Source organism: Phascolarctos cinereus, unplaced genomic scaffold (genome assembly GCF_003287225.1).
Source record: "Phascolarctos cinereus isolate Bilbo 61053 unplaced genomic scaffold, phaCin_HiC Scaffold_1;HRSCAF=81, whole genome shotgun sequence".
Lineage (NCBI taxonomy): Eukaryota > Metazoa > Chordata > Mammalia > Diprotodontia > Phascolarctidae > Phascolarctos > Phascolarctos cinereus.
Window position 1 is genome coordinate 24,012,347 of NW_027555514.1, and position 144,179 is coordinate 24,156,525.

The 144,179-nt window shown below is 42.8% G+C and overlaps 1 protein-coding gene across 1 annotated transcript; it reads right to left on the reverse strand.

Annotated features, from left to right (window-relative positions):
• Nucleotides 1-1,719: 1,719 nt before the first annotated feature.
• Nucleotides 1,720-93,860, reverse strand: TGFBR2 (transforming growth factor beta receptor 2). Its single transcript, XM_020993186.2, has 7 exons — nt 93,285-93,860; nt 49,993-50,158; nt 45,056-45,246; nt 23,507-24,303; nt 18,435-18,576; nt 7,014-7,141; nt 1,720-4,357 (listed from the first exon to the last, which is right to left on the reverse strand). Exons 1-7 carry the CDS (start codon nt 93,376-93,378, stop codon nt 4,178-4,180), a joined length of 1,698 nt encoding a protein of 565 aa, XP_020848845.1. The 5' UTR covers nt 93,379-93,860; the 3' UTR covers nt 1,720-4,177.
• Nucleotides 93,861-144,179: the final 50,319 nt, after the last annotated feature.

Sequence of the window (144,179 nt, forward strand, 5' to 3'; positions counted from 1 at the left end):
ATTCACATGTGGCCTCAGACAATATAGGATAAGGCATTTGACCTGTCTGCCTCAGTTTCTTCATCTGCAAAATGGGGATGATAATAATAATAGCATCCATCAGCTTGGGTTGTGAGGATCAAATGAGGTAAGTTTACAGAGTGCATAGTAGGTATAGTATAAATATAGTATAAATGCTTATTCTCTTTAAATAAACCACACACTTTGGAATTCGTAACACATCTTACTCCTTCCCCATTCACCCCCCACCCTCACCAGTGGCCTCCTTGAGTGCAGTGTTTTCCATTTGTAGCCTGTTTTTGACTCTTCCCCGTGCCTGAAATGTCCTCCTTCCTTTACTGATTGCTGGCCTCCCTGGCTTCCTTTTAATTCCCAATTAAAATTCTACAGGACCCTTTTCCCAACCCCTATTAATCCCAGCGCCTTTCCTCTGTTAATTAATTATTTATTTATTTAACCTGCTTATGGCTGGCATTGTCCATGCTTGTTTGCATGCTCTCTCTCTCCTTGTAAGCTTCTTGAGGCAGGGACTGTCTTCTGCTTCTTTCTGTATCCCCAGGGCTTACTAACTGTTTATTGATGGATTGATTATATCTGCAGGTCACCCTGGAGTGGCAGAGGTCCTTCCTCGGAGCTGTGTCCTCCCTGACACACCCTGGCTGTCCACCACTGGGCAGGGCATTTGACCTCAGTGCTCTGGGCACTGAACTGCAGAGGAGGAACCACCTGCCTTGACGGTAGGAATCACCTCATCTGGGAGTTCTTGACACCAATGAAAGCAATGCCAGGTCTGGTACTTAATCCAAGGGGCTGGCAAAATTCCTTGCAAATAGTGGGCACATAACAGGATTGTAAAACCATAGATTCTGAGCTTCAAGGAACCATCTCACATCCCTTTCATGGGAGGCTGGACTTCCAGACCCTATCTCAGACACTCACTGTCCTTGTGATCCCATGCAAGTCACACAGCCACTTTCTCTGCCTGGGTTTCCTTACGGGGGTTTAAATTAGACGGTCCCTTGTCATATCTAGGATCCTCTGAAGCTGAGGCCTTCAGAACAATCTCTGGATTGAACTGGGCAGAGTGGCAGACCATGAGGGCTTTGGAGGCCTCACCCCTGGTGAGCGCAGACAGCTGCTGGGCCTGGGGGCCTTCCCAAGGAAATGAGGAAAAGGTCAGGAGGGAAAGAATGTGCACCCCATGGCCAGAGTGAGGGATGAGGCCCCGTGACCTTCAGTGTGTGTCTACAGGTGACTGTGTGAATATGTGTCTGTGTGTGCACGCGTCTATAGGGGCGTGTGTCTGTGTATGTGAGTCTACAGATAAGTGTGTGTGTCTGCATGTGTGTGATGTGTGTCTGTATATATATGTATATATATATATGTGTGTGTATGTATGTGTATGTATATAGGTATAGGTGTGTGTGTGCATGTGTGTCAGGATGTATCTGTATGTATACATATATGTGTGTATATGTATATATGTGTATCTATGTATATGTATGTGAGTCTACAGATGAGTATGTGTGTGTGCATGGATGTGTGTCTATATGTATGTGAGTCTACAGGTGAGTGTGTATGTGTGAATGTGTGTCCATGTGTGCACGTGTGTGTAGGGGTGTGTGTCTGTGGGGGGAGGGAGGGTGGAACGCACATGCATAGCATAAATAAAATGAGGGCCACCAACTTTGGTACCGTCCGAAGGAGCCAAACACTAAGTTTTCCTGAGCGTTATTGCTTTATTTGACTTAATAAACATTAGATTCATTTTTTAAAAAAACGGCTTAGAGAGTGGAAATAAGTGCTTGAAACATCTGATAAAAAAGCATATATATATATATATATATAATTCACATTCCTATTTCATATGTCATGTACAGTTGAAACGTTCCTTAAAAGAATAAAGATTTCCCTTTAGGTGTAGTAGTTTTGAAGAAAAACAAAAAGCTGGCATCTCCAGGAACTACAGGACATTATTCTGTCGTCTTTTGCCTTGAATGAGAAAACACAAACAAGCAGGCCACAGTAGAACGTTATACTACATTCCAGTTTATGTTGATTATTTGCCGGGGGAAGACCGGGAATGAGTCGATACCTGAGGATTCTGCCCACTGACCACTAGGGGTCAATGGGCCCCAGCTGTCCAAAGGCACTAGACACGAAAATGGCTTTTTCAGGACAGACAGCAGCGACCCAGGTTCCCGGCCCCTTCCATCACCCCAGCTAACGCAGCCCTGGGCTGGGTACCGCCCTTCCCCTCTATGCTTCTCTTTACATCCCCCTCCCCATTCCTTCAAAAAAAAAATAATAAATCAGAATGGCCACTTTGTCTGTAGCTCCTTTCTCTCGAGTCATTTACCACTCAAAGGCAGAGAGGGGTGAGCTCCAAAAGCATTTTTTAACCAAGCTTCTTTGCCTGAGTTTTTTTAAAGCTCAAATAGGATTCCTTTTGGGCCGCCATGCAAGGCCCTCTGATGTTGCTGACAAAGATTCCCTAACGCTTTACAGATAGAGCTGGCTCTGGAAAGACTTGGGACCAATCCTTTGGCAGCTGACTGATGATGCTTGTAGCAAAGGCCTCTGGGAATTGGTGGGTGATCCCACAAAGCCTTAAAGAAACACAGAAAAAAAAAAGACTGGGGATGCTCCTATCCCATCTCTACCCTCCAATGGGGACTTAAGTCTTCGTCTTTAAATCTTGGATGGAAAATGGGGTGGGGGAGAAAGCACAGATTTTGTGTTAGAAGGGACCTTGAAAGCCATATAGCATAATAACCCTTTCAATTTTACAGATGCAAAAACTGAGATCTGGATGGTGAAGTGATTTGTCAGGGGCCATACACATAGATGGCAGGGCCGGGAATCAATCCAGATTCCACTGGATCATACCAGTGACTCCAAAGTGGAAGAAGAAACCAAGACTCACCAGAGGAAAACGTGTTGCAAGTTCAGGGTTAGAGCAGGGCTTATGTTTCCTGTAAGGTCCACGGAAGCAGGCCTACAACAATATCATCTTTCATCTCCTTTCCATAATGCCAAAGTGTCCGAGTGCATTCAGGGGGTGGGGAGAGATGGAATTCATTGGTTTTTGCATAGAAAACTAGAGGCTAAAATAACGGAGTTCAAGACACAGGGTGCACATCTGGTGGGGTTAGGGAGCAGAGATTTGGCCAGATGATCTGGGGTGGCGGGGTTGCTGTGGTGGAGGGCTCAGGAGTAAAACGCTCATGATAATTTCTTCATAAAGAAAATCACAACCATGTAATATAAGGTAAGGCAAATGGAAAACGTCTGTCTGGCTTTGGCTGATTTTGTGGGGGCACGTAGGGAGCCACTCTCCACATTTCTCTTTAGCCTGTGATTACAGTGGGCTCCAGTTGCTGAAGGGCTCCTGGCCAGTGGTGAATGGGTGCAAGAGACTCTGAGAGTTCCTTTAAGGAAGGTGATCCCAAACTTGGGGGCCAGGAGGAGTCAGTCAGAAGCCCACCAAAGAACCATATGAACCCCCAAACAGCACAAAGGAACAAAAGTTAAGAACGGCTGTTCTGGGCCAGGAGTGAGCTTTGGCATTCTTGGGAAACGTGGGAAATAGCAAGGGTGTGGGATGCCGCAATCCACTCCTCGGTGGTGATTTGCCTCTATATGGGAGGGGAGGGGCGAGGAGCTAATGATGTCTGAGGGGCCCTCTCGTCCCTCATTCCTCTGATACAATGATAATCTCCTTGGCATTCTCCTCTCTGTTTCTACAGAGTATGGCTGTAGATAGAACTATAGATATAGATATATATATATATATATATTTTTTATATATATATATATGTATATATATATAAAACATAGCTATTCCGTAGTTATATACAGGCATTAATAAAGTGCAATTGTTATTGGCTATTGTAAGGAAAGGGGGAAAAAAATCTCATTTCCTGAGGAAGTGCTCACACAGCTTATCCTATGACAATGTCAAAGGCGTAGAATGCTTTATGTCACCCACTCCCCGCCTGCTGCTGGTTCCCACCAAAGTGAGTTCCTCTCCAGAGCCCCGGCTTCAGGGGAGTGCAGGGACCCCCTCGGTTTCACAGGAAGCCAGGCCAAGGCATTATCAGATGGCGTTTTCCTGCCCTCGGCCCTCGGAGTAGACGGGCAGCGTCCTTGCCCTCGCCACGAGCTGAGCCTGAGGCTACTTGGTGGGGCTCAGAGAGCCGTCCTCAGGGATTTTCTCCTCCGAACAGCTTCTCCCCGACAGCCGGTCCAGGTCGCCCAGCTCGTCGAAACGCTCGGCCACACACTGAGCGGTCAGTCGTGCTTCGGGATCGTGATCCCAGCACTCGGCCAGAGTCTCACAAACCATCTGTATGCCCTGCAAGGGGAAAGGTCAGGAGAGATCGGGGAGTCAGGGAGAAGCACACAGAAGTCCCAGAAAAACTCAGCCATGAATAAGGGGCAGGACTCAAGATAGCCTGAGAAGGCTTCTAGTGCAATGAGGAAACAGAGCTGTGAGGAGACTGGCTTGAAGTCACACAGGTAGAGTCCTGACTGAAACTCAGATACCCTCGCTCTAAAGCACAGTCCTCAATTTACTCTCTCAGAACCTCAGAGTTGCCTAGACCTCTAAGGCATTTACTTGGGTCACCAAGGCAAGATCTGAACCCAAATTTCAGACCTCCAGGTAGGTCCTCTATCCATTCACTACACTATCTTACCTCACCTCGTACAGAGTGCTCTCAATACCCCAGAAACCTGGCTCCAAGAAGCCCAACTTAACTGCCCCCAGGTTTTGACATCGTTGAGTATTTCCCGAGCCAGCCAATAGAAACAGTGTGCCCCTACAAACACGGGGATGACAATGCTCTCAAGTGACCTTCCTCCTGGTCTGGTTCCAGGTCTACAGATAAATCATGAACAGTGCTATGGGAGCCTGGATTTTCAAGAGCTGCTCCCACAACTCTATTTCTAGCAAATCTCAAAGTCTTCCTCCCCCACTCCATGATTTCATGAAGCTGAATTAATTGCATCATTTGCCTAATTGGTGGTATTGACGGATAGTGCCTTTAATAGTGGAATGCTATTGTTTGTACACAAGCAACATTTATTTTGTTCTGCCGCTGTGATTACAGGCAGTAAATTAAATTAAATATTAAGCATTAACTTGAAATCAATAGTGCGACAAATCTCATTAACAGGAAAAATGTATTATGTAAATTCATTCCAGAATTTTATCACCATGAATAATGGCTTCATTACACCAAACCTACTGGAGGGGAGGGGAAGGAAAATGCGGCTGAGAGAGAACCCTGGCTGGCTCCAAGCATACACAAAACAGGCCTGCATTCCTGGGAGCAAAGGTTATCTTGGCCTCAACCACCAGGGGAAGCACTTCGGACCAAGGCCGGGCCTGGAACTCCACTGGGCTGGCCCGGCCTTGATCAGAGGGACTGGATTCCAGCGCTGGCACAGACCGGCATCTTCCTGCTCCATCTGTCTCCCTGGGTTGTACTGACTGTTTTCATTTCTTCTGCCCTGACAGAAACCTTAGACTTGGCTATAACTTTCAATGGATGCAAGAAAAATTTTACAGTCATCCTAAAGGTTAGACAAGGCTATTCACTGCATGTGCCTTACATCGAGGGTGCTTCTCTGTGGACATCACAAAAATCACCACTGTTTTCAGTCTGTCTGTCTGTCTGTCTCTCTCTCTCACACACACACATACACACACACACATACACACACACACACACACACACACACACCTGATAACGCCTCCCATGCCAGCTCTTTAGAATCATTGCTAGAGATGTTTGACATGACTGTTCGTGTCCTTCTGGGTTCTCCGTCCCTCTTCCCATTTCATTGGCTCATGGAACACTGCAGTGACATGGAGAGAGGGATGAATTCAGAGTCAAAGAAGGTAGGCTTGAATCCTCTGCAGCTTGGCCACTTACTTCCCAGGTGACCTTAGCAAAGTTACTCCATCTCCCCAATCCTCAGTTTCCTCATCTGTGAAATGTGTGCATGTGCGTGTTGTCTAGGCGAATTTCACAGCTCATCTCAAATCCTCACTGCCTGCTCTTATTCCCCCTAACTGTTCCTGTCCTTCTCTCTGAGACCCCCCCCCCTTCAATATCTCCTGTGTTTATCTTGTATGCACAAGGCTGTTTGCATGTCACCTTCCCAATTACAACGTGAACTTCTTGGGATCAATGAGTCCCTTGAGGACTGGGGCTATTTTTCACCTGTCTTTTTTGTTTTTTCCTCTGCCGCTAAACATGGCAGCCGGCACACAGTAGGCACAAATACTGGTCGGCTTAACTAAGTCTACGGGCTTTGAGAAGTGCTTGGGAAACATCCATTGAAGATGCCACAGGATTTCCTGACCAGGAATTTCTCTGATCTACCCACTTTCATTGCTCTTTTCTTCATTGCTTCCCTCTACTTCTAAGTAATTTCTTTTCCTGTCTTTTCTTGTATAATCAGACATTTCTCTCCCTATTCTGTATCCACAACCCTTCCTCCCACCATTACACCCATCTCCCTCTCCCTCTCTGTCACACACACACACACACACACACACACACACACACACACACACCTCTTAAGTCATATCTCAGCCTAAGTAACATGTAAAAAAGCAGGTAAAAAAATCACATCTCTTCCCAGCTTTCTGTTCAGGGACCGGGAATGAGAGAGAAATGAAATATAAATGCCATATGTAATACACCAGAACTGGGGGGCAGCTACAGCCATCACCATGTTCAAAGTGCAGCTGGAGTGGGACACAACAGTTTGGAAAAAATGACATCTCCTCCTAAATCCTTCTTTACTGAATGCCCTATTTAGAAAGCACCTGCTGGCCTGGGCCTGACATTTATAGGAATAGGATCTTCTCTTAAAAACAACAAGAACGTTGAGCAGGGTGCGGCCATGCACTGGAGTCCTTGTAAAACAGCCCAGAATCTCCTTCCTCTTACCGCCAACCCCAGGGCGAATGTCTGCCAGGCTTGGCCAGTACTCACTCGGTGGCTGAGCCACGTGTTGGGGATCTCGGGCCGTCCTCGGTCTCTCAGCACGTTGTCCTTCATGCTCTCGACACAGGGATGCTCTCTCACTTTGGAACCAAATGGCGGCTCATACTCTTTGACTTCTGCCAAGGGAATACACAAGACAGAGCCATTGAGAAGGGTAGAGGCGTTAGGATGGACTACATGAATAAAGGCTTCGCATAGAGCACCACGGGGTGGGCAGCAGGTGTGTGCCAAACCCCATGGGCTGTGGGAAAGGGCAGGTAAGACTGAAAATAAATCACAGACAGTTTCTGTGCCACCCCAGCGCCCACAACCCACAGTGGAAAGAGCCCTGGCTCTTGATTCAAATCTCCCCTCAGACGCTTTCCTTCTTTGTGACCCTGGATAAGTCACGTAACTTGCCCAGATCATCCATGTTCCCCTCAACTATAAAAGTTTCCAGGGGCAGCTAGGTGGCGCAGTGGATAGAGCACTGGCCCTGAAGTCAGGAAGACCTGAGTTCAAAGCCGTCCTCAGACACATAACACTCACTAGCTGTGTGACTCTGGGCAAGTCACTTAACCCCAACTGCCTCACCAAAAAAAAAAAAAAGTTTACTCATCTATAAAATGAGGAATCAACCCCCTCATTTTATGCATAAGGAGAAATGATTGTCCAAGGTTATAGAGGGAAGACTAACCTTCCATCTATAAAATAAGGTGATTGTCCTATATGCTTTCTCTGGTCCCTTCTAGTCCCTAATCCTGTATCATTTATAAGGACAGGGACAGAATCAAGCAATTCCACTAGTCTAGGGTTATGTCCAAAGCACTGAACATGATGCCCTGCACACAGTAAGTGCCTAATAGATTCTTACATTTATCTATCAATCTCGGGTGATGAAACTCTGTCTTACCGAAGACAATCCCCATTTTCTTTGTAATTTAGACTCTTATAGCATTGCCTACAGCAGGGACGGGCAAACTATGGCTCACCACCTGTTTTTTGTATGGCCCACCAGCTAAGAAGAGCTATCCACTTTGTGACAGAGATGGTGGAGTCCGGGTACAGATTGAGACACGCATTTTTGGAAACTGCGGGTGTAGGGATATTTTACTTGACTATGCATTTCTGTTGTAAAGGTTTGGGGTTTCCTTTTTCCCCCAGTTAGGGGAAAGGAGAGATAGAGATAGATAGATAAATAGAAGCTTGTTAAATGAATATGGGTGTATATGTGTATATATATATGTATGTACACACACACATGAGCGGGGAGAACAAGAGGGAGAGGGAGGGAGGGAGGGAGAGAGAGAGAGAGCAAGAGCACACCAATCACTGGGCCAGCAAGCACAGCCTGAACAGCCAGTTGGCCACTGGCATTACTAGTCCCTAGGGCAATCTCTATGACAAGATGTGACAACAATTAGTAGGAATTAAGTTTTTATAATATAATAATGATAAAAAAAAATTTCTTCTCTTTCAGAATACTTCAGGGGTGCAGGGGGTAGATGGGTCTCCCTCTCCTACCCAGGCCAATCCTGATGGGCATGACAGTTGACTTGCTCCATTTTTCTGACCTCGGCTGGCCTGCCTCTGCTTAGGGAGTCTGGTGGCTCCCAATGGCTCCTGCCATCTTGGTGCCAGACAAGGCAGACATCTGATTGCTTTAGCCAGCCACAGCTCAGAACTTCTGAGTTCAAGGGGTCCACCAGTCTCAGCCTCACTAGCAGCTGGGATCACAGGTAGCGCTGACTAGAGGAAGCTTGTCTTTAAAGCAGCAGTAACTGTCTAGCCAAGTTCTCAGAGGGAACAGAGGATGGCAAGGAAGACTTTAATCCGTGGAAGGAAGAGACTGTCACAGTGATCTTCTTTTCTTTCCTGAAGGTCTGCCTGGGGAACACGGGAGAATTTCTTCTCCCCCCAGGGGTGATGAGACCTGTCCCTCCTGTCAATATTCCTGAGCAAACGTAGGAAGAAGGCAAGCAAGCTTGCTGAAAGGCCGGCCACATCGGCCTTCTAAGGCTGGTAGTGCGCTGATTTTTGACGTTATCCTGTTTCACTTAAAGATTAATGCATGTCACACCTGAGAGGGCCCTACACTTCACAAAACACGGGCATACCAGTCCCTGAACAATCTGGTGGAATATTCTTGAAAAATGAAGGAACTTTTAAAAATATCCATTGGATTAAACTGATTTTAGCACTAACAGAAACCTCAAGAATCTAAGGCCAACCCCTTTGCTACAGGAGGAAACTACAGCCTGGAAAAGTGACTTGTCCAAAGTCATGCAGAGAATGGGAGAGCCAGAGTTAGAACTGAGGACTCCAGATTCTGACTCTAGGTCTGTTTGCCGCTGCTTCGAGATCTCACAAACAAAATTAAAAAGTAGTCTCAGGGGTAGGTAGGTAGGTAGCGCAGTGAATAGAGCACTGGCCTCAGACATGTAACACTTACTAGTTGTGTGACCCTGGGCAAGTCGCTTAACCCCATTGCCTAGCCAAAAAAAAAAAAGTAGTCTCAGTTTACTTTCTATGACATGTCACTGCTCCTCCTCACTCACAGTGTGGCACATTCTGTCCCTTTCCCTGTGCCCCCAAACACCATTTTTGTGGAGGTAGAGGGTAGGGGTGCAGAGGCCAAATCTGCTCCATCCCTTTGCAAAGCTGGGGTCACACTTTGTCATGGGTTTGTATGTCTCAGGCAAAAACAATTAACTTTATCCTAGAGCAAAAACACCTGGTTATGTGGGGTAAAGAAGCCACACCCTGGGGTACAGTGGAAAGAGAACACTGGATTTGGAGTCAAAAGACCTAAGTTCAAATCTATGCCTTGACACTTATTATGTGGCCTTGGACAAGTTACTCTCTAGGGCTCAGGTAGCTGTTATTCAGTCATTTTCCAGTTGTGTCCAACTCTTCATGATCCCATTTGGGGTTTTCTAGGTGGATATACTAGAACGGTTTGCCATTTCCTTGTCCAGTTCATTTTACAGATGAGGAAACTGAGGCAAACAGGGTGAAGTGACTTACTCAGGGTCACACAGCTAGTAAATGTCTGAGGCTGGATTTGAACTCGGCTCTTCCTGACTCTAGTCCTCGTGCTCTGTGCACTATGGTGCCACCTAGTGGCCCCCAGGCCTCAGGTAATCCGTCTGTAAAATGAGAGGATTAGACCTCTTACAGTGCCTTCCAGTTCTACATGCTATATTACAGGCTATGCGTGACATCCGGCTATGTTCGCGATGACCAGGCTTCCTTCTACTTCACCTATGTCAACTCTGAGAAGCTGGGAACAAATCCAATCGCACTGCTGTTTACTCCTAAACAGCCCCTCTCCCCAAGACCACCCACCAATAAAAGCGTTAATGGACCACTTTATTGGGGGAAGCCACGGCCAACATCAAACTGGTTCCTACTCCAAAGCTGCCTTTTTTGTTCCTTACGGGAGGAGGGAGGATGCCTGAGAATGGGTGAATCACATTATTTAAATGACAATCTTATTCATCAGTGCGTGGACCACCAGGTTTGCACTAGAACCCATGAATGCTAATTCTTGGAATTCCTGGTCAAAAAACAGCGCCCAGCCTCGAGCCTGACTCTCTGTAGTGAGAAGCCTGCATAGCAAGCTTCAGACCTGGAGCCAGAAGGATCACTGGAGGTCCCCTAGCTACCAGAAGGATCACTGGAGGTGCCTGAGCTACCAGAAGGATCACTGGGTCACAGAATCAGAGCTGAGCATGGATGGGGGCAAGGATGTTCATCTGATAGATGAGGAAGCTCACTCTTTGCTTGGATCACTCATTTCCCTTCCCTAGGAATGGGCATCAGATTTAAACCCTGGTCTTCTGACTCTCACATCAAGTGCCCTCTGCTTCCACTACACTAGGATGTGTGATCTGGTCTCAGCAGTCTGCTGTTCAGGTTGGGTAGCCATAGGCTATTTGCATCTTGCTAAATTTGGACCTGGGTTCAAATCCGGCCTCTCTGACCTAAAATGCAAGTCACGTCCCTGCTCCAGGTCATGGTTTCTTGGTGACATGACGAGGTTGGACTCCCTGATAAATCGTCTGGGATTAAAAGTTCTTTTTACTTAGAAATCCCATCAGAGAGGCAGTATGATATAAAGAGGAGTTGGGAAGATCTGGGGGTTCGTTCTATGCCCTCTCAGGGCCCCAAAATTAAATTCCAAGAATATAAGCATCAGCTCAGATGCTGATCTGCATGAGCAGAGGAAATTTTCTCATTGGGAATTCTGTCCCTCTATACTCCCAACACTCAGGGGAAAGAACAGTTGCCTGGATGTAGTGAGAATCTGCCTGAAAAATACAGAGGTCAAAGATCTCTTTAAAGATCTTCATATCAACATTATTAGCAACTGCACAACCCTGGCAGCAAGACCAATTTTGTTGTTCATTTATTTCTGTCACGTCCAACTCTCTGTGACGCCATTTAGGGTTTTCTCGATAAAGGTATTGGAATGGTTTCCCACTTGCTTCTCGAACTCACTTTACAGATGAGGAAACTGAAGCAAACAAGGCATGACAAATAGAATGGTTAATTATTAAACTGCAGTACACGAATGGGATGAAATGTTCTAATGTCATTAAGCAAGAAGATTTCTGGAAAGTCTTTTACGGAATAATGCAACACGATAAAGCTAAACTAGAAGAAAGAAGAACCCAGAAACGATGGCCAGGCAAGGGGGGAAGTAACTGAGAAGCAATGGACAAAAAGTCCTGCTAGAGGCTCAGATTCTTATCACCTGGCCTATGGCGCAGACTCACTAAGAATCTTGCTCACCCCAATCAGTGATTTAATAAACCTTGTCTTTGGTTGAAAAAAAAAGTTCTCCTGGGGACTTAAAGGGACTGGCTGGAATGTTATACTTTCTGCACTGAAATTAATTTACTATCTTCTTTACTAAGCAATTTTATTTAGGTTTACTAATATACAACACTAAGATTTTAGTAACTCATTTAATGCATGAAGCCTCCGCATTAGATTGAAATCCCCTTAAGGCAGGGGCTGTTTCATTTTGTTCTTTGTACCCCCAGAGCCAGGGCAGCTAGGCGTTGCCATAGCGCACAGAGCACCAGGCCTGGAGGCAGGAAGATTCATCTTCCTGAGTTCAAATCTGGCCTTAGACATTAACTAGCTGTGTGACCCTGGGTAAGTCACTTAACCTGTCTGCCTCAGTCTCCTCATCTGTAAAATGAGCTGGAGAAGGAAATGGCAAACCCCTCCACGATCCTTGCCAAGAAAACCCCAAATTAGGTCCTGGAGAGTTGGACACAACTGAACAGCAACACAACAAAAATCCCCACAGTCCAGCCCAGTCTACACAAGGTGCACATTAAACTCTTCATCAATGCCTCTTGGTTGAGAATAAAAAACTGCGGCGTACCATGTAAAACTAAGTTACTCTCAGCCTTCTTCTAGTCTGGGCTCCATCAAGACCTAATTAAAAAGTATCAGGGTAGACTGTATAATTGTGAGGCTTTTGTTATTAAGAAGACCAAGTGTACAACCAGTCTCTCTGATAAGGGCCTCATTTCCAAAATATATAGAGAATTAAGTCAAATTTATAAGAATACAGGTCATTTCCCAATTGATAAATAGTCAAAGGATATGAACAGGCAGTTCTCAGATGAAGAAATTAAAGCCATCTATAGTCATATGAAAAAATGCTCTAAATCACTATTGATTAGAGAAATGCAAATCAAAACAAGCCTGAGGTACCACATCACACCTATCAGACTGGCCAACAAGACAAAACAGGAAAATGATAAATGTTGGAGAAGATGCGGGAAAACTGGAACACTAATGCATTGTTGGTGGAGTTGTGAAATGATCTGACCATTTTGGAGAGCAATTGGGAACTATGCCTGAAGGACTATAAAAACGTGCATACCCTTTGATTCAGCAATAGCACTTCTAGGGCTATATCCCAGAGAGATCCTACAAATGGGAAAAAGACCCACATGTACAAAAATATTGATAGCAGCTCTTTTTGTGGTGGCAAAGAATTGGAAATTGAGGGGATGCCCGTCGATTGGGGAATGGCTGAGCAAGTTGCGGTATATGAATGTAATGGAATGCTATTGTGCTAGAAGAAATAATGAACAGCCAGACTTCAGAAAAACCTGGAAAGATTTGTATGGTCTGATGCTGAGTGAAGTGAGCAGAACCAGGACAACGTTGTACACAGTAACAGACACATTGTACAATGACTAATGTTGATAGACTTAACCCTTCTCAGCAATGCAAGGATCTAAGACATCTCTGTGATGGAAAGTGCTATCCACATTCAGAGAAAGAACTATGGAGTCTGAATGCAGATCGAAGCATACTATTTGCTGGTTTTTTCCTTCTGTTGTGTTTTGTTTCCTCTTTCTGGTGGTTTCTCCTATTGGTTCTAATTCTTACTTACAGTATCACTAATGTGAAAATATGTTTAATAGGAATGTATATGTAGAGCCTATATCAGATTGCGCACTGTCTTGGGGAGGTAGGTAGAGAGGAAGGGGGAGAAAAATTTAAAACTCAAAAGCTTATGGAAGTGATTGTTAATAATCAAAATAAGTTAATTTTTTAAAAAAGAAGACCAAGTGATGTTTTCAAAGTAATGGACATTAGATATGTGTTGTCACAACCCTGTGAAGTAGGTACCACAGGTATGACCATCTCCATTTTACAGATGAGGAAACTGAGGCTTACCCAGGGTCACACAGCTCTAAGCATCAGAGGTGGGTTTGGAATCCAGCTTTTTCCCAAATCTATTATTGGATCGTCTACACCCTAGAGGCTACGCTGCCTCACAAACATGATGTAATAGCAAACTTTCCTCTTTCCTTAAATCATGCCCTGCCAAGTCAGCAGGGTTTTGTAATCAAAACCAGTTCCTGTTTCTGCCTTGGCTCCAAAGACTGCACACAGGCCGTCCTAACTCTCCCTCCTCCATTCGTGCCTGAAGTCACAGCAGCCTTTTCTGAAGAAACCTCATTCCCTGACTGTTTAAGCACCCCTTTTCCTCCTTTCAGGGCCCCTGGTTGACCCTGGGTTTGGGTCCCGGCTCACTGAGAGAGCCCTGTGCAACTCCAGCACCATGCCAATGCTTCTCATTTCTGGCCATGAGAGAAATTCAACTTTGCTCACTGTGTCCATTGACTGCGCTCTGAAGGCAGGAGAGAAATGCTATCCTCAGGAATCCCAGCATCTGGCGCACAGCTGTGGTGTTGATGAAGTGAATGGGAAAGTTTTCCCCAAGCAGCGCCCCCCAGTTTCTTAATCTGCATTCCAAATGAGGCTCCCGGGGAAAAAGGGACCACTCAGCCTGGCCTCCACTCTTATTTTCCTCCTCTCTGCTGCTGACTTTATTGGGGGTGGGGGTCCCCGTTGTGCTTGTAGCAACCCGAGGATGACCTCAATGGCCCTTTCTGCGTTTCCTCTGCTCTCAAGCTTAAATTTCTGCTTGCTCTGCTGCCCAGCCAACCCTAGAGGAGACAAAGGCTTCGGGTCTGGGAGGCATTTGTCTTATGGCCAGCACTGACTGAGGACCTGAAAAATGGCAGACTCGATGTGCCTCGTTCTGCCAAGGGTTGTCCTGAGAGGGTCTACGCGGCCACCACTTACTCGCTGGCTCCCCTAACTCCAGCCTGAACACCGGGCACGCCCAGTGGAATTACCAGTGATCTTTGTAAAGGACAGGGTCACAGAACTCATCCCCCAGTGAATAACAACCTAGTTTCCACCTCCCCTCTAAAAACAAAACAAAGAGTTTACTCCTAAATCCCACCTACCATCACTTCCCCTTTCCCTCCACCTCCAACCAAGACCTGAAAATACAATGTGACTATGGAGCAATCAGGAGGTAATTTAAAGCTTTAGTGCTCTCATGAAGTGCAGATATTCTGCTACCACAAATTCAGATGAATGACTTGGTGGGGACCAACAATTATAACTGTTCCAGGCAATCTGAGACAATTGGTGGAAATTTTTAGGTGCGCTCCAGACACCCTAGAATAGGGAGTTCTTAACCTTGCCTTCAGAGTGATGTAGATGAGGAGACTTCATTTCTCTCACGGTCTCCCAAGAGAGGTTAAGTGCTAGAGATTTTAGTAGGCTGTTCATCAACTTGCATGGGGAAAAAAATGTTTATTTCAAATTTTTATTTTTGCTAACCTTTGGCTTCCTTTACCTATTTTATTTTGTGAATTTAAGAACATTCTTCTGAGAAAGGGTCTGTATACTTTTTACCAGATTGTCAAAGGAGTCCACACAAAAAAAGTTTAAGAACCACACCCTGGATACTTAATAGAATAGCTTGGGGTGAATCACTGGACAGTTGGGACAGTGTATGTATTAAGGCAGTGGTACCATACCGAGGAAGAGGTAATAAGTGTCAGTAATTGGATTCAAATCTAGTTCTCTTTAATAGGGCTTGGTACTTTCTAGGGAGACTTTTATCCTCTACAGGTACTGTTTGTACATAGTTGTTATGTTGTCTACCCAGTGGATTAGAAACTCCTCGGGGGTAGGGGCAGTTTTTGCCTTTCTTTGTATTCCCAACACTTAAGCACAGTGCCTGGCTTAATAAATACTTGCTGATTTATGCAAAGGGCAATGCTGATCCCAGAGGGTAAAAGGTATCTGTAAATACATATCAAACTGGAGGCAGCTAGGTGGTGCAGTGCATAGAGTACCGGCACTGGAGTCAGGAGGACCTGAGTTCAAATCCAGTTTCAGACCAGATACTTGACACCTACTAGCCGTGTGACAGCTGGGCAAATCACTTAACCCCAACTGCCTTGCAAAAAAAACAAACACAAAAAACCAAAAAATAGTAAAAATAAACAAGTATGGAACTAGGTGCGATTCTGAGTTGAGTGCGAGTCTGTCTTGAGTTTTCAGAAGGAAGAAAGACTTAAGGAACCCTTTATTCACCCAAAATCGTGGTATCCAAGGTCTATGTCAGAGGGGAGACTTGAACCCAGGTCTTTTCAAATCTTTTCTTCATGTTGAGGAAGAGGAAGCCTGTTATTAAGTAAACCTTCCGTAGAGAATGATCAAATGAATTAACATTTGTGAAATGCTTTGCAAACCTTAAAGCACTGTAAAATGTTGGTTATTATTATTATCTCAAAGCCTGTAGGAGGGAAAGGCATTAGGACACCAAGAACAGAAAAGAAGGGCACAGACCAAACTAGCTTTAGTTTCCAGAGAATATCAAAAGGGGTGTGGGAGGGAAGAAACAGGAAGGTAGGATTGAGATCAAAGCAAACAAAGGCTGGAGTGGTCTATTTCCTGTTCCTAAAGAGTTTTCGGGTCTGATTCTGAAGGTTATAAAGGGTTCACTCACTCTTCCTTCCTTGGGAAACTGTGTTTCTCTCTCCTCTGAGTTCGGGTCCTTGTGGAGGAAGGGACAGAGAGCTTGGCTCTCCCCCATCAGCCCAATTCTGCCAGGCTCAGCAAAGAGCAACAGGAAAGGTTTGGGGTGATGGATAACAATGAGAGATTCCAGGGCCGGAAGCCAACATCTAGCCCATAAGTGGTGTGCTGTTCTAGCAAGGCATGAGAGACGTGGCTAACAGTTGTCTGCTGGTTATTAAATACTGATCTGGAGAGATTATTCTAACTCTTCCGTTAATCACATCAGCAGTCTCTGAAATGAGCTAGCCATTTTAGAAAAGGCTCCATTTTGGAATGGATAGACTTTTGGGTTACCTTTTGGGTGTCAAACTGTTTTGGGATACTAAACTTGAGGAAGAGAGGCAGCATGAAACAGGTAGAGAGATAACAGGCCTCCCAGTCTGGAAACCTCGGGGTCCATTCCTGTCTCTGACGCACACCAGACAAGTCACTTAACTTCTCTGGGACCCCAGGTGACTCTCTCAGTCACTAAGTTGCAAAACAGGTGCACTGATGGAGGGAATTCCCTCCCTAGGAGCTCCCAACACCAAAGAAATCATTGCTCTGGTCCATTCCGACACCCCCCGACCCCAAACAAAAGCAAAAGCAACAACAAAAATTTGTCAAATTAAGTTTCATCTGCAAAGAAATGTCAAGTTACTTTGCAACCTTTGGGAAAGATAGGAATCTCCTCTAAGGTTAATAATCTTAGAAAAATGTATAAGCTGGAAGGCACCTCAGTGGTCATTGAATACTACCTATACATACACACTTCTCAAAAGAATACCCGCTACGACAGCAACTGAAAGTCGGAAGGGACCTCTGAGGCCGTCTAGTATAGACTACACATAAAACAAGTCCCCCGCTATCCCACAAGTCCCCACTTGTGGGCTGTGTGGGGTCCATATCCCACAAGTAATGAGTCACCCAGTCTCTGCTTGAAGACCTCAAATGAAAGGGAACTCACTACTTCCCAATGGAGGGCTCCAATTGTTCAAGAAATGGTTTCCTGACACCATATCTAATTTTGTCTTGGTATATAGCTTCCTCCATTTGAATGTAGAAGATGTAAATGAGTTTATAAACCTAGGTCTATCAAAGAAATCCCAGATCATTCTACTATGCTTTCTGAATTCTAAGGACTTCTACTTCTTTTTTATTAAGAATTTATTGGAATTCTCACTGGTTCATATTTACCATGTCCAGGTCTCAAAAGGAAACGTTATAGATTGTAAGCATCTTGAAGGCAGGGTAGGGTGGTTATCTTTGTATAAATCAGAAAATATGAGAGCTGGAGAGGTGAAATGACTTGGTCTGAGTCACTCAACTTGCTCATGGATGATGGGCCAGAACTAAGACCAACTCTCAGCTAATGCCCATTCCATTTGCATTTGTTATAGCATGCTGCCTCTAATGACTGAGAGGCCTTGGGCAAGTCACTTAACCCCTATGAGCCTCATATTCCTCATCTATAAAATGAGTAGGTTAGAGTACTCATTTGTGGCTTTTAAATTCTCTTTGAACTCAATCAATGATCTCTTGATCTTTCCATGCCTACAATAATACACTTAACATAGCAGGGCTTTGAAAAACAAAATCGAATGAATGGATGAATGAATGAATGAATGAATGAATATATTTGGCCTAAGTTTTGTAGATAACTGCTCTGAAAGTCATAGGATCACAGATTTAGACCAGGAGGGGACCTTGGAAACTGCTTAGTCTCACCCCCCATTTTGTAGATGAAGAAACTGAGGCCCAGAGAGGAAAAAGGTATTGTTCAAGGCCTTACAGCTAGTAAAGGAGAGACAAGACTTGATCTTGGAATCCCAAACCAAGGGTTCTTCAACTCTTAAAACAAACTTTAAAAAAAGGGAACTCATCCTTTGGAAACATAAATGTTCTCATGCAACATCAGTCATTTTCTAAGAAACATGGGTCTTCCAATATATATGGCCCTCTCCCCACCCAGCTCTGTTCATTAAGGGCTACCATTTGAAAGGCACGCTAGCCAATCACACCCACCTCCTATCTCGTTGCAGCGAGATGTCATTTCCCAGAGAACCAGGGCCATGGAATAGACATCTGTTTGCTTGAAGGACTCCATGTTCTCCAAGTTCATTCTGGATTCCAAAACTTCAGGAGCCATATATCTTGCTGTCCCAACCTGCAACCAAACAGAAAAGGCAGTTGTAGTTTGGTTTTCAAACTATGACAAGGTTCATACCCATAGTTAAGACGATGGGAATGTTAAAGAAGGTCTTAAAATTTCTTTTCTACCAAAGTCTTCTAAACCAAACCTGTATAGGTCACTGTTAAAATGGGTTCAACCAGAGAGATCACCAGTGGGCCCAGGAGTGGATGCTGTAGGCCTAGGTGGTTGGATGGTAGTGGCACTTTGGGGAGTTATTTTCCTGTATCTTGCCAAGAAATTGTGGGTCGGCCAAATGAATCTACATATTTCATCCTAATAAATGTGACACATTTGTGTGACACATAAGGGAAAGAAAGGGGAAAAAAAAGAAAGAAAAAGTAATGTGTTGGGAGTAACGGTTGGATTCTGTGGGAGTAAGGGGATTGGCCAGAAGGAAACAGAAGCAAACCTGGGAAGATGAGAATATAAAGATAAAAGGGATTCACTAGGTTCCATGATGGAGTGCTTAGGTTTTTGGCCAACCCTTGAGAACAAGTGTTTCATCAGACAATGATGGCTGACTAGATTTATGTGCTTAATTAATAAATGTTATGCATTAATAATAAAAGTATTTAGCATGACCATACATACACACAGCTATGCCTATGTGTGTGTGTGTGTGTGTGTGTGTGTGTGTGTGTGTATACATATATATTAAAAAATAACTTTCAGGTCTTGATTTCATCTGCATAGGGAACTGGAACGTATGAAAACTCCCTCTACCAAATCAGCTTGTCACCTTCTCAGCAATGTATAGTTCCAGACAACTGCCTAGAACTCTGACAAGTGGCTTTCCCAGGCTCCCAAGGCTGGTCTTTATCAGAGGCAGGACCTGAACCCAGTTCTGCCCCGCTCTGAGGTCAGCTTTGTATCCATTATGGCACACTGCCACTCACGCCAGCTCTAATTTTAAATATCTAATATCTTTCAATAAATAACTTCCTCGGAGTCTCAGTTTCCTCATCTTAAAAAAAAGAGAGAGTGAAAACAACAGCCATCGTGATTATTCTATGGGTTGTGGAGAGGTTTAAACGAAACGATCCAAAGCAGTTTGCAAACCTTTAAAAAGGGGCTTCTATAAATATCAGCTATTATTTATTGCCCGGCTCTTGGCCCCATGCCTTCCACTGAATAAGCCCTTGTTTACTGAATTAAACTGGACACAAGATTCCCACCCCCTCAGAAAGTCACAAAAATAGTCCGTGGTTTGGAAGATAAGCAATGCATAGGAATACAGCATTGGAGAACTGACAGAAATTATGTGCTCTCTTACGTGAAGAGCATTTTTTTAAGGTTGCACAGCAAATAAGGAAATGCCCAACCTCAGGATCTGCTTATCTCTCCCCTCAATATATGTCAGAGCATTATCCATCCACCTCCTAACAGGCAACAGAAAACACACGACTGGCATTTTGTCATGTGGGAAAGTTATATCTTTGTTTCTGCACTATGACAACACTTTCATCCCTGACCACATCTCACTGGAAACTGTAAAAGCGAGAAGTTACCACGTGACAAAGAGTTTCTTGGTTTGTAGCTGGTTTTCTAAAAGCACAGAAAAAGACAGCACTCCCCCTTTTCTATCACCATCCTCTGAAAAAGAAGACATTAAATGCTCCAGGGATGTTTGCTACTGTCAAGTGGTATGGTGGAAGAATACTGGACTGAAGAGCCAAAAGATATGAGTTCAAATCCCAGCTTGGTCATTTTTTAGCATGCTGTGTGACCATGGACAAGTTACAGCCTTTCTAGGCTTCTTTCCTATTATGTTAATGACTGGGTTGAGATAGATGGATGGTACTTTCCAGCTCTAGAACTATGGAATGGGAAAAGCAAAGAAGCACTTAATTGATGCCAAGAGCTAAGCACTAAAAATTCAAATAAGAAAAAGCAAAACAGTCCTTGCTGTCAAAGAAAGGGAGGACATATGGGAGAGTCGAGTTGAGGGGCCAGTCGCAAAGCTCAGTTATCCTTAGCTTGTAGCAGCAGGACTGATGGAAAGACCCAGTGGCCCATAGAGCTGGTGAGAGGTGGAGATACTGGTAAAATCTATGTGGGAAGGGTTATTACTGGGGCTGTTGGGACAGCAAGACATCTTGGATTCCTGATACCCAGGAATGTGTCCATGTGACCATGAAGAATCAGTTTACTTGTAATACCTACTTGGCAGGGCTCTTGGGGTCATTGTGCTGTTTTATTTCAAAAGCACTAAGGATGGTGGCAACTAACTGTGAATGATTCCAGGCCGAGCTGTCTGCTACCATGAAATCCAAATGAAGCCAATATTACAAGCAGTCACCAAGCAGAGCACAGCTTTGCCCCAGGAATAGCACTTAGACTTGGACTCTTAAAAAATCTGAGTCTAAATCCCAGGTCTGACTCCACTTTATTTCACTGAGGCTAACTCTCTCTCTATGCTTAGAGCATACTTCCCTCCTGCCTCTGTCTTTTAGCATCTCCCAGGTTTCCATCAAGATCCAGCCCAAACACTGCCTTTGCCCCTCTTGATAGCTCCAAGTGCTAACGACTTTGTTGTGAGTCCTTCATTCTCAAAGAGGATCCAGGACATCAGGAGGGGGAGGTCTTGACTTGCCTCACTCTCTCCTCCAAGTCATCAGAGTCTAGTGGCAGGACAAAAGTCAAGAAGACAGGCTTTCACATTCTAGATTTAGAATAGGAAGGACTAAGTCCCTATTTTTCAGATAAGGAAACGGAAGCCCAGACAATGACTTGCTCGGTTAAGTAAATGTCTGTCAAGACTTGAAGCTAGATTTTGCTGGCTCTGAGGTCAGTTCTCTATCCATTTTGCTGTGAAGCCACTTCACAGTAGCACACAGTAGGTACTTAATAAATGTTTCTTTAGTGACTGATTTCTAGTCTCCTAATTTCTCCTACTCTGTTTGAAACTCAGATCCAAGTTGAAAATACACTATACTTCTCCGTTCTTTAGTAACATCATCTTTTTCTTCTAGACCCCCTCACTTCCTTCAAAGAACAGGTTAGACATCCTGTATGAGACCCTTCCTAATCTTACCAAGTGTTAGTTTTCTCTTTCCTTCCTGAAACTACTTTTCTATGTATCTTGTATTCCAATAGAATGCAAGCTTATTGAGGGCAGGCAGTTGTCTTGATTCTTGTATTAGGATTCCTAGAGCCCAGAACAGTACTTGGTAAATACCAGGTGTTTAATAAATGTTTAGTGAATGAGTGAATGAAAAAAAGAAACATTTATTAAGTGTTAGCTGTGCCATAGTACTAATAGTTGCCCTAGCTAGGTGGGATAGAGAACACAGTATTGGGCCTGGAGTCAGGGAGACTCAGTTCAGATCCAGCCTCAGATCCTTACTAGGTGTGTGACCCTAGGAAAGTTACTTAACCCCTATTTACCTCAGTTTCCTTGACTGGGAAATGGGGATAATAATAGCATTTGTCTCCCACATTTGTTGTGAAGATCAAGTGAGATAATATTTATAAACTGCTTAGCACAGTGCCTGGCACACAGCAGGTGCTCTGTAAATGCTTATTCTCATCCTTTGCCTTGCTAAGCAGTCAAAAATACATATACTAAATCCTAAGACAGTGCCTGCCTTCAAGGAGAAGACAATGCACACAGGGTAGTGGTGGCCTTGGAGCAGACAGCTCCCTCACCTGGGACCACTGAGACCCCAGGACCAGCCCCTGTTTCCTGTCATCCCCTGGACTGCTGCTGCCTTCTGGACACATATTAATTTTATGGTTGAGCTATGCTAATACAACAACATCTAGGAAAAGGTTTCTAGGGCGCAACTACCCCTGTCTGGTACTGCAGACTATGAGAATTTCTTAACTAGCTAACAAACTTCTCAGTAAAATTTCAGAGAAAAATACAAGTATAATAATGTTTTGTGCATGTAATAGGTTGAAGTTTGCAAAGCATTTCATAGTGTTTACCTCCTTGATTCACATCACCTGCCCTGTAAGGTAAATGGCAATATTATTCCCATTTTGCAGATGAGGTTAATACTGAGGCTCAGAGAGATTACATAAATTGTCCATAGCAAGGAAGTGTTTGTAGTGGGGTTTCACAGAATTGCTAAGCCATCTAATGCAACCCATGCCATCCCTAGGGTGCTTCAGGTACCGCCGCCCTGATGTACCCAACAAGGGGTGCTTCAGCCTCTATTAAAAGATCTCCAAGGAGGAGCAACTCACCACCTCTGAAGGCAGCCAATTCCAACTTGCACGGTTCTAATTATTAGGAAGCTAAATCTAGGGTGGGAACTTAGAGGTCATCTAGACCAACTCCTTCATTTTACAGAGAAGGAAACTGAGGCCCAAAGGACAAGTGACTTGCCCAAGCCACACAGAATGTTAAAATTCTGGTTATCTAGTATAAATCATTACTTCGGTCACTTACTGTTTTCATCCCCCTACATTTGACCCTACCTGTGTCTGTGGTGATGCAGGATCACATGTTCTAAGTACTTAGGCACGAGGGCAGAGATCTGAACCCAAGCCTCCAGATGCTAAATTCCACACACTTTCCATCATACCACAACACCGCCTCTTTCCCTTACCTTTGGCCACAAAATGTTCTGTAATAGGTCTCTCCTTGTCCCAACAAGTCATCCTGACTTGTACCTCCCTGCATGGGCTCCTGACCCCACTCACTCCATCAGTTCAGTCAGAGAACTAGGGCCATATATGTGCACTACGCTGATTGAAATCGGGCTATCAAATGATAGAACACACCACTCAGAACCAAACGTGGGACCATTATTCTCCAGAGACACTGTCCTGTGCTTCTAATCATTTTCTAATACTTCCCTAGCCCACAGAGTTCCCTTTCCTAGTCTGAGGACACCCTTGGACGCGGGCACAGCAAGATGGTGAGTGGCAAAGCCAGGCGTGGGCTCAGACTCACCTGCCCGCTGTTGGCCAAGTCATCCACGGAGAGGGTAGGGTCCAACCGCAGGGAGAGCCCAAAGTCACAGAGGCAGCAAGTCAGGTCATTCTTCACCAGGATGTTGGAGCTCTTCAGGTCTCTGTGCACGATGGCCGTCTTAGGTCTCCCGCAGGGGGTGTGGTCGCTATGGAGATGGGCGATGCCCCGGGACAGGGAGCTGCCCAGCTTCCACAGGTCCTCCCAGCTGATGACATGCCTGGTGAGGTACTCCTGCAGGTTGCCCCTGGCATGGAAGGCGGTGATGAGCCAGTACTGTTTTCCCAAGTCCATCTTCCGCTCCTCTGCCGTCAAGAACTGAAGGATGTTCTCATGCTTGAGGTTGATGTCCGAGAAGATCTCCTTCTCCGTCTTCCAGGAGGCATACTCCTCGTAGGGGAAGATCTTGACTGCCACCGTCTCGAACTGCTCGGACGTGTTCTGTTTCAGCTTGGCCTTGTAGACCTCGGCAAAGCGCCCCTTCCCCACCAGGGTGTCCAGCTCGATGGGCAGCAGCTCTGTGTTGTGGTTGAGGTTGTTGGCACAGGTGGAGCTGATGTCTGAGCGGTCATCATCCATCATCATGGCGCAGCGCTCACTGCACTCCACGAGCTTCCGCGGCTTGCTGGTCTCCCAGGCAGTGCTCAGCTTTCTCCTGCGGTGCACCCGGTAGCAGTAGAAGATGATAATCACAGCGATAGCGATGCCCAGGGGTGGAAGGAGGCTGATGACGGTCACTTTGGAGATGATGGCCATTAGCTCCAAGTGGTCAACAACTTCTGCTCAAGAAAAAAAAAGACAAGGATTTGTAATCAGGCCTGTGGGAAGAGTGCATGCTGGATGTAGGTGAATGGATGCACAAAATTAGCGTCGTGTCAAAGGTAACAACTATGTTTTCTATAGTCAACTCTTGATGTTTAATCTCATCTGTGAAGGAATAAAGCTTCTTGGATTATAAACAGTATATTGTTTACTTGTTCCTAGCATTCAGAACATTTCCAGGACACCTGGAACACTACCTAGTTTATGAACAAATTCTTATGCCTACTCAGGAAGCCTTTCCTGATCCCCCCAGATATCAGCACCCTCTTTTATCCTGCATTAACACACACACACACACACACACACACACACACACACACACAAGTACATTTACTCTTTATAATTTTATGCCTTTCTGGTCTTTCCTATTAGCGTGTAAGTTCCTTGCAAGTAGGGACAACACTGCCAGCAGCCAGCACAATGCCAGGCACATTTACTAAATGATTGTTGATTGGTTGACATCTTACAGCACACTGCAACAAAGCAAGTTTTACTAGAAAAAAGACTGGTTTGGAGAGCGCTAGGATCTGGGTTCAAATTTCTGCCTCTTCTAGTCAATGTGTGTATATATATGTACATATCCATTTAAAATTATACACATATAAATATATCATGAGTATTTACGTGCATATGCATATGCATTAGGGTCATGTAAATGTTGACTAAATCCTAACATAGCCAAAAAGCCTTATTCCAAAGGTGTTCCAATGCAGAAGGAAACGGCCAAGATGCAGGATGCATTTCTGGATGTACTTATTTGTGTAATACAGGGTTGCAACTGATCTGCTCCATTTTTCAATCGACTTGCTCTCTTGGAATGGACTTGAATGAGAAAACTGTAGACAAACAGACAACTGAAAATGTGTCCACACGGGGGGGGGGGAAGCGATTTGTGTTTGCCTGGCTCCATTTGGCCTGGGTTTGTTGTTGTTGTTGTTACAATCCATCACTGCCTCAGATTCCATTCATTCATTTTCTTTTTATTATAGTATTTATCCACAAGTGAGTAGCAGACTATCAGATCAGGAGGGGACCCTTTGCTGTCATACAGCTATGTATAGTTATCCCTTTCCCACCTCAACTTTCCCCATCATGGATTTCACTATACCTTGTGTCAGCATAAGAAATTCAGTGGGAATTTTGGGGGAGTTTTGCAGAAGCCACAGATGACAGAAAAAGTTTAGAAACAGAAATGTATAAAATAGATGTATAGTATTATATAATACCAATATATATTATCTTTTTATACCAAAATAATTCAGACGTCTCTGGTATGAAGATAAGACCAAAAAAAATTTATGTGGATTTTCCAGATTGCGGGGGGTGCTGAACCCCTAACCCCCATGATGTGGAAGGGATAACTGTACAACTTTCTCATCATTGAACGCTCTTGCTGTGATCTATACTATGCACAAGATAACAGGGGTAAGGTATTCAAAGGCATCCTAGACAAAATCCCTGCCCTCCAAGAGCTAGAAGAGTCAGTCCTCAGAGGTCATCTATTTCAATCTAATCCCATTTTACAAATGAGGAAAGTGAGGAGGTCATGCAACTTCCCCAAGGCCACAGGTGTCAGAGGAAGGATTTTAGCCCAGATTCTTTGCCTGCAGAACACCAAAGCCACTTCAATATTTCAATGTCCTTAGGGACAGATGGCAATATATGATATACTTGGTTTTAGTTCCTAAAAAGTCATGGCCCCATGGCTGGCCCAATGATGGGCATCTTGGAAATGAATTCATATGGTCTTTGGACAATCAACAAACAGCCTGTCATCTACCTGAGGCTCATTCAACCTGGGCAGGAGCCCCCCCCCTCTGCTACCATGTACTAAGTGTGATTTTGGACAAATCACCCATTCCCTCCGAGCCTTGGTTTTCTCATCTATATATGTGGGGTGTGTATTGGTGCTTGACTCCTGGGGTACTGAACAGACTGATTTGAAAACCAGAAAGAGCTAGATCAGTACATGTCATAGCCACTGGATACCTGCAAAGACGATCACGCGGTCATGGATTACAAGCTGTGGGTATGGGCTCCAGAGGCCATCTGGGCCAACCCCTTTATTTTACAGATGAGGAAACTGAGGCCTAGAAAGGCTAACTGACTTGTGCCCAAGGTCACACATGCGAGAAGTAGCAAGAGAAAACCAGGACTTCTCTTTCCAGAGCCACTGGTCTTTCCCCTACATCATATTGCTGCTGTTCTGAACCTCTATTAGACTATTTTTTTTAAAAAATGAAACAAGGAAAACATGTTTCTGTTTTGTAATAATTTAAAAAATTGACAAATAATTAAAAATTAAATAAATTTTTTAAAATGTCAATGTTTTTTGAAATTAATAAATAAAATGAAACAAGGATAATGAATTCCACTCATGTTCAGATTATGTGACCTTGGGGCAAATCTCCTCAATTTTCTGGTTGTTGATTACTTGTCTCTAAAGTGAGGGGAGTGAGTGTCCCTTCCTACTCAAAGTCTATGGCCTTATGAGCCCCACAGCCTATGTGAGATACACACTATAACACAAAGGGACTTGGGAATCAGAGATTCTGGGCTTAAACCCTAACCAACTCTACCCTTCCTACTGCTCTGCACGTAGGGCAAGGCCAATTTGTCATACTCTAGATTTCTGCTCTGTACGAGTTGCCCAAGATGGGCTTTCAGGACCATCCTAGCTCGATCCCTAAGACAAAACAATCAGAGCCCAGCATCCACTCTGCAGACAGATCTCTCCATCCTCATGGCTCTCCTCTCCAGCCTACAGGAAAAGAAAACCCAAACAAGCAGACCTGAAACCTTCAAAAGCATTTACAGAAGGAGGCGGCTCAGAAATCCCCTCTTTGAGGTCAGCAAACCAGAGTTCCACTTTCCCCTCCAACTTCCTGTGCTTTCTTCTTTTTTTCTTTTTTTTTTAACATCGACATGCAAAATTTTGGGGGAAATTACTGAGTAACAACATCTGTCATTCTTGAAACTTCAAAAGGCTCTGTCCAAAAAATCATGTTAACAAAAGCAAAGCAGGCAAAAGGAAGCTTCCTGGGGATGAGCTGCTTTATCTAAACACGAGGCCCCTATACCCTGTCAGACAACATTAACCCCTGGACTGCTGCAGGCACCAGGAGAAAAACAAGCAAGCGTCTGCTCCCCAGCAGGGAAGCAGCCAATGTTCATGGGAGGCACAAGTCACCACTTCCAGCCTCCTGTCCCCACAGGGAAGCTGTCAGCCACACTGCTGTTCCTTCAGAGCCACCCTTCACACCTACTAGAAGACCAGCCAAGTGCATCTGACACTAACGAGAGATCCTCTAGAGAGGGACTCTATAGAAAAAGGTTCCTCTTGGAACCTAAGATTCCAATTTCTGTTTGGTTTACCAGAGCCCTTGTCCTATGGTTATGGCCCTTAGTCAAGTCTAAAGATGTTAAGGTGTGGGGCTGCATCTTATCTCTGTCATACTATAAAAGAGTCACAGATTATTAGATGATAGATTTAGTGCTTAGAAGCCATTGAGTCCAACCTCCTTGTTTCACAAATGTGGACACTGAAGCTGGTCAAGGTTAAGTGATTCACCTTAGTTTAATAGAGTTAGTCTGAGACAGGATTTGAATTCAAGTCTTCCTGATATCAGGCCAGTGAGGTGGTGCAGATGGATAGCGTGCTGGGCTTGGAATCAAGAAGACTCCTCTTCCCGAGTTCAAATCTGGTCTCAGACACTTACCATCTATGTGACCCTTGGCAAGTCACTTAACCTGGTTTGCCTCAGTTTCCCCATCTGTAAAATGAGCTGGAGAAGGAAATGGCAAACCACTCCAGTGTCTCTGCCAAGAAAACCTCAAATGGGATCACGGAAAGTCAGACACAGATGAAATGATTAAACGATTTCCTGACATCAAACCCAATACTCCATTCAGTGTACCATCTAGCTGACAAAGGACAATTTTTAAAAAATTGTTTTTATTTATTCATTATTTATCCCCAAGAAATAAGGGACAGGAAATCACCCTGTGATTTCACAACAGGGCAAGCTCCTCTACAAACAGCGATAATCAGCTTCTCACTGGAGTCGCCACGGCGCTCACAGAGAGCTCATGGGACTCGACAGAAGGTTAACGCAGCGGCTTTTATATATCTGAGGTGGGGCATGACTCCAGACCTTCCTGATTCAGGCGTCAGCTCTTTAGCAACCTCTCATCCCCAAGAACTGTAACAAAAAGTAACCCAAAAGGCACAATGAGAAAAGGAGTGATGGCGAAATCTTCTCTCACCAGTTCCCTAAATCACAGGAAAGGTCATGGGATCGGAAAGGTCAAGTTAGCAGCGAATGGTGCACCACAGTTAATAGGGCCTGCCCACCCTGAAACACGGACTCATTTATCTGGGTGCATGTTATTCCCAGAACCCAACAGCCCCCTACCAGAAGACCAGAGAGCTCTGAACTCTCTGGGGGCAGCTGTGGTTTTCTTTTTCTGTCTCCAGCACCTACAGTGATGATGGGCACACAGTACTCACTTAAAGTGCTTCTCCAATGCCCATAGTAGGGTCAGGGTCAATATTTCTTGAATGATGAAGAAGAATACGAAACACAATGACAGTATGTCAACCAGCCTTTGATCATACCATCCTAATGGTCAACTCTCTGCACAATCTCTCCCAGTCAGGTAGTCCTTACTTAGCCAAAACGACAATGACTAGCCCAGTTGGAACTGTATATGGACCAACGATGGAACTGTTGTCCTCAAGCAACTAACCTTCTCACCCTCAGAAGCACACCAAAAAAAGAGACGGTTGGGTGGCAAGGGGAGAGAGGGCTAGACTTTGGCATCAAGGAAACCAGAGTTAAAAACCTGCCTCAGGCACTTACTTACTAGCAGTGGGACTGGCCAAGTGGCTTGCCTAGCTTCCTCCTCTATACAATGGGAACAGCAGTACCTACCTCCCAGGGTTGCCCAGTTTCCTCATCTATACAATGGGAATAGCAGTATCTACCTCTCATGTTTCTGTATGGATCAAGTGAAATATTTTAAAGCACTCTGCCTACCTTCAGTGCCATATAAGTACTGCTATTATTGTTGTAGGGGAAGGGAATAAGCAATTACATAGAGACTACTACGCTCTAGGCACAATGACGGTGGTGGTAATGAAGGTGATGGTGATGATTAAGGGGTAACTGAGGATGGGATCATGTGTGTGTCCCATGAAAACCATCTCTCCATTAATCTTTTCGACGGCAGGGACTGTTTTCCTTACTTGAATTTGAAATCTAAGCACAGTGCCTGGTTCTTCATGGTTTTTTAATAAATGCTTTCTCATTTGTTTATTCATTCAAGGGTATTCTTAGCACAACACTGCAGAGAGAAGGCCCTGGATTTGAAGTCAGAGGACCTGGGGAAACAAATGCATATGCACACATGCAAATACACAGATATACACGTGTATGTATACTTATATACTTCACAACCCTATAATACATACACAGGTGCATATGCACATGTGTACATATGTACATGATTTTAAGGTTTGCAATACCCCATACATACATACACATGTGTGTGTATGTACAGGGTTGTACAGACCTTTCAGCACTATATCAATACCAGCTACTGTTATTATTACTATTTACTAGCTTTGTGACACTGGACAAGTCACAACTCCAGCCTCATTTCATCATGGATCAAATGATGGAATCGGACTGGAGTTCCCTTCCCTCTCTAATTGTGGGATGATCCTATGAGCCAACTGAAAAAAGGAATTAATTATCCAAAATCATGGTCCAAGGTCATAGATTTAGAGATGGAAGGAACCTTATAGGTCATTCGGTCCAGCCCTGTCATTTTACAGACGGGGAAACAAAGGCTCAGGTTCAGGTGGGAGAAGTGACCTGCTCAAGACTCTGAGTTGGGACCCAAACCCAGAACTCCCCATCTCCACGTCCAAGAGCCTCACTCCAGGGCCCTACCCCCCCCCCCGTGAAGAATCCTGAGTTATGACAGAGGGCTCCTGAGGAATAAGAATTCAAGATGCTGACAACCAATGCATGCGTTGGTATCCAAAGAGCCCAAGCCTAACCGCACAGTCTGCTGGCACAGAGCCACACTTTAGAAATCTCCCAGCAAGCCTCTTACCAAGGGAGTGATCAGACTGCCTTTTAAAACAAGACAATAAGAAAGAAGATAAACTTCTCGGTAAAGATTGCACTTAGACTTAACATTAAGAATGCAGACCAAAGCAAACCCCGAACTAACTGAAAATATGCAAGGGAAACCCCCTGGCGGCTGACTCTTGTTTGGGGGTGGGAGGCTGTGCTTACTCTTCCGTGGATCCTAACCTCAAAGGCAGCTTGCTTACTCGCACCCCACTTCCCTGCTTACCAAAGATTACAAAATAGGTTTTTCTAAAGGTAACTTGAAACCCAGCTTCTTCAATGCGTGATTTGAAATGTCAGCAAATGCCAATTATGAATAAGGCTGTAAAAAAAAAAAAAGTGAGCTCACTGCTTGGGGCCCATCTGTGGGTGAGCAGCTCAGCCAGAAGCCCAGGAATCTCTAACCTGTTTTGCAATGGCCTGGACAGGGTGAGTGGGGCAAAGATTCAGTAACAGATAGCTGCTTGTTTGCAGAGATAAAGGCAGGGCCCCCATGAACATTTTATACCCAGGCATCTTACGAGGAAAGAAGGCTTTAGTGTGTTGTTGTATAACATATAGGATTATGCGGATTCCTGTGAATTGTGTAACACATATGACTGTGGATTCCTGTGAAACTGATAAAGGAACTTCCTTTGATCTTGCAAAATGGCCAAACTGCTCAGAGGTGGACTGAGTACAAGGAAGCTACAATTGAGGGGAGGAAATCTTAGCAAACTCACATTGATTTATTAGGACTCCTATTTACTGAACTCATGACTTTCCCCCCAAACCCTCCCCTATCACTCTCCAGGGTACCACCATCTTCCTTCCCAGTTACTCTGGCTCACAAGTAAGGCGTCATTCTCCACTCACCCTCCATATTGAGTCTATTGCCAAGACCTGTAGATTCTTCCTTTCTGCCGGCTTGTGTACCCACCCCCTTCCCTCTTCTGACATCACCCTGGTACAGACTCTTGCAGTGATGGCCACCCCTTATGGGTCTTCCCAGAGCACAGATCAGACTGTGCCAGTCGAGTCCAATGGCTGGTTACCCATTACAAAGTCCTCAGTCTGGCTCATAGTCGCCTTCCTTTCTTTCGTATCTTTACATCCTACGTCCCTGCACGTGTGCTAAAATCCAGGTCTTTCTGCTGGTTCTCAAAAAAGACATTCCCTCTCCTGAGGCTGGACATTCCCCCGGCTGTCCTGGACACCTGCGATGCTTTCCTTCCTCACCTTCACCTCCCAGCTTCTCTGGCTTCCTTAAGTTCTAGATGAAATCTGCGTCCTACAAGAAGCCTTTTCTAATCCTTTTAATTAAGCTAGTTCCCTATTCTCAGATATTATCTCCAATTTATCTGTATCTACTTTGTTTGTATACAGTTATTTGTACACTGTCACTTTCCAGCAGATTTTGAGCTCCTGGTGGGCTGTAGATGCCTTGGCCTTTCTTTGTATCCCTGGCACTTAGCATAGTGGTTGGCACACAGTAGGCACTTAATGTTTAGTGACTTGACTTGGAGTGGGAGTGTAGCTTAAGTATCAAACTTAAATGAAAATGGGGCCATCCCACACATAAAGATCCCTACCGGATGCATATTGACTTAGTTTCAAGATGTAATATTAGCTATGTTTTGCTGTATTTATTTATTTTTGTTAGATATTTTCCAATTACATTTTAATCTGGTTTGGGCTGCATTCCTCTAGCCTAGGGAAGAAGGAGGTAGCCCCAGAGTCAGGAAGAGGTGTTTTCCTACCTTTGACACAGGCAGGAATGTGACCAAGGTCACACTGTCAGTAAGAAATAAGGCCAAGATGTGAACTTGGACCTACCAAGAGTGTACTCATTCTCTTAAGGTGATGTCTTAAAGCAACTGAAGGTCATGCTTTGTTCTTGGAATAGGTGTATCATGGGCTACAGAGTACCATACCTAGAGCCCCAGAAAGCAAGCTCTCCATTAAGTTCTAGAAGTTCCGAGGGAAAACAGAAGGTCTACACAGATGCCCCTTAATGACTGAAAATTGATCAGAAACCATAGTTGCATTATAGACAGCAACCTATCGCAAGCTCATGGAAATCTCACAGGGAATGGGTGCTCAATGGGAAAACAGTTTCAATGCCTTTTTTGGTAGCTTCCAAAATCTTGCCTTAGACAACAGAACGGACGTGAGCAACAGTGCTCATTGGAAAAGGGAGACTATTTCTAGGGCCCCTTGTTTGATTAGGTGAGAAGATCTAGCTGTTTATTAATATTTGAAACAAATTCATTTCTCATCTTGAATTCAACTGATAAGATGGTCTTGGCTCTTCTTTTATACATGTTTCCAGTTTCTTGGAAAACACCTTGAGAGAGCTGTTAACAAAGTTATTTTAGCTGCACTGAAGGTATAGATGCCTCAGATGGTGATTCCAAGTGGTACCTTAACCTTGAAGCAAAAAGCAATTGCAGTCCACCTCTGTCTCTCTCTCTCTCTCTCTCTCTCTCTCTCTCTCTCTCACACACACACACACACACACACACACACACACACACACACACACACACCCCAAATAAATTTTCCTTACTGAATGTGATAACCTCTTCCTCTTAGATCAAAGCCCCTGTCAAATATTTCACCACACGTGGCAGCTAGGTGGTGAGGAAGGCAGTATTTTGCAAATGAAGAGGCAACTCAGAATTAAGGTCTTTGGTACCCTGTCAGAGTGAAGTGAACTATTTGTGAAAACACTAGCAAGACACAGCAGGGCCTTCTTGGCAGAGGACTTATGAAGTGCCCTGTCTTGAGCCAATGTGAATTTCCTAAAGTCAGTGATTGAATCTCTGTCCATCATTCCAGTAAATAACTTAAGATTAAATTCACAGGTCATAAAAAGCATTAGAATTGTAGAGCAGTAAGATGATTATTCAAAGGATTCATAGAATTTAAAGGCAGCTTCAAAATCTGAGTACTGTGGCACACTGAGAGATGTTGGTACGATTCTCACTGGGGGGCTAACAAAAAATGGCACTAACAAAAATAATGGTCCCAAAAAGCTCATATCACTAATGAATTAGTCCTGGACCATTACTGAAGCACAGTGAGAAGGACTGGTTGGAGAAGCAGCCGAATGATGGTAGGGTAGGATCTCTCTAAAGACATTCCCATTTTCCTCTCTTGAGGGCAAAGACCACAGGCCTATCTGTTAAATCCACTGGTGGGCACAAGAAAGCACACTACGTGAACTGACAGCTCTTGCCTGAAAGTCTACACAGGATGAAAAAGAAACTAGGCCCAGACAAACAAGTCAAAGGCAGATTGATTCACAAACCACAACAAAGTCTACCCCATAAAGCGTCCCTCAAGGATGATGCTGTCTCCTTTCCACGGGAAATCTTCTTGGTTCCTGACAAAGACGCTCCATAATGATCTTTCTGTTCAACCAGAATGGAGCAAAGATGGAACAGAAAGATAGCACGACAATAACAACCATTTCCAATATGGTGTCCCCTACCACGCAAAAGGGTCAGTTAAGTGGTGCAGCGGATAGAGAGCCAGGCCCGGAGTCAGGAAACTCTTCTTCCTGAGTTCAAATCTGGCTTCAGACGCTGACTAGCTGTGTGATCCTGGGCAAGTCACTTAACTCTGTTTGCCTCAGCTTCTTCATCTGTAAAATGAACTGGAGAAGGAAAGGGCCAACCACTCCAGTATCTCTGCCAAGAAAACCCCAAATGGAGTCATGAAGATTCAAATGCAACTGAAAAATGACTCTTTTCAGTTTGAAAAAATGCAGAGAGAAATTAACGACATAGGTAGGTTTTGCTTTAGGTATTTAAGGGTAGGAAATGGGGCTGGAAGGATATATTTTTTTCTTTTTTCCTTTGGCTATAACCTCAGAAGATATCTGATTTCTCTCTATCCCTGAAAGCCAGATTACAGGTATGCTCACAATGGGTTCCTAGTTTTTCTCAAAGGAAACAGTCTCTTTATGACCCTTTTTCCTTCTCCTGTTCCCTGTCCCCTGCCTGCTCCTCAATTAACTCTCAGATCTCTGCCTTCTGAGGGCTGCGAGTTTGAAAATGCCCTTTTCTCTCTTCACCTAATCAAGAGATGCAATGTTATGCACCCTACCCCAGATGGAATGCTCCAATCCATCCTGGGGGAAGATGGTCATTCTTCTGTTCTGGCCTATCATCCCACAGGTACTTGGTCAGGCAAGCTATAGCCTCTTCTTCTGTCAACAATTTTCTGTCTATGTACATACCTATTCTCCTGTGCATTCCTTGCCTAACATAGCGTGTGCGCATGTTTGTGCACATGTACCAGGGTAACAACACATATGTTGTTAGAGGTTGTCAAGAGTTTCAGGGAAAAAAAAACAGGCAAAGCTAACTTGCTCATCCCTGTTGGAAAATGTGACTATGAAATCTAAAGAGCTGACTTTCATTAACATAGATCATCTAGAATACATTTCAGAATACTCTTTTAATAATGGAGAAAAGTTTCCCTCCTTTTTTCTGGTTTACACAGTTTTGGTACATGATTCAAATAGCCAACGAGCATTTAATAAGCACCTACCATATGCTAAGCACTGCCAAGCACTGGGATACAAAGATAGGTAAAAGACAGCCCCTGTTCTCAAGAAGCTCAGTCTAATGAAGGGAGACACAACAGGAAAAATTCAAATCCAAGTACCTTTTTTCCTGACGAAGCTCCAGTCCATGTTTTATTTATTTTGTATATTTGTATTTACTCCTCTGTTTCCATGTTTTCCTTCAACAGAATATGAACTTCTCGAGAACAGAGACAGTCTCGTTTCTTTGTGCACTTAATGCCAAATACACTACTTGGTGTCCAGGAGATGCATAAGAAACTTTTGTAGACCGAATGAGTGAAAAGTGTTTCACACAGAGCCTTCTAGCACCTAGAATACTACTTTGCACATAAAAGAGGGGCTTAATAAATGTTTGCTGAGAGTAGTACAGTGGAAAGGGTATTGGCTCAGAAGTCAGAGACCTTGGGTTCAAATTCTACAATCTCTGTGACCTTTATGTAAGTCCCTTAAATTTTCTGAGCCTTAGTTTCCTCATCTGTAAAATGGGGTAGAACCAGAGGGCTTCTGAGGTCCCTTCTAGCCTGAAACCTGGTTTTCTGACTCCAGCATTTAAAGTATGAAAGGAAGAAGCTGGGGGCTCAGATCACCTCCAGCCTCACTGTTGGGCCAGGCTGAACCGCTCCAAGTGGCTTGAACTGAATGGGGGAGGAGGATTTGTTAGGAATAAATTTAGATGGATTGTTTGGTGACAATGCAACCATTACCATAGGATCTGTTTGGCTAAATAGTGCAAAAGAAGGGGTAGATGTTCTGTGACTCTGTGTGTGTGTGTGTGTGTGTGTGTGTGTGTGTGTGTGTATGATTTGTTAAATCTTTTAAAAGTCAAGATTATATCTGGTAAAAACCAAAATGCAAGATGATTGACAGTGGGCAGGTTTATTTTAAATTTGGGGGAAAAAAGGGGTTGGTTTTTTCCAACACAAAAAGCCTCCCCACCCCCGAAGTCCACTTGGTGTGGCAGGCAACACACTTAGCTTGGCTTGAAATGAAAGGTGGGTAGCCTCACTCGGTTATGCTGTGCTTAGCTGGCTTACTACATATTTTTCCATTGTTCAAACATTTTAAATGACTACAGTATCAGCTGAGTATTCTCCTCAGACTAGCTTGCCCCTCCTGCATTTAGATAGCAATTAACAAGGGGATAGGAAGAGATTGTCTGGGGAAAGCAGAAAACCCCTAGAATAATACCCTAATATTTCATAAGGCTATGATCCTTGGGGATTGAAGCTATGTGACTAACCTATAGGAAATCTCACCTTACAATGAAGGCTCTTTTGTTCCTCCATAACTGTGGCCCTTTGGATGGGATCCAAGTTGGGCCCAACCCATCCTGGTACATTCCTTAGCATAGAGATAATGGGCTATAAAAGTTCTGTGCCAGGCACTGTGCTAAACACTGGGATTACAAAGAAACAGACACACAGTCCCTGCCTCCAGTGAGCATACATTCTCATGGGAGCCCTGGATTGCGGCTCAGAGCCAAATCTAGTCCACCCACTACCACTGCCCTACTCTGCACGTTTAGGGGAAGGGAAAGAGGGAAGGAATCAGTATTTATTAAGTGCTCACTATGTGCCAGGTACTGTATCCAAAAGCCTGAAAGACTTCCCTGAAATTCAGTTCACTCCTTTGTAAAACGAAAGGGTCGCAGTCAATTTGCCAAAATCATAAAGACAGAAATAGCGCTGGCAGAACTAGAGAAGACTGGCACACTACTATATCCTGTTAGTGAAGCTATGATTTTCTCCAACTGTTTTGGAAAACAATTTGGAAGAATGCAAGAAACTCCCTTAAATTCTTTCTACCCATAGTCTTTGGCTTGGCAATCCCACTACTGGGCATAGATCCTACAGAAGTCAAAGATGGCGAGTGACGGTGATGGGAGGAAAAACTCTCATGTGTACCAAAACATTCAATTTTTGTGACAGCACAGACCTGGAAACGGTGGCTAGCAAATGGCTGAACAGACTGCAGAATGTCGGTGTAACGGACTACTATTGCCCTACAAGAAAGAGCACATGTAAAGAATTCAGAAGCATGGGAAGGCTGATCGAAGCTGATACACTGCAACGTAAGCCACCCTGGAAGGATGCAGACAATGACAACAATGATCTAAACGAACAAATAAACTGAATGAACGACAGTAAACGCTGATTGATTTTAATAACCAATCTTGTTTCAGCACAGATGATGAAAACAAATCACTCACTTCTCTGTAGATGTAGTAGCTGTGTCACTCATTTTTCTTTGTCAAAAGGGAGGTTTTGGTGGGGTGGGGGGGACAAGAAGGTCATTCACTATAATTTAAAGGGGGAGGGGCGCATCTATAACATTTTACAAAAAGCCAAAACCAAACTAAGTTAAGATGTTGGATCAAATATTGTCTAAATTGCTTTCCAGTCCCCACAGTCTATGAATAGTGTATAAATAGATCTATATAGGGTCCAGGCATCCAGTCAACTGATCTGGCTCTGGTGAATTTTGTTTACTTTGCTGCTTGAAAAAATTCCAAAGACAGAAGCTTTGCTTTAAGCTACTTCCAATGCTTTCTAAGCACTTCTTGACTGAGTCACAATACTTCCTACAGCCTGTGAGTTTCATTCTTTTTTTGGGGGGGGGCAGTACAGAGCATTCCAGGGTTCCTTTTGTAGCCCTCCTTGTCTAGTGTGAAAGGATACTTTAATTCTGATCCATCACCTCGAGTGATGAGGATACTTCATGCCGCTGAGACTTTTATTTTATTCACAGTTTTCTTCCTCTTCCCATTTTCTTTCTGTATTTAGGGTTCTGCTTGTCATCTAGAGATGACAAGGTCAGCTGGTTCAACAGCCTTGTCGGACAATTACATCAGACAAGAGATAGCACATACCCAGAATGCTTTGCAGCCTCCCAAACACCACGTCTGCTTTCTTTCTTCTCCTTTCTGAAACAACTGACAACTAGACAATGATTTCTGCTAGCACGCTGACTTCCCTGACATAAGGGCTAGAAATAGAAAAAATAAGGGCATGAGGAAGAAACAGCAATAATATACATACATATATACACACATACACACATACATGATATGGGAATGCAGACTATCTACACACACACACACACACACACACACACACACACACACACACACACGTAAGACAACTCCTTTCTCCCAGTGGAGGAAATGAGAAAGTATGCAAGGCATGAGAGCAATACATGGAATGGGCTTCTACTGTAGTTTGAAACCAGCTTTTTCCAGTCCATTATCTAGTTGTCTAGAGGAGCAAGGGACCAGCTGGCTAAGATGCTCTGCCTAGAAGCTAAACACAGACAGGAAACCACATGTCTGATACTGTAAAAATCATTCCTCTTCCTGCCATGGCTAACGAGGCAGGCAACGAAATAAGGTGGTTTTTGTTTAAAAGAAACTCTAATCCACAACATATTTTTTTTTCTAACAAGGAACAAAAATAAGACATACCTTCATGAAAACTCCTTCCGCCTCATCCTCTTCCCTGTGTGACCCGATTCCTTCCCCTTGGGAGGCAGCTGAACACAGTTGAGCTTTTCAGATTTTTTCCGTGCTTATTTACAATCAGCAGAGTACATACACCAGAATCAGGCAGAACCAACGTCCACTTCACTGCATGCTAGCATTGAAGATGGGGCGGGCTCTAACACCTTCAAGAATTGGCATCACAGTCATGGTAGCCGACATCAGTACACAGGTTCAGGGCTGGCCTTTGTGCCTGAGTTCATAACTTCCCACAGCAAATTATCTCTCATCCCTGCATGGCCCTGCACTGTCCCCTGGTCAGCAGACCCTTTCTTCCTCCCAGCACCCCCAAGCAATAGTTTTAACTAACAACATCAGAAAGGAGAAGAACAGGAGAAGAATAGCCATATGCCGGGAAATGTTCAACAACCGGTTTTCCAAGAAAAAACGTACTCGGGATGAACTTTTTAGTTTGATCTGTAGCACCAATGTTTTCTCCACCATTTTAAGTCTAGGTAATCAGCAAAACAATAAGCAAACATAAACAACAACAACAACAATAAATCAAGCCCTAATTTGTAGCATTTGCTGACTCCCAAGTTTTTAATGCTCATACTGGAAATTTTAACAATCAGCTCACAAGCCTATCCAAATTGCTTCCCTCAAACCCCTAAGAGTGAGTGGCTACACATCGCCTTTGTCTTGCCCAGCAACCTTGCCCTCACAATATTGGAAGCTGGTCATGATAAGGCAGACAATCAATCCAGAGCAATAGAAGTATCTGCTTGTTTATTTCTTTGCTCTCTTCTTCTCAACCGTTGCCTGAGACCATAAACACATACTGCTTTGCATCTGGAACCCAGAACTGTACTATGTCCTTTAATATTCTAAAATGGCTCACCTCCTTTGGGGGAAGGGAGAGGAACTGATTCCCCATTTGCAAACCAGTAATGAGTATAACCCAGCAGACCCCAGAGGAACATAAACTCCACGAGGGCAAGAACTACTTTAATTTTATCTCTGGATTCCCAGTGCCTGAGATGATCAGTATCTGTTGGACTGAATGACTGAAGTGAAAGCAACAGTTGTTTTTCAATGTCTGACTGATAAAAGCTGTTTCAAGTACTGAGTCAAATCCCACTAACTGCAGCCACATATCCAAATGACCCATAAGAACTTGCTTGCCCTCTGAACATCCACTGTGAAGAGCTCATTTATGAAGGGCAAACGCCCTTCCAATGCACCATGGGTTCGAACCAGTGTCTTCAGACTGAGAAATAGGGCTGTTTCCACTAAATTTCAAGTGACCAGGATAAGCACTTAATGATGTGGTAAGGTTTTATATCTGGAAAAATGAGTTCTACAAATGGGCACTGAATTTTAGGAAGGGCATGAGAAGCTGAAGAGTGCCTAGGAGGGCAGCCAGGATGGGATGGGTCTCTAAGTCCTGCCATGAGGTCCCGATTGAATATGAGCCTGGAGAACGGAGGACTCAGGAGAAAGCAAAAGCTGGCTTCCTGTATTTGGAAGATGATACAGATCCTTGAGCTTCCCTGCTCTTCCTTGCACACAGTTTCCCAACTTGGGGCATCTTCACTGGCTGCTTCCCCTGCCTGGAACTCTGTTCCTCCTCATTCTCCACCTCCAGGCTTCTCTGGCTTCTTTCAACTCTCAGCTAGATTCTCACTCTCAGCAAGGAGCTTTCTCAGACCTCAACCTCAGTTCCTTCCTTCTTCTACCTCCAACAAATCCTGTATCTAACTCGTTTATACTTAGTTGTCTGCATGTTTTCTCTCCTTTAGACTGAACTCCTAGAGAACTCTTTGTCTCTCTTTGCATCCCCAGTGCTCAGCGTGGTGCGTGGCACACAGCAGGCACTTAATAAATGCTGGCTGGTTGACTTGAAGCAGGATTAGCCTTGTTTTGTTTTGCATAAGAAGACAGAACCCAAAGTTATGAGCAGAAGTTGCAAAAAGGCAGATGCCACATGAAACTTTCTACCTACGAACTTGAACCAAAGGAGAAAGAATGGGCTGCTTCAGGAGGTGGTGAGAAAATTATATTTAACTATCTAACAAGTGCTAATTGACTGACTCACTGGAGAGCTTCCAAGAAAGGCTGGATATGCCTCATATGAGTTTTAGTGGGAATTCTGAGCCGGGCACAGTTTGGACTAGAAGATCTCTGAGGCCCCTCCCAACCCTGAAATTTGGTTACTGTCAAGCTTTGACAGTTCTCAACAAATTGGCAAGTGCCCTCAATGAGGTCTCTGGCACAGACTTGGGCCCAGTCTGATCAGTTTGCATCAAACTCTGTCCCGTGGCCCCCATGTGCATCCTAACTTGACTGGTCACAAGGAGACAGTGAGATGACTCAGTGGGAGTGATGACCAGCACCAGGAGGGCAAAGTCATGCCTGGCCAACTACTTGCCAGGGCAGCAAGGCCATGAAAGACAGCACATTTACACAGTGGAGAGCTGAACAGTTCACAGAGATAAGATGGAAGAAGTTATCCCTTTGTCATTAGAGTTCCATTACTATTCTGGAGACAGCCTCCAGCAGGCTTCCCATTCTATTATAGCCAAGAACACTGAACAAGAACAAAGTGCCAATTAGCCCAAGACCTGAAGGGTGTGGTTAGCTTTGATCTCAAGGCCTAGACACAGCAGGCTTGTCTTCCCACTGTGAAGGCACTCACAGCAGGTTACCCACAGCAGGGCCAGACAAAGACTATGTGTGTCCTGGGATAACCTGTTACCTCAATCCGAGGCCATGCTCACTAGGCAAAAATGCCCACCCAAGGATTGTGGAGCAGAGGGCGTCAGCCACGGAGGCAAAGGGAGCTGGGGAGACGATTTAATCCAGGCTCATGTCCCTCAGCAAGTAAAACATTCAAGACTGAGCCTGCAACGTAGTGTTTATTTAAAAAAAAAAAGACTCAACTTAACAGGAATCACACAAGGCGATCAGAAGCTGGAAGGGTCCTGAGATCTTCTCCAATCCAAGCCTCTTAAATTATCAATGAAAGCCCAAGACCCCTGAGAATGACAGACTGGCCCAAGATCACACAGGTCTCCATAAATAGCAGTTGGAATTTGAATGAACCCAAAGCACCACAATGTCTACCTTATTCTGGTGTTCTAATCTGGAGAAGAAAGCTTGAGAATCTCCCCTAGCACTCAGATACCACCTGTCTAAGAAATGACACTATCTGTGAGTACTAGTTTCTCAATTTCATGATTATGACCAAATGCATGTTCTTTCTTACTTATTTATTTTTTATTTTTTGTTTTTGCTTTTTGGTGAGGCAGTCGGGGTTAAGTGACTTGCCTAGGGTCACACAGCTAGTTAAGTGTCTGAAGGCAAATTTGAACTCAGGTCCTCCTGACTCCAGGACCAGTGCTCTATCCACTGTGCCACCTAGCTGCCCCTGCATATTCTTTTAAAATGCTCTCTTCTGTGACAGAATGAAAAATAGGAAAAACAGCTTATATTTATGTCATGATTTATGGGCTTATCTGGTCCTCAGAAGCCTGGGTTTGTCATTTCCTTCTCCAGCTCATTTTACAGATGAAGAAACTGAGGCAAGCAGGATTAAGTGATTTGCCCAGGGTCACATAGCTAGTAAATGTCTGAGGCTGTATTTTAACTCAGGAAAAGGAGTCTTCCTGACTCTAGGCCCTGCACTATGGTTCCACCCGGCTGCCCCTGTGATATACATTACATATGAAGCATTCTGCAAACTTTATATAAATGTTGGCTATGATTTTATTTTGGGGCAGATGGTTTCTCTATTTGGTTTTATCTTTGTCTCTAAAAAAATACTTTGCATGAAGTAAGCACTCAAGAAATGTTTGCTGAATTGAATTAACTGAATTGAACTGAACCTATTCCTGGCACTCTCAGGTAGGGCATGGGATATGAGCTTCATTGGCAAGCCTGGGATGGAGTCTTGGCTCTGTTCTAACTCATAGGTGGTTCTGCAGAGTGGAAAAAACATTCTGAGGACCCGAGTTCAAATCCCAGTTTTGCTTCTGACTCCTCATTTGAAACGGGGCAAGGCCCTTAACCTGCCAGACTGAGTTTCCATAGCTCTAAAGCTATGATCTTGTGACCTTGGACAAGTCATTTCCACGGCCTATGCTCCAATGTCCTCTTTTGTTAGATGGGAATATAAGTATCGACCACTGTCTATTTCTCAGGGTTGTTTTAGGAAAAACCTTCAAATAGGGGGGAATGAAAGTATTTCAGTTTTGTTGTCTTTAATGCTGAGGTTAATAAGCACTAAATAAACTCCTTAGCATTTCCATCTATAAAGTAGAACAGAGAACAGGGCTGTACAGGAAGAGGGGAATCTATCGATGATTGGCACAGTGTTTGTGGACAGCAACTGGACAGAACAGGGGAGAACATGATTGTTCTATACAACCTTCCCAGACCCAAGGCCCAGGAGAGCCGAGATGGGAGCAGATGTCAGTGCAGAGACGAGGCCATCCATGTAAACCACCTGAGGTCCCAGAAGGCTTTCATGTACCATACATGCAAGAGAAGTAGCGTCTGGAAGAAAAGGTTGAGCCAAACCAATCTGTCTGGAATGGCTCTTGTATAGACGTGATTTCAGAAGATGTAGATGGGAAGAAGAGCAGTGCATCCACTTACAGACCAAGAAAGCCCATGATATCACGGACAGAGTGAGCGAGTTTATTCATGCTTCGCCAATCTAAAAACTCAGCGATGGCATCTGAACTCTGAACAGGACAATCTTAGGACTCAAATAGTTCTACTTTGGGGCAGCTAGGTGGCGCAGTGGATAGAGCACTAGCCCTGGAGTCGGGAAGACCCGAGTTCAAATCCGGCCTCAGACACATAACACTCACTAGCTGTGTGACCCTGGGCAAGTCACTTAACCTCACCTGTCTCACCAAAAACAAAATCCAAAAACAAATAGTTCTATGTTTGTATAAAGGAAAACAAAGAGATGAGAAGCAGTGGAAAAACTAGGCTTAAGGGGCCAGAGGACCTGGGTTCAAATTCCACCTCTGATACCATCTTACTTTGGGTAAGTTACTTAAATTCTCTGGACCTTAGATGAGTCACTTTACATGTGACAGGGTTATAATAGATGGGTTTTGAAGTCACCTCCAGGCCTAGATCTATGAGCCAATGAACTTAATCAGAGTCACTCACCTTTGTGACCCCAGGCACTGAGGTTCCCTAGGCCTCAGTTTCTTTATCTGTAAAATGAGGTGGCTAGATGATGTCTGCATTCCCTTCTAACTCTATAAGCCCGTATGGCTTATCATTGATCATGAGTCTGTCCCTAGAAATACGGGATCTTCAAGGGGAGTGCCTTGGCTTTCAGCATGCTGTTCATTAAGAGCTATGGATCAAGACAACATAAGCCAAGTGTCCGTGACCTGGCAAGAACCCAGGCTCAATGAGAGAGGAGGTTGCTATGGGGGAAAAGAAGCAAGGCATGAAGTTAGCATGCTCCCAGATTAAAGTGGAGGAGGTCCACCCCCATGGGCAGGAAGGAAGTTTTAGAAAAACCAAGTCCACACAAGCCTAGCATCTCTCAAAATCCAGGCCAAAAGGCCTTAGCTGCCAGACATGGCTGGATTTCCTGAGTTGCGTAACACCAAAGATTCTGCTCATTTCGCTTTGCCAGGAAAGGAGTAGTTAACTCTAGTAAATACCAGCTTATTTATTTACTTATCCTGATAAATAAATATTTATCCCTGTCAATAAATAACTAGTTCATTTGTTTTGGTAAGCACTAGTTTATTATTATTTAAAGGGAAAACTTGAAGGTGAATATCAGTAGAAAGTAGTGGGATCTCTCTACATCTGCGAAAACAATTGACATCTAGATGCTGGTTTTCTATTTTTCAACAACCTTACTTGTAAATATTTTCCTGGTGAGGTATGATCCCAACATTCTTTAGGAGAAATCAGTGAAAAAGGTCCTATGTGATGGGTTGAAGGAGTACTGAGGAGTGACTCACTCATGGCGAGTCAGGGGTCATATAGAGAAAGATGGAATGATGGGAGATTATGATCAGCGCAAGGAATTTCAAAGCTCTTTATCTCAGAAATAAGAATACCTGTGTGAGTGGACAAGACGAATGTACGGTGTCACCAGTGTACGGTGGCACCCTGTATGGTGCTAAGCTTGAGTGGAGAAGCTCATGAGAATTGAATGGGTTGGAAACCAGGAGGCTAGGGTATTTGAGGGAATGTATGCATTGATAGACAAGTCCCCTAGAGAAAAGGTTAATGGAGTTGAGGAGGTGGGGGCATGAACTTCACTGGACCATAGCATAACTAATCTGAATCAACTTGAAAGGATCCCCTTGGAATATAGGTTGTTAATTCATAAAAGTATACATTGGCTGGCAACTTTCCAATGCCAATGACTACAGAAACTTCTCTGGGGAAAAACGTGTAAGGCAAGAGAAAAGGGATTTCCACAGACATGCCCAGGAGCCAGTGAAGAAAAGGAGAAAAGAACCCACCTTCTGAGAAGTGTAAGATATCGTTGCATTCCTCCTTCCTACAGGAACACATGAAGAAGGTCTCACCAGGAACCTTTTTTTCTTTCATTATGCATTTGTCAGAATTAGAATCCTCCAGGGCAAACCCATGGACTTTGAGGCTAGGATCATGGCAGAGGGTTTCCATGGTTACATTTTTATCATTCTTCCTCCTGGAATTGAAAGAGGGAGAGATGAAGTGGTTTTTTGTTTGTTTTGTTTTAGGGTATAATAGGCAGTGGGGCAGGTAATCCCTGCAACCCAGAAGTCCCTCAAACTGTCACTCTGCTTTATCAATGTCACACCAGTGGGAGCCAAGTATAGTTCTCCCTGCTTACCCACTTTTCTTTTCACCAAGTCTGCTCATGAGCATTTATAAGGAGATGAACATAGCAGGGGTATGTATTTTTCAGAACTTAACATCACAGAACACCAGAACTGAAAGTGACCTTGGGGGGAGGGGTTCATCTAGACCAACTTCCTTGTTTTAGAGATGAAGAAACTGAGGCACAGAGAAACAAAATGACTTTCTTGGGATTCACAGCTAGTGAGTGGTACAGCTGGGACAAGAACTTGGGTCTCTTGATTTTCCATAACTCACACAGTTTGTCAATAATCTAAATTTACTTTGCCACTCATCACTGCTGTTGCTCAGTCCTTCAGTCATAACCAATTCTTCATGACTCCATCCATGGAGTTTTCTTGGCAAAGATACTGGAGTGGTTTTCCGTTTCCTTCTCCAGTGTGTCCTCATTTTACAGTTGAGGAACTGAGACAACTGGGGGTTAAGAGACTTGCCCAGGGTCACATAGCTAGTAAGTATCTGAGGCTGGATTTCAACTCAGGTTTTCCAGATTCCAAGCCAGTTCTTCTCTATCCACTGCATCACCTAGCTTGCCCCTTGCCACTCATTTCAAGGACTCAAATTCAAATCAGTTTCAAGGACAAAAAGCAAGGGAGGCCTGGAGGGCGGGAGCCATTTGCCTTGAATGGCTTTTTCATGCATGTTGGTTGGTCTACCATCCAAATTTCCAGTGTGGTCCTATCAAGCCTTTTCTTCTACCCATAGCATTGCTTTGGGAGTGAAACTGGAATGGAGCGCAGGGGGCAGGGAGAGAAGAAGAAGAGAGAAAGCAGGAAGAGGAGAGAAAAGAAGACGAGGGTCCAGGGGAAGTGCTTTACTCTGTTCTATGTTTTGTAGCCATCAAATCTTTCTACCCTGTATTACCTTCCAAGGGGAGCAAGTGAATGATGGTGAGGCTACAACGAATGGATGGTCAGTGACAAAGAAAACCCAGTTCTATGAGTCTAAATGAGGTTACCAGACTGGGATCTGGATTCTGGACTCAGCTCTTCTACTTAACTTCCAATGAAACTCTGAGTGAGTCATAACCTTTTTCGAGACCTCACTTTCCTCCTTTGTAAAATCGACTGCCAAGAAAGCCAAGAAAGGAGGGCCCCATATACGTTGAGATGTTAAGTAGATGCCCATCAATTGGGTTAGGGCTAAAAAACACTTGTCACACCTGAAAGTAACAGACTATTTCTGGCCTCTTAGAAACGATGACTAACTGATAAATACAGAGGCGCATGGAAAGACTTAAGTGAACAAATAACGCCAATCAAAGGCAGAACCGAAAACAAAATGCACAAAGACGACAACCTTGTGTAAAAGAAACAAGGGGAAGAACAAAACCAAATTGAACATTGTCCCTCCCAGGGTTAGTGCTAGCATCAAATTATATTTGTCCAGCACTCTGTAAACCTTAAAGCATTCTTATAAATGCTAGCTATGACAACCATGAAAAGGCTGGCCTCAGAAAACAGAGAGAAAATGCACTTCCTGCCTTCTTTGCAGAGGTGGGGGACAAAAGTGGTGGGGTACTATCGACGGGCTGGTTGGGTCTTGCTAAACTGTCTTTTCCTTCTTTTCAAAATTCTTTGTTCAAGGGAGGGAGGATGGGTAGTTTTGGAAATGAAGGAAGGTAATATAAAAACAAATTAAAAAACTATTTTAAATGATAATAAAAATCAGATAAAATTAAATAGCAGAGTAGAGCTAGAAGATCAACATTGTAAGCCTGCTCTAACATTTTATCATTTCACACATCTTCCCTTATTTGCTCAAGGGCACGAGCTAATAGGTGTAGGGGGCAGGATTTGCAACTATCCTCTGAACTCCAAATCCACAGTCCAATTGGCTCTGGTGGGTTGCCAAACCTCCTAGTTTGGGCATCCTAAGCGTCTTAAAAAGGACAATCGCCTGACCGAGGCCCCTGTTCACACTACTAGTTTACAATTTCAAGCAGAAGGGACTGTCCTACAAGGCGATTTCAAATACTTACATCTTGAAGAGGAGGGAGTGGGGGGGGGCATGGGAAAATGTACAATTCTTGTGATCCCAGGGTGATGCTAAAGCCAGGCTCTTAACAGGACTAGAGCCCATATTAGCCTTCTCTAGTCTATTCTGAGGAGTTGGGTTCCTATTTAGTAACTGTTTTCAAAGAGGAAGGACTGAAAATGAATCTAGCAGCCTCCCAGTTCTGCCTTCTGGGCCCCTGAAAGCTGTGTGAGGGCAGGCTTTCTGTGGAAAGTCTCCTCCGCCAGAAAAGATAGAAAACCAATCATGAACGAATGTCGACGCTCATAACCTCCAAGAGCACCAAAAACACCAGGGGGATGTTGTTTAGTTGAGAAACTACAAACACATGGCAGAGGACTGCATACAGTTTGGTGGTGGTCAGGAAGGGGAATGGGGCTGGTTTGTTCACAGGTCAACCATCATAAACCATCAAACTGTGAGCTGGATACTTTGAGTCTCCTGGAGTTTCCTATTGGAGTATCCCTTAATGCCCATCATCCATGTAGGGTCTAAATCAATCCTAAATGGAGCTCTGAGCATCTCACAGCCTCTCCCATGTGGGTGAGGAAGGAAAAGCCCTTTTCTAGGAGCCCTTTGCTGGTAGTGCAGAGAATAACAAAGTATATTTTAAATGCGACCACCATACCCACCTCCTGTCAGAGAGGTAACAGACACAAGGTGCAGAGAAATACATTTTGGGATATGGCCCCTGTGTTTTGCTTGACTGTGATTATCTGTAACAAGTTGTTCATTTTGTTCCCCTCCTGCAGTTTTTAATTGGGGAGGGAGCAATAGTGATACAAAAAAAGTTTTGTAGCAGCTTTTTTTTTTAAAGTCCTGAGGTTTCATATCACCTCCAGCAAATAGGCAAAGATGACAAAAAATAGCAATAGTCAATAACGGAGGGGCTGTGAGATGAAAAACTAATACATCATTGGTGGACTTGTGAAATGGTACAACCATTTAGGAAAGCAATTTGGAATTTTGTGAATTGCTTTGAACCACACCCCAAGGAAGTCACTGATGAAAAGAAAATTTCTTTATAGACTATAACAGTCATATCAGCATTTTTGTGAAAGCAAAAAATGAATGGGGAACAAAGTAGATGCCCATCAACTGGATGATGGCTTAACAAATTGTGGTCCATGAAGATAATGGAACATTACTGTGCTGTAAGAAATGACGGATGTGATGGATTTAGGGAAGTATGGGGAGACCCATATGAAATGACAGACTGAAGCAAACAAAGCCAAGAAAAGCGATATGCACAATGATGACAAGGTAAACAAACAAAAAACCAACCCCTACCCAAAAAAAGCGAATATTGCAAAATTGCTAAAGACAAACTTGGCTCAAAAGAGTTTAAGAAGACATCCCTACCCTCCTGCAGGTAGTTCCATGGGGATGGTACATTGCATACATTTTTCAGACCTTTTCAATGTACATGGCAGTTATGCTGATTTTTTTTCTTTTTTAAAAAATGTTATTTGTTAAGAAGGCAGAGATAGTATAAGAAATTATGGAGATATTAAAGATGGCATCAATAAACTTATTTTTTTAATGCATAGAAGAACAAAAGGAAACACAGCCAGGTGGACAGATTTGAAAGTAATTTAAAGATTTCATATATACATATGTGTGTATATGTGTATATATGTATACACATACACAATGCATACACACATCTATATATACATATACGTGTCTATATATGTGTGTGTGTGTGTTTGTATGTATATGTCTGTATCTATATCTATAGTGTCATGAAATGGGGATACATGCGTTCATACAGAATCTTCTTCTTCTTCTGATCTCCTACCATGTGTCTGACACTATGCTAAGCACTTTAAAAAGTACTATCCTATTTGACCCTCACGATAACCATGAGAGATAAGTGCTATTATTATTCCATTTTGCAGTTGAGCAAACTAAGCCAGAGGTTAAATGACTTGCCCAAGGCCACACTATTATTTTGTGTCTGCGGCTGAATTTGAACTCGGGTCTTCCTGACTCTAGGAAGACTGTGCCACCTAGCTTCATCTTCTTAAGTGCTAGGTTTTGCCTCCTCTCTCTAGACACTTCAACTCAGCCAACATCTGTTATTGAAGACGGCAAGAAAAAACATGAAATTGCTTCAGCCCTTAAAGAGCTCACATTCTACCCGAGGAAATAACAAGATACGCACAGACAAGTATATGCAAAGCAGAGGAGAAGGAGACAGAGAGAAGAGGAAGGAGAACGGGAAAGAGAAAGTATAACTGGGGGCAACAGGAAATGGTCTTGTCTGGGAAGAGGCACCTTAGGAACACCTGTAAGGAAGGAAGGGAACACCTGGTCAGAAGCTACCTCGAGTTTGAAAAGCACTAAGAAACATTATTCAACTATTCAATGCTAACTGCATTGATTAAGCACCTACTGTGTACAAGACATTGCCCAAGGCACTAGGGACACTGAGACAAAAACCAAAAGGTGCCTGTCCTGTACCAGATTAAACAGGAGGTGGGAAAGGAAGAGCCCTTGGTTGGGGGGAGGGATGAAGGTCCAAAGGACGTCTTACCACACCGCCACACAGATTTCATGGACATGTTCACAGATCGATGTGATGCTACAGTAACTGAAGCAGTTGCCGTCATTGGTGCAGTTGGTTGCTTGTACATCACAAAACTTGCAGAGGAGTGCAGACTTTACGGCACCATTTTCCTCAGTGACTGGAGTTCCATAAACTGGGGGAGAAGAACACCATCACAAAGATGTGAAACCACTTGACAAGTGATCGTGTCTCTGAGGTAGTCAGACTGTCCCAAGAACAGGGGAGCAAGTCCTCTACCATTTTAAATGAACTCCATTTCTTGGCTAAAGAAGCTACCCCAAACCCCTGTAATGTTGTTGTTGACTTGTTTTGGTCCTGTCTGACTCCTTGTGACCCCTTTTGGATTTTCTTGGCAGATATACTGGAGCAGTTGGCCATTTCCTTCTCCACCCCATTTTATAGATGAGGAAACTGAGGCAAACAGGGTTAAGTGACTCGCCTAGGGACACACAGCTAATAAGTGTCTGAGGCCAGATTTGAACTCAGGTCCTCCTGACTCCAGGTCCAGTACTCTACCCACTGTGCCATATAGCTGCCCAAACCCCTCTAATACCACAACAGATTATTGCTTAGATGTGCAATCATCTTCTGATAAAATCTAGAGTTATGACAGACAAGACTTGAGCCAGTTGGAGGTGGGGGTGGCAGAGAAGGCGGGTCAATAAAGATAAAAATCACTTCGATGTGATGCCTTATTGTTCACAAAGCTTTTTATGCCCCTCAGCCCCTTTATCACTTAGCTTCACAAAGACAATATCACGCTGAGCACCACAAAGACCAAAAGTTTCGTTGAAACTCCTTTCAGTTTTTTCCTGCCCCACACAATGGGCCTATAAGAATCCCACTTAGCAAGTGTCCACACCAAATGACCCCACTCTCCTTCCACAAAGGAGAGGGAAAGAAGGACAAACAAGATTTCTTTTCAAAAAGTAACAAGAAGGATGAAAAAAGTTTATGCAACTGCAAAAAGAGTGGAAGGACCATAGGATCAGAATGGGAAGGGACCCCAGAGGCCATCTTATCCAACCCCACCATTATACAGATGAGGAAACTGAGGCCCCTGCAGGATGGAACCGCCAAGGCCATCTCTCCCCTCACCTCACATTTCAGAGAAGAGACTGAGGTTTAAGGAGATTAAATGACATGCCCGGTGTTAACTGGCAGTGTCAGACTGAAATTTGGATCTGGGGGCTCTGTTTCCAGAGTCAAGGCTCTTTCCAAGTATATCCTGATTCAAGTTGAGGTTGCTCTCATGGGCATATTCCTATGATCAAATCAACAAATATTTACAAAATGCCTACTGTGCACACACATCCAAGGTTCTGTGGCAGGCACTAGATGACGATATGACATAAGAGTATATTATACAAACCCCACATTCTGCCTTTCCAAGAATATTCTCCTGAAGGCAGGGGGATGGATGAGATGATCTCCCAGGGTCCCTTTCTGTCCTATATGCTTTTATGCTGCATCCCCAATACACTCCATTCTCCATCACCAGCTCCACTGTCCCATGGGCATCCCACCTGTTTCCTGGGTCACCACAAAAACACATAACTTTAGGTTGGCTTTTTTGTGGTGGCAATAAATATAGAAATTTTTTTTTAAGACCCATTCATGCCTCTTGGGCTTCAAGGGTATTTCAGGAAGCATATTTTTAGGTAGCAAGCATAGGGATCTTGGTCTGGGAGACACTGCACATTTCAAAAATAGCTTAACTCTAAATACCAGAAGCCATGTTTCTGGATCTCATGTTAAAATTGGGATTAGTACAACAATGTACTTTTTTTCTACTAAGATAGGAGTCAAAACTGTTCACATGCAATTTTAACTTTTTATAGCTAAAGCAAAAATTAAAAAAAAATCAGCCACACGTAGAGAGATAGAGACTGCCTCTTTTACAAAATGATATATATTTTTTAAATGTTGTGATGTATGTGTGCCTTCTTCAATGAAAAGCCAAGGCACCGTCTATACATTCAAATATTTCGGACAAATATCAAATGTCAGTTTAAGGAGCATTGTCCAATGGAAAGTTTGGTTGCAGTCTCTATGTGGATTGTTTTCCTCATTTTGTGTTCATTTGCAGAGCATCATTAAGATCTTACTTCTAGACTAGGACTCATGCATCTTCCCAGGTCTATAGTTAACAAAGACCGTGGACTTTTTCCCACTGTTGGCTTTGTAAGAAATAATAATGTTGTCCAGGGCACTTGGAAGATTCATGACTTCTGCTAAGACATATGGATCTTTTGCTGAGCACTGACCATCACACCCTGAGGGGCCCTCAAGCCTAATAAAATCAAAGTAGAACAGAAAGAAATCTCTTCCAGGTAAGTGAGCTAACTTGGAAAACCCAATGGTTCCTCTGAGATACCCATCTCTGACCTGGCATTATTTTTCTTTCTGACATTCCTTCCATCTCATGTTATTATAGAAAAACAGATTTCTTGCCTTCCCAGGCTTCCCAGCCCTGGCTGCTGTTTCCTTGAGCTCCTCTACTGAGCCCAGGCTTTGAGAGGCTCATGGGCCCAGAAGCACTGGTCACCATCTGGATCCACAAGTTTCTATAAGTAGGTTTTTAATTGGAATTGGCACTTCAGAGCAAGGTAGTGGGAGCAGCCATCTGACTCCAAGCCAGTGGGATTCTCAATGCTGGCAAAGAAAGAAGCCCGTGCCAATTTGGGGAAGGGGAGGAGGGTGTTAAGCACATCTGACATGTATGAACACTCTCCCCAGATTGGAAGAGAGAAGGGCCTACCTAGAGCGGCACACAATGGATACCATGATGTTTTTTTCAGAAGGCAAGGCTATCCAAGAAGGTCTCAGTTCATCCATTAACTGAATTTCCTTCTAAGACGACCAGCTGAATGGGAGGCAGGCCATCGCTCACCTTCCATAAGCCTATTCCAACAAAGCTCTAATTTGCACCAGACCAAATAATAGCCAAGAAATTCAATGAGAAACAGTGGTGACTTTATACATCTCAGAACTACACAAAAAGCCGGCCACCAGCCCACAATTAATAGGAAAGGGGCTCACTGCACCAAAGCACATACTAGGGAGACAAGAGACTGACATGTACCCTGAAAAAGCCCCAGGGTTGTCAGAAAGACCCCATGTGGGAACCTTGGAAATGACGGAAAGGGACAAGGTGCTCCAGTAATCGGACCAAGGCCTCAGGTTCAGGAGCTCTCAAATCACTAATACTCTGACTAGGGAAGCTGGAGGGGGCCCTGAAGATCCGGGGCCCTGAACCTCAGAGATCCAGAGAAGCCTAACCCCTGGATCAGGTCAGACCAGGAAACCAAGAGGTGGGGTGATGGGAACACTAGGGGTAGAGTTTACTAAAAGACACTAAAACAGTATTTAAAATTATTTTGAATTTACAAATCCCTCAAAAGGAGGAAGTAAGTCCAGCAGTGACTCAAACAGGAAAAATAGATTTTTTCACAAGGATTATATGAATCCCTATTAGAAATAAGGTGTTTTGAAGTCTGCTTTTTTTTTTAATTTTAAGTCTTGGCCAAGTATTCTCAAAAGACTGAAAATAAGCTGGGGATGTTTAGACTAGGGAAGAGAAGACTATGCGGAGACACACTACTGCTGTCTTCAGGCACGTGAAAGGCTATCATAGGAGAAGAGCTATCAGATATTCCACTTGACCCCAAAAGGAAGAACTCTGAGCAATGAGTGGAAATTGCAAAAATTCTTAAAAGCCAGAGTTATCTCAAAATGGCATAGAAAGGTGGGGGGAGTCTTCCTTAATTCTGTTTATCAAGCAGGTCGCCTGGTGATCATCTGATGAGAGGTTAGGCAAGTACTCTTTGAGGAATGAATGTCAGTATGGAACAGCGGATAGTAGGGGTGGGGCCTGGGAGTCAGGAAGACGTGGGTTCAAACCTCACTGCAGACACTAGCAAGCTACGTGATCCTGGGTAAGTCACTTACATCTCTCAACCTCAGTTTCCTCATCTATAAAATGAGGGGGGTTACTTTCACAAAACCTCTTTGATCTCTACATCTATAATCGGCCACCAAAGTCTCTCCTGGTTCTAAAATTCTGTGATTATCTCCATAATCTAAGACTGACAAGGATCTTAGCAATAGGTTATCTGGACCCACCCCTAAATTGTATAGATGAGGTGAAGTAATTTGAACCCAGGTCAAAGAATCTTAAATTTAGAACCAGATAGGAACTTAATGCTAAGCAGCACAGTACACAGACCACTGGGCCTGAACTCAGAAAGACTCATTTTCCTGAGTTCAAATCTGGCCTAAGATACTTACTAGCTATATGACCCTGGGCAAGTCTCTTCACTCTGTTTGCCTCAGTTTCCACATCTGTAAAATGCGCTAGAGAAGGAAACCACACCAGTATCTGTGCCAAGAAAAGCCCGCGGAGTTGGACAAAACCAAAAAAACGACTAAATGACAACAAATTAGCCTTTAGCCTGGTGCTTAGGACATAGTAGTACCTTATTAAATGTTTATTGTTTGAACAACAACAAAGGAACTTAAAGGTCTTCTGATACAAGACTCAGGGTCTTTCCATTCATCATACTGCCTCTCATCATGGGTGTCAGCCACAAAATAGTCTGCTATTTTAGGAACAGTGTAATATTTCACGAATCTTTCTCTTCTGAACTCCTTTATCATCTATCATCCCCTCTATTCCTCTGGCCAGTAAGTATGCTGTTATCTTTTCACGTGTATATCACATCTTCCCAAATAGATGTAATAAAGAAGACATCTAAACATTAAGAAATCACTTTACATATTGTTATCTTATGGGATTCTCACAACAAAACCTTGAAGGCACATGCTCTCTATGGGTTATCATTACACCCAATTACCAGATGGAGAGACTAAGGCATAAAAACAGATGAGTTGCCTGTGGTCACTAAGCTTCTCCTGGTTGATGGCATTATTCAATCCTAGGTTTCTCCTGATTCTATTGCCCTTGTATACTGCACTGAAAGTAGGAAGCTGGCGGGCAGCTAGGTGGCACAGTGGATAGAGCTCTGGCCTTACAGTCAGGAGTACCTGAGTTCAAATCCAGCCTCAGACACTAGACACTTACTAGTTATGTGACCCTGGGCAAGTCACTTAACCCCAACTGCCTCACCAAAAATAAAAACAAAAACAAAACAGGGAGCTGGGAGGAAGGAAGCAGGGTAGACTAGATTTGGAGTAGGAGGTACTGAATTACTTGGACAATACAACGATTCAACATGCATTTATGGAGTGTCTGATGTGCTAGGCACTAGAGATTCAAAGAAAAAAATTCAACTGACCCTGCCCTCAAAGAGTTTCCATTTTATTGGACAAAAATAACAAATGTAGATGTATGGTTATAATATATCTCCAAAGTAACTTTGGATAGAAGTATACAGATAAATGGTTACAATACACCTACAAAGTAACTTGAAGAGGTGTAGTACAGATAAGTGGTTATAATATATATGTATATTTTATACACACACACACACACACACACACACACACACACAGAGAATAACTTTGAGAGGGAGTACAATCAAGTGGGGGAGGGGTATCATTAAATGCCTCCTGTAGGAGCAAAGACCCGAGTAGAACCCTGCAGGAATCTAGTGATTCTGAGAGCACAGGTGACGAGGGAAAGCATTCCAGGCGGGGGGGGGGGGGGCAGCCAAAGCAAAGCACTTGCCCAAGCCTCCGCAGGCCTCAGTTTCTTCATCTGTCAAATGAAGCATCTGAACTAGACGATGGTCTCTCAACGCCCCTCCCTATACCAAATCTATAAGCTAATGATGGCTGATTCCACTCTCTCCTTAAATAATTTGTCACCAAAGCAGAGACAGCCTGTACACACGAGACCTCAGTAACCAGCAGTTTCTCCTTAAACGTGGTCCATTATCTTGCCTGTCCATTGTGACAGGCATTCAATGCCAAGACACTTCTGAATAGGTCTCCACCAGTAGGTGTAGGGAGCTGCCACAGAGACAGCAGAGAAGCAAAGACCAGGAGAGGAGGACAGAAAATGACCCAAAGGCATTAAATTTTCATCTTCATGAAGGCATTCTGTGTAATGAAAACAAAACAAAGAAAGAGGAATTAATCATGTGTGACTCTTTTCAAAGGGCAGGGCAATCATTTTTTGACAGAAACCTAAGAAGAGAAAATATGTTTCCTTCCACATAATAATCACCGTGGGATCAATAGCAAGGGGCTGTGAAGGGTCTCAAGGTCATGCCGTTTGAGGATGGGCTGAAGTCGCTGGGCTATATGATTTGGAGTGTGGGTGTGGGGAAGCTGGCTTCAAGTATCTGAGGGGCAGTCGTGTGTCCGAGGAAGTGGATTGGTTCCCTTTGCTCCTGGGGGGCAATGCCAGGTGCAAAGAAGCCAATTTAGTCTAAGGGTCAGCAGATACTTCCGAACAATCAGAGCTAGCAAAAAATGGTATAGTGACCTGCCATAAAAGGCAGATGGCAGGGGGCAGCTAGGTGAAGCAGTGGATAGAGCATGAGCCCTGGATTCAGGAGGACCTGAGTTCAAATCCAGCCTCAGACACATAACACATACTAACCCCACTGCTTAGCCAAAAAAAAAAAGGGGTGGGGGAGATGGCAGGCTCCCACTCCCTCATTAGGTCTTCAAGGTAAAACAAAACCCATGGGTGTGCTGTAGAGGGGAATCCTCTTAAGGTATTGGTTTGACTAGATGACCCCTGAAGGCCCTTATAATTAAAGGTGGCTAGATGGTGTGTGGATAGAGCTCTAGGCCTGTAGTCAGGAAGACCTGAGTTCGAATGCAACCTCTGATACTAGCTGTTTGACCCTGGTCAAGTCACTTACCAGCTGTCTGCCTTGTTTCCTCAATTAGAAAATAAAGATCATAACAGCACCTAACTCACAGAATTGTTTGAGAATCGTATGACATGATTTGTAAAGCACTTGGTACAATGTCTTGCACATAGTAGGCACTTAATAAATGCCTGTTCCCTTCATTCCCCCCTCATCCTGTCCTTCCCGCTCTGAGGTGATGTGTTATCTTACCCATGCATTAAAGCCCATTTCAAATGGCACCTCAGCCAAGAAGCACTGCCAGATCTTTCCAGGTAGAATATCATCTTCCACTTCTGCAAATCCACAACACTTTGCTAGCACCTCTCCTGTGGCCCTTCTAACACTTGAGCCTAGATCCGAGTTACTTTTCTGGGCTCCTTAAAGCCAGAGGCCATATCTGATTCATCTATGCATCTCCCATGGTGCCTAGGACAGTACCCTGAACATAAAAGGTGCTCAGTAAACATTTGTGGGAAAAAAATAAATGGCTAAAAACAACATGCATCATTTATATAGCACTGTGCAGATTTGCACCAGACTATACAGAGGTTACATCTGATCCTCACTAACGAGCCTATGAGACAGATACCCATTTTACAGATGAGAAAATATGGTGGTATGGTTAAATCAGTTCCCTACAGCTAGAAAATGACTAAGCCCGGATTCAAACCTCTATCCTTCTGGTCCACCATACAAAACCCCCTTTTATGAACAACTATTTGGAACCATATACCAGTATAAGAATAATAACTAGGCATTGACTTATAATATAGACAGCACAGAGTACTGTCATAGAGGCAGGAAGACCTGTGTTCAGTTCCTGACTCTTACACATCATAGGTAGGAGAGCTTTTGGGGGGGGAGGGAATAGAGCACTAGCCCTAGAGGTTGGAGGACCTGAGTTCAAATCCAGCCTCAGACATTTACTAGCTGTGTGACCCTGGGCAAATCACTTAACCCAGATTGCCTCCAAAAAAATAAATAAATAACAGCTTTAGGTATCTCTCTAAGACTATAGGTTAACTGAGGAACTGCTAAGGGGTACAGAACTCCTCTTCCCTTTTCCAGAAAAAAAATGACCCACAGTTTCCTTCCAACAAGATGCTTCTTATTTTGAGAAAAAAATATGAAAAAAAAATCCAGCCCTATCTAAGCTGAGTAAAATTTGCCCTCAGGACAACAGGAGGTCAGAGGAAAGAACACAGAAATTTGTGCAGGCAGAAAAGACTTAATGAAGAATTAGGATTCGTGTTTTCCTTGAAGGATGGATAAGATTTAAATAGAGAAGAGGGAGGAGGGCAAATAATCCAGGCTGGAGGACGAGGCTGGACAGAGGCATGGAGATGGAGGAGGGGAACGGCGTGCGCACGACTGGTCAGTCCCCAGAAGACAGGAAAGCAATTGATGAATGCCCAAGCTTGACTTCCTCTATTTTAAAGAAGGGAAAGCTAAGTCTCAGAGATGCTGCCGCTTTGAAATGACTGTCGTTAATAAGCCTGGCTTGGAAGGATCCAGTTTTACAATGTGGACAGAGAGAAAGTGTAAAAGGCTTGGCTAAACTCCCGGATGAAAATGAACAGCCCAGAATCTAACCTACAACTAGAGGTACCTAAGGCCTATGATAGGGTTCTCAGAAAGAAATACAAATAACTCTGATGCCAGGCCTCCACCATTAAAAGTAAAGTGAAGGATGGGCAATCAGCCAGTGGATTAGAGCAGTATAGACAGCAGTCTCAATTCTTCTAGCCAAACTCCCTCTTTCACCCCAATTATGCAAGGAATCAGGGGCAACTGAAGGAAGGTTCATTCAACAATTATTAAGTGCTTACTATGTGCAAAGCATGTGATAGGTCCTAAAGACATAAAGCCAAGAGTCCATGCTTTCAAGGAATTTACATTCCAATGCCAGAGGCAGCTGGTGGCTCAGCAGATCGAGCACTGGACATGCAGGCAAGAACATGTGAGTTCAAATCCTGACTCGGACTTCTCTTTAGCCATATGACCTGCCTGCTTCAATTTCTTCAACAGTAAAAACCTACTTCCCAAGGTTGTAGTGAAGACAAGAATATTTATAAAGCATTTAGTACAATGTCTGGCACATAATAAATAAATTAATTAATTAAATGAATCAAATTAATAAATGCTTCTCCTTTCCTTTCCCCAAAAAGGGATAGTACATAGACACAAGGCATGTTCATTTATTCTCTTTTTTAAAAAACTATATATTACATCTTTATTTTATAGTATATCCTTTGTTTCTAATTATAAAGATATTTGTTTATATACTGGCAGCTAGATGGTGCAGTAGATAGAGTGCTGGGCCTGCAGTCAGGCAGATGTGAGTTCAAATCTCACCTCAGACACTTACTAGCTGTGTGAGCCTGGTTTGCCTCAGTTTCTCATTCGTAAAATAATCCAGAGAAGAAAATGGCAAACCACTCCATTATCTTTGCCAAGAAAACTCCAAAAATGGGCTCACGGAGACTCAGATATGAATGAAACAACTCAACGAAAACAATTTGTTTATGTAAGATTTAAAAAGCAGTCTGAGGGGAGAGGTGAGAGAGGGCGTACTAATAAGTGGAATAATCAGGAAATTTTCTCTTTGGCTGGGAGGTCTATCCAGTTGGGAGCTGGAAACCAGGAGGAAGAACCTAGCAGGCATGGGGCCTGGCCAGCCAGCACAAAGGTTCAAGATCACATCCAGGAAGCCATTCTGGAGTGCCATGGGGACATGTTGGGACAATAATCTGGAGGCAGCTTGTGAAATGCCAAAGAGAAGCTTCTGTATTTGATCCGAAAAGCAAAAGGAGACTCTGCAGATGCTTGAGCAGCATTTACATGGGCGGGCAGGTCAGTGCTAGGGAATTTTGGACCTTGGTCACACAGTGCACTGACTCTAGTTTCTAGAATTTAACTTCAGTGACTCAGCTCAAACACCAGCTCTCCTTGTGAATTCCTGAGCAAATCACTTAACCTTCTCTGGGCCTCGTTTTCCTCATCTGCAAAAAACTGGAAAGTCGAAATGACTGTCCTCTGAAATCTCTTCCAACTCCACCTCTGTGAGCCTAAGTCACGTGGAGTTTTTGAAGAACATAATTTTTGCAAAAAACAAACAAACCAAAGTGCACATCCACACCCAGGAAAGGGATTGATGCTGTCTTGCAAGGGCTGCTTACTTCCTGTTCTCCTCTTCGTGTCCTCCATCCCTCTCCCCTTTTTCACTTCCTGACTTATCTGGAAGACATGGGTTGAAACGCTGCCTCAGTTTCTATCTATGATACAAACACTTAATGCCTCCGTTTTCTCATCTGTAAAATAAATGAATTGGATTAGACGACCTCAAAGTGCTGCCAGCACTAAGTCTATGATCCTATGAAATATTTTTAAATTAATCTTGCAGATGGCAATTTATTTTTATTTCTGCCAGGGGCTGCACTAGCTCCCCTGATAGATGTATATTTTTTAAGAAGCTATGTGACGTTTGGGGTTCTGCAAGTCTCATTTGCCTTTAATGAGGACCATGTGGATAGAATCTACCTCTTTATAAAGTTGGGGTAGGGGGGCAGTTTGCTGAAAACACAGCTGTCAACGCTTGGTGCTCTCAGCGTCGGAATTCATTGCCAGAGAAGAGAATTCTGGGCTTCGACAGCTTATCGGTCTGGCAGGATTTTAGTCTAGGGATTTCAAGAAGTGCCAAGAAGCAAAAGCAAGCATGGACTGGTACTAACAGGGATAGGAGAGAGATGGAAAAAAAATATGGCCTAACAAAGAAAGGAGGCAGAAATGCAGAATTGTGCTAATGAACCTCTCATTACCACACAGTAATAACTTGTAGCTACTCAAAAAAATAATTTAACCCCCTCCTGCTAAGTGCAGTCAGCCAAGAAAACAACCCTCTCTCCGTGAATGTTGCTGGGATGGTCCTTGTTGTAGCAACAACGAAAATAACATGGAGATGCATGGCAATAAAAGATGATTAACTAAGCTCTTTTCCTTCATTGGCAAACCAAATTTGGTTTGCAGTGGGTGATGCAAGCAAGAAATGGATGCACGCTTGAAAGTATCTTTATAATGCCACTTGACTCTTGATTAGAGAAATTAGCTGAAATGAGCAGCTCTAACTACACTGAGGACAATGTTGAATTCAACATTGTTGCATCACAAATTTAGAGCTGGGCAGGAATTTAGAGATCACAGTCCAACCTCACTGGACAGTCAGGAATACAGATTCTGAATTGGAATGGTCCCTACAGGTTGTCTTCTCTCATCCCCTTCATTTCACAGATGAGGAAACTGAGGGTCTGAGAGATCAAAAGACAAGCTAAATGATGGGTTTAGAGTTGGGTGAGATCTGAGAGCTCGTCCAGACCAACCTCTTCATTTTACAAATGCAGAAAGTGAGTCTTAGTGAAGTTGAGGGCACACAAGGTAGAAAGTGGAAGAGATGGCATTCAACTCCACATCCTCTGACTGAAAGTTGAGAACATTCTGCTGCAGCATGCTGTCTTCCTCTTTTCAACTTATTTTAAGTGGGGGTTACATGCCTGGCCTTCTGCCAAAAGCATTTGTTTATAAGCTAGGCATAGTACAAAAACAGGGGAGCATCTAACTACTAGATGTCCAAAAAGATATCATGTTCTAGAGATAAGCTGCTTCTACCCTTGACCATGGACTCTGGCTCTCTCAAGTTTCTTGGCAGCTGAAGGAAGAAAGGGAAATGGGCTACAGAGACTTCATATTCTGCCCAAAGAAAGCACATAATTTTTTCTGAAGAGATCAACTTTTTACTGGCACTCAATTAAAGCAGGAAATTGCCTCAGAGGTCCTGGTATGAGAGATAATGGGAAACATAGTGGACCAAGTCTTCTACGGGATCTTAACAAGATTCAGATGTGTTGTTCAAGCAAAAGGCTCATGCTTAACATTGGCTTCAGTTGTGAGCCATGGATGACATATGAGGAGGGGAGAAAAGGGAGTGATGGGAGATTCTGAATGCCAAGTACCATGCAAGCATGAAGAGTATAAATACTGGTTCAAGGGAAAGATGTCAGACCTCCATTTCAAAGGACTATAAAACATATAAAACATCTCAGGGATCAACCCACCAAAACACACACAAGACTCATACAGGTTCAGTTACAAAGTATTTCTTAAGATCAGAAATACAACTTAAATAGCTATAATTATTCAGTGCCCATGGTTAGGCTGTGCCAATATAATAAAAATGACAGGTACCAAAGTTAATTTTTAATGCCGTACCAATCAAATTACCACGGGGATAATTCATAATACTGATAAAATGACAATTCATTTGGAAAAACAAAAGGTTTAGGAAAGGAAATGATGAAATGAAGTACACAAAGGAGGACAGCACTTCCAGACTTCAAACTATATTATGCAGCAGCAGTCATAAAAACCACCTGGCACTGGTTAAAGAATAAAGCTAGATCAATGGAATGGTCTAGTACGGGAGATTCCAAAACAATAAGACTCAGTAACAAAGCATCTGATAAAGTGCAAGAGGTTTCCTGGGAAATTTTTATTAAAAACTGATGGGAAAACTGGAAAGTGATCTGATAGAAATTAGGCATAGGCCAACACCTTGTCATATTCCATAATATATTCTAAATGGATACATGAATTTAACATAAAAGATCATACTATCTAAAAGTTAAAAGAGAAACAGATCATATCATGCCTCTCACAGCTATATGTAAGAGATAAAGGCAAATATAAAATAGATAACTTTGCATATTTGAAACTGAAAAGCTTTTGTACAGACAACATTGATGCATCTAGGATAAGAAGAAAAGGTTATGAATAAAGAATTCTCAAAAGAAATGCAAAATATTTATGACTACATGAAAGAATACTCCAAATCACTAATGGTAAGAGAAATGCAAATCAAAACAATTCTGAGTTTCCACCACATACCTGGTGAATTGGCAAAGATTACCAAAAAAAAAAAAGATAAGTCAATTCTGGAGGGGTTATGGGAAGACAGGTACACTAATACATTGTTGGTGGAGCTGTGAAATAGTATACAACCATTTTGGAACATAATATGGAATTATGCAAATTCCCACTGAGCTTTTAAAAATAGCCTCAGGGCAGCCAGGTGGGGCCTCGGATTGAGACCCTAGGCAAACCACTTAACCCTAATTGCCTCCAAAAACAAACAAAAACTTAGCCTGAAGTTTGAATCTCCTGGCCCTGAGGAATCCAGGCTCTGCCACACTGTACCCTCCAAGCCCAAGTTTTCTCATCTATAAAATGGGATGATGGCACTAAATGGTCCCAGACTCATCTGAGGTCTCGTATGATCGAGGTTATAGAGAGTTCAAAGGGATCCCAGCTAGAACAAGGGCACAGATGAGACCTTACACATTTTCTTTTGTTGTTGTGGTTGTTGTTGTTTTCCTTATTCATTAAAGAGTTAGCAATATGACCCAGGGCCTTTTCCTCCCAGATTAGGAGCCCAAACCAAATGGTTTGTTTCAGGGGGAGGGAACCAGTGTTCTTCCTAAACGTCTTGTTCTCTTGCCTGAAAAAAGTTCCAAGGACACAGACATACATGGGGTGGAAATGGTGAGGGAAACATACTGTAGTGACCCAGAATGAAGTCCAGTGAAACCTTCTACATCGAGGGTTCTTAACCTAGGGCCCACAGACCTTCAAGAGGCATGTGGACAAATTACATAGAGTCCATGAATTTGAATGGGGATAAAAAGGTCTTTATTTGTAATATGATTGGTTTCCCTTGAAATCTGTTTCTAAGGGCATTATTCTGAGAGGGGTCCATGAGTTCCACTAGACCACTCATGGGGTCCATTACACAAAAGGTTAAGAGCCTTTGGTCTACATGAAGCCTGTCGTAAGGCTTCCAGACACTCAGCTGCTCCCTGCCTCTCCTCCCACTACCTCGTATTGATTCAGTGCAAGTTATTTGAGGGCAGGATTCCTTTTGTCTTCACATCCTCAGTATCTAGCAGGACGTGACACACTGCAGTCACTTAATAAATGAATGTCAAGTGGTTAAGAGAAACTCACTGCCCACCCATTTCTTCTGCTGTTGGTTTGATGTGCTGCCTCGGGAAATGCCAACCACTCGCTCCCACCTGAAATGACTACATTCGCTTGGCAGGTACATTTTGTTGGCTCTCCATCCTCCTTCCCTAGTAAACTTCCAGAGGGAGGGTTTTGTTCTGTTTCATTTGCATCGCTGGGTCCCCGGTGCCTCATATAGCCCTTGGCACGTATAGGTGTTTAATAAATAACTTGCTGAATATTGTTCAATCCCAAGGTCAGAAGGAAGGGAAATGATGCTGGGTGAGAAAAGAACCACTTTCCACACGGCCTTTTGTAAGCATTTCCTCTAAACTAAAGTGAAAATGACAAATTCTGATCTAGGGCACCATTTACTGTAATTGTTGAAAATAATAACTCACCTCCCCCATCCTGACCAACACACACACACACACACATACACACACACACACACACACACACACACACACAGCCTTTTGTTTTGGGTTGTCACGTGGTCTCTGGGCTCAAGGTGAGCTGGGAAGGGCCTAGTCAACCCAAAGACTTTTTTTTCATTTCTGATGTAAATAAAGAAAAGGAAATATTTGTTACACTTTAAGAAAACCTAAGTAGCAAGCTCTCCAAGTTTAGTATTAAGCTACAACCATTTACATAGTCCAGTGTAAAAGGCATTGGGATTGGGGATATCAAAACAAAACCAAAACAAACCCCAAAAATCTAGGTCCTGTCCTCAAGGAATTTACACAAGTCCTGGAGAAACTTAATTGATAATTACAGAGCCATCCGACTTAGAACTAGAACACACCACTTTGTCATAGTTGTTCAGTTGCGACCAACTCTTTGTGACTGCATTTGGGAATCATTTACCATTTCCCTCCCCAGCTCATATTGCAAATGAGGAAACTGAGGCAAACAGAGTGAAGTGACTTGCTTAGGGTCACAGAGCTAGTAAATGTCTGGAGCCAAGTCTGAATTTGGGTCTTCCTGACTCTAAGCCTGGCACTCTATCTACTATGCACCTAGCTCCCCACAGAAGCCATCTAATCCAAGCTTCACGTTTTGCAAATGAGAAAACCAAGGTCCAGAGATTGTGACTTGGCCAGGGTCAGACAGATGGGTTAGGATTTGAACCCATGTCCTGTGACTCCCAGCTTTTTTCTGCTATACTCCATTGCCTTTACCAGACACAGAGCCTCCTGGCTTTCCTGGGAGAAGAGATGAAAATCTTTAGATTTTAGGTTTTCAAAGAAAGCCCAACAATATGTATACTCTGAAAGCCTCTGTATGTGTTTTTCAAACAGAGGAAGTCAAATCTCAAAGTAACAAGTTTCACTTATTGTTAAGGCTTCGAGAAAGTATAACAAAGAACAGGAAATCTGAAACTAAATCTGAGAATCTGCCCTCACCAGGGCAATTCTGCTTGTTCTCACAACCCGGTGAGTGAATGAGAAGGCAGCACCCTGATCTTGCCTTTCCGGCATCTTACTGATTTAAGAGTGTTTGTGGTAAACAAGACGCTGAGGCATTAGGGGATTGCTGCCTTGTGAGCGGATTCCAACCTCCTGTTCTCCCCAGTAATTTCCACTGTGGCCTGGAGGTGTGATACAATCAAGGAGATACAGCAAGACTTGCGCAGCCTTTTTAAAACCCCAAAATCTCACACACACACACACACACACACACACACACACACACACACACACACACACACACACACAAACACACACCCCTTGAAATGGAATTACGGAGCTACTTTCTGAAGTATAAAAGTATCATATCTAATTACAGAAATAATTTAGAACCATTAATTTCAAGGGACAGGGGTGGCAAATATAATATCCCCCCAAAAAAGTTCTGGATCAGAGAAATGCAAATCTGTGTGAAAAATATTCTAAGGATAAATTGGTAATGTTTTCATTTTTCACTATGTAAGAAAAAAGGCAACAGGGCAAAGTAGAGAAAAATTTGGTCTTTCAGTAAGCAAGGTCTAGGCTCAAGTCCTGACTCTAACAGGTACTGGACCTGTGGCTCTGGCCAAGTGACTTCACCTCAGTGCTAGGGCAATTCTCTTAGCCAATCACTTGTAGCTTGCCCACTTGCATTGATGTCTTTGATGTGAATTCTCTCCATCTGTGAATTTTTGGACCAAAAACAAAAAGGAAGATAAATGAGAAAAATTCTGGATATTCTTAGGAGGAGGCCAAGTTAAGGAGGCCAACTTCAGCATAGCTCAGTTTGCATACAGAGTTGTCTTCTTTGTTTTTTATTTTTGGTCCAAAAATGCATTGATGGAGAGGCAATAGCAGGCACTGAGTGAACTGGCCTAATTATATTGCAAAGAAGAGAAGGCCGCTAAAAATCTACAAAGGATTAGTAGAAAGTAATAGATGGGTGAAGGAAACCGTGGGGTAGCCATCACTGTAGATGCCAGGTTAAAGGACAGCCCCTTCCCCATTCTAGTGTAATTTGTGGGCACCATTTTTAAAATATTTGGCTATGGACAGGAACCATCCCTCGTCTGTTTGATGCAAATATACGTTTCCAAGTGTGACTCTATGATAATCCAGGCCATTATCCAGCGTACAAAAGAACTAGAAAGAGGACAAAAGACTAGAAATTGTATAAAAGCCTTAGGTTGGCATTCCAGCTGTGCTATACACTGTACCTTGGGTGGGGCAGTTTAGTGCTAGACCTGAAGTCAGGAAGACCTGGGTTCAAGTCCTGACTCAGACACTTAACAGCTCTGTGACATTAGGTCCATCACTCAGCCTCAGTTTCCTCATCTGTAAAATGGGCACTTAGTTTTGAGGCTCAAATCCATAACATACAAAAAGTGCTTCAAAAACCTTAAAGTGCTATGTAAACTAGCATTATTATAAATTATGAAGTCACTTGCTGTCAAGTCTATAATACAAATGTCATGTTGTACTCGGTGGTTGTGTGTTAAAGTTAGTGAAGGCCAACCATAATACGAAGTCAGTTTGGACAGTGAAAAATCAAAAGCCTAAGCAAAAAAAAAAAAAAATCAAAAGCATCTATAAGCTGGGGAAGTGCCCTGCCTAGAGTATGGCTTGGCCTGAACTCAAAGGTAAGGGATGGGGAAACCACAGAGGCCCTTTTCCCCTTAGATTCACAGGAGAAAAATCCATGTTAAGACACGCATGTGCTCCCCCGTAAGTTTATCATCTTGAGAATCTGGAGCCTCAGCAGCCCCAATTTTGCATGCAGAAGTGGTCAAAATTGTCCTGAAGGAAGGGTGGTGTAGTGGACAGAGCTGTCCTCAAAGATAGTGAGACCTAGGCTCAAGTCCCATCTAGGTGGTGAGCGTGGGCAAGTCACTGCCTCTTAGGGCTCCCGGGTGACTCTCCAGGATCCCAGGGAAAGGGCTGACCTGTACTGGTGGAGAAAGTTCCCCATGCAAATAAAATCAAGGGCACTTCTGACCACTGGGTGGAGAGTCTCAGTTTTATCAGAGGGAAGGTGATCAGACAGCATCTCACCACAACAAAGAGAGGGTGCTATTTCCTAGAGAGTTTAACGATGGGAGGGAAGATGCAGGAAGGGAAAATCCCTCGAGTCCTCAGGCGGGAAACTCCAGAAGGGCTCCTGCTATTGAAGCAAAGGCCAAGTAGGCGCAGGCTCTCCTCTCAATGGCCCGTTGATGTTCTTTCCTTGGATTTGTCCAACCATATGACAACAATAGCTAATATTTATGTAGCGCTTACTACACGCCAGGCACTGTGCTGAGTACTTCACAATTATTATCTCATTTGATCCTCATGATAGCCTTTCGGGGTAGATGCTACAGATGAGAAAACTGAGGCAGACAGGGGTTAAGTGATTTGCCCAAAGTCACAAAGACACTTACTAAGTGTCTGAGGCTGGATTTGAACTCTTGAAGTCTTCCAGGGCTCTCTATCCACCGTCCCAGATGTTACAGCAAGGATACCTTTTGTGTGTGAGTTGGACTGGATTGGAACTGAGGCCTTGGCCAGCTAGCTTGGTTCTGTGCCCTGAGGAACACTGAGGTCCATGGCTTGGGCTCTCACTCTTACCACTCCAGGGGAATGGACCGATCAGCACGCTTATCTTCATGATACTAAAATGTATCATGGAACAAGGCTGTACTGGGAGGTTCAAGATTCCTGCTCACAGGGGCCCTTTGATCAGGCTAGATGACCCCTTGATAGGGATGGAGCATTATAGCAGGGGTTCCTTTCATTTATAGGTTGGATTAGATGGCTACTGGGGCCATTTCCCATCTGGGATTTTATAGCTGATTCTATGTGATTCCTTATGTCATTTCCTGTATTAACAATATCTTGGTCTACTGCTAGTGAGTGGTCAACATTTACAGGTTGGGACCAGGCTGGGAGCTTTTCTCTCCCTTCCCCCATCCTCCTCATCAACTTTCTTTTGGACAATGAGAGAGACTGCCGCCACTTTTCACGGGCTGTACTGCCAAGCAGAGAGACCCTTGGAGGTCCTCGGAGAGTGCTGGGGCCAGCTCCTATGGATAATGCTCCAAATAAGGACTTGGTGTGTGTTCTGTTGACTGTCTGAACTTAAGAATATGATGGAGAAGATGTTAATGATGTAAATTAAACTTGAGTCCTGTGTAGTTTTTAAACGAACCAGTTGTTAACACTTCCCAGCACACCCTCTGCTTGTAACCCACTTAAGAATGGAGAATTATGATAATAGCTGACACTTGCAAAATGCTTTAGGTCTTCCTGCGTTCCAAGTCCAGGACTCTGCCTGTTGAGCCACCCATGTGCCCAGGTCATATGTGGCAGAGCTGGTATTTGAATGCCACTCCTCTGACGCCAAATCCAGCCCTTTGTATGATTACAAGAAAGCGAGGTTGGCTGAACCTTAGAGTTCATAGAAAGGAGTAATGAAATATGACACCTACTTCCCTGAGCGAAAGAATGTCAGATTCCTCAATCTTCCCAGAACTCTGTAAGCTCTCATTCCAAAAACCCAAACAAAGACCGTGGCCTCAGACACTACCGAACCTGAAATTAATTACTGCCCTGATCCTAATCAAAAAAGCACATCTTATCCCTGCTCTGAATCCGACTTTGGCTCCAGTTATTTGAATTTATTAAGGATCTAAATAATGACAGTAAGAAAGCATTATTTCAATTGGCCTCCAAACAACAAACTATTTTTTTGATTTGCCTAATTGCATGTTTCCCTCCAAATCCTAACTGAGAGAAGGAAAGCCAACAGGTTTGACAAAAGCTCAAGGGAAAAAAAAAGACATAGGAAGTATGTGCCAAAAGCTGTGGCAAGAATTCCAGTTCCATTTTTCCTTTACACAATATTCATGGGCAATGACCTAGGGAGAAGGTAAGATGACCCTTCATGAAACCAGTACCATTCAGCAACAGGGGCTTTCATCTGGCTGGCCACTTAGCTCCCAATTTCTGAAACACTGGCTGTTCTCCTTAGGCATCTCCTGATGTCTACAGAAAGACCTTAATACAAGGGTCACTCTCCTCCCTTTCTCGGGAATCTCATGTACTTTCAACTATCAATGCTGCAAAGGACTCTCAAACCCCTGTCTTTATTTCTGATCTGCCTTTTTAGATATCTGTGACAGAGGCATTAGTGAACAAAGGGAGTCAGAAGATCTGGATTCAAGTGTTGCTTCTGACACATGCTGACTGTGTGACCATGAGCAAATAACTTCTTGGGGCCCCAGAAAACTCTCCAAGAATACGTGTAACAAATGAATCAATCATCTGCAAGGAGAGGGAGGAGGAGAAGGAACTTTCCATACTGGGAGTGCTCTACACTGGTAAGATCAGAAGGGGGGGGCAGCTAGGTGGCGCAGTGGATAGAGCACTGGCCATGGATTCAGGAGGACCTGAGTTCAAATCCGGCCTCAGACACATAACACTAGCTGTGTGACCCTGGGCAAGTCACTTAACCCCCCCCAAAAAAAAAAAAACTAAAAAAAAAAAGAAGTCTAGGACACCATGAAGAGAAAAACAATATCAGAAAATCTTCAACTGGATTTTTTAGTGGGGTAGGGAATGGAACTGCAATTTCATCCAGTTAGGGGATCTTTTACCAAAGTGCACTGACAATTCTTCCTTAACTTAAATCTTAGAAAGTCGAGAAGCATTGAAAGATCAAGTTAAGTCAACAAGCATTATTAAGGGCTACACTTAGAACTAGGAATACAAATAGAAGCAGAAAGCCAGTCCCTGCCCTCAGGAAGCTTGCATTCTACTAGGAAAGATAATACACAAAATGAAACTAAAATGGGAGTGAGGGTGGGAAGATTATTGCTTTGGGGAATCGCGGAGAAAGTCCAGAGACGTTAGAGTAGACAGCGGGAATGAATGAAGATGGGCTGGCCAGAGCACTTTCCTTTAAATGGCGGTTCTAGGAGGGAGGGGCCAAAAAAGCCCGAGTGTTCTTTCAGAGGGAGAAGGCCTGGGGTAGAGGCGAATTTCCAAGGCCCCAAGGGCTGAGTGAATTTCCAGGGCGAAAAGGCTGCTCTGGCACGGTGGGGAAAGTCTGAGTCAGAACCGAAGAGGAATGAAGTGATTTGCCCTGGAATACACTGAGAAGCAGTAAGACTCAAGCCCAGGCAACCATGCCTTCACCTGAATATTCCACTGAAAATGGGATTCATCATCATTTCCCTTCCTCTTGACTTGCTGAATGTTGTTCACGGTAGAGCCATTTTTCCAATGTAGTTATCCTCTTTGTCTTTCGATTCAATTTTTAAGCAAGAGAGTGATTGTGAGCAGAGCTTTGTCCTGGATTTTCAGTTCTCGGTTTGAATCCTGGCCCTGCTATTTATTTTATGGCCTTCAGCAAGTGACCTCACCCGGGGGGGGGGGTCTACATTCTCTATAAAGTGAGGGGGTTGGATTACATTCTTCTCTATGTTCTAAATTGACATTTGCTGAATTCAATTCAACAACACTGAGGGGGTGGGGGGGGGGGTAGATCGGAACATAGGGTGCAGAATCACAAAACAAAAGGCACCAAAATTATCTCACAGATTACCCAGAAGTCTCCACACCATCCACGAGGAAAGTCTTCTTCATGAAGAAAATCAGATGTTCACCACAGCCTTCTAATACAACATTACAGAAAATGAAACCGAGTGTTGTAACAGACAACTAATGCAGCAGACATTTCAGAGTCAACTGTCTCTGCCCGGTCAGATCCCAGAAGGGTGATGGGAAATGCCAATCAATATTAAACTGGAAGAAATGACGAAAAATGGGCAAGCACACTGCAAATGGATCACATCCCAGAAGACTGCTCCAAAATCACCCTCAGCCTATCTCCTCATTCACATGATGGTTAGACCAGACCAAAGCTAGGTCACTGAGCCCTTAGGCAGTCTCGTAATTGCCATGGGGAAGCCTATGAACCCCTGCTCACTACCATGTTTTTAAATGCATAAAAATAGAGAGGATTATAAAGGAAACCAATTATATTGAAAAATTAACAGGGAAAAAATGAGGTGCACCTTTGTGTTTCCATATTCTTTTCCTTCAATAGGTAGATGTTATATAATCCTTACGCTGCTGTTCAGTCATTTTCAGTCATGTGTGATTCTTTGTGACCCTATTTGGGGTTTTCTTGGCAAAGATGCTCGAGGGGATTGCCATTTCCTTCTCCAGCTCATTTATGCATGAGGAAACTGGGGTAAATAGGGTGAAGTGACTTGCCCAAGTATACAGCTAAGGTCTGAGGCTGGATTTGAACTCAGGAAGATGAGTCTTCCTGACTCCAGGCCTGACATTCTATGCACTATGCCACCTAGCTGCCCATAATTCCTGTGTGCTTTTTTCAAAATGTTATTTTGAAAGATACGTGATTTTATCAGTGTGGGTATTTCTGCCACCTATGCTGATCATAGACCCTTCTTTCTTTACTAAAAAAGTTTTTTGAGTTTCTGAGGCCCAAAGCATTCATTGACTACCTAGCCAGGTTACATTCTCATCTGACCATTATTATGCCCATTTTTAACAATGCAGAAACTGAGGATGAGAGAGCTTAAGTGGTCACACAGATTGTAAAAGCATTGGAAGCAGGATTGGAATCCTGGTCTTCCTGAGTACAACTACTATGCCACGTGTAACAGCACAAAAGGTTGGAGCACGTTGGAATCCAGTTTCACACTTATGAATGGAAAAAACAGATTTTTAGAAAAATGTTTCTCAGCACTATATTACTATCACATTAAATTTAATGTATGCTTTTTTAAACTGTACATTAGAAGTCAATTTCATATACAATCTTCTTTTTTTGTTCTTTGAATCCTGGAATCTGTTTGGAAAAAGAGAAGTGCTGGGGGTGTGAGGGCTAGTTAATGTGTTTTTGTCTTGAATATGTCATCATTGCCAATAATCCTCTCTCCCCTAGCACCATCCAGTAAAAAATAATAGTAATAAGCAAAAACACAATGTCAAGATTCAGAATGTTGGTAAATGTCACTATTTACCAAAGAATTACATAAACCTTTTTTAAAGAAGTATTAATAATTGACTTGGGAGGGCACTTAAAGGGTTGTTACAAAACACTAGACATACACGGTCTCACCTGAGCCTCACAAGCATCCCAGAGACAGGTGCTAAGGCCCCTGACGCTCAGCAAGTTCTTGCCTGAGAATACACAGTTTATTCTTGGCAATCCAAATCCAGGGTTACTGGATGAGTGGTCATTTTGGCCATTTAAAGGGGACTCGGGGGGGAAAAAAAAAGATGAGAAAACTGCAACTCTTCCAACTACAACATGGAAGACATGCTCTGAGCTTCTGGGATTGGAAAAGATAAACAGGGGGCGTGGCTGCCCTAAGGGGCATGGCCCCCCTTTTCTCCTCTAGCTCTCTCCATGGTCCACACCATCAGCTGGCCCAATAATTAAAGATAACCTGTGAGTCAAAGCCTCAAAAAGGGTGGAAAAAATGTTCTGAGTCATCCCTTATTACAAGACACCTGCTGTCCCAGCACCTCTGGAAGAAGACTACAAAAGACTAATGTTAAAACAATGAATGAATGAATGAATGAATGAATGAATGAATGAATGAACGAATGAATGAATGAATGAATGAAAAGCTCAGGAGAGGTGTTAATAGCAAAACAAAACCCTGTCTGGGTCCAAGCGGCTCTAGGGTGGGGGTGGCGAGGCAAAAAGCACCTGTACATTTAATTTTCACAGGCATCCCACAAGACCACAAGTCTCTGAAACGCCCCTATAAGTTCCTGCAAAGGAAAAACACCCCACAGCTCCAACACAAATACTTTGGGGGGGGGGGGAGATGTTGGGGAAACAGGAAATAAACCAGCCTCTCAAAGACAGTGCCTGCAAGTCTTCTTAGAGAATGATTCCATAAGGGGGCTTTTTTCCTCATCTTTTAGGACCGATTTTTCCTTCTTCTACATGAAATTATTCCACTTTGTAAGTCAACTGAGTAAAAAAAAAATTCCAGTGACTCATTCAAGGCCCTAGCTCAACCCTGGGTCAGACTGAAATTACCAACAATAACAATAATAACTGACGATATTTATAAAGCGCACGAAGCTTTGCATAGCACTTTAAGTGTATGTACACTCTAATTTACTTGTCAATATCATCCTCATTTTACTGACTAGAAAAATGAAACAAAAAGAGGTTAAGTGACTTGGCCAGGGTCACACAGCTAGTAAGTATCAGACCTACTTTGAACTCCAGTTCTTTATTCAAAAGTTCCCACCCTTTCTGCTGCCTGAACAATAGTAAATTTTTCCTTTCATTTCAACTGAATCTACCATTTCTCCATTTACATACTATATCACTTTCTTCCCCCCCCTTAAAGTATTTTATTTTTTTCCAATTACATGTAAAGATAGTTTTCAACATTCTTTTTTTTTTAATTTTGAGTTCCAATTTTTTCTCCCTCCCTCCCCAAGACAGCTAGCAATCTGATATAGGTTATACATGAACAGTCATGTTAAACATATTCCCACATTAGTTGTGTTGTGAAAGAAGAATCAGAACAAAAGGGGAAAACCACGAGAAAGGGAAAAAAAGTGAAAATATTATGCTTCAATCTGCTTTCAGACTCAATAGTTCTTTCTCTAGACGTGGTTAGCATTTTCCATCATGAGTCTTTTGGAATTGTCCTGGATCACTGCATTGCTGAGAAAAGCTAAGCTACTTCATCGCACAATGTGGCTATTACTGTGTACAATGTTCTCTGGGTTCTGCTCACTTCACTCAGCATCAGTCCATACAAGTCTTTCCAGGTTTTTCTGAAGTCTGCCTGCTCATTGTTTCTTCTAGTACAATAGTATTCCATTACATTCATATACCACGGTTTGTTCAGCAATTCCCCAATTGATGGGCATCCTCTCAATTTCCAATTCTTTGCCACCACAAAAAGAACTGCTATAAATATCTTTGTACATGTGGGTCCTTTCCCCTTTTTTATGATCTCTTTGGGAAATAGACCTAGTAGTGGTATTGCTGGATCAAAGGGTATGCACATTTTTATAACCCTTTGGGCACAATTCCAAATTGTTCTCCAGAATGGCTGGATCAGTTTACAACTCCACCAACAATGCACTGGTGTTCCAATTTTCCCACATCACCTCCAACATTTGTCATTTTCCTTTTCTATCATATTAGCCAATCTGATAGGTACGAGGTGATACCTCAGAGTTGTTTTAATATGCATTTCTCTAATCAATAGTGATTTATAGCATTTTTCACATGATTATAGATAGCTTTAATTTCTTCCTCTGAAAACTGCCTGTTTATATCCTTTGAACATTTATCAACTGGGGAATGACTTGTTTTTTGTTGTTTTTTTTTTTTGGCAAGGCATCTGGGGTTAAGTGACTTGCCCAGGGTCACACAGCTAGTAAGTGTCAAGTTTCTGAACTTGTAGACTCATAATCTTATAAATTTGACTCAGTTCTCTATATTTCAGAAACGAGGCCTTTATCAGAAATACTTGCTGTAAAAATTATTTCCCAGCTTTCTGCTTTCCTTTTAATCTTGGTTGCACTGGTTTTTGTTTGTGCAAAACCTTTTTAATTTAATGTAATCGAAATTATCCATTTTGCATTTCATCATGTTCTCTGTCTCTTATTTGGTCATAAATTCTTCCCTTCTCCATAGATCTGACAGGTAAACTATTCCTTGCTCACCTAATTTGTTTACAGTATCATTGCTTATGTCTAAATTATGCACCCATTTCGATCTTATCTTGGTATAGGGTGCGAGATGTTGGTCTATTTGCAGTTTCTGCCATCCTATTTTCCAGTTTTCCCAGCAGTTTTTGTCAAATAGTGAGTGAGGTCTTACACCAGGATCTGGAGTCTTTGGATTTATCAAACAGTAGATTACTATAGTCATTTACTACTGCATTGTGTACCTAATCTATTCTACTGATCTACCACTCTGTTTCTTAACCAGTATCAAATAGTTTTGATGATTGCTGCTTTATAATATAATTGTTGTAGACCTGGTACAGCTAAGCCACCGTCTTTTGCATTTTTTTCCCCATTAATTTCCTCGACAGTCTTGTTAAGTCACTTTTTTGTTGTATTCCCTTATTCAGGACTTATTCAAGATAGGCACTCAGTAAAATATTTGTCCAACATAATCCAATTCAACAAATACTGCCTACTGTGTACAAAAAATAACTAGAACACAGGGCACTCTGAGACAAGCCATGAGAGGCTGTCAACAAGGTTCCTAAGAAGAATTAATGGAGGGAGCCTTTGAACTTGACTTTTACGATTGAGATTTCCATGGGCTGAGATAAGAGCAGAGGGAATTTGCAGAATCTGACAGTTCAGAAGGGAATTTGGAGGCCACATAATCCCACCAACGCACAACTGAAAGAATCCCCTTTATACTAGAGCCAACAAATGGTCATTCAGGCTTTGCTTGAAGATCCCCATTGCATGGGTACCCATGACCTCCCAGTGCAGCCCATTTCACTTTGGAAAATTCTAATTATGAGGAAATTTTTCCTCATATTAAACCTAAATCTTCCTCTTGCAAGTGCTATTCATTTTTCCTAGTTCTGCCCTCTGGAGCTAAGCAAAACTGCTCTAATGCCTCTTTTAGAAGACATTTTAAAAAATACTTTAAAAAGACAGAAACTATTCCCCACCTGTCTTCTCTTCTCCAAAGTACATCCCTAGTACTTTTAACTATCCCCTCCCTGGCAAGATCTTACAGCTCTTCACCATCCTGATTGCCCTTCTCTACCATACCAATGGCCTTCCTTTGATAGAGGCAGCTAGGACACAGGGGACAGAGTTCTGGGACTAGAGTTTGGAAGACCTGAATTCAAATCCAGCCTCAGACACTTCCTGGCAAGTCACTTAAGATCGGTTTACCTCAGTCTTCTCATCTGTCAAATGGAGATAACAGCACCTACCTTGCCAAGGTTGTTGTAAGGATCCAGTGGTGGGGTATGGGAGGGGTTTTCGGCAATAGCTTAGGTATGAGATAATAAAGGCGTGTTCGGGGCAGTGGTGGAAGCAGCATATTTGAAAAGCTGAAATCATCTCTTTGTGCTCGTTTCCATTCCCGGTGATTAAGTTCCTTTTGCAAACATACTCAGGGTATTGGGACTTAGAAGAAAACATTTCAGAAAAATTGCGTTTCGTCGCAGACAGGAGGCAAACAATGAAAAGTGGCAACAACCACTTGCAATGGATGGACTACTAATCTGAAAACAAGACAGCCTGGGCAGAAAGTGAAGGGAGGAAGGAGAGAGTCCCGGATTGGGGCCAGAAAAGAAATGTCCAGGATTCAAACCCTGCCTCCAGTACTTACAAGCTGTGAAAAAGGGACAAGATTCGTTTTCCACCTAAAGTATCAACATCAAAAGGTTGCTCTAAGTATGAAGGGACATTGCTTTGGTCAGGCTCTCTATAAACGCTGGCTCTTGTGCCACCTCGCAGGATTACTGTGAGAGTAGAATTAAGAGAAAGGATATGACGGTGTTTCGTCATCCTAGGTCATTCTGGATAGGCAGGATGGTACTATAATAACCCGGGAACAAGGAGGAGGGTTTGGGCAATGGTTATTTCAGCCATCACATCAACAAATGGCATTACCAACAGGCTGACAGTTGGAACTGGCAAGGTCAGAGAAAGAAGGAAAAAACCAATACCCTATGATTTTTTTTTCAAACCACATTACTCCATCTATGGAATAGGGACTAATAAATTTAAAAGACTGAATATAAACAAATTCTTATTAAAAGATGCTCAAATAAGGTGAGTGACAAGGGAAATGGGGAACAGGGGGTCAAAGATTGACTCCATCCAAAAAAATGGCTCATAATGTATTCATTGAACTGATTCATTGAACAAATGTCATTCAGTTCAAATCCACCCTCAGATATTTAATTAGCTGTGTGACCCTGGGGAAGTCACATAATCTATCTCAATTTCCTCACCTGTAAAATGGGATAATAATAGCATCCACTTCATAGGGCTGTTGCTAGGATCAAATGAAGTAAGTGCTTTGCTATCTTTAAAATGCTATATAATGGAAATGTTTTGTATGACTTCACATGTATAATTAGTATCACATTTCTTGCCTTCTCAAGGGATGGGATAAGGACAGGAGAGGGGAAATTTGAACTCAAAATTTTTTTTTAAATGTTTTTAATGTTAAATTGTTTTAAAGGTAATTAGGAAATATTTAATGTAATAAAAAATAAAATTAAAAACTAATGTGCCATATAAATGCTAGCTTTTATTATTAATAAATGCTTGTTGTTTGACTCTAATACATATACAGGTATACACAAATACCTACATTATATACATATATAATTACATACAATAATATATACAATATACACATATTTGCACACATGGCACATAGGTCTACAAACATACATATCACTGTGGTTGTTGACTTGGGGAATATAAAAAATGTCACCTGTGTATGTGCATGTGAATGAGGGGAGGAGGTGGAGGAGAATCAAGGCCCATGAGCTCAGAGTGATGAACTCCCAGTATGGAAATTCTCTCCACTGATCTCGATTTTCAGCTAACCTCAATTTATAGAAGTGATCTGGTACCCCAAGCTGAAGTGACTTCCTGCCCCAGGTTATACATGCCAATATCGTGTATGTCAGAACTCAAATCCAGGCCTTACTTCTATCCAAGATGCTTCACGTGTGGCTATAGTGGAACCTGATCTGAGCCTTAAGAAATGGGGAAGATTTGTATCAAAGAATCAGCTTATAAAGTGGACTCATTTAGGACAGTGTATAACCCACCCACTTGCTTCATGGGGCATCTTTCTCCTGATGACCTTCCTGGCAGCTTTGCACAGCTGAGACTCAACAAAGCTGTTGATTCACAACTCATAAGGAATTGGGAAAACCCTGCATAAATAAATCTGAGAGGAAAAATTCCTGCATTCCACTTACAGAAAGAAGCTTCTCCACTGATCCATTTGAATCATTCTGAATTTACATTCAAGTAGTAACATCTATTTAAGCTATGGGAAAGCTTTGACAACTTATAAGGAGTGCCAGAAAATTAAGAAGTGAGGGAAAAATATGGTTATCGGGGGATGGTGTTGGTGGCGGTAGTGGTAGTAGCAGCAGTAGCCATAATAGTAGTGGTAGTAGTAGTAATAGTAGTATCAATAGCAGCAATAGTAGCAGTAGTGGCAGCAGCAGCAACGGCCATAGTAATATAGCTGGCATTTATATAGCAGTTTACATCTTATCTCCTTGGGTCTTCAAAATAACCATCTGGGGTAGGTGCTATTGTTATCTCCATTTTGCAAATGAGGAAACTGAGGCTACATAAGGTTACATGACTTGCCGAGGGTCACAACCCTCAGTAAGTGTCTGAATCAGGTTTTGAAGTTGCTTCTACGTTCAGCACTTTATCCCTTGCACCATCTAGATGCCAGCAAAGATGTGTGTTATTGGGCAAATGTGACATTAATTTCTTTGAGCTATTAACCTCTCTGAGCCTCAGTTCAGCATCTTAGCCACCTTAGGATAGTAATTTAAACTCAAGGAATCAAAATGCCTGACTTGGAGATCTGAGTGACGTGGGAGAAACCTCTGTGCAAACAGAAATCCTACATCTCCAACACTCCAATCAATTACAGCCTAATTTTTAGAAGGCAAACCTTCAGGTGAATACGTGAAGACAAGGGGAAAGATATAAGCTAAAGGAGAGGAAGTACAGACATGTACCATTAGGAACTTGGGACAAGAGGCAGCAGAGTGATTTTAAATCAGAGCACCTGCAAGGTTGCAAATCCCAACGCAGCCATTGGCGATTTTGGGGTCTACGACTTAACCTCTCTGGGCCTCAGTTTGCTTATCTGTCACAAATGAGGGGTTCAGACTTGCTGATGACTGAAGTTCTCTTTTTCCATCCCCAAGGCTCCTGGTTAGCCAAAATAAGCTAGCATTACAAATTCAACATAAACTATCTGGTGCAATTTGGTGGAAAGACCACCAGAACCAGGGCTCAAATCCATGCTGGTACCTAATATGCACCCCTAGGCAAATATATGGCCTCTCCGAATTCAGTTTTCCCAACAACATACGAGATAGATTGGTCTAAATAATCTCTAACTACATCTCCTTCCAGCTCTAGATCTATAATCCCAGGATCTCTCCAGTTCTCAATCCCATCAAGATTTTAAGAATCATTTTGTGATATTTAGCTTTGGGAATGTTCGCTGGACGGACATAAAATCACAACTCTGAGGTTTCACTTCAGACTCAACAAACTGACATAGGATAGAAAATGACAAATGACAGAAACTCAATGTTGGAGGACATGTGGAAAGAGGCCCACTCCCTCCTTGTTGGTGGGAGAATGAATTGGTCCAACAATTCTGGAACGGAATCTGAAATTAAGAAGTCAAGAAAATGTCCATATCCTTTGACCCAGTGATTTTTCCACTCCTGGATATACACCACCAGGTCATAAAAAACAATTTAAAATAAAAAAGAAAGGTCCCATATTTGGTAAAGTTATTCACCACAGCACTTTTCAGGGCAGTGAAGAAATGGAAACAAAAGAGGTGCCCACTGACTTGGGAATAGAGAAACCCACTGTATTCCATAAATGTGACAGAATGTCACTGCACTATGGGAATGGACAATGACTACAGAGAAAAGAAGTAGAATTCAAAACCATCTCCAACGCTAATGGCAGGAACAGCCACCTTACTCTAGAAGTGAGACTAGCCAAGCCAGGTACCAAAAACGAGCTATAAGGTATCTTGATCACACCTCTTCTTTGCAGAAGTGAGGGGCTAGGGCTGTGGAATACTACACATGAAAGACTTTCTTGACATGGGGAGAGGGAGGTCTGTAAGTTGTAGGAAATCTAAGGGATATAAAAATAAGGTACCTCCAAAATTTCCTTTGAAAATATAAACACTTCTACCAATTCTACAATGATTGTCAACCATCCATGGCACAGCCCTACAGTTTGGGAGGCACTTTCCAGTTGGCATTTACAGGGTGTCTACTCCATGCCATGAACAAGGGCAGAAACGGCACAGTTCCACCCTTCCTCCTCGAGACAGCAGCTTGCCTTTTGGTTGAGTATTTTAAGAAGGTTAAGAAATCTCTGAAAGGGAATAAACACTAGTTATGACCACGCTGGTTTCCCTCTTTGTCTTCACCAAGGTATTCTCAGGGGGCGACTTCCTGTTTTCCTTTGAGATGTTTTTGAAAATTCCAAGAACGCTCTGAAGGACAAAGCCACATTCCTCCCTCTCCCCTGGGAATAACAAATGCCTTAAATTGGTCAATCTTCAAGGATATAGGATTGACTTGGCTCTTCCATGGAGCCCCCTCTTCTTCTTCAACAACATGTGTGGGTCTCGAGTGATTACAGAGCTGCTGTGATTCAAAAATTCATCCCTAGCTGGACAACCTGTTATTGGACGCACTTCTGAAGTTCATCCATTAATTAACTAGGTCAGTCCTTGGAGAACAAACACATAATCATCACGTTATGCAAGGCCTATCTTGGCAGGAACTTGTGCCCCTAATGGGTGCTCCTAGAGGCCAAGGGCTGTTTCATTTGTCCATGTATCCCCAAGCACTTAATATGGTGCTTGGCATACAGTAGGTGCTAAATAAATACTTATTTACTGACTGATCAGCACGGCCTCAAAGAACTCCAAACCCCTTCCCCAACACGAGGAGTCATTAGAGAAGGATGTTGGCAGAGGAAATAACACCTCCTCCATTTGTGACTCATGGACAACGCTTCATGGGATCTTAATCCATGGAATAACAGAGCTATAAAACTACGCAGCAACTGCTACCACTAATAACCAAGTTAAACAAGAAATAAGCAAGCCGAATTTCACTGTTCTAATGCTGTCAGAACCTAAGCTCGATGTGCGAGCTCGCTGATGGTACACGCTGACATCCTACCACCCAACCCACTGGCCTGCTTCCTGCTCCTTGAATCTCTCATCTCCGCACCTTTGCACAGTCTGTTCTCCACTCTTGGAATGCTTTCCTCCTCACCTCTGGTTCCCATCAGTAATAACCCTATTTAGGACAAATACTTCTCTAACACTCACAGGTTTGCAAAGCACTTTACAGAGATTATTTCATTTGATCCTCCCAATAACCCTATGAGGGAGGTTCTATTGTGATCATCACTTTAAAGATGAAGAAATTGTGGCTCAGTGAGATTAAGTGTCTCACTGGCCCAGAGTCACACAGCTTACAAAGCATCTGAGTCAGAAAGGTCCGAGTTTGAATCCTTCTTCAACGTCCAATGCTCTATATACCCTGTATACTTAGACCAAATGCCATCTTCTGCAAGAGGCCACTCAGTCTCCCATTCTAAAGCATTATTCTGGTTATTATTGTTGCATTGTTTCAGTTTCATGGCCCCATTTGTGATTTTCTTGGCAAAGATACTGGAGTGGTTTGCCATTTCCTTCTCCAGCTCATTTTACAGATGAGGAAACTGAGGTAAGTGGGGTCAAGTGACTTGTCCAGGGTCATGCAACCAAGAAGTGTCTGAGATCACATTTGAACTCAGGATTTCCTGACTCCATATCCAGGTCTGCCACTATCTACTGAAAATACAGATATATGCAAGAGAGATACAAGGTAATGGGGAGGAGAGGGGAGGCAAGAAATGTTTTATATAGAGACTGGTGTTTGAGATAGAAGTGTTACGGGCTGTTTCTGAACCCTAGTCTCTCTTGACTATTCTAGAATATGCTTTATGGATTTTTCACTGAGAAATGACCTCTGTCAATTCTTCTTCAGTCTGTTTGCCCTCCAAACTTTCCCCATGGTTTCCCTAGGTCAATGCAAGCATGGCCGCACCATGATTAGTCACCATGCCCCCAGCTGAGAGCCTCCTCCTCTCTGAGGCCCCCATCTTGTTGGTATCTTATAATCATTCACTAAACCTGACTTTGGAGTCAACCACAAATCAGGGGGAGTGTATTTCCAGCTGAGTCACCAAGTCTGGCTCTCCAACTGGGATTCCCAAATAGGGCTTCTCTCCCATGTACCATAAACATGACCTTGGGCAGGGTCCTGGACTTTTCCTCCCAATGGATCTTTCACTGAATCCAAAGGGATCCACACACTTGATTAGACCTGTGAATTTCACAGCTTGGAAAGTACTTGAGAGGTTACGTGGAACAAACAGAGTTAGCCCTGGAGTTAAGACTAGGGTTCAAGATATGCTTCCTATATATAATGGGTGGGACTGTGGTCAAGTCATTTAACCTAAATGACATAGGTATCTCACGAGGCTATGCATTATACAGACTTGTTGTTCCCATCAAACTCTCCATGACCCCATTTGAGGTTTTCTTGGCAAAGATACTGGAGTGGCTTGCCATTTCCTTCTCCAGCTCATTTTACAGATAAGGCAGACAGGGTTGAGTGACTTGCTCAGGGTCACACAGCTAGTAAGTGTCTGAAGTTGATTTTGAACTCAGATACTCCTGACTCCAGCGCCCTCACTCTATCCCCCTGTGCCACCTAGTTGCCCTATTATATAGACAACTGCTGATAAATACAGATAACAAAACAAAACATGTAGACCCCGACCTTAAGGAGTTTATTGTCTACCATGAGGATACAACATTGCTCCAAGTAACCGTCCAGCTGGTCCCATTCATTCTAGAGCTTAGCACAGTGCCTGATACATAGTAGACACTCAAAAAATGTTGAAATGAATCCTCAACATCATCTGCCCCTTCAACCTGAAGACATCAGAGAGGGAATGAAGCATTTATTAAGTGCTAACTGTGTACATACTAGGTATCATTCTATGCCTGAGGTTACAAATACAAAATTGAACACAGTCCCTGTCCTCAGACCTTACGTTGGAATGGGGGGGGGGGGTGACAATAGATACAGGGGAGAACACATGCTCAGGATGTCCCAAAAGTCTTAGTGAAATTTTAAGGTCTCATGGCTTCATAATTTTTAACATTTTAACAGACTGTAGACATGAACTCAGCACTGAAGTCCTGGCACCTGATGCCTTCACAGAGGCTCTAAGCCAAACCCCAAATCAACTGAACACCTCATCTCAGGTGCCAACTCCAGCGGTGAGTATTCTTTAAGTTAATTATCTGAGTAAATGTCATAGCCAGCTACTAGAATGTAAGCTCCTTGGGGCCAGGGGCTGGTATTAGCTTGGTTTTTGACTATCCAGTGCTCAGTTAATGTCTCTCAGTGTGGAAACCCCCTCCATCAACCTAGTTAAGCCCTGAGGCAGTGTCCTAAGGGGGCTAAGCGGAGCATTGGCTAGAGTAGTCCAGAGAAAGGGAAACTTGAGTTCAAATCCTGCCTCAGACACAAGGTCACTGTGTGACCGTGGGAAGTTGCTTAGCTTTTGTTTGTCTCAATTTACTCAACTGTAAAATGAAAATAATAATAGCACCTAGCTTCCAGGGTTGTTATTAGGATCAAATTGAGATACTATCTGTAAAGTGCTTGGTGCTATATGCTAGATATTATTATTGTTGTTGCTGTTGTTGTTGTTAGGGTTTAAGTGACTTGCCAGGGTCACGCCACTAAAAAGTGTTAAAAGATGAGCCAGGAACTCTGGTCTTTCAAGACTCCACTCCAAGACCAGCCATTTCTCCACCATCATTGGTTCGTTATATGCAAATATACATACTTGTTATCTCCAGCTCTCAGCACAGTGCTTTGCACATGGTAAGACCTTTCTAAATGCTTTTTCATTCATTTATTCATTTGGCATTTTGATTGGCGCAGTGGATGGACTCCTGGGACTGGAGTCATGAAGACCTGAGTTCAAAGGTGGCCTCAGACACTTACTAGCTGTGTGAGCCTGGGCAAGTCACTTAGCCCTGTTTGCCTCAGTTTCCTCACGTGTAAAATGAGCTGGAGGAGGAAATGGCCAACCACTCCAGTATCTCTGACAAGAAAACCATACAGATAAAATTGGCGTGCCATGGTCCACAGGGTCACAGAGTCAGACACAACAGAAAAGACTGAACAACAACAAATATTTGTTGAGCTGAACTAATGAAAACAACCGTGTTATTTAGGTGTGCCCCATGAGAAAGCATGGCGTGGGTATGGGTGAAATCACATAAGTGATCAGTTAGGACCCAATGGCTTACATTCCAAAAAAGATTTTTCATTTCACAAAGGAAACGCTGCAGCGTATCCTTTGTGGAGCTGCCTTACATCGGTTAGGAATGGTTCCACTGACAAATGCATTTCTAATACCTTTGTAAAGATCGCCTGGGTTAAAAAGCCCACAAAGACGAGAGATAGGAAAAATGATTTTAATAAGGCGAGAGGAAGAGTCTTATCAAAAAATCAGATTTTAAAGTGTCAAGGAACTGCAGAAAGCCACGCCCACTGATATTCACCAGCAAATACCAACTTGCCTTTCTTCCAACACACCCACCCTCATCATCAATATTTCCTGCTGAGTAAACCCAACAGTTTCTGAGCATTACTCACAGGAATATTTGTAAACATAATTTGTCTGGAAAGGCTCTAGGCAGGCCAGAGGATTCGGTGCCCAGGGATTCAGTCTACATGTGCTGGGCATTGGAATCACGGGATCACTAGAAGGGGCCTTAAGAAATCATTTGGTCCAAACCCCTTACTCTATTGATAAAGAAACTGAAGCCCAGGAAAATCAAGAGATGAACCCTATGCAGGGGGGAGTGAGGTCCACTGGATTATGTCTACTCACTCTAAAGTTCAGGGGCTGCCTCCACTGCTTACCTAAACAGGATCCGAGATTTGGGGCTGACAGAGACCTTAGGGGCCAATCTCATTTTACAAATGAGGAAACTGAGGCATAGAGAGTTTAAGTGACTTGCCCAGGTTTACACATTAAGTGTCTACAGTAGGATTTGAACTCAGGTTTTTCGAGACTTCAGGGGCAGCTAGGTGGTGCAGTGGATACAGCACTGGGCCTGGAATCAAGAAGACTTGAGTTCAAATCCAGCCTCACACACTTATTAGCTGTGTGACTCTGGGCAAGTCACTTAAATCTGTTTGCCTCAGTTTCCTCATGTGTAAAGATGGGCTGGAGAAGGAAATGGCAAACCACTCTGGTATCTTTGCCAGGAAAATCCCAAATGGTGTCAAAGAGAATTGGACAGGATTAAATAACAAAGAACAACATTTCCAGACTTCAAGCCCAGTGCTCGATTCACTGAGCCATTTGGCTGCCTCCAGATCACTAATTCCCAGCTAGTGCTGGTATGGAGTTAGAGCTAGTGAGAGACCATACTTATCTGAAGTTTCTGAAAGCTCAAGTGTTGAGTTATTAGCCTGGAGCAGCTGCTACTCATCTGCAGGAACCCCAGCAGCCTTCCATTGTACCACCCCATACTGGCTCTTTAGCTTTGCATCTAAGTACTGAGTTCCCAAGTCATGCCTCTCCATACGTAAGAAGCCTACCTGGATGACTTCGTCCAAGTCACCTGACTTCCCTGGGTCTGTTTTCTCCTCTATAAAATGAGTAGCTTGGACTAGGTAGATTGCCTCTATGTTTCCTCCCAGCTTTAAATCTACGTTCCTAGAATACTTTCTAGGTGTCCGTGGGCAAGTCATTTAAGCCTCAGTCTTCGTATCTGTAAAATGAAGGGGTCTGGTGCCTTCTGAGCCTAAATCTATGACGACACCTATGGAATCTCAGACAGGTTACTTACCCACTCTGGGCCTCAGTTTCCTTCTTTCTAAAATGAAGGGGACGGGACAAGATCTCCAAGGTCCCTTTAAATATGAATTCTAGGATTCTATAGACAAAAAAAGTCCAGTTTCCTTCCCCCTCACGCAGCTTAAGCCCATTTGGGCATTTACACATGGTTTTGGTCAGGGCTAAATAATATACTTGCAATTTCTCAGCTCCATGAAGTGGCTGCTAGGGGGATATGCATTAGTTAAATCAATTCAACTTTCCTGCCTGCCTGTGTACAAGAGTCTACAACTTCCTGGGAAATAAATCTCACACAAGTTAGCTTTCAGCTCTTAATTTTGAAAAGGCATTCTTGATCAACTTCACCTTGTGGGATTGATAGGCTCCAACATCTGTTGGATAATTTATCAAATGTGTTAGTGAAATTTTTTAAAGGATATCACAGAATTTATAGTTCGAAAGGTTTGAGATCATCTGGTCCAACCCCCTCACCTTACAGATGGGAAAAGTCAGACCCAGAACAGTCAGTCCAAGTACATGAAGCACTGGTGATGCAGGATCAGAAATGGATCTGGAAGAGACATCGGGGCCTATGGATCTGGTCCAAGAAAGTGAGGCCCTGCAAGGCTAAGTGTGTATCCCAAAGTCACACAGGCAGTAAGTAGCAGAAACAAGAGCCAGGATTGAAATCCAGGCAGATATGTAACTAGGGCTGGACGACTGGGGCTTTGCCCTAAGGTGCTGATGGTTCAAAAACTCGTGAGCAGGAAGTGAATTTGGCTACCAGTTCAAGAGCACCTGGTTATCAAATGAGATGTTTGTAGAGTGCTTATTACCACACTTCCCTTTCACTACAGACAATACATTGCCCTGGAAGGTTTGAAAAGGGCATCAGGCTCCCCAGGAAGACCAGGGGAGATTATAGCTTATTATCATCCCTATTTTACAGATAAGGAAACTTAAAAGAGGTCCAGAGATTCTGAAGGTTTTACCAATTCAATTGGACAAAAAGTGAATTAAGCACTAACAAAAGACGAGGGAGACAGAGTGTGTGGGCAGAGGTGTCAGGGAATCAGATTAGAGTCCAGAGAAATTTAAAATTCTAAAGAGGATAGCCATTTCTTTCTAGGGACCTTTAAGGTAATGGATTTGGTGTTTTACATTAGGAGACTTTACCTCAGGAGAATTTAAGCACCCTATTAGGCTCATTGTATATCCAGGGAAGGGGGCAGCTTGGTGGATGGACAGCCAGCCCTGGAGTCAGAAGGACCTGAATTTGAATCAGCCCCCGGAGGCTTACTAGCTGTGTGATCCTGGGCAAGACACTTAGTCCTGTTTTCCTCAGTTTCCTCATCTGTAAAATGAATTAGAGAAGGAAATGGAAAACCACCTCAGTACCTTTGCCAAGAAAACCCCAAATGGGGTCATGAAGAGTCGAATATGACTGAAACAGCTCAGTAACAAAAATATCCAAATATGAAGAGAATCAGGAAACTGAGAACAGTAAAGTGATCTGCCCTAAGTCATATGGCTATTTCCCCAGGGTATTGAAATGGCCAGTTCACATACCTCTCCCCATTCCCTCACAGTCAGTAAGCGTCCTTACACAGAAAGGACTCAAACATGGATGAGCACACTACATGGGGTCAAGAGCTCGATCTTGGTTCTGGCTAGGCCAAGTGTTGGAGAGAAGCCTCTGAACTTCATCTCTACTGGTGGCAGTTGTGCTAATTCACAGTAAGGATCAATGTCTGCGGAAGGGGGGATAAAAACATGTGCCCTTTTTCCCGTGCTCTTCCTCTGCTTCCTAGCTTCATTTCTAAACAGCTCTTGAGTTATCGACTACAAAACAAATTCTCAGCATCTAGAGAAACAGCTTCTTCTCTCAAAAGCCACCCATAATCCTGGCATCTGCTTTCTCACCTCCCACTGATTTCTTAATTTGCCCGGCATTCCAGCCCCTAACCCATTTCTCTAAGAGAAACTGGGTAGATGTAATTCCAAATGGGATCAGGAATGCTGAAAGACCCAGTTCCAATATTTCCCTCTCTCTCTGTCTCTCATTCTGTCTCTCCCTCCTTCCCTCTCTCTCTCTCTCCCTCTCTCTCTCTCTCTCTCTCTCTCTCTCTCTCTCTCTCTCTCTCTCTCTCTCTCTCTCTTCTCTGTGTGTGTGTGTGTGTGTGTGTGTGTGTGTCTCTCTCTCTCTCTCACCCCCACCCCTTCAGATTCTCAATCTAACTGCTCCTCAGTTTCCCTGCCTAGATTTCATCTTTTCCGGTCCCTGGCCTCTCTTTCCTTTAGTCAGTTAATAAGCATTTATTAAGTGGCTACTGTTGGGTAGACACTGTGCTAGTCCAGAGGACGTGAAGAAAGACAAAAGCCAGTTCTTCCTCCCAAGGAGCTCACATTATACCACCTATGTAACAGCTACATAACAACTAAAACCCAACGAGCTGCAAACAGGAGAAAGTAGAGGTGACCCATAGGAGCAAAGCACAGCTCTCTCTACACACACGTTTTAAAAGACTTGCCCAGGGACACACAGCTACTATGGGTCCTTGGAAGGACTCGAATCCAGATTTTCCTGGTTTCAAGGCCAGGTCTCAATCCACTGGACCACGAGACCAAAGGAGCTTCCATGACTCTCTTCTCCCCTAACCCCACCTCTTTTCTATACTTTGTTATTTTTGTTGATGACTCCATCCCACCCCTCAACGGCCCCTAGGTGGCACGGTGGATCGTGTTTACACTCTGGCAAGATTACACACGTGGTTAGGCAAGGGAGACATGCCCCACAGGTATGAATATTTATATATTATATTGTATAATTATATATTTATATGTACTATAATGATATAATATTATATATCAGATTACGAAAATTTATAACTGGCATTAATATAGCACCTACTATGTTCTGGGTACTATGCCAAATGTTTTACGAATATTATCTCATTTGATCCTTGCAACAGTCCTGAGAGGTAAATGTCATTATCCCCATTTTATAGTTGTGAAAATGAGGCACAGAGAGGTTAAGCAACTTGTCCAAAGTCACATATCCCTAAGTGACTGAGGATGGATTTGAATTGAAGTCTTTCTGATTCTAGGTTCATAGCCGCTGTGCCACTGGCTGCCTCTTCAGTCAAGTTTTTCCTACAGAACATTCATGAACGGTGTTCAAGAACATCAACATGGAACACTGGTGGTAAGATTCTGCTCCGAGTTCCAAGTTTTCTTCCTCTTGTAAATAAATGATTAGCAAATCAAAGGAAGAAAATATTTTAAAAACTCTCCCCAAACCAGCTCCCTGTTAAAGAGCATAAAGAAAACTGACAGAAGGGCATGTCTGGGCCCTAGTCTTTCTAAGCTCTAATACTGGCCAAATAAATATGCATTTAGAATGGGTTTAGAAGACGGACAGAACTAGACAATCACCATATCTTTACCAAAAATAAGAAATGAGTGGGGGGAAAGCATCTTGTTCTAGATTCTCTAAATATACAAGTTATGTTATAGATACGAAGGTATTTGAAAAACATTTCAAGTTCTTCTGTGGTAGCTGTTCAGGAAAGGGAAATTTACTAAAGAACAGAGAAGTCAAAAAGATATCTCTTTATGAAACTTGTTCTTAATGGCTGAATCCCCTATTAATCTTCAGATCTCCTAATCAATCCCATAGTTTCAGTACACTGTTTCCTCTGTGAGTGCAGTGGATAGAGTGCCAGGCCTGGAGTCTTAGAGACTTATCTCCCTGAGTTCAAATCCAGCCTCAGACATGTAGTAGCTGTGTAACCCTGGGCAAGTCACTTCACCCTGTTTGCCTCAGTTTCTTCATCTGTAAAGTGAGCTGCAGAAGGAAATGGCAAACCACTCCAGTATCTTTGCCAAGAAAACCTCAAATAGAGTCATGAAGAGTCGAGCACGACTGAACAACCGTCCCCGGTGCAGCTGCCTGTATGAAACACAATTCCACAATCCCCAGCTAACTCACCCTAAATTTAGCATTAAGATTATCTCTAATTTTTCAGTCAGCCAAAAAACATTAATAAGTTCCCATGGTGAGCACCAGGCACTATGCTAAGCACTGAGGATACAAAGAAAGGCAAAAGACAGTCCCTGCCCTCAAGGATGGGGGGGTCCGCAGGCAAACGATTATGTACAAGCAAGCTATGTGCAGGACAAAGGGGAAATACTCGACCTGTGAGCCCCTACAGCTGGTTGCACCGTGTGGGAAAAGTCACCCCACCAACAACAAAAATTTCTAGCGTTACCTGGCTGTTGTTTTAAAATTCACTGTTCAAAGTCTAAGTAGTCATGTTGCAAGCCACACCAAAAATGCAATTAAACAAATAAAATGTACAATTCTATTGCTTTGCTTCTTAGTAAAGTCAGTTTGAGTAAAAAAGATAAAGATCTTACAATATCTCCCTCCTCTCCCCAGCAGTTCAACCATCTGGGTTCCTTAATCCCTCACATATATTAAAATTGTGGCTTTCTGAAAACTGATTAAGGAAAAAAATAAACCACCACTAAGATTTCACCAACATGAGATGATGAAGGCCAAGTTTTAAAATTCACTTCATTACATTTTTGTGTAGGGCTAAAATGGATGCGGCAATGAGCTGAGTCCACTATAGGCTAGTCCTACAAGTGAACCTTGTAAACAAAATGAGTCTCAAATAGTTCGGCATTTCAGACTCCAACTAACCACTCTTCATCACATGCTATCCTTCTCTCATTTACAATGAGGAGACACATTGACCTTAAATTTCCCCATCAGCAGAAATAACTAAGAAATTAACTATGTAACTCTTTTATTATCATCTCCTAAGTCGGGAAGGGGCAGGTAGGTGGTGCAGTGCTGAGGCCTGGAGGCAGGAAAACGTGAGTTCAAACACCTATAGCTGTGTGACCCTGGGCAAGCCACTTTGCCTCAGCTTCCTCGTCTGTAAAAATGAGCTAGAGAAGGAAAAGGCAAACCATTCTAGTATCTTTGCCAAGAAAACTCCAAATGGGGTCATGGAGAGTTAGACACTGGCTAACCAATAATGCAAGGAAGGGTGGGAGGACTACCTAGATGCGTGAAAAGTCCGACACAACTGAAAAATAACTGAACAACAGTAAGTCAGGTGCAGCTCGGGGGGAGAAAAAGAACACATTTTAACAAACCAGCAAAGTTCCAAGAATGCAATGTTGACATTTACTAAGCCCCAAACTTAAGATGAATGACAGGACCTAGGGATTTAATTGACGATGCGCTTATATTTCTTTAAATAATAAATCGTTCCCTTGAAACTTCACGTTCAATAATAGGAAAAATCCCCATGTCTGATATTCTGTTTAGTGACTGTTAGTAGCTGGGCCCAATTCTCTAGTCCTTTCACCTACACTCAAGGGCAACTGGGCCTCAGGTGGGTCTGCACCTTCTAACACAGCAGGTGTCAAAGGTGGGGCGCAGTAAAAAAAAAGTCCCTCCACATTCTGTACTTTAGCAAAGTGCTGTGCATAAATGAATATTCATTAGATGTATAAACATTTGGGAACTTCAGGTTCATGGGATCACAGTTTGGACTGGATAGGGCCCTTAGAGCCCATCTTGTCCAACCTCTGCCTTGTTTTACTGAGGAAACTGAGGACCTAAAAAGGATTAGTGACTTGTTCAGGATCATACAAGTTGATGTGGTATTTGAACCCAGGCCCTACGATCCTAGGATAGCTAGGTGACGCACTGAGTGGGTAGTATGTCCAGCCTGAAATCTTAAAAGCCTAATTTCCCCAAGTTCAAAAATCTGGCCTCTGACAGTTACTAGCTGTGAGACCCTGGGCAAATCACTTAATCCTACTTGCCTCAGTTTCCTCATCTGTAAAAATTCGCTGAGGGGCAGCTAGGTGGTGCAGTGAATAGAGAACCAGCCCTGAAGTCAGAAGGACCTGAGTTCAAATGTGACCAAAGACACTTGACACTTACTAGCTGTGTGACCCTGGGCAAGTCACTTAACCCCGACTGCCTCGTCTAAATAAATAAATAAATAATTTTTTAAAAAAAATAGCTGGAGAAGGAAATGGCAAACCACTCCAGTATCTTAGCCAAGAAAACCCCAAATGGGGCCATGAAGAGTTAGACACCTCACTGAACAATAAAAAGGGAGGGGGTACTACCTAGCCCAGTCTAGGACCGAGCCTGGAAACCATTCTTTCCTCCTGGGTTCAGAACCCCTGGGGGCCCACAACAAGCCAGCAAAGAAAGGATCAGCTCACTCTCCGAAACGAAAAGCAAGGTGGTAACCCGGGGACAAGAGAAAATTTGAGAGATCCTAGCCAGGTTCCACCGCCCCAGGGGCCTTCCCCAACTAGGCCCAACTAATTTGTTTACCTATAGCGTCTGTCATTAGAAAGTAAGCTCCGAGAGGGCAGAGGCAGTGCTGGGTAAACTCTCCCGTTACAAACAAGGAGCAAACACAGCCTCAGTCCTCCAGGAGCTCACAAACTAATGCCGTCCTGGGTCGAGGAGAGCAAGGGGACCACATGCAAACAATCGTGCACACGACATGTATACTGGGGAATAGAAACAGTCACATTGGACGCTGGGCGCAGGGGGATACAATATATCTCCTACAAGGTCTGGGCCTTGTGAGTTCACTGTTCTACAAACTGTCTCCCTTATTAGACAGTGAGCTGCTTGAGGGCAGGGACCGTGTCCAGCGAGTAGCTCAGCTCCTAGCACATAGTATGCGCTTAATAAATGTTTGTTGCTTTACTGCCATGGTAAGAACGTAATTTTGATGATGTGATTGGAAAGGGGGCCGGGAGCATCTGAATCCCGACGGTTTCGAGATCTGCGTGTTTTACACACTCAGGAGTCGTGAGCTGCTGGTCCCAGATTCCAGAGCGCGGGGAATCGAGGGTGATACGGCCAGGTGTGTCCCGCGCGGGCTGGGCAGAGGGGCCTAGGACGGGGCTGTTGCGCTCACGGCGCGGTGCCCGCCTAGAGAGAAGCCCAGGCCCGGCGGCAGGCACTGTACAAACTTCCTCGTAAAGTTCCCTCAGCGGAGCCAGGCTTCGCTCAGCCCCGGGGCTCCTCCGCCGGCCGACCAGCCCAACTCGGCCCCGGGACAAACTTCCCCAGTTTCCGCCCCGCGGCAGCTCGGATTGTCAAGCACTTCCCCCCACCTAGTCCGGCACCGTCCCGGGGCCCCGCCGAACTCACCCATCTTCTGGACGTAGGGAGGGATGGTGCTGGCGATGCGCGTCCACAGGAAGAGGAGCAGTAGCCCCGGGCTCCGCAGGAGAGCCCGACTCATGGCCGAGCCCGCTTCGCCTCCGCATAGAGCGGGAGCCGGGCAGCAGCCGGGGCGGGCAAGGAGGAAGAGGAGAAGGAGGAAGGGGTGGAGGAAGGGGAGCCCACTGTACTGGCCCGGCCGCCTCTGCCTAGCTCGCCCCGCTTGGCTCCTGGCGCGCCCTAGCTCCGGCTCTCCTTCCCTGGGCAGATGTGCAGGCCAGATGTATCGTCCGGGCCACGGGTCGGGCTGGGGGCCCCAGAGCCTGGCCGCGGGGCTCGGCTCTTCTGCAGCGGCTCGGCTCGCCCTGTGTGTATGTGTGTGTGTGAGTGTGTGTAGCTGTGTGTGGGGGTATGCGTGCGTGTGACTCACTCAACTTCTCGAGCCTGGGCTGGAGGGGAAACAGGAAATCTTCGCAAACAGCTGGGCAGGACCTCTCTCTGCAGCAGAGGCTGCAGCGCTCTAAGTAGTTCCTTCTGGCTCCCCTCAGCTCTAAGTCCTCACTTGCCTGAGCGTCAATCACTCCCCAGGCCAACCCTTCAGCTTCCCCACCCCCTTCCCACCCTTCACCCTCTCCTACCCACCCACCACACCCACTCTGCGCACTGGCTTGCATGCTTTCAAACTTTCAGGCCTTTGACGATTTTAGCGAAAGGGGGTGACTTTGGAAAGGGTCTGAATTCCAAGAACAGCACTTTAAGCAGGGCCCCTGGCATGCAACTGCAGTGGGAATCTAGGATCCTAAGGATTTTAGAGTTGGAGGGGGGGGCCTTGCAGCCCCTAGCCAGGGCTTCTGATTCTGGGGTCGGTAAACTATTTTTTCCCCTTTCATATATATTCTGATCATGTATATTTTGGTAAAATTGGTTTCCTTTATAATCCTAAGTATTGTGTGCATTTAAAACCGTGAGGGTTAAAAAACAACAACAACCCCTTGAACTGGTCCAAATCCCCAATTTCCTTCATTTTTCAAGTGAGAAAACCTGGGCTGCAGGAAAATTGAGGTGTCTCCCAGGCATTAACTGGAAAAGTCAAAGCTCTGTTTCCAAGGCCAGGCCTCTGTCTCACTGTGCCAGCCCTTCCCTAAATGCCAGAGCTACCCTGACTGATGCCTGGAGAAGAGGCCTTCCCCTGCTCAAACCACAAACATTTATGAAGAGCCCAGTTGTGTACTGGACATCAGAGACACAAAAGCCTAGCTCAACAGTCCCTGCCTTATTATGGCATTTTAGGTCATACAGGGTGTCCCAAAGGCCTTCCTGCAGTTCTGGAGCTAAAGCTTTATTGAGGGAGGGTGCAACAACCCGGTAGACTTGCAGCTGGTCTCTCTGCCTCCAGTGTCTTCCCTCTCCCAGCCATCTTCCACACAGTGGTTTTCCTAAAGCACAGCTCTGACCTTGTCATTCCCTTGCCCGAGGCATTTCAGTGGCTCCCTCCTACCTTTAGAATCAAATATAAACTTTTCAGCTTGGCATTTAAAGCCTTTCGCCACAAGGCTCCAAACTACCTTTTAAGCTTGATTATATGTAGTATTGCCCTTAATACATCCTACAGCATACTTGTTATTCTTCATCTTCCATCTGTACGCCTTTTCACAGGCTGTCTCCCACGCCTGGAAGACATTCTCTCCTCACCTCTGCCTCTTAGAATACCTTGTTTCCAACCATGTTCAGCTGATATGCTACCTTCAAAGCAAGCCTTTCCTGATGTGTATGTCTACACAGGTTTGCTTGCATTCATATGCATACATATACACAATATATGTATACATAAATACATGTTATATACGCTATACAGGTAGATATGCATGTGTATGTGTCTCTCAAGGACAAGGATTCTTTCATTTTTGTCTTACACATTTAATAATTGTCAATTAGTTGGTTGATACTTTACCATCAGTTTCTTAAAAAACCCTATTATCTTCGAGAAAGATCCACATCATCTCCGATGCTGTTGAACTTGGGTCAGGAAAACCTGGGTTGAAATCTATCCTCTGGCATTTACTAGCTATGTGGCCATGAGTATGTTACTTAACTTCTCTGGGACTCATTTTCCTCATCTGTGGGATGGAATCAATAATAGCTGTAGCATGTACTTAACAGAGTTGTTACAGGGCACAGATTAGTATGTAAAGCACTTTGTAAACCTTAAAACACTCTTGGAAGATCCTTTGTTTGGTCATCGGTGAAATGAGTTGTAGCCACTGGCTAAGAGTCAAGAGAAAATGGCATCCCAGGTTTGGGGGCTAGCCTCTTAGAAGGCCCAGAGATAGGAGATGGAGTGACATGTGTGGAGGGCAGCAGGTTTCAGAATCCAATGTGAAGATTTCATCCACTTTGTTCTTTAGTGTTGATCTGGTCCTAGCTGAGCACTTTTGCCTTGCCCTATGCCAAAGACTAGGTCCTCTTCAGTCCAAATCACCACTTATTTGTTAGGGGCCCCTACATGTTTTCATATTAACTTTCAGCAAGAGCCCCAAAAGCCTGTATCCTTAGGTCTCCCTTGCAAACCCATTCCCCAGAATGCATTAGTACTACTTTTCTCCTTCTCCTGATGGGGAAAGATGATCTGAAAGTGAAATATACGGAACATAGATTTCCTAGTTATTTCATAGTCTGATAACAAACATGGTATAGAGGAAAGAGCCCTAAATTTGGGATCTATGAGCCATTTTGTTACCTGTGTGACTTCCAGCAAGTCACTCCACCGCCCTCTCTGAGCCTGGGTGTTCTCAGCCATTAAATGAGGACATTGTATTCAATTATTTCCAAAGTCCCTCACAGGCCTAAATTTTATGAGAAAGTCTACCATAATGCTTTGAAATACAAGCTCTTGTCTCTCTAGTGAGAGGGTGATGTTACCACAACTTCCCTTTACCTAGAGTAGAGAAGAGTTTAAAATCCCATTCTAGTTTCTCTAGAGAACAGCTACAGTCTCTCTCCCTCCCATGGATCTATGCAAGAGCCAATAGCATCTCCATGTTCTCCACAGGAAGAGAGACTCAAAGTTGGAGAAAAAGGCTCTCAAGCCTGGTATGGTGAAGAGTTCTGGATTTGGAGACGGAGGATATAGATTCAACGTCTACCTTTGACATGTGCTACTCATGTGACCTTGTGCCGGTCATTGAACTTCTATGAGCTATGTTCGTTCATAGGGAATAGGTTGGGGTAGAGTGGAGTCAGGAAGACTAAACTTCCTGAGTTCAAATCTGGCCTCAGATACTTCCTGGCTGTGTGACCCTGGGCAAGTCACTTCATCCTGTTTGCCTCAGTTTCCTCATCTGTAAAATGAACTGGAGAAGGAAATGGCAAACTACTCCAGGATTTTTGCCAAAAACAAACCAACAAAACCAACAAAACCAAATGAACAAACACACAAACAAACAAACAAACAAACCAAATGGTGTCATCGAGAGTTGGACGTGACTGAAAATGGCTGAACAACAGTAAGCTGGGGCTCATCTAGATGGCTTTTAATGTCCCTTCTGGCTCTAAATCTCTGACCCTGTGATCTTTCCTGGAAAGCCGTCAAGCTGATCATGGAGCTGCCTTCTTTGTCCACATAGACTTGTCACAAAGGTAGGGGTTTATGCAACATTTGGGGGAGATCTTTGAAATCTTTTTTCCCTCTGTCTTTGACTGTTTAGCCACTGCTTCTTATTAACGGTGCTGAGGTTGTGGTTGTGATTTACCTTTAACATTCTCAGATTCCTCATCTACCTTATTTCATAGGTAGAGCTGGGAGGAATCTTAGAATTTTTCTAGTGGGATTCCCTTATTTTGCAGATGAGGAAGTCAGGACCCAAAAATGTAAATTACTTGCCCAGAGCCACAAATGGAGATCATGATGACAAGTATAGAACATTTAAGGTTTGCAATTCACTTTTCATACACCACCTCATTTGATCCCACTACAGTGCTGGGAGGTAGGTGCTACTATTATATCCATTTTACAGACGGGGAAACCAAGGCAGACAGAGGTTAAGTGACTTGCCCAGTGTCACACAGCTGGTGTCAGGCTAGATTTGAACTCAGGTCTTCCATTATACCACCTAAACAATCCCAAGTGTTTTTAAAAATTTAAATCTTGGTACTTTCCAGTACCCTATTCTAGTATTGTTCTCTAATGAAAACCTTGATCAAAAGCTGGTTTCAGCTTCTGAGTAACTTTGCAGTCCCCTTGCATATAAGTGTGACCTTGGGCAAGTCACTTCAGTCTCAGTTTCCTCTATTGTAAAGGGAGTGGATAGGAGTAGGCTATCTCCAAATCCTCCCAGTTCTCCCTCTATGCTTCTGAGATCTATGCTTCTCACCCTATGGTCAGCCCACGTGTTTTCCCCCTTATGCTTCCTCAGTGATACCTTTTGTAGCACATCTTGACGGTAGTCGATCATTGAAACTATGCTATGCCCTCCGTTTGCCCACATTATGCTCGTCCCAAAAGTTCAAGAAGCACCTATTCAGAATCCACTATGTGATAGGTACTGCATTAGCTAATGTTGTTCAATCATCCTCTGATTATTAATGTCAAGGAAGACATGAAATAAGGAGATGTGCAATGACCCAAGATGTTCACTATTGCACAGAAGATGCTTTAACCCAAATCTAAATGGAAGTATTCTCTAAGGATGAATGAATGCTCATTTACCACAGTGGATAGAATGCTGCACCTGGAATCAGGAAGGCCTGAGTTTGAATTCCCCCTCAGACGTTAACTGGCTGTGTGACCCTGAAGTCAACTACCTGCTCCCATCAATTTCCTCCTCTGGGCGATGACAATAATCTTGGCACCTGCCTCATAGGGTAGATGTTGTTCGTCCTTCGTTCTTGAAGAGGGCTAATGACATCATGAGGGTGACATCTTGGCAGAGCTACGCGGAGCCATCAGCCCCATTCTCTCCTCCAGAGTCTTCAAAGTCCAGTGGCAAGATAAAGGTCAAAGGGGCAGCTAGGTGGTACAGTGGGTAGAGCTCTGGCCTTGGAGTCAGAAGGACCTGAGTTCAAACTGGGCCTCAGACACTTGACACTTATTAGCTATGTGACCTTGGGTAAATCACTTAACCCCGATTGCCTCACCAAAATGCAAAAAAAAAAAAAAAGACAAAGTTCAGGATGTCTGGGGTTGGCCCGGGATTTGGTGGGTGACCTTGGCCTTTCTAAATTAAGGTCTTTGCCAGTTCTCAGTTTGTCTGAGGCCTCACAGGACTACTGAAGGGATCAAAGGAGATACCATATGCCAAAGTTTATGTGTCAGTGTTAGCTATTATAATTGTTAAGTACTTACTGTGTATAAAGCACTGGGCTAAGCATCACTGATACAAATGCAGAAGCAAGACAATCCCAGTTTTCCAGAAACTCACAGTCCAGAAAGGGGATACAACAAATATAGAAGATTCAAAGCGAATGGAAAGGCCTGGGGATCTTAAGCCTTTGCCTATCAAGCCACAGCTGAGAGTGGGTTCTAAGGGGCTGCTTGGTCAAAACAAGCCTGACTTTTTCTCTTTCTGGCCTGGCTGCATTTGAATGAGGAATCTGGGACTGCTGTCAGCCTCTGGGTGAGGAAGGAGGGGGAGAGAGACAGACAGACAGAGACAGAGACAGACAGAGAGAAGGAGGGAGGGAGGGAGGCAGGGGAAGAAAGCATACACTTTGGGGCAGCTACTTTAAGACTGAAACATTTTCACCAGGGACTGAAGTGGTAGGGGAGAGTATGCCCCTCAGTTCTGGGGAACAGGTTGCATTACTCTTGAAAAGAGAAACACAAATCTGAGAGTAAAAATTTATGAAGAGTAACTATTTTTTTGTCAAAATTAATTTCTGTTAATTGGTTAAATGATACTAGAGCTCTAATCACTGAAGAGTATCAGTGACATAAAGGAAATATTAATTGTACCTGGTGGTTGATATTGGAGAGGACATATCAGAATGAGGTTTTGAGCCAATCACATTAGAGAAAACACCCCCTATCCCCTCTACAATGCCCCTAGAACTCCAAAGAGAAGACGTAGTCTTGTTCTGGGGGACACAGCTCATCAGTGGAAGTGGGAGGTAGGTTAAGGATCCTCAGAGCTCATAATACACTACACAAGCATGAAAATGACTGTGTTCTAGATTGCGGCCTATAGCTCATTGCTGTTGTTCAGTCATTCAACCATGTCTAACTCTACATGACCCCATGGACTTTTGTCCATGGAGTATTCTTGGCAAAGATACTAGAGTGGTCTACCATTTCCTTCTCCAGTGTGTCTCCATTTTACAGACGAGGGACTGGGGTAAATAGGGGTTAAGTGACTTGCCCAGGATCTCACAGCTACCAGATATCTGAGTTCAGATTTGAATTCAGATCTTCCTGACTCCAAGCCTGGGGCTCTATCCACTGCACAACCTTGCTATAATTGATTAGATGGTCATTAAGACAAACTAGGACATGTATTTGGAAAACTACAGTTGGACAATTTGGGCCCAGAACAGAAACAAATAAGAAAAAGAAAGCAGGGTAAATTGCATTTCGGAAGTTGTGCAGGGCTTTTAATGATCCCCAGCTGTTTCTTGGTACCATGACTCATTTCTCTAATACAAATGTTCTCCTGCCCATGCTGTTTGCCTGAAAATCTTGTAATAACCATAATTTTCAAGAAAACAAAGTTTGTGGATGACCCATGGGGCAATGAAAAGATTTAATTTATTTGCAGAGGGCACTTAGGACTTCTTAAATAGCCTTTACTCATTGCTCATAAAAATAGCAGAGCCCCTATCCCCAAAGAGTGTATGTTCTACTCATGGGACTATGAAATGTGTGCATGTTAAGTATAACTCAAAGTAAGGAATGGTGAGAACAAAAACCAGATTGCTTTATGAAAATCTGAGGAAAGATACCTTTCAATTGAAGGCATCAGAGAGAGTTTCCTAGAAGAATTAGAAGCCAGCTGGTCCTTTAAGATAGATAAGACTTATTAAGGCAGAGACGAGAAAGGAAGGTATTCCTGGTACAGACGTATCCTTTTCAAATGCATGGAAGCTGGAGATGCCCTGTCAAGTTTGGGGCATGGCTGCTAGGTCATTTTAGCTGAAATGTAAAGTGTGTGAAAAGGGGATTGTTTGAAATAAGATTAGAAAGTTATGGAGGAACCTAAAAGAAATGCAGGCTGGCTGCCATTTACTTTGCTGTGGTTTCCATCACAATTTTACTCTTGGATAACTGTTGTGTGTTTTTAATAGAACTTCCTCCACTCTCCTCCTGTGATGGGCCTAAGGGCAGTTCTGGGTTCTTACAGGCCATGCCAGGGCAGCACAAGCTCTGGGAGGTCATGCCAAGGTGGACGAGTCTCCAGTCTGGGCACATTCAAGTGATTGCCCGACTACATTAGGTGGAGCAGAATGCCAGAAGAGCTGCAGGGTGAAAAATTAGAGTGAGGAGAGAGCACAGCAGTTTCTGAAGGCTATCTATCGATCCACAGAAAGACTGCAATCTGCTTTAGGAGAGGAAGTACCCATGTGTATGAAATCCTGGGTTTTCAAAGTGCCCAAGTATATAATTATGTGGCATAGTCAGTAGTATATTGGACTTGAAATCAGGAAGACTCATGTTCAGATGCAGCCTGAGATATTTACTAGCTGTGTGACCCTGAGCGAGTTACTTAACCTCTATCTGCCTCAGTTTCCTGATCTGTAAAATGGGAAAAATAATATCCTCAGGGTTGTTAAGATAAAATGAGTTGATTCCAAGTGTTGGGTAATCTTTAAAGAGCTACAGAAATGTTATCCATTATAGTATTATTATTATTAATGATGTTGATGTTGTTTGGAGGTCCTAGGTATGTGTGTGGGGGTGGGGGTGGTAGGTGGTCTTTGACCAGTGGATTCCTGTCTGTCTCTCTGGTAGTTGATGGGCTGTTAGAAAGCAAAGAACAAAAGCTCCATAATAGCCTTCCCTGGACCAAGAGAGCGAAGTAGTTTGGGTAATGACATTGCTCTTTTTTTTTTTTTTTTGACATTGCTCTTGTAGAACACGAGACAGAGGCCAGACATATGCTTGCCCACTTGGTCCCCTAGGCAGTTCATGGACAATGTGCATGTATCCCAACTCCTGGGTAGAGGAGGGCATATTTTTAATTTCCCAGATAGCATGATATCTGAATCTGGCCTTCTCTAGAGATTCTCAGACTGGTGCCAGCTTAGGGAGCTATCAGGAAACCCTAGGTTCAAGAGTCCTCAAGTTTGAGAGTCTGGGTGCCAGCCTTGTAGAGGGAGAGGAATTCCCTGTAGTGTGGTTCTTGGAGAAGGAAAAGGATTGCCAGTGTGCTTCCTGAAACATGAGAACTCAAGGGGCATCATGGGGCAGGGAAGCAAGAGATTTGGACCTTGCTATTCACTATTACCATGAGTTACCTGTACAGCATAGGTTCTTAAGGGAAGGGGGTTACAGTTATTCCTTTCACATGGCAGAGGGTTGGGGGTGTGACACCCGCTACCCCTTCCAGGATCTAGAAAATCCTTGTAAAAATTTTTTGGCCCTTACCTTCATACCTGAGAAGCCTGAATTATTAGGGTATTAAAAGATAAAATATGTTGCTATTATACAATGCTATATATAGATATAGATATATAGATATAGTGCATTTCTGAGTTTATAAACTTTTTCTGTGTCATCTGCTGGCCTTCCTGTGTCATTTGCAGCTTCCACAACATGGCCCCCAAATTCCTATGTTAATTTCTATTTCTTCTTCTTCTTCTTCTTCTTCTTCTTCTTCTTCTTCTTCTTCTTCTTCTTCTTCTTCTTCTTCTGTGAGGTAATCGGGGTTAAGTGACTTGCCCAGGGTCACACAGCTAGTAAATGTCACAAGTCTGAGGCCAGATTTGAACTTGGGTCCTCCTGACTCCAAGGCTGGAGCTCTATCCACTACACCACCTAGCTGCCCCCCCTATGTAATTTCTTATGCCGACCTGCATTATATCAAAACCACAATGGGAAGAGTCTTGGTGTGGAAGGGATAACTGTACTTGTCAGCATCTCCCAAAGTATCTTCTGAGGCAAGTCAAAAACATAGCGTACCACTACAAGACTGGTTCAATCCAATCCACTGGAAAGTCAAGACATTACCCTTGTGATATCATCAGTCCTCTTCCAGAACGAAAGACAGACAACAACAGCAAAAGATGGGGGAGGAGAACTATGGAGAGGTCTGGGGGAAAGAGGAATTCCCCAGAATATCAAAGGTAGCCCTGGTAGCCATTCCAAACCAGTTTTCTCCTGATGAGAAGGGGCACTGATGGGGTGTCTGAGTTTTTCCTATGTTTAGGTATCTATCAATGGGACCCAGTGAGTTCTTTTTGTCTTCTGCAATTTCTGTGGGGCAAAGTAAGGTTATCCTATAACCAGTCTATGCATGTTATCTTGAGTACTTGTGAGGGAGCTGAGGACTCATTTTTATCTTCTTTTGTATTCAGTAGGGAAGCAGCCAGTAAAAAGGGAGAAAGATACATTTGAAGACAGATAGAAATGAGTTATACATGATTATTTTGGGAAATTTTCCTAGAGTAACTCCAGATAGGGACAACTAGTCATAGTGAGATAAGGACCCTCCTGGGGTCAGTTCTTAGAATTGGACACTACCTGTGTAAGTCTCGAGTCTTGGGGGGCTCTGGCTCACAGGTAACATTTTTCCTCATGATAAATTGTTCTACTACTACAAAAGGAAAAGAAATAGAAAGGAAAAAAAGCCAGAACTCAGTGTCTAGCCTTTGGACAAGTTCAATGCCAAACTCCGAGGAAATTCTGGCTTACTTCACTCACACCTTTTATATGCAAACTGTTTTCCAACTTCTCTAGTCAATGAGTTTGAGAAGGAAGCTTGCTGCCATTGGGGGAAATTCCCAAAGGTTATTAATGATTAATAGGCTATATCATCAAAAAGGCGCTGGATCAAAGGCATTTCAAAGAATCTGCCCCAGTCCTCAAGTCGACAAAGTTGACAATCGCCTCATTAGCTCTGTTCCAAATTGACTCAAGCCGTTCTTATCTCCCAGAAATGAAAAGAAAGAAAGAGAATTATTGCTCTTTGTAGTCATTCTTCCCTGGCTTTGGGGGCAGGAAAAGTTCTTTAGAATCCTAGAGGAAGGGCCAAGGGCCAAAAATTCGGCTGGAAAATCGATCATCTGCAGTCTGGCAGTTCCAGGATAGTAGAGGTAGGAATAGGGACAGGACCTATGATTTCACTGATACCAGGAACAACTTGATGAGGAAATTCCTTTTACCAATGGAAGTTGGCCCCTTTTCTGGAATGTTAGTCTTAATTCCTAGTCCTAAAATACTGAGAAGTTGTGTGGCATCCAGGGGTCACAATGACAATGTGTTAAGGATTAGCCTTGAATGTTGGCCTTCCTGAGTCCAAGGCCACCTCTCTGGCCACTACCGATATCATTCTTAACCTTAATGTTTTCCTTTCTACTATTTGCCATTTGCTTTATAGACACCTTTCATTTCTCACCCATTTCCCCTGCCTTTGCCATTGCCCATCTTTTCCTTCTCCTCATCCATTTCTCTCTTCTCCTCTCCCTCCTTCTCTCTCTCTCTCTCTCTCTCTCTCTCTCTCTCTCTCTCTCTCTCTCTCTCTCTCTCTCTCTCTCTCTTTCTCTCTCTCTCTCTCCTTCCCCCTTACTCTCCTCTTGCCCCTCAGAGGCTTCCTGTAGCAATCTAGGTCTACCCATGGATCTGATTAAAAAATACCTTCTACAAACCATCCCCTTCCCCCACAAGACAAGTCATCATTTAGCCTTTGCTCTGTGATCTCCAGTTAGGGGGAAGTCACTGCCTCCTGGGGCAGCCAGTTCCGCTTTGGAAGAGCCTTTTGGAAAGCATCTTTATATGGTTTCAAGTTCATGTTGTCCTGGGTCTGTACAAGTCACTATTTGAACTAACAGGCCAATCTGGATGTTGTGAGCCTGTGTTCCATCCCCACTGGACAGGAAATCCTCCATCTCTTGTTGTTTCCACGGTAGTAACTGCTCTAGAAGGTTTAGGCTGGATGTGAGGAAAAACCTCCTTGTAGGAAAAGTGGAATGACTCTAAGCTTAGTGGGTCTTTCCTCCCGAAACAGAATCAAAAGCCACCTGTTAGGACTCTGTTAGTAGGAATTGTTGGCAAGGTCTAGGCTAGACAAGTCAACCTGTGAGATCCCTTAAACTCTGAAGTGACTAAATCCTGTGATTCCTTTGAGCAACAAAAAAAGAAATCCATGAGGAAAAAATGACTTTTCCTTTTTTTAAATTTTTTTTTCCATATGCTTTTGAGTTGAAATTTTTTTCTCCCTTTTTCTCCCCCCCCACTCTCCCCAAGATGGCACACAATCTGACATAGGCTTTACATTTACATACCCATTAAACATATTTTCACATTAGTGAAGCTGTAAGTAAAAATTAAAACCAATAGGAGGAACCATCAGAAAGATGAAACAAAATTCAACTTAAGGTAAAAATAAGTGAGAGTGATTCAACTTCCATAGTTCTTTCTTTGGATGTGGACAGCATTTTCCATCCCGAGGCCTCTGGAGATGTCTTAGATCCTCGTAATGCTGAGAAGGGTTCAGTTTAACATTCTTAGTCATTGCATAAAGTGGCTGCTATTGTATACAAAGTCCTCTGGTTTCTGCTCACTTCACTCAGCATCAGACCATATAAGTCTTCCCAGGTTTTTCTGAAGTCGAAAAATGACTTTTCCTGATCAGACACAACATTGGTAGCATGGTGGAAAAGACTGGACTGGTAGCCAGGACAGCTGGGTTCTAGTCTTAGCTTGACTACTATTTGGAAGTGTGGTGTTGTGCTAGTGAGAAACTTTGGGCCTCAGTTTACTGTAGAGCCCTTCCAATTTACATTCTGTGGCTCAAACTCATTTTTCCTGATTCTCTGTCATTAAGTACCATGACTTCTCCTCTCTTAGTGTTACGATTATTATTTGCCTTAGAAATTGTCTTCCAATTTTGGCAGTGTGTCGTTACAGCAAGATTTGGGGAAAGTAGGAAAGGGCACAAACAGAACCAAAGAGAGCATAACACGAGGGCATTTTAATAGAATTCCCTTGGAAGTAGTTACTGTGATGCTACCTGCAAAGAAAAGACCCACTCCAAGACTGGTCAGTCATTCTAGGGCTCAGGGCAAGTCTCGTTAGATGCATCACTTCCTAGACTGATGGTCACACTAAGTCACAAAGTGTGACTCGGGGCTGACAGTCCTGTTTTTCTTCATCATTCAGAAACTCTCTGGAGTGGATGAATGAGCAAGGGAACTCGATAAGGTTATCTTCCCTTCCTTCTATACATTTAAAATTAAATTTGGATGAAACTCATTCAAAATTGGAAGCACTTGAAAACTCATTATTTAAGCCTACTGATACAAGCTCTTTGCCTGGAGAGTAGAAGGCTGTGGGGCTCCCTCCTCTCACTCAGTGGGCCACCTTACTGTTTTTGGTGGTCTTCAATCTCACTGCCTACCTTCAATAATTCGATTCAATAAGAATCTATTAAGTTCCAATCATGTGCCAGGCACTGTGCTTGGTGTCAGGAATACAAAGACAAAAAGGGAAAAGCCCGGCTCTGAGCAGGAACCAGCATGCACACAAATAGAGAAATACAACGAATATTAAGTGACTCAGGGGGGAAGAGGAGGAATGATAATACCTAGAGAAAGAAAAGATCTTTTACAAGTTGAACCATGTCTTGAAGGGATCGAGGCATACCGTTAGGCAGGTAGTGAAACAGTGCTCCAGGTATGGTGGGCAGTCTATGCAAAGTCAGGGAGGTGGGAGATGAACTGTGTTACATGGAGAATAGCAAATAAACTAGTTTGACTGGAATGTAGTGAGGCTGAGTGGAAAGATGTATATTCAGTCTGGAGAGATAGACTGGGGATAGGTTGAAAAGGGTTGAAATAATTGACTAAAGATTTTGTATTTTTTCTTATAGGCCATAGGGAGCTGCTGAAGGTTCTTGGGCAAGGCACCGATATCTTCAAAGTTAGGCTTTAACAATAACAATTTGGCCACTGTCTAGAGAAGGGAGAAGTGAAGATGTTTTGGGTAAAGACATACAATTAATGTTTCCACTTAGACAATCCTCTTTCTCCCCTGCCCTCTATCCTTTCCATCATTCCTGTTCTCCTAACCATTCACCTGTGCTGTGGCAATATACTCCTTGGAGTTTCTAAGCCCTTTCCATTCTCTCCCTGCCCCAAACCACTTAGTGTAGAAATTCAATAGTAGCAAGGAGAGCAAAGACATCCCAGACATGGAGTGGAAGCACACAAACAGGAGGGCACATACAGCACGTTAAGGAACTTAAGCACTGAGAGGGGAGTGAAAAGCCAGAAAGCTGGAAAGGTAGGGCTTGACAGACTATGAAAGCCCGTGAAGTCGAAGCAGAGAAGTCGAAATTTTACCTCAAAGGCAATAGAGACAAGATGGATATTTTTAAGAAAAGCAGTGACATATTAGAAAGATCATTCTAGTGTCTTTGGTTGGAATTCAGAATGTATTTTCCCATGGAAACATCACGCACAGACAGAATTCGGAACTCAAAATTTGAAAAAAAAGAATGTTAACATTGTTTTTACATGTAATTGGGGGAAAATAAAACATTAATTTTTTAAAATGCAAAATAAAACCCCATCACATGCTAATTTATTTCCATGGGACTGTTATTGCAATGTTCAGGAATATTACAAGTTAAATAGACTTCTGTGGGCAGGCCAGGAACCCAGGCAGATGTATCATGTTATTTCTAGAGGCAACATGCGTTCATGGAAAGAACGCTGGACGTGAGAGCTAGGAGTCAAATTTGAATTTTGATTCAGATACTTATTAACTGTGTCTATAGAGTCGAGAGTGAACAAACGTTTATTAAGCACTTGCTGTGTGCCAAGTGCTGGGACACAAAAAAAGGCAAAGGACAGTTGCTGTTCTCAAGGATCCCACCATCTGATGGGAGAGTCAATGTGCAAACAACCATGTACATTCAAGATATTCACAGGAGAGCTTGGAGGTGATCACAGGGCAAGGCAGCATTGGGGCAGAGAAAGGCCTCTTGCTGGAGATGAAGTTAGAGCTGAGACCTGAAAGGAGCCAGGAGGCAGAAATGATTGAAGGAGAGTGCTCTGTCTGGGGAAAGGACATGGATCCAGGAAATGGAGAAGGCTGAGCCAGGAAGGCCAGTGTGGCTAGATAGGTCATAGACTGGAAAGTAGGAAGGGGCCAGGCTGTGAAGGGCCTTAAAACTCAGAGGATTTTATATTTGATCCTAGAGGTGACAGGGAACCCTTGTTTAAAAATCTGAGTCTCAGTTTCCTAACCTGTAAAATGGGTGGCTTGAGTTTGGCCTCTAGAGTCCCTTTGAGATCCAGCTTCCAGAGCCAAGAAAGACATTCTTTGCATTGGTAACAGACATCTTACTTAATGGTGAGCACAGTAGTTCTTGGAAATTTAGAATAAAAACAAAAAGAAGCAATAATTCTTCCTCAATTCTAGGAAGGAGATAGGCCAAGCAGAGTAGGCAATGTGACTTAGTGGCTATTCACATGTATGTGTGGCCCTCTTATGCTCATGGTGTTCCTTCAACAGAAATGTGTGGATTTTTTTCCCTGAATCTCCATGTGCAAGATTTTAATTTTAAAAGCTTGTTTTTTTTTCTTTTCAGCTTTAATAGTTCCTGTTAGAAGATAAAAAGAAAAATATGTGCTGTGCCAGAGAAGAATGTGTTTTGGGGCCTGGGAAATGGTGACAGGAAAACGAAAGGGAGTAAGGCTTTAAATAGCACCTACTATGTATCAGGCACTATGCTGAAGTCTTTCCAAATGTTGTCTCATTTAATCCTAACAAAAACTCCTGGCCATCTAGTTCAAATTTCTCATTTTACGGATGAGGAAACTAAGGCTGAGAAATTAAATGACTATTCCGGTCTCACAGAGCTACACTTTATAACCAGGTCCTCAGATTCCAAATCCAATTTATTCACTGCTATCCAGCTGATAGGTGTCTACTGTTTCCATTTTTTGTTTGTTTTTTCTTTTTTTTTTTTCTTGGCTAATACAAAAAATGAACATGTTGGTAATATGAGAACTTTCTTTCTGTTGCTGACTTTCTAGGGATATATTATGACTTTGTAAATACAACCTTTTGGTAAAGTTGGGGGTCAGAACACTGGCTAGTTGGATCTTTCTATTCTCTTTTTTATTCATGCCCTTAATTATTACCTTGGAAGAACAAAAGCACCCTTGCATCCGTGGGGTCTCTGAGCTTGGATGGGGCATTTTGTAACTGAGCTGTGGAGGTTCTGATGGAAACTCTCAAGTAAGGGGAAGAGAGCAGACAGCTAAGATGCAATTCTATGATCTTTTAAAAATTTTTTTTGATTATTTATTTTTAGTTTTCAACATTTACTTCCATAAGATTTTGAGTTTTAAATTTTCTCCCCCTCCCATTTATTCTCCTCCCCAAGAAGATGTACAATCTGATACAGGCTCTACATATACATAGTATTGAAAAGTAATATCTTGGTTTTGTGTTGAGAGTTTAAAACTGGGCTTCTTTCACTAAGGGTTGACATTAAGTCTAGTCCTACAGTCAGCCTTTACTTTTTTCTTTTTTATCTCAGGATAGTTACTAACTTATTTGCTTTTAGCAACTACCTGTGAAGGATGCCTTGTTTCCTATAAGGAGGCCACCTCTGTTATCTAGAAAACATAGTATAAGTAGAGGGGGATGGACTTGAAGTTTGAAGACTTGGATTTGCCTCATAGCACTGCTATTCACTCAGGATGGGTTATATGGATAAGGAGTAGATCTATGATTTCATTAGACTCTTGAGCTCATTGAGAACAGCGATACCTTTCTTTGTAGCTCTAGAGTTTGGTACAATCCTGCCATGGCACATAGGTAAGGCTTAAAACATGCTAATTGACTAACTGTTATAGGGAACTTTCTCTGCCAAAGCAAGTCAGTGTAATCTTGAAATTTAGTTTTAGAGGAAGGATTTCTGGCCTTTTTGGATATGTGTCATGAACCCCTTGGGCAGTCTGGTGAAGCCAATAGACCCTTTCTAAAAATAATATTTTAAAATAAATAAAAGATATCAGATTACAAAGGAAATCAATTATATTGAAATGAAGATGTAGTTTTCTCCACCCAAGCTCACAGATCCCCTGAAATCTATTTATGGACCCTCAGGTTAAGAACCTCTCTCTTTTAAGAGTTACCTAGAGTAATAAGATGTCACATAAGTAACATGGCCATTCTGTGTGAGATGCAGGACCTTAACCCAGGTTTTCCTAGTAGTGAGGACACCTTTCTATCCATTATACTTTAGTATAACCTGAGATAAGTCACGTTTTCTCTCTGGGTCTCAGTTTCTTAATCCGTAAAATGAGGAGTTTAGATTAGACTCTCTGCAAACCCCTTCCAACCTCTAAATTCTATGATCTTTGGGTTTTTCCAAGTGACAAAATCCCCTTCAAAAGGAAGTATACCAAGGAGGAAATAGACGAATGAGTGAAGAAAAACAACGGCTGTTGAGGGGTGGGAAGTGGGGGTGGGGAAGGGTAGCAGAGGAAGGGAAGAGGCCTGAGAGAGGCAAAGCCCAGTTCTTCACTGGTCTCATTAATCAGAGCCATTGTTTGTCACCATCCTGTCCATTCCCAGTGGTCCCTGCCATTGAAACCCTTGTTCTCCTTCCATTGTTCTAAGTTAGAATTGTTAAGAAAGAAAGTCTGAACTTGCTTCTTACTGGGATTTTTAATTTAAGGTCCATGCATTAGTTTAAAAAATTAACAATTCTATTCCAATATAATTAGTTTTTTTTAAAAAATTCTGTGTATTTTATCCAATGCATTTAAAAGAATTATTCCGAAAAGGGGACCAGAGGCTTCACCAGACTCCCACAGGGATACAGGACACACAAAAAGATGAAGAACCTTGTTCTAATGCCATTTGCACATTATTGTACATTATTTGATATATACATTCTTTGTATATACATTACTGTATATTACTGTCATCACTTATAATGACCAGAGTCAGTTCGAGGGTTTTTCCCCTTCCCCTCAATTTCCCATTACCCTGACTGAACACATTATTCTCAACATGGTATGACATTTTTATTCTCATCTTCTAATGAGAATGACAAAAGAGCAAGAAAAAAGACCTCTTTTAATTGAAATTTTTCTTTTTCTTTTTCTTGGTGAGGCGATCAGGGTTAAGTGACTTGCGCAAGGTCACACAGCGAGTAAGTGTTAAGTGTCTGAGGCTGGATTTGAACTCAGGTCCTCCTGACTCCAAGGCCAGAGCCCTATTCACTGCGCCACCTAGCTGCCCCTCTAATTGAAACTTTTCAAATGGAGAATCAGGGGAAAAAAATCATTCTTTTGAACAGACATCATCTGCGTGAGCATGGCAGTCATGCTTTTGTCTCCTAAATCATATAGCAAAACTTGAAGGGTGAGGATTTGATGAATCACCAGGCTTTTTTTTTTCTTGCCTGGAATTAGGACTCTTACGATAAAAATTAAGAAATCACTACGTCCTTGGAGTTTTTCTGTTAAATTTCCAAGAACTGCGTACACCATTAAGCAAAAAGGCACTTATCAGTGCAAAAGAATGTCTTAGTTGGCCCAGTGAATGGAGAAAGGATGTTAATTTTTCATTTCTGGAATATCAATTTCTGTGATCAGATAGAGGACATCCCTGGCTATAAAGCTGTGATGGTCTCCTGCACTGGGGTATTTATCACTCTTGAAAGAGAACAGCTTCTGATCTCTAAAACAATCATGATAAAGTGTTGTAGTGCATTTAAAAATCTGTGTGCTTGTATGTATATGTTTGTGTGTATATACATATATATAATATTACATATACATATACACACAGATATATTCACATGCTTGTGTGTACATGTGTGGATTACAATTGGTTTGAAGCACATTTTCAAGCTAAACCCAGAACATTCAATATAATATAATACCATAAAATGGATACTTGCAAAGTTTAGATAAATCTGAGAATACATGAGAAGCATGTACTGGAACAGAGGACAAAGAAAGCACTATCGGAGGTTTGAGAAAAGAAAGGTTACAACCCTAATTGCCTCAGAAAAAATGTCAAAGAAAATAGGATTACAAAGGAAACCAATTATATTGAAATAGTTATTAAAAAATTAAAGAAAAGACAACTAGTGCACAGACTCTGGGTTTACAGTTGCTCTCATAGGGAAACACTCACCCAAAGGAGGTAGAAAAGTGGAAAAGGAATCATCAAAGGTATAGAGATGGAGCAAACAGATAATTAGGAGAAGTAGAATAATATTGGTTTTGAACCAAAGCCATTAGAGCCAGAATATGGGAGAGAGGGATCAACAGCGTCAAACAAGATGACCTATGAGATCAAGGAGAATGGCTGGAAAAAGAAAGGCCATTGGTCATTAGGAAGTAACCATTCACCATTAAGAAAGAGGTTTCAGTGGAGTAGACCCTTTAAAAACCTTTGCTTGAAAAAGCCAAGGTTCCCCATCACATTCTGGGCCATGCACAGTTGTCCTGATTCATGGCCATTGGACCCATGTGGCTCCAGAGGAGAAAGTAAGGCGGGTGACTTTGCACAGCCCTGCCTCACTTAAATCCAAGTTACTTCCAAGTCATAGCATCACCTTCCTGATGTCATGGTCCTCTTGGAGAACAAAGCACAAGCAACAGCCCGCCACCACCACCTCGGCTTAGAATAAATAAATGAAAAATTATGCCAGACACTGTACTGAGCACTAGGGGCTACCAATACAGTCAAATGAGATGGTCCTTGCCTTCAAGTAGCTTACATTCTAACAGGGGAAGACAAAGCAGGCAAGGAAAGAAGAATTGGAAAGTTTAAGTAGGAGTATGGCAGGTTCCTGCATGGTGGCTTACCTGTGGCCAGAACTAGTTATAAGGTAAAAGTTCACCAAACCTTTGTACACCCAGCACCTAACACTGTGCCCAGAATACATTAAAAATCTAATAAATCTTTGTTAATTGATGCAGGGCCATCAACATTTTCAGGATTGTGGTGGAAAAAGGGAAGAAAGGGATAAAATGGTAGGTTTGAAATGGTACGAAGAAAAAGCAAGGATTTTTTTTTTTAATCAGGGAAGCCTGAGTTTACTTGTAGATAGGTGGGGATGAACCAGTGGAGAGACAGAAACTGAAGATGCTTGAGAGAGAAGGAATGACTAAGGAGGAAACCTTGCTAAAGCCGTGGTTTACATATACAAAATGAAAAATGAAAACAGAGAAAAATAATGCTGCAAATATCCAGATCCTTAGGGCATCAAACATTTACTGGCAATATTCATGTGATTGAATCACAAATCTTGTTCTGAGTTAAATTACCCAGATGACTGCCTTGATTTCTCATTTCACTTCACACATATAGACATAGTCCAATAGGAACTCAGAATGACATTCTTCAGTGCTCCCGAATTTCTAGTTCAAGTCTAGAAGTTAGAGAACTAGAGAATCAGAAATAAGGATGCTGGCTGGGAACCCAAAATGCTCTTGGTCCCCAGCTTCTGGCAAAATCTAGGGTGTTAACAGAACTATGGAGAGTTTCCCTTGACCGAATACTACAAACCAAGGGGAAATCAGGCACCATTCATCATTCATGAGATGGAAACAGATGTGATTAATTTGGGGAACCATGACTGTCTCCAGGGCAGATGACTTGCACGCTGTTGGGGTAGGGCCACACCCATCCATTTTCCATTGTGAGATAGGAAAGTTACAATTTATCACGAAGACTAGGCATCCTGAGACGCCACTACAGCACTAAGTTCCCTAAGATAGAATTCAGCACGAATTCATCTTGGACCCTGTCCAAGGGGGCTTTGTCCCAGAGTTCTTATGGGCCTTCATTGAAAGACTAGCTTGGCTCGCTCTGCTATGAAGCAGTTCATACCAAGCAGGTGGGTGGTGGATGTGGGAGAATGTTACAGCAAGGCACCTTGGGAGTGGAATACTAACAGGCTAAACAACATGGTTAGAAGTCATTTTCCTATGGATAAAGTCATCAAATCGTATGAGAAAAATAGGTCTCAGAAAAATGGCTAATTCTGATCAATTGTTTCAAATAACTAACAATAAGAAAATGCTAATCAAAACAACTGAGGTTTTACCTTACACCCAGTAAATTGGCAAAGATGACAATAGATGGAAAGAGGGGTCAGAGATATAAACACGCTAATATACTGTTGGTGGAGATGGTCCAACTATTCTGGAATACAATTTGGAATTATGCTAAAAACATGAATGTGGTATATCCACACACTTTGACCTAGGCATCCCATTGCTGGGGGATGTGCCCCAGGAGTCCAAAAACAGCTTCCTGCATAAGGTCTCATATAACAAAATATTCATAACAACCCCTTTTTATGTCAGCAAGAACTGGAAACATAGTATATGCTCATTGATTAGAAAATGACTAAAGTGTGTGATGGGATGTGACTTCACCAAAAGAAACAGTTACCATGAAGAGTGCAGAGAAGCCTGGGAAGATATCAGGAATTGATGCAAAGTAAAATAAGTGAACCAGGATTGCAATATACACGATGGCCTCCATGATGTAACTGAAAAGAATGAATAAAACACCAAGTTGAATGATATGCGCTGAGAAATATCAAACTTGGCTGTGGAGCAGAGATGAGAAAATATACTCCTTTGCAAAGGCAGGTGACTGAGTGTGGACCCTCACATTTGCCATCAGATTCAGTTCATGTATTGGTTATTTTGCTGTGCTGTAGGCGAAGGTGTAGAGTCAGAAATTAAGATAGTGTAAAAATAAGATGTTAATAAAAACATCATTGTAAGCTACATTATATATATGAGAGGGGTAACCCTGAGGGGATGGAGCATCCCTAGTACTTTTGCATATAAGCCCCGACTCCTCCTATCACTTAGCCAGCCAGATTTAACTAACGTTTAGAAAGAGCTACTTATTGAGACCATATAGTAAAGGGTTAGTACCAGAACACTCCCCTAGAAGTCCAGGATACATTTGCCCACAATTATATACAGAGTCCAGCAGAAAGCAGGTTAAAACTTAGGTAGCACATGTTTCAAATGGAGAGCCTGTAGCTCTTAGATGCATGGAATTCTTTTCTCCCTACATGGAGTCTCCTCATGAGGTATATGTGGCTCTTTTCTGGGCCCCAACTGTTGGGATCCTTATAGAATAATGAAGCTAAACTTATTTCTGCCCCAAATAGGTCAGTAACCCTGAAGCTGCCTTTCCTCAATGTATCTGTTTGTCTTCTATCAGGTCCCAACAGATTGCATTGTTGTTACTGGTCCAGTCTTTACAATGACACAGTCAGTGGTGGGTGGGGTGGAAGGGAGGTGTGACACTCCCTCTGGGGCCCATACCTCCCTCCACCCCACTCTGGTTACAGGCACAAGACCTGCTCCCAAAGCTTAAGGGCTTTCCCCACTCCAGTCCCTTCTCTGATACGCTTATTCCTAGAAGGGTATCTTATTCTTCTGACCAATCTCAATACATTTCATCTAATTTTTAACCTAATAGCTGGAATCATTTCTGTCCTCTCCACTATTTTACATGTTTGCTTACTAATTTGATAGAGTAGAAGTGTCTACGAGTACCAGCTTGATTCTATTAATTCAATCAAATAAATGGATAGTCAAACCTGATAAAGGTGTCAGGGCATAGAACATCTCATTAATTGGTATTGGAGAGCTGTGAAATACTCTCCTTATACTAGTATCACTATCAATATTCCCCCATTCCTCCCCTGCCCCCAAATTAAAAAAAAACAACAACTCTTCCTTGTCACAAAGAAAGATAATCACCCAAAGCAAACCCCCACACTGGGATTGTCTAAGAAGGGGGCCCATTTCTGAAGTAGTTGCCCTTCTTACTCGTCTGTTCCTACCCAAAGATGGGGTTCATTCTACCTCACTCCTTACATTTCATGACTTTTTAATCCGATTTCTCTTGGTCACTGACTCTTTAAAAAAATTCCTTGTAACCAGCCATGAGGAGGACCCTCTTGGAATGGGAAGTCTTGGCCTTTGAATCTAGTCAATCAACAGGGACTGAAACTAGTTGAAGTAGAGGATGAGCTCCCTAGGGGAGTTGCCTTTATACCTCTTTGTCTGCCTTACTGCTCTGCCACGTGACAATCTGGGGACCCAATTTTGTCTGGCCTTGATCCCTGAAATTTTCCTGTTCTTCGGCTCTTGAGTCAAGTAATTATTCCCAGAAATCAGGGATGATGGACACCTTTCCTTGTTTGGCCAACTCCTTGGGTAGCTTTAGTGATATTAACCTCAACTGAATCTCGGAGTAAACTCTACATCTCAGTGGGGCCATTGTGGCACTATAGCATGAGATACGTTGATCAGTGCCCAGCAAAAAGCAGAAGACATTTCTAAAGGACTTTGGCTGTGTTGCTTTCTGCATCCTGCACAATAAGAGGTAGCATGGTGTCGTGGACAGATGGCTGGCCCTCTGTACCAGTCTTACTTCTGCCATCTGCGCAACCATGATGATCAAGCCATCTTCACCTCTCTGGGCCTCAGTTTCCTCATCTGTAAAATAAGCATAAGAATAGCTGTAAACTTACCTAAAGAGTGGGTTGAAGACTTGCTTCAAATGTCAGTTATTAGTAGTAATGATGTTATCATTTCCTTAAGACGATTCTTTGCCTTCTGAATTGGAGGGATTTAAATTTAAATGTGACCAAAACCAAGTGTAGCAAAGAAGAGTGGGAAGAGCGAATAAGTGAAAGGCACCCCTTGTTCCCAAAGCATGGTGGTATGACAGAGGGAGTACTGGCCTGGGAGTCAGCAAGCCTAAGTTTTGGGTCCAGGCCCTGTCATTGATCACCTGTTCGACCTTTGATAAGTTATTTAACCATCCCAGGTCCCACACTTGTAAAAATGAACAGGTTGGATAAGAATAATGCCCATTGATGTGTGTATATGTGTGTGTGTGCTTAGCTAGTGTGTTAAAAAATAATTTCAAAGCACTTGACACACATGATCTTGTTTGTTTCTCATTATAACACTGGCAAGCGAGTTCTAGAGATGCTATTATACCCATTTTGCATAAGGAAACTGAGTCTGAGACAGGTAAAGATACTTGACTAGAGTAACACAATAAGTGTCAGAGATAGGATTCAAACCCAGGTCTTAATGTCTGCAAACCCAGTGCTCTATCCAGGATGCCATGCCATTTCACTTATAAAGAAAATTATTCTGGTGCTGAAAATAATCACTGGGCCATCATTGGCCTAAAAGACCAAAGGGACCTGGAGAGGGGGCCTAATGAATATCTGAACACAATTCTGGGGGAACACAGGCTGTGGCAGTGAAGAGTCCCGCATCTTGAATTGGGACCTGGGTTCTGTTTCTAGTTCTGTTACTTTCTATGTGAATGAGTCTGGGCATGTCACTTCTCCTCTCTGGGCCTCAGTTTCCTTTTTTGTAAAAGGACTCAGTTGTACTGTAGGACCTCCATGGTCCCTACAGCCCTAAATCTATAATCTCATGGGCTTCCTATTTTCACGTAGTTTGGTCCCGTATGCAAGGAAGATTTACCAGAGTTAGATACTTGCCTGGTAGAGTGGAAAGAACATTTGATTTAGAGTCAAGAGAACCCAGGTTTCAAATCCCAGCTCTACCACTTACTATTGGTGTGAACTTGGTCAAGCAATTTTATTGTTTTGGGCTTGTTTCAGAATTTGTAAAAATTTGGGTAGACTGGGAAAGGGTTAGACTAGACAGCCTCTAAGCTGGTCCAGGTCACACTTCTTCATAATCCAAATTACCCTTGTCTTTGTATTACAAAGGATCGAAGATCTTTTGACACCTGCTAGGTTTGATCACTTGAGAAATAACACAAAGAGAGTGATAATCCTAAAGCTGTATTAGGCCAGAGCATTTTATCTAATCCTGTAGAATGTCTTGTGGCCAAAACAGCTTTTGAAAACCCTTTGCAAGGTTAGATTAATCCTTGTCTTAATAGAACATTTAAGTTGGATGAAACTATTCAGAAGGCTTGTTCAAAAGAGATAAACAATAAATTAATAAATAAATATTTATTAAGAATCTACTATGTGTCAGGCACTGTGCTAAGTGCTGTGGATACAGAAAAAAAAAGGCAAAAGTCTCTGCCCTCAAGGAGTTTTCAATCTAATGGGAGAGACAACATACAAACAAATAGACACAAACTATATAGGATAAATAGGAAATGATTAACAGAGGGAAGGCACTGGAATTAAGAGGTGTTGGGAAAGGTTTCTTCCTGTGGAAGGTGGGATTTTAGTAGGGACTTGGGGCTGGGATCAACATCAAAAAAAACAGCTAGTCACCTGGGTGCTCGATGGAGCAGCTCATTAAAATGTAGAGCATGAGCCAAACTCCTTACTTTCCCTAATAGAGCCAAGAACTTGCCACATACTTCCTCTGATATCCTTAGAGGGCAGGACCATGTTCCCTACAGCTATCAGCAGCGTCATGAACACTCCAAGATGTTATTATGATGAAAAGGGGAGGGAAAGCAAGCCAAAACAGCCCGCAGAAAGGGAGGATGGCAAAACTCATGGCTAAGGATTGGCTAGGATGTTCTTAGCCCTAGTGAGCAGCACTAGGGGAAGTGGTTGGAAGATGCAGAGAAGCAAATTCCAGCTTGATGGAAAGCAACACTTTTTGACAATTGAGCTAACCTGAAGTGAAATGGACTGAATTAGAGGACAGTGAGCTCTCCCTCATCAGAGGCTATAGAATCATGGATTTAAAGTCAGAAAGGATCTTTGAGCTCATCTAGTCCAATTCTCTTATTTTACAGATGAGGAAACCAAGGTGAAAAAAACTTAACCAATTTACCCATGCTCATCTCACATAGGTAGTAAATGGCAGAGTTGTTTCAAACTCACATCTGGTGATGCCAAGTTCAGCACTTTAAACTGACTATTCTTTCCACTACAACACACTCTCTCTCCTTTCCCCTTTGACTACTTGTTGGGTATGCTGAATAATTCAACACCAATTCAATTAACACAGTTCTAATCAATGCTCATTCATTCATTCTCCACTCTGTGATCCTACAGTAGTCCCAAAAGATATCTCAGTCAGCTATAAGAATAGGATAGTGACTGTCCCATGAAGGAGAAGGTCCCCATCAACTGCTTTCTAACAACCTAACTCAATTCAATTCAATAAGCATTTACTTAATCAACAAGCGTTTATTAAGGACCCACTATATGATGGACATTGTACTAGGCATTGAGGATACCAAAAGGAAATGGAAACCCCCTGTCCTCAAGGAGCTTACATCCTACTGCACAGTGAAGAGTCGAATAATTTATCGGATCCTCACCACTGGAAAGACAGTGCTATACACCGGACAAAAACCATGTGGTCCCTGTGCTCAGGGAATTTGGGCACAGGTTGGTCTAGGTGGCCTCTGAAATCCTTTCCCCTCCCTACCCCCCCTCACATCCTGTGATTCTGCCCTCACCGTTCCCAGCACGTTTCCTACATTTAAAAAAATCTTTTTTTTTTTTTTGCAAAGAGCCCCCAAGATCTAAGCTAGTGGGGAAGGCTATGTTCAAAGGCTCTAATGAGTGATTATCGTTCATGCTCCCAATGAACTTCAGGAAGAGAAGAGGGCTCTCCCCCCACTCATCCTGACTCCCCCACTCCAAGTTTGATGGAGTGCTCCACAATGACTGGCTTATGTGCTGTTTAACCCTTCCCCATTGGTCACTGTCAGAGACAGGATGTGGAACTAAAGGGCCCATTGTTCTCTTCCAATACAGCAAGTCTTAAGTTCCCGGTGCTTTGCAAAGATACAAGTGCCAGAAAATGGGGTTGATTGTTTCACAAAGCCCTTGTTTCAGGGTTCAGTGTTCAGCAGTCAGGGCTTCTTGGAGACCATTCCAGGCTGATGCTATGCTAGGTGCTCAATGGCCAATGATCTTAGGTTAACAATATCCTGGTGTAATGGGGTGGAGTGTATGTGAGAGGCCAGAGTTGGGGCAGGAGGTACTTTAATTCTGATTCTTTAATTTATTGTGAGTTGTTGATGAACTTTTTTTTGTTGGCTTCCTCTTTCTCTGTTTGATAGGTTGTTTCTCCCTTAGCCGTATTTTCTTGTTCCTTCTGGGAGATCATCATCATCGTCATCATCATCATCTTCATCATCATCATCCACCATCATCATCATTACCCTGTTTCTTTTCCGTAAACTCCCTCTTCCCCCTTATATAGAATTTTCCTTGCCTGGAATTCTTTCTGAGGTAGATACTTTCAGCTTCCTTCCTAACTGGTGCCTCCTTGCATAGGACATCATAAGTGGGAAACCAGTTAGACACATTTGAGCAAGACTCTGCCTTTCTCTATATCCCTTTTTGAGTTTAAGCAGCGTTTGCTAGCACTGCATGGCATGAGGGCATGCACAGTGCAAAGTGCTCATGCTTTGTACTCAGAATCGAGGCTGCGGTGAAGTTGCACAACGTAACATGCAAGTGCTGCCAGAAACACCTCAGATTCATTCCGAGTTTGATCTTGAATTAATTTTTGGCCATTGCACATTCACTGTTGCCAAACTTTTCTTGATTCCATACTCAGTCCTGACGCACAGTTTAAGAAGTGCTGCCCTATACAATGCCAGGCCCTCTATAGAATTGTTTAGCATCCTCTGAGTTTCCCAGATGCATGATGTGTACTCTGGAGTCCCACCTATTAAACTAGGGAAAAATTGGTATAATGCTGCACCAATTCCTGGGAGCAACCTCGTGAAAGACCCTTATTGACTCCCTCTTACTTCTGCAGCCTGAATCATGCTCTAGGCTCTCTGGCAACATCACTGATTCTACCCCCTACCTGCCTTTCCCCACCTGTCTATGGAACTTTGGTCTCAGCCCCAGCGTGGGCTGTTGTCAAAGACCCAAGTTTGGGAGGAATAAACTGCTTTATAAATGGTGGATGGGATGGATGCTGCCTAATACCTACTCCTTCTTGCCTCCACCACTTCAGCTGAGCTTTCTTGTCTCCTGTTAAGCCACATGGCTTTCTCCTCAAATACAACAGCTTATCTATTTTGGCATTGACTGTATCAAATAACTCTTCTGGGAAGCTTCTTTGAGCAGCAACAGTGGGTCCTCATGGCACAAATGCTTGCATTTGTAAACAGAGAAAGACTTGTGAGGAGCACAAAGCACATTATGTGTCGAGGGAGCCTTGAGTTCTCAATGTGAACCCAAGCTGGCCAGTTCTCCATTCCTTGGCATTCATCACATCTATCCTAACCATTCTTGAAATTCCACTGGATCCTGAAACTGATTCAATGACGACAGAAAAATGAATACTCTCTTAGAGTGCCTTGAGAAGCATAAATATTCAGGAGGTGATTGTTTCCTTGGTCATACAATACAGAGAGTATTGTAGTCAGATCTGGGTACCAGGTAGGTGGTGGTGTAGTGGATAGAGTGCCAGGCCTGGAGTCAGGAAGACTCACCCTTCTGAGTTCAGACCCAACCTCAGACACTTACTAGTTGTGTGACCCTGGACAACTCACCTAACCCTGTTAGCCTCAGTTTCCTTATTTGTACAATGAGCTGGAGAAGGAAATGGCAAACCACTCCAGTATTTTTGCCAATAAAACCTCAAATGGGGTCACAAAGAGTCTGACACAGTGTAAGAGGGATCCTGTCTCTTTTGGGACTCTGTCACCCACAGGTTCAGTGTGTGTGTAAAAGGTGGGTGGGTCATTTTAACTATGAAAATATGACTAAAGCCTCCATCCAGTGCATCCTTTACTCACCAGGCAGGCCCCTACTTTGGTTTTGTAAATCAAGAAGCAAAGCATTTAATTGGGATAGAATAATTGAACAAATAGCAAGAAAAATTCAAGTAATAGATTGTCTCCATCCTACCCCCATACATGGAAAAAGTGTGTTCTCCCACGCCACTGAGAAAGGGAAGGGAAAGGGAATACTCCTTATTCACATCACAAAGTGAAGAAGGGAGATGTCATGGTGGGAACACCTTTCCCAGCTCTGTCTCCAGGCACCTGCCTGTGCTTTGGCTCCTTCTTGGCTCCCCCTTGTTGGAGACAAAGTCCCAGGGATGCCTTTGCCTCTAGAGCTACTTCCCTCTAACCCTGCAGACCTCATCCATTCATGGGGCTTCTTCTCCACCACACCTGATGACCACCAGCTCCTGGCTCTGTCACCTGTTCCTATGGCTTCTCTTCGGAGGGCAACGTGCTGCTACAACTCTGTCAGACGGCCCTGGGTCAACATTCCTCAGTGTTTAATCAGCACATTTTGAGCTCACCACCACCGGGCTGAAATTCAAAAATCATTTAGTCCATCAACAAGGCTCTATTAATCACTTGCTATTTGCCAGGAATTGTTCTAAGCGTTGGAGATACAAAGAAAGTCAAGAAATAGCCCCCACTCTTAAGGATCTTATTTTTAATGGAAGAATTTCCTCAGGTAGCTGTCAAGCCTTTTCCCTTCCTTCCCTCCCTCCCTCCCTTCCTTCCTTCCTTCCTCCCTCCCTCCCTCCCTCCCTCCCTTCCTTCCTTCCTGCCTTCCTTCCTTCCTTCCTTCCTTCCTTCCTTCCTTCCTTCCTTCCTTCCTTCCTTCCTTCCTTCCTTCATTTGCTTGCTTATTTAGGCTAGCCCTCCCAATTTCACTCCAATTGAAAGTGCAGTCACCATTCACGTTGCTGATTGTCACAAAAGCTTTGACCTCCATTTCTGTCCAAGGCCAGGTGGCCCCTCCTTAGGCGTCCTGGTGGTTCCTTGCTTCCAGTGCTCACCTCGGTGGTGCCAGACATAGCTCTGACTCTGACTTAACTCCTAACTCTGATTTTAGCCCTACTGCAGCTCAGAACTCCTGAACTCAAACAATCCACTATCCTCAGACTCTCCTAGTAGCTGAGATTACAGGTTGGCATCATCATGCTTAGCCCCACTCCTAGATTTTTCCATAGTCAAGGTAAATAACTAACTTTCAGCTTTTGTCTTGTTCCTGACAGCTAGCACTCAGGCCTTGAAAATTGCCTTGAAACTTTGATAAATCTCAAGAAGGTACTGAATAACACTGGAGGGGGGTGGGGCTGGAGCTGACCACTTAGACTGTGCATTTATGCTGAAATGGTACCTGGCCCTCTTAAAATAGGAAAGCCATTGATAAAGAAGAACACTGACACTGAAGAGTTTCTAGAGGACAACAGCCAGGATGGTGAAGGACTTGTAAACTGTGATGTAAGAGGGTAAAGAAAAGGGAGGATGTGAGACTCCATTGGAGGAAAAGACTTGGGAAAGGGGGCAATGTTATATCTGGGTTCAAGTTTTGGAAGCCCTAGCATGTAGAAGAGGCAAAGGTTTTTCCTACTTGGCTCCAAGAACTAGGACCAAGGGGTGGAGTTGTAGGGAGGCAGATTTTGCTTCAAGGGAGGGAAAACCTAATGATAATGAGAGTTAACTAAAAGTGAGATTAGTTGTTTTTAGAAGGTTGTAGGTTCCCATTTGAGCACAGGTTAGGGGACCACTTGCTAAGAATATTATAAACGTAATCCTTATTTCAGGACATGGAGAATGGAATGGCCTTTGAGGTCCCTTTCAACTCTAAGCTTGGCAATTAGAAAGTCTTACAAAAGTTGCCTCCAGTAGACATTGGAAGGGAAGAAGCCTCACAAAGGTCACTTCCAAAAGACTTTGTTTTAGGCAGTCTAGTCTTGGAATTTTGAGACCATTCTTGAAAATGTACCCGTTTAGAAATAAGGTTTTATTGGATAAATATTAGCCTTCCTAAACCACACTCGTATCGTTTGACGGCTAACTTTACTTAACAAGTTAGTACCATTACAGGGAAATGAATTTACAAGGGACGCTAGAGGCGATGTTCCAGCTATGACTCAGGGCCCACACTTGAGCTCTTCCTGGTTGGAAGAACAGGGTGAATCAGGCTTGTCAGCTACAAATCAGAAACTATGTTTGAGGTCTTTGGGTGTGTATATGTGGGTGGGCCTACTTGGGTAATTTCACCTTCTCTCCTCCTTAAAATTATTTTGTATTCTCTGTACCTCTCTCTCTCTCTCTCTCTCTCTCTCTCTCTCTCTCTCTCTCTCTCTCTCTCCTCTCTCTCTCTCTCTCTCTCTCTCTCTCTCTCTCTCTCTCTCTCTCTCTTTTCTCTCTCTCTCTCTCTCTCTCTCTCTCTCTCTCTCTCTCTCTCTCTCTCTCTCTCTCTCTCCCCTCCCTCTCTCTCTCTCTCTCTCTCTCTCTCTCTCTCTCCCTCCCTCCCTCCCTCCCTCCCTCCCTCCCCCTCCCTCCCTCCCTCCTCTCTCTCTCTCTCTCTCTCTCTCTCTCTCTCTCTCTCTCTCTCTCTCTCTCTGTAAGCCCCCAGTGGAATGTAAGCTCATGGAGAGAAGGAACTGTCACTGTGTTTTGCTTCGAGTCCTAGTCCCTAGCACTTCGTCTGGCATGTAATATAGGTGCTAGATGGATAGGGGAGGGAGAGGGGAAAAAAAGGAGAGAAGGGAAAAGAAGGGGAGGAGAGAGAAGGAAAGGAAAGGAAAGGGAAGGGGGAGGAGGGGAGAGAAGGGAAGGGAAGACGCATTTATCTAGGCTCTGTTGTAAGCACTTTACAAATATTTTCTCATTTTATTTGAGAACACATTATCGGCTAATCAGTCTGCTAATGGGGTATTACTTACTGAAAATGAGGCCCATTCAGTGTAATGAGTACATTGTATGGAAGTGAGCTTATCTAGTTAATTCTCCAGTAAATTCCCCCAAAAGTCTTAAACTTTAGAGACACTAGTCTCCAATAAGCTGAGCTGGAGGGAGGACGCTGACAGGGAAGAAGGATTTATTAAGTAACTACTGTGTACTAGGCGCTGCGCTAAGGGCTAATTTAGGGTCAAGAGAAAGATCACTGGATTTGTAGTCTGGGGACTTGGGTTCTAGTACTAGCTCAACTAGGTAAGTCAACTGAACCTCTGTTTGCCTCAGTTTCCTTACCTGTAATATGGGGATAATAATAGCACCATTTCATTTTTAATTTAATTAGAGTTTTATTAAAGAACCAACAAAAAGTGTTGGATGCTTTGGGGTTTTTTAAATTTGTCTTTGCTAAATTGGGGAAGGGAAGGCAAGAGAAGAAGGGATGGAACCAAGGCAGGTGGCACGATGATAATAAATGACAGATGGAAAGTAGAACTCCTTACCGTTCACTTAGTTTCTGTTTTCTCTTACAAGGAGAACAAATATGGCAAAGAGGCGCTTGATATGCAAGATAACTGAGGGGTTAGTGAGAGAGCTGAGGTTGTAACTGAAAGTCATTTTTCTTAAAGAAAAAGCAGTTGAGCACGGTGTAGTGTGTGTGTGTGTGTGTGTGTGTGTGTGTGTGTGTGTGTGTGTGTGTGTTCATGTGTGTGCACACTGTGCTAGTCAAACGACTAAGTGAGGGAAACAAAATCTCACCTGTGGCTGTTTGAGACAAGAAGGAGGACAAGGAAGGGCCCAGGAGAGGAGCTTCTTTAGGAATAGTATCCCAGGTGTGGCAGTCAAGAGTCGGGTGAGGGAATCTGGTTGTGCCAAGAAGTGTTAACTAGAAGATGACTTTGGGACATGAGGTGCGGGGTTGGTGATGTCTGCACAACCCCAGGGAGGAAGTGTGTCCTCCAGATGACAATGTCCTGGGAAATTACAGCTTTGAAGCTGAACCACCTGGATGAACCATAGCATCTCAGGGAACAGAGCCAACTGGCTGGTGAGATTGTCCAGTCATGAAACACACAAAGGATGAATGTGAAAAGTCCTACATGTGGGTTCAGAAAAATCAGTGCCACAAGTTTAGGTTGGTGAGGCATGGGTAGAAAAGAAATGGAGGTCGAGAAATAATAAAAGCTCAATTTGAATCAACTATGACTGGCCAACCGACAAGTCCAATGTGAACTTAGGCTGCATTGAGAGGCAAAATTCAGGACCGCTGAAATAAGTATTGATTTAGAGTTGGAAGGGACATTGAAAGACTTATCAAGTCTGATCCCTAAGGCTGGCCCATAGCAGACAGTTACTGGAGATTCCTGGACTTGCTTGTTGCATTGGAGATATGTAAAAGCATTCTGGGCTTCCTCAGGATACAGTGAGTCCCTTCCCCCTAGATCTTCAGTTGTTTGGCAGTTGGCCACCTGTGGGCCATCTTAGAAGGGGATTCTTGTTCAAGTGCTGGTTGGACCAGATGGCTTCTGGGGTCCCTTCCAAGTCTGAGATTCTGTGACAACTTCAGGTATTTGAAATTATGGTCCAATGGTTAAAAAGCCACACAACTGAACAAAGAGTTAAGCTATCTGAGATCCCTCTACAAACCACAACTGGGAACCAAGCCAAGTCTGCTAGAATCATTAGACCAAAGAGGCTGTGGGGTTATTGTTCCATAAAGATGATAGGGCTTTGTCATGTTACCGGGGAAATCACTTTCTAGCCATCTTACGAAGGAAGGAATCATTGTAGAACCATCCTGGAGCAAAGCCACAGTCTGTGAGGAAAGAAGAGATGGGAGAAGGAAGCATCTAGGGCTTGAATTGTTGAATTTGGACAAAGGCTTTGAAACAACATGCTCACAAGACTTATTAATCTAACACATGAAGACAGGGTGCTATAGAAATAGTGCTGAGTTTACAATCAGGAGAAAACTCAATCGAGATCCTACATCAGACACTTCCTGTTGAAGTGATGATGGGTAAGTCAGTTTCCTCGTCTGAAAAATGAGACTAATAATATTTATACTTTCTACTTCATTCATTCAGCCAACAAGTATTGTTTAAATACTGTTGTATGTCAGGCACTGTTGGAGTTGAGAGAAAATAAACAGAAAAACAAAGAGAAAATAAAACAGGCTCTACCCTGAAGGGCTAATATTCTTTTTTTCTTGAGGAAAACACACACACACACACACAATTTCTAGAAGATGGGCACAGATCTAATATGAAGGGCAATCTGTTAACAACTTAACAGTTGCCTCAGAAGACACAGTGGAAGGATGGCACAAGGCGTTATAGCACATGGTGCACACTCTTTGAATAGAATGAACCCTGCCCTCAAGGAGCTTACAGTCTAATGGGGGAGAATGAGATACATGTTTTCAGACATGACCAATGTGTTGATTTGTTTTGCTTCATTATACTTATTTATTAGGAGAGGGTTTCCAGGAGGGATTTAGTGGAGAGTGAGAGAGGGAGGAAGAAAGATAAAGAAAGGAATATTAATAAAATATTAGAAAAATACACAGAAGTAAATCAAAAGAAGTTCTGAAGGGGCTAAAAATGGAGCAAAATTGTTACTCTCTAGTTAAATTTCAAATACACATTTGAGGAAATGAATTATAGTTCATGGTTCCTCTTTTTTGTTCATAAATTGATTAGAATGTGTTAGCAGGTGCTTAAGTTCATAAGGAACATTTCTTTAAAAAGAGGAGGTGAAATCGATATCAAATCGCTTGTCTTCTCAAGGAGGGAGGAGGAGAGAGAGGAAGCAAGGGAATTTGAAGTCAAACAAAAAATGTTAAAAATTGTTTTTACATGTAATTAAAAAATAAAATATAGAAATTTTTAAAAAGACATGAGAAAAAAGACCTTATCACTCACTAGAGAGCCAGGCTACGAATGAAGGTTAGGGCCTGACCTTTAGAACTGGAATCCAGGCTAGTCAGTACATTGAGATAAAGGAGGTGATAGGAAGATCTCTGCAGAATATTCAAAGTGGTTTGAGGGTTTTACATAATCAGGAGACATCCACTGCTCAATAATTAATCAACAAATCTTCACAGAACACCTACTGTGTGTCCACCGCTTTATTAGACATCAAAGGAGTATCCCAAAAGTCTTAATGCCTTTTAAAAGTGTAATGACTTTATCGGGATTCCCTGGATAAGAATGATTTCTTCTTTCAAGAAGCTTATAGAGAAGCTGGGGCAGGGGAGGGGGGATTGGGGGCAGAAGGAATAGGGAAAGAAGCACTGAAAGAAAAAAATAAAGGTGGACAATATGGAAGATCCATTCTTGCCAAGCCAGAATTGTGTGAAAGAACTGGAGATGTCTTTAGCCTGGGGGTGACATGACTTAGGGGTGGAACACAATATCTGGCTTTAATTATTTGTAGGGCTGTCATTGAAAGAAGGATTCGACTTTTTCTGCTTGTCTGTCCCCAGACAACGGATTGAAACTGCAGAGGAAAGGGTAGAGGATCTATGTCAGGGGAAACTCCCTATGGAGAAGAGGTGTCCAAAAATGGAGTGGGCTGAACTGGGAGGAAGCACGTTTCCTGTCACTGGGGTGGTGGTGGGAGTCTCTCCAAGTAGAGATTGGATAACCAGTGGTCTAGAATGAAACAGTGAGGATTTTCCCAAGTTCAAATCCAGCCTCATACACTTGCTAGTTGTGTGACCCTGAGCAAGTCACTTAATATGTGCCTGCCTCAGTTTCCACATCTGAATAATGGAGATAACAACAGTAACTACCTCCCATGGATGTTCTGAGGATGAAAAGGAAGTGATATGTGTAAGAAGAGTGTCTGGCACACAGTAGGTGCTATTTAAATGCTTGCTCTCTTCTCTTCCTTGTTCAGGCACTGGGAGCATCTGAGGTCCTTTCCATAACTTAGAATCTTGCGTGATACTTCTCCAGAACCAACACAGGCAGAGGAAAAACAGCTGCGCAATCAGAAGACTTGATTGGGAACAAGTCAGTCAGGGCTCTGCCACTTGAAAACTAGAAATTCTTGGGCAAGGTTTCTGAACCTCCATTTCCTCATCTGGAAAATGGGCTTAATACCGTTGGCTTAATTCCATCCCAGAATTTTTGTGAAAATTAATTGAAAATCACAAAGCCTCTGCAAGAGCTGGAGCTTTGAGGACTTCCTAATTTTGCCTCAGACTGGCGCAGGGGAATTGCACAAAAAGGGCCCTTGCTGAGGATTCAGGGGATCAAACAGCTCTTGCAGTCCAGGTTTCTCTCCCGGCGACAGTCATAGCCGTTTTCTTCCCTGCTTCAACTCACACATATAAAGCACTTGATGGGGCAGATTGACACGGGTGAAAATACGGATATTCAGACATTTGCCTGTGTCACCTGATACCAAATGATCTTCTCCATCAATGCCCTGCTGTTCATTCCATGAAATAAAAGCAACTGGCATATTTTCTTAAATCCTCCAGGAAAACTGTTTTCAGTGAGGTCTGAGCACTGTGGGTGTTCACATTGGGGGTTTGAGGAGGGGGCGTTTCCATCCCACAGTATTTTGGTCTTAATGTGGAAATAATTTTAATTGTGCACACAAGAAAAATGGAAACTAGGTCACAGGATTCATGAGTCTTCTATTGAATTTGGCTGCAACGGTCACATCCGTCATTTTCACATGTGATGGCAATAAGTGGCCGAGCCCCAAATGAAAAACACTTTTCCTTCCCTTTCCAAGTCCTGTATTTGTATACTTGGAACATTTGCACACAGAAATGATTCACACAATGCTTCCCATGAATTTACTGTGGCGTCCCAAATCTCATAATCACTACATATTTAAGATTTCAAATTTGTGCTTAAATGATTTCAAACTCATGATAGTATCCATATGGGTAAATTAGGCACAATTAAATATTCCTTTGGATAGGATTGGTAGATATTTCATTTTTTAAAACAGAAAAACATATGTATGTACACATGTATTTGTATTTGTAATTATGTGTGCATATATATACAAATATGTGGGTATATAAATATATTTTTAAAAAATTAAATATCTATCTATATATTGATCTTTACATACACATGTATATATGAATATATATATATATACACATAAATGTTCTCATACATATATATATATATATATATATATATATATACATAGTGTGTGGGAAAGTCACAACCTTTCCATGTCCTAAAGAATTTTCTAAAAGGTGCTAGAAGGTGCTGACTTGCATTGGTGGAGGGAGTTTCCTCATCTGGGAGCTCCTTGTACCAATTTTTATTTTTTTTGCCACAATCAGGGTGAAGTGACTTGCCCAGGGTCACATAAGTAGTAAGTGTCTGAGGCTCGATTTGAACTCAGGTCTTCCTGACTCCAGGGCTTGTTCTTTATCTACTGCACAGCTGCCACTCCTCCCCCTCTCTGCCCCGCCCCCCCCCCCCCCCCCCCCCGTCAGAGTTCCAGTTCCACCTATATCAGTGCAGGAATGAATTGTTCCTTTTAGTAGAGATTCTCAAATCAAATTATTAATAACAGAAACCACTATTAAGATCCAGTTTTCTTTCCTGGGTCAAAATGCTGAAGCTTGGGGCAGCTAGGTGGTGCAGTGGATACAGCACCAGCCCTGAAGTCAGGAGGACCCGAGTTCGGATCCGGCCTCAGACCAAACACTTGACACTTACTAGCTGTGTGACCCTGGGCAAGTCACTTAACCCCAATTGCCTAAAAAAAAAAATGCTGAAGGTGGTTTTCTTCCCTACTCCCTCCCCCCACAAGTCATTGTGAGGGCATTAAAGGACTCCCCCAGTGAGACAGCACAGCCAGGGTCCCACAGGGGTGTAGCGCCATCTTGAGAAGATGTTTTGCCTTGAACGTGCTAAGGCCGTACAATCTAGAAAGCTAGTATGGCCCTTGATGGAGAGGTGAAAGGTACTCGGGGAGTGGATAATGCTTTATCCTCAGTTAAACTCTAAGCAGCTGATATATCCAAATGGGGACTGGTTAAAGAGGAGAAGAATCAGTGGTTATATGAGAACTGGCTTCAAATACTTGAAAAGATGCTGTTGGGAGGAGTCATAAGACTTATTCTATTTGGTTCCAAAGGGTAGAACTGGAAGCAATGGGTGAGCATTACAAAAAACTCAGATTTAGGCTTGATGTCTGGGAGAACCTACTAGCAGGAAGGGTTATCCCAACGTGGAATGGGATGCCTGGGCAGGAAGAGCTTTCCTTCCCACTGGACATTTAGGAAGAAAGGTTGAATGATCACAAGTCAGGGATATTTGATGAGAGGATTCTTTTTGACCCTTTGGACTCTGCAATTCTGTAATGACAATGACTTCTTTGAGGCCCCCTTCATTGGGCTGGAAGGAATCTCAGAGGCTGTTGAACCCAACCCCTCCTTATTTTACAGATGAAGAAACCAAACTTAGGCCAAGAGAGTTAAATGATCTGCCCGAAATCGCACAAATATTAAGAGCCAGTGGTGAGATTTGAACCTGGGTCTTTGAATTTTAAAGCCACTATTTTTTCCCCACTGTACTATCAAAGACATGGCATCCATATTATTTGCCCGGTGCCTGAGATATAGTAAGTGCTTAATAAAGTTTTTCTACCTGTGTCTGTTATAATATTATGGATAGAAAGCCTGATGAGTGAGTAACCATATGAGGCAGCATCATTCTCATCCTCTGACTGGACAGCAAATACTTCAGGGGCCCCAGGCTAAGGAGAGGCTTTGTAATGGGCACTGTGGGACATTATAAAGAACAGAGAAAGGCCCAGTCCTGCCCACAAAGGAACTTACATGCTATAGGAAAGGATGGGGTCCATCATCCCAAAGCTGAGAAATAGGCTGTAAAATGCTGCTATAAAAATGAGCCGAGGGATGTGTGTGTTGGGAGCTGAAGGGGGCAGGTGGACAGAAAGGGGAACTATGTCATCATCAGCTATTTGTCTCATCCACATTTAAACACAAGGATATTACCTAGGCAGCCTGTCAAGGGCATTCAACAGAAAACTTTCCAGACATTTGGAAATCTATGTATGGAGAATTCCTGTTGTTTCTTGAGATTTATAAAGTTTATTTTTTCTCATTTTTGATGCTTTTAAAGGGGATATTTACTACAGGCAGTCTTATGTAGTGAAACTGGGCCTTACTTTCCTGAGTGAAGTGAGGACTAGATGACCGTGGGGATCCTTAGGATGAATCTCCATGTCTTTCTGACCTCAGTTTCCCCTTTGTAAAATGAATGGATTGGGCTAGATTGCCTCTGGAGTCCCTGCTAAGGGATTCTTACTGAGGTCTGTGAACTCTAAAAAAGATTTTTAAAATAACTATATTACAATATAATTGGTTTCCTTTGTAATCCTGTATATATTAGTTTATGCCTTTAAAAACATCAGCCTGAACTGGAGTCCAGAGGCTTTAGCAGACTGTCAGAAGGGTACACACACACACACAAATGGTTAAGAACTCCTGCTCTAGAGTTCTGAATCTTGAACTTTTCAATGCATCTAGTCCCTTCATGTATCTAGAGAGTTCTGTTTGTTTCTAAAGGCAGAACGGAAAGGAAAAGTGATTTAGAGTTTGTGATTTCATTGGTACTTGGGAAACTTAAGGCATGCTAACTCCTTCTCCTGTATTAGCCATTCTTCTGTGATTTGTAGTCTTCAAGAAAATTGACTGAGGCAAATCAAATGACTCACCCAGGATCACACAGCTAGTATGTGTCAGAGACAGGACTTAAACCCATGTCTTTCTGATTCCAAGGTCGGCATGCTATGCTACTTCTCCAAACTGAAACTCTATTATGAGAAAAAAAGCACCCCTATCTTGGCATATATTAATATTCTCTTCATGCCTGAGCAGACGCATCCATATGTCTGTCTGGCCTCGAGAAGTCAGAGACTCACCCCATCTATTCTCTTTCCTTTTTTTTTTTTGTGAGGCAATTGGGGTTAGGTGACTTGTCCAGGGTCACACAGCTAGTACATGTCAAGTGTCTGAGGCCATATTTGAACTCAGGTCCTCCTGTCTCCAAGACCGGAGTTCTATCCACTGCAACACCTAGATGCCTTTAAATATTCATTTATTTATTTATTTGTTCATTCATTCATTTATCTATTTATCTATCCATCTATTCATTTATTTATTTATCTACTTATTCATTTATTGGTTTGTTTGTTTGCCTGCTCATTTATTTATTTATTTATCTGTTTATTTATTGACAAGGCATTTGGGGTTAAGTGACTTGCCCAGGGTCACACAGCTAGTAAGTGTCAAATATCTGAGGCCGTATTTGAACTCAGGTCCCCCTGACTCCAGGGCTGGGGCTCTGTCCACTGTACCACCCAGCTGCTCCTCCCCTCCCTTTTCTAAGGACAGCACAGGATGTCTAAGTGCACCCAGGCTGTCAGAGCCAGGAATGTAGCAGGTCATTTAGAGCCTCTGTGCTGGGCTTTCCTCATCTGTATGAGAAGGAGATCGACCAAAGCATCTCTGAAGCCTCTTCTATTTTTGACCTTCTGTGCTGTTTGGCAGCTGGCAACAATTTGTGCCTCGGAGTCACATCCTGTTCTCTATACAGGGCATGTGTATCTGCTGAGTGTGGAGATGCTTTTTTTTTTTTCCCTAGGTAACACCATCCTGGCTTTTCCACTAAGGCATGCCTTTGGCCACCAAGGCAGCCACCTGTGCTTCTATGTCCTGTGTTCACTAGGAGTGGTTCTGATCCTTCCTCCTAGCCCACGCAAGGGTATAGAGAGCATATACTTGAGAACAGCCTGCTCTGGAGACATCAAAGAGGCAGATTCACCCTAAGAAAGCATCCTAGCTGTTGCTACCCAACATCTTCATTATTCTTTTTGTGGGTGTCACTTGGAAGTTTCTAATTCCATCTTTGTTTCCCAAAAAGAATGGCAAAGAAAAAGAAACACATAATCTTCAAGTTGGTTTTCATATGCCAAAGGACCTGTGATTTTGGTGTGAGTGGTTATAATCATGACTTAGTTTCCTAAGACTTGGGGAAGTGAGACTTGTCCATGGTAGCTAGCAAGTGTGAGTCAGGATTTGAACTCAAGTTTTACTGACTCTGGATCTAGTTGTCTTTCCACTTTATCACATTGCCTAGAGAGGATATATCATCTGAAAACATCAATAAAGGGAGATAACAAACCTTATAAATTTCAAGACACCAAAGGAATTTGCCACGCATCAATTTCCAAAGGGCCAGAAGGTTTTCAAGTGGATAGTAGCCATAAGCTGCCTTGTCCATGTTTTTATGCTTAAATGTACTCAGGCAAAAAGGAGAAGGTTTGAAATGCCTTGTGAGGTACATTTCCCCCATTCCCTCCTCAGTGATTCTTTGAAAATGTTCTTTCTGCTGCACCAACATCTGTGCCAAAGTGTGGAATGTGGCAGGACCAGTTTGTGGTGTTAGAAGGTGAGGCCCCCATTCAGTTAGCTGACTGCAATAGCTTTGTGTTGACGTGATTCTCTCTTGGTGCTGGAGCTCTCCCTGGATGATTCAGCATCACGTATGGACTCACAGGTCAGAGAGCCAGAAGGGACTTCGGGGATCATGAATCCCTCCTTTTATAGATGAAAAAACTGAAGCCTAGAAAATGGAAGTGACTCATCCAGGGTCACACAGGTATTGGGTGTTTGAGACTGGATTCAAACTCAAGTGTCACTGACGTGTGTCCCACATGCCCTTAACACAGAGCCTTGCATGCAGGAGACGCTGAAACGATATTGATCATTCAATTTATTTTTTAGATTTGGCCAGTATTTTCTACTTCCTAATAAATGGAAATAAATGAAAACATTTGTAGATGGCACTAGCTTGTGTGATCCCGGAAGGCTGGCAGTCACTACAAGATAGTAATTGTCTCCTGGACCATGTTTAATTACCAGCTGCTGGCTTCGTTAACAAAGAGATGCATAGGATAAGTGGGTTTCTCCTTTTGGGGAAGTGCTTTTTGGCTCTCTCCACATAAAATGTAACCTCCTTTGGGACAGGGGCTACTTCATTTTGGTATCATCTTTATCTTATTAGGTCTGGAATAGTGCTTGGCACAAGGTGGTACCCAATAAATGCTTTTTGATTGATATGTCACTCATTACTCTTATTGGAGTACCAGTACATTGGCCTTTTTAAAGTTTGCTTTTCCTGATCTTGTATCACCCCTCCCCCAATTATTTTGTTATGCTGATTTCCCAGAATTCAGAATAATAACAAAAATCCCACATTGGCTTGTGGCACGCCTGGGGTGATGCATGGCGGGTGTGAGAAGTGAATGATTGTTATGATTAGGCTGTAGGATGTTACCAAGAATGGATTGCCCCCCCCCAAAAAAAAGATGGAGGATGTTGTGAGTGAGATTGTGAGAGTAAAGTAGGGTGGGCAGGTCACATCGCACGAGCAATGGGCAACTGATGGGCTCCATTGGTATGCATACAGTGTCAAGAGACATAGACAAAGGTCACCCCATGTTGGGTGATACCTCTATGAAGGATTGACAGCACACCGTGGATTCATGGAAATAACATGGTGAGAATTGTGAAGGAGGAAAGAACGTAGCAGGGTAGCTGTGTGCATTGTTGGAGGGTGTATCCATTTCAGTGAGATCCTATATCTGTCCACAACTCACATTACTTACAAAGCAAGTTAAAGTTTACAAAGCACTTTCCCCCATGACTGAGATAGTGGAAGTATTATTCCCATTCTACAGAAGAGTATGGGTTTCCCATTCTCATTTTAAGAAAGCTCCAGGTTGGGAAATGATTTGCCTAAGATCACACAGCTAGTAAGTGTTAAAGCCAGGATTCAATCCTAGGTATCTTGACTCTTAACTCCAATACTCTTTCCATGGCACCATACTGTCTTCTCAAATTAAATTGTGGGAACAAAGAAGCATACCTATGTTGGCAACTCCTGGGATGATCATACGGAGCATTTTTATGACCAGCTAGGTGGTATAGTGGAGAAAGTGGAGGATTTGGAGTCAAATTCAAATTTTGGCTCTAGTATTTATTAGCTGTCTAGCCCTGAGCAAGTCACAACCTTTCTCAACATTGATCTGCTCATCTTTAAAATGAGAATAATTGTTGCAAAGATAAAATGAGATAACTTATTGTGCAAATCTTGAAGCACTATATAAATATTAGATCTTCATCATTTTATCATCATCATCATTATTGTTACACAGTAGCCTTTCTAGTTTTCAACTGGGACCAAGCTACCGTCTTACTATGTCTCCATCTTTGGTCAGAACACTGGTTTCTAGTTGTGACAATCCATCAATAGATCTTCATTGTGTCCCTATTTTAAAGGAAATAGTGGAAAAATATGGATCCTTGGAAACAGATTGCAGAATGGATTAAAAACCATAATTCTACAATATGTTGTTTACAGGAAACACATTTGAAAAAGAGTGACACATACAGGGTAAAGGTAAAAGGCTGGAGCAGAATATATTATGTCAGCTGAAGTAAAAAAAGCAGGGGTAGCAATCCTGATCTCAGACAAAGCAAAAGCAAAAATAGATCTGATCAAAAGAGATAAGGAAGGAAACTACATCCTGCTAAAAGGCACCATAGACAATGAAGTAATATCATTACTAAACATATATGCACCAAATGGTATAGCATCCAGATTCTTAGAGGAGAAGTTCAGGGAGTTACAGGAAGAAATAGACAGCAAAACTATACTAGTGGGGGACCTGAACCTCCCCCTCTCTGCACTAGATAAATCTAACCACAAAATAAACAAGAAAGAAGTTAAGGAGGTGAATAGAACATTAGAAAAGTTAGGTATGATAGACCTCTGGAGAAAACTGAATGGGGATAGAAAGGAATATACTTTTTTCTCGCAGTACATGGCACATACACAAAAATTGACCATGTACTAGGGCATAAAAACCTCACAATCCAATGCAGAAAGGCAGAAATATTAAATGCATCCTTTTCAGATCATGATGCAATAAAAATTATATGTAATAAAGGGCCATGGAAAGATAGACTAAAAAATAATTGGAAACTAAATAATCTAATCCTAAAAAATGATTGGGTCAAACAACAAATCATAGAAACAATCAATAATTTCATTCAAGAGAATGACAATAATGAGACAACATACCAAAACTATGGGATGCAGCGAAAGCAGTTCTTAGGGGAAGTTTTATATCTCTAAATGCTTACATAAATAAAATAGAAAAAGAGGAGATTAATGAATTGGGCATACAACTAAAAAACTAGAAAAAGAACAATTAAAAATCCTCAACTAAACACAAATTAGAAATATTGAAAACCAAAGGAAAAATTAAAAAATTGAAATTAAGAAAACTATTGAACTAATAAATAAAACTAAGAGCTGGTTTTATGAAAAAACAATAAAATAGATAACCTTTGGTTAATTTAATTAAAAAAAAGAAAGAAGAAAACCAAATTACTAGTATCAAGAATGAAAAGGGTGAAGCTACCACCAAGGAAGAGGAAATTAAAACAATAATTAGGAATTATTTTGCCCAACTATATGCCAACAAATTTGACAATCTTAGTGAAATGGATACATATTTACAAAAATATAAATTGCCCAGATTAACGAAGAGGAAGTAAAATACTTAAATAACCCCATCTCAGAAAAAGAAATTGAACAAGCCATTGATGAACTCCCTAGGAAAAAATCTCCAGGGCCAGATGGATTTACATGCAATTCTATCAAACATTTAAAGAACAATTAATTCCAATACTATATAGACTATTTGGGAAAATAGGTGAAGAAGGAGTCTTACCAAATTCTTTTTGTGATACAAATATGGTGTTGATACCTAAACCAGGAAGAGCCAAAATAGAGAAAAAAATTATAGACCAATTTCTCTAATGAATATAGATGCAAAAATTTTAAACAAAATACTAGCAAATAGATTGCAGCAACTTATCACAAGAATAATACACTATGACCAGGTAGGATTTATATCAGGAATGCAGGGTTGGTTCAATATTAGGAAAACTATCAGCATAATTGAGTATATCAATACCAAAACCAACAGAAACCACATGATCATCTCAATAGATGCAGAAAAAGCTTTTGATAAAATACAACACCATTCCTATTAAAAACACTAGAAAGCATAGGTATAAATGGAGTCTTCCTTAAAATAATAAATAGCATATATCTAAAACCTTCAGCAAGCATTATATGTAATGGGGACAGGCTAGAAGCATTTCCAATAAGATGGGGGTGAAACAAGGATGTCCATTATCACCACTGTTATTCAATATTGTACTGGAAATTAGCTTTAGCAATAAGAGAAGAAAAAGAAATTGAAGGCATTAGAATAGGCAAAGAAGAAACAAAGCTATCACTCTTTGCAGATGACATGATGATATACTTAGAGAATCCTAGAGAATCAAGTAAAAAACTACTTGAAATAATAAACAACTTTAGCAAAGTTGCAGGCTATAAAATAAACCCACATAAATCATCAGCATTTCTATATATTACCAACAAAGCCCAACAGCAAGAGATAGAAAGAGAAATCCCATTTAAACTTACTGTAGACATTATAAAATATTTAGGAGTCTACCTCCAAAACAAACCCAGGAACTCTATGAACACAATTACAAAACACTTTTCACACAAATAAAATCAGATCTAAATAATTGGAAAAACATCAGTTGCTCATGGGTAGGCCGAGCTAATATAATAAAAATGACAATCCTACCTAAGCTAATTTACTTATTCAGTGCCATACCAATCAAACTACCAAAAAATTATTTTATAGAGTTAGAAAAATAATAACAAGATTCATTTGGAAAAACAAAAGGTCCAGAATATCAAAGGAACTAATGAAAAGAAATGCAGGGGAAGGTGGCCTAGCAATTCCAGATCTTAAATTGTATTATAAAGCAGCAATCATCAAAACTGCTTGGTACTGGCTAAGAAATAGGGAGGTGGATCAGTGGAATAGGTTAAATATGCAAGACACAGTAGTCAATGACTATAGTAATCTATTATTTGATAAACCCAAAGACCCCAGCTTCTGGGATAAGAACCCACTCTTTGAAAAAAAACTGCTGGGAAAACTGGAAAAGAGTATGGCAGAAACTAGGCATAGACCCAAATCTCACACCATATACCAAAATAAAGTCAAAATGGGTTCATGACTTAGATATAAAGGCTGATACCATAAGTAAACTGGGAGAACAAGGAATAGTTTACCTATCAGATCTATGGAGAACAGAAGAATTCATGACCAAACAGGAGATAGAGAACATTATGAAAAGCAAAATGGATAATTTTGATTACATTAAATTGAAAAGTTTTTGCACAAACAAAGCCAATGCAACTAAGATTAGAAGGAAGGTAGAAAATTGGGAAAGAATTTTTACAACCAGTCTCTCTGATAAAGGCCTCATTTCTAAAATATATAGAGAATTAAGACAAATTTATAAGAACACAAGCCATTCCCCAATTGATAAATGGTCAAAGGATATGAACAGACAGTTCTCAGATGAAGAAATTAAAGCCATCTATAGTCATATGAAAAAATGCTCTAAATGTTATTGATTAGAGAAATGCAAATCAAAAAACTCTGAGGTACCACATAACACCTATCAGATTGGCCAACATGACAAAACAGGAAAATGATAAATGTTGGAGAAGATGTGGGAAAATTGGAACACTAATACATTGTTGGTGGAGTTGTGAAATGATCCAACCATTTTGGAGAACAATTTGGAACTATGCCCAAAGGGCTACAAAAATGTGCATAGCCTTTGATCCAGCAATAGCACTTCTAGGGCTATATCCCAAAGAGATCAAACAAATGGGAAAAGGACCCACATGTACAAAAATATTCATAGCAGCTCTTTTTGTGGTGGCAAAGAATTGGAAATTGAGAGGATGCCCATCCATTGGGGAATGGCTGAGCAAGTTGTGGCATATGAATGTAATGGAATACTATTGTGCTATAAGAAATGATGAGCAGGCTGACTTCAGAAAAATCTGGAAAGACTTTTATGGCCTGATGCTGAGTGAAGTGAGCAGAACCAAGAGGACTTTGTACATAATAACAGTCATGTTGTGCGATGACTAATATTGATAAACTTAACCCTTCTCAGCATAACAAGGATCTAAGACACCTCCAGAGGCCTCGGATGGAAAACGCTATCCACATCCAAAGAAAGAATGGAAGTCGAATCGCTGTCACTTATTTTTACCTTCTGTTGAGTTTTGCTTCATCTTTCTGATGGTTCCTCCTATTGGTTTTAATTTTTACTTACAACTTCACTAATGTGAAAATATGTTTAATGGGAATGTAAATGTAAAGCCCATATCAGATTGTGCGCCATCTTGGGGAGGGTGTGGGGGAGGAAGGGGGAGAAAAATGTTCAACTCAAAAGCACATGGAAGTGATTGTTGATAAAATAAATTAATAAAAAAAGAGTAAAAAAGAAAAATGTGGATCCTTGGCCCTCATGGGTCTTCCCAGAGAACAGGATTGCAGCACCCCCAGAGCCTCATGCTTTGTCACAAGGCTCCAGTGGGTTCTCCAAGTGTTGCCATTCAACTGAGGTAAGGGAGAAAGCAGTCAGGTAGGAAAGCCAGCTCCCCTCTGAGGGTGGGGCCTGGGGCTTCATCATTTTGTCCTGGAAGAGTCAAACTATTGGCGTGAACCTAGTTGAGTTCAGTTACGCTTCTTCCTTTAAGTGACCTCATTCCATCAAATTATTGCTAGCTTGATGGGCCCTCATGTTGCTGATACATTTTTGCTGCTTGCTTGTGCCAACAGCATCATTATTTTCTTCTGCTGGTTTTGTCTCCTTATAGCTCAACTTGAACTTGGTTGCCCTCCTCCCTCACCCTGGACTTTGCTGGTTTTGGGAAGCGATTTTCAAAGGAGCTAAAGAAGGCCCAAGCCTCTAACACCATGTTTTGCTTTCTTGCTGGTAGCTAAGGAAGTTTTTGGAGACAGAGAAAGGAAAGGTCCCTTCATTCTTTCCTTCCATTTATTTATTTACTTACTTAGCTGAGAACTTGCTGACCCACTTGCTGAATTCCAATCCCACACAGCCTGGCCCCAGCGCAGCCAGTGCCTCCGATTGGCTGCTCAGTTCCTGCTTCCTGCTGGTGCTATGACCACCTGTTCTTGTCTGTAGTGCTACAGACTCAGAGACTCATGAGGTGTTAGCCTAAGAGGGGCCTGAGGACTTGGCTAACAAATCCCTCTCTCTTTTTCAAAAAATAAATATGGAAACTGAGGCACATAGTGAAGAAGATTGATCAACTCCTGACTCCGTACTGTTGTTCAGTTGTTTAGTTTTAATTTTTGGTTGTGTCTAACTCTTTGTTTTAATTTGTCTCCAACCTCCTTTAGGGTTTTCTTGGCAGAGGTACTGGAGTGGTTTGCCATTTCCTTCTCCAGTTCATTTTACAGATGAGGAAACTGAGGCAAATAGAGGTTAAGTGACTTGCCCAGGGTCACCCACCTAGTAAGTGTCTGAGGCTGGATTTGAACTCAGGAAGATGAGTCTTACTGATTCCAAGCCCAGTGTTCTAGCCATTGCACCTCCTAGCTGCCCTCCTGACTCCTTACTCCATCCCTATTCTAGAAAGAATAAGGCGCAAGAGCACTTTTGCCTTGGTAAATTTTTTGTTAGTATTTAGAAACTGGCATTGGAGGATGCCACTCTTAACCCTTAAGGCTTATTTTTTTTTTTTAGCTGAAGATGAGGCCGAGAACAACCGAAATAATCAGCTGTAATCTCATTCTTTCGCTATTTTTAAAACTGTTCATTAAAGTAAAAATAAATTCTTCCTTCTGACAAATATGAATGGATTTCAGATTATTGAGAGGTGGTTCAGAAAATAACACTATCTGGACAGATGAAAGACTCCAATTTCATTCATTTCAATGCTTTAAGGAGGCCATTTAATTGCATTTCAAATTTAACATAATTTGCCGTGTAAAACCTAGAAAATAAAACAAAACAAAAAGCTCAGGGAAATATGATAAGGAGACAAGGATTTATTAGTACAGGAGGTGAGGCCCAAATTCTAGGGCTCTGCATTCATTCTTTCCAAAAGCTCATTAGATGAAGGGGACATCTTATCTGCAGAGTGCATACGCCCTGCCCCCTAACCCCCCACACTTCTGGATCATTTTGATGAGAAAAGTAAGCTATAGACAAGACTACGTCTCTAGGGTGGACCAAACCAGCTGGGAGTGGTTGTGAGTTCATGTTTCTATAGGGATGGAAGGTGTCTAGGACTCAGGCACTTAATTTGCTCATCTTAGGTTTTTCTGATGTAAAGTAAGGGGCATACTCTAAGGTCACTTCTAGCTCAAAATCCTCCATTCCTCTTATTCGTAGCCAAATTGCTAGAAAAAAAGGTCCCTCAGAGCGTTGCTTCCACTTTACCTTCCTGTCACTGCTTATCCCCTTGAGCCCTCATCCAGGACCCCACCACTTAGTTGAAACTGCTCTCTGCCAGGTCTCCACCAGTCTTTTAAGGGTTAAAACCAGGTGTTTTTTCTAGATCCTCATTCTTGACCTCTCAGTTCTGTTGGTCAGTTCTCCTGGGTATCCTCTTCCTGCTTTCAGTGACCTTGCTCTCTTCTGGTTCTTCTTCTACTCCCCAGACTGCTGCTTCTTGGGCCCCTTTGTCACATCATTACCTGTGTCTCACCTCCGTTTGTTACTGTGGTTCAGGCCTTTCAGTCCTGTGTGACTCTTCCAAATTCCATGGACTGTAGCACACAAAATTATAACACTTACATAACCCCTACTATGTGCAGGCACTATGCTAAGTTCTTTACAAATATCTCATTTGACACAAATGATATGATTTTACAAATTTGTCTCTACAAATTTTAACTCAGAACAACCCTATGAGAGAGATGTTGTTATCCCCATTTTACAGTGGAGTGTCGTTATTCAGTTGTTTGTTGTTTCTGACTCTTTTTGACCCTATTTGGGGTTTTCTTAGCAAAGATACTGGAGTGGTTTGCCATCTCCTTCTCATTTGACAGATGAGGACACTGAGGCAAACAGGGTTAAGTGACTTGCCCAAGATCACGCTGCTAGTAGGTGTCCGAGGCTGGATCTGAGCTTAGGTCTTCCTAAGTCAAAGTCTAGCACTCTATCCTTTGTACCACCTAGCTGTCCAATGACCTTGAATTTATTATATATATATATATATATATATATATGCACATGCTGTGTCCTCCAATACAATGTAAGCTCCCTGAGGGCAGGGAATGTTTCATTATTGTTTATTTCCAGCACTTGGCACACTGCTTGGCACAAAGTAGTGATTAAGTCAATCCTTGTTGATTAATTGATCATGATTCAGATCTAGAGATAGAAGGAAGATCAGAGGCCATCTAGTTCAACCCTCTCTTTTTATAGATGAGGAGACTGAGGTCCAGAGAGGTGACTTGACTTAGCCAGAGTCACAAAAGTTATTAGTATCAGAGGTGGGATTTGAACTGAATTCCTCTGACTCCAAAGACAGGGCTCTTTCCACTCTACTACTAACTTCACGAAGAGATTCTTCAACAGATTTTCCTCCACCACTCCTCAGGAAGACTGCCTAAGTTTTAGAAGGGTTATAATCTGTGCTGGTGAAAGGTCTTACTCACACTGATGAAATTCTGGATCTTTGAAGATTTGAAATATCTTCTACCTTTCTTCCTGGGTTTCTTTAAAATTAAGCATAGGAATGACATTTCCTCACCATGAGTTACAAAAATAAATTTTTAAAATTGATTTAGGAATAGGGAGCAAGGTAATCTTTTCTTGTTGATAACTACCATGCCAGGCAAGTCACCTGGAATTGATCATCAACATACCACAGCTGTATTCAGAAGTGGACAGGACAGCTGGGTGGCACAGTGGATAGTGCTGGACCTGGAATCAGGAGGGTCTGAGTTCAAATCCAGCCTCAAGACACTTATTAGCTATGTGACCCTGGACAAGTTGCTTCAGTTTCCTTATCTGTAAAATGAGCTGGAGAAGGAAATGGCAAACTACTCCAGTATCTTTGCTGAGATAACCTTGAATGGGGTCAGGAAGAGTTAGACATAACTACTCCACTAAACACCAAATTCAGAAGAAGAAGGGGAACACGAATGATGTAAGTGAATTCCTAACATCATTGCTAGCAAAAGTCCTTCCAATCTGCATACAGTTGTCAGAGAAGCTGATCTGGGGTGAGTGGAAGTGGGGGATCTTCCCAAGCCATTCTTGCTTTCTAAGTCACTTTTTATTTTCTGTCCAATTAGAGCATTCAGTGGAGTAAGATGCAACCTACTTTCCTAGGATAAAGAAACAATGGCTTCCTTTGGTTTACATATCTTTTTTTTTTTTAATTATCTTAGCTCTGTGGTTTTCCATTCTCTTGGAAGCTTTCTGAACTGCAAGGTAAGAGACCAGTGCTCCTCCTGCCATGTGACCTGGAGGCAATGACAGGTCTTCTGTCGTTACTTCCATTGTTCATAAAATGAGGAAGCTAAGACTATATTTGCCACTTCCTTTTCTAATTCAGATCCTGTGATGCTGAATGAGTCGGTGAAGTTCCTCAAGTCATTTCCAAGAACAGACTTTTGGAGTTCTGTTGTCTTGCCTTAGCATTAATAACTTGGGCACTGTGAGGTGGGACCTAAAGAATACATTGGGTTCCCAGGGCTGGGTCAAAGGACACCATGTGAAGGCTGTGAGAGATGGGGAAGCCCTGTGCTGAAGTCAGGGGCTTTCTTAGGAGAGGTAAACAATCCACCAAATGCAATGAATGAGCTTGGGTTTGGAGTTGAAGGACATGGGTTTGAATTTTGGTCCTTCTGCCTTCTACCTGTGTGACCCTGGGCCAGTCCCTTAACTTATAAAAGAGCTTGCTGCTGGAGGTGGAGAGGGGGGAAGGGGATCAAGACAAAGATGTAGATAGAGAATACAGAGTCAGCTTGGTGTGGCAAATGGACCTGGAGTCCAGAGAGACTTGAGTTTCTCTCCCACCTTTCACATGGGTGACTTCCCT

What these genes read in the sequence shown, in the direction of transcription:
- TGFBR2 (XM_020993186.2), bottom strand. Translation starts at nt 93,378, where the DNA reads ATGAGTCGGGCTCTCCTGCGGAGCCCGGGGCTACTGCTCCTCTTCCTG. An exon ending in ACTTGGCCAACAGCGGGCAG is followed by an intron (nt 18,577 to 23,506) that starts GTGAGTCTGAGC and finishes GTTTGGTTGCAG; the next exon opens with GTTGGGACAGCAAGATATAT. An exon ending in ACACGTGGCTCAGCCACCGA is followed by an intron (nt 4,358 to 7,013) that starts GTGAGTACTGGC and finishes TTCCCCTTGCAG; the next exon opens with GGCATACAGATGGTTTGTGA.